We start from the raw sequence: 126,234 nt of genomic DNA on the forward strand, positions 1-126,234 counted from the left end.
TTGAATATATTTTTCCTAGAAGCATCAGGTCCTTGGAAGTAAATTTACTTCTCTGTGTAAATGAAGAGTTGGTGCGCTTCCTTCCATTAGATTCAGATATATGCCTAAATACTAGTGAAATATGTTATACTTTGATAAATGTATTCTGTTTGTTCACCTAAATAATGCCTCTTAAATTCAATTACATCTTGCAGTACAAAATTCTTTTGTACCACAATGTCATTGTATCTCCCACTTTGATGATGGAAGATGGTTATACAGATAAATAAAATCATAAATCAATAGGACTAGTTCTTATTGATACTTCAGTGACTATTGAATAACTGAAGACTGGGAAGGGTTTGTGAGCCTGGATTCATTAGCTGATTAAATTCAGCCATGTAAAAGCTATTTTACTCTGTTAATCACCAATATGCCCTTAGTAACTTTTAGAGAGAAAGGTGGTCTGCCAGAAGGTTCATTGCTTCAATCTTAAACACCTGCAGAGGAATCCTAAGCAACAAGCTCAGTCAGCCTGAGCTTTAAGGATGACTAAATTTAGGTGAAGAAAAAAACCCTCCTATGGTACTGTATGTTTCCTTGGGGGTAAAAAGAAAAAAAAAAGGCATGAAGATTCACCTCGATGGAACAAGAACTGTATCCAGTGGGCTGGGTCACTGGGCTGGGATTTTTAGTATGTTTTAATAGGACACTAACAGATTCTCACTATCTGACTGTAGAATTCTGTAGTTAATAAAAGTTTGTCATTAGGCACTTCATCAAAGGCTTTCTAAAAATATAAATAAATAATGTCATCTGCTGTTAAAATTTGTAAGTTCCACTATAATATCCACAAAGTTAGGTGAGTAGAATTTTCCCTATGCTGTACTATGCTAGTTATCCCTTATTAAATTATTGCTATCCCTTAGAGGCATGTTCTGAAATACTTCCTTCCTACTTACTTTTTTCAATGCCATTTCCCATTGCTAATTACCTGGAAAGATGTAGGTGACATCTGACCCAAATCTTAAGAATATAAAAAAAAGTATTTTCAATCTTTAAAAAGAAGCTTGTGGCTTTCTTCCTACTGACATTAAATTTTATGTTTTGTATGACAAGATTGCCTCAAAACATACATGAACCATAGATCAGATCCTCTCAGACTCTTTACAGTTCAAATTTGGAGGAAAAGAAAGGTCAAGGAATGAATTTTAAACGTCAACTACTTGCCCTTTTGCTAGAATTTATCCAGGGTATAAGCAACCTGCACAACTTAGAATAGCTAGCAAGTCAGTTTACATGGTAGTGAATTGCTGAACTGTAGTTAGTATAATCTTTGCACTCTCCAGACCAAGTTCATCCAAGTGAAAGTCTCTAATCTGTCCAGAGGTGCAATAGCAAATACTTCTTCGTTGAAAGTCAGTACACTATTTCGCATGCTTCTCTCAAAAGGAAGAATACTGACAGTATGAAAATGACATTTTTCTATTTCAGTAACTTCATATTTCTAGTGCTTTGTCTTCAGAGTTCTGCAGTTAACCAGGTAAGTGCTCTAGGCAGTGTTGATCAAGAAATATTGCTTATAATTTTTTTCTTTTTATGTAAGAAAAAACCAAAACCAACCAAACAAGAAGCAACAGAACTCGGTTTACGTCTTGCAGATCTTAACTGGCATCTTAACTGGCTTTGCGTAGAATGCCAGTGAACAGTGTTTAGTTGCTCTTGAAATGATGCTTGTCTCCAGTGAAAAGAAATCAATTCTCTAAACAGTCTTCAGAAATCTACTGTGGGATCAATGACAAGAAATTGAAGTGACAGCCTTACCACTATATGATGTTGCTGTGTGCCATTGTTAATGGCAGTGTTTGAAGAGCAATCTTTAGTACTTATAATTTCTAAATAATTTAAAAATTATATCACTATGTTAAAATGTACAAATTTATACAAATTGATAAAATCAATTGTAATAAAACTACTTCATTTATTCTATTTATTTTAAGAAAAAAACATAATTATATAATATTTTCAATTTATTCACAAATTGACTAGTCATTCATTTTATATTTCAATTACCTACAATTTTAGTTTTTATTCTTGCACTTGATATTTTATTCCATAGTTGGCTTAAGCACTAAGATAAATACACCACCTTATCAAATAAGAAGACTTTCTCTTCTTATGAAGGGGATGCAACTCTCATCTTCAGTAGAGAGACTTGCAGCGAATATTCCTGAAGAAACTGTATTTGTAAAATCTGATTTGAACAGAAGTCACCTCAGCAACATCCTGTTTTCCTTTAGCTGTCACATCAGCTGAGATCAGCTACACAGGGCTTGATAGAGTTATGGGGGTTTGAAGGTCAATCATTATCACTAAACAAGATTTTAAGGCTCTGAGACAAATTATTTCCATGTTACCTACATTGCTTTGCACCCTTTGTGAACTGTGGGCTGGCCAGGGGACAGGGATCCTGCAATGGGGAAAAGCTAAAGTAACACCCGCTAGACAAGACCAGTGCTTATCTATCCTTCTTACTCCTTACTTGTCAGTGTTATGTTGGCACTCTGAAATTGTGGTCATCTAAAGGTTGCACGAATTGAGTTATAAGGCAATAGAAAGTGACCCATGATCAAAAAACCCCAACAAGTTCAATGTCCTGAGCTGAGCCATCTGGTCTCATTGCTGTAACTGATTTATTAGAAAACTCAAGTTTTTGCCTGAGTAGGACCAAAGGCTGGTTGCTGGGCATCTAAGCATGATATTTTTTAATTTATGAGATGGTAACTTAATAGTGTTTGGCAGATTTAGTAAGGAGGTCTCTAAGTAAAAAAAAAAAAAGAAAAGCTTTTTATCAGCCAAGGTGTGGGGGTGGAGGAGGGGGAAAGAGGGGGACAGGGAGAGAGAAAAAAAAAAAAAAAAGCCAACCCAAACAAACCACCATCAAATTAGAACAGCGTGAAATGAACTGACTTTTCCTTTATTCATTTCCAGGCATTGTTAGTTCAGTGTGTAAGAGAAAGGAGTTTGAGAAGAATGAAAATATTCTAAATGACAAAATCAGAATGTAAGACTCAAAGAATAAAGGGAAGGTCGTTTTGGGAAATGCCTAGGGTAGCAATTTTTTCCAGCTTGATGAGAGATTTCTGGATGCATGTTGTTTTGGAGCTTGAAGTTGAAAAAGTTTAATATTTACTTACAGTGTAATGTCCGGTACAAATCGGTATGAGTGGAGCTGCCTTATTGTTAATTTAACATGCTGTACAAGCATTGAGTTGAATTGTCATAAACGAATTTATGTCCTCTTCTGAGGAAAAATCCAAATTATACAAGTTAGATATATTAACACAACATTTTACAAAAGCATAACTCATGATATATAATTTATTTTCATGAGTTATAGATGACCTGATAACTCATGAGTGATGGAGCAAAACAGCTGGAAGTTAGTTGGAAAAAAAATTATCAGTAGAAATAAATAGTGCATACATAATCAGCTTGCTCTACAAGTTCTCTTTATGAAACACCAGTTTTCATTGTGGACTTCGCATTGATGGACTGTAATAATTTATATTAAGTGATAAAGCAACGTAAGTGCCTTGGCTGAAGTGTTAGTGCCTGATGGTATTGCCTGTGGTATTGGAAGTAATAAGCATGCATGTACAGACAAGTAAAGTGAAACAATTATTCCTAACACTGGCAGAGAGGAAATAACTACAGATAGACAAGAAGGAGATTAACAAGTTGTTCATTATTTTTAGTAAATTCCTCATCAAACAGTATGGAGATCCTGTTTCCCAGAATCTGCAGACAGACTTGTGTCAAATACAGAGAAAACGGTGGAGAACAGGCAGAGAGAGAAAAGAAATGCGTAACAAGTTCAGAAAAAATTGCTTTCATCCTACTTGTAGGAACTGCCAGGAAAGATAATAAAATCCCAGGTACACTGTAGAGATCTGAATTGGTTTTGTGTGTATCTCCTACTTCTAGTGTTTTATTAATGCCAGAGTTTCTAAATGAGGAGCTTGGTCATTGTTGTTTTCTCTATGAGGCAAATGGAGATAAATCACCTGAAATCCTCTAAAGGAACATATCTTTTTTATCTTGATTATATAGGAGATGTAGAAAACTTAACAGCTTTACTGCCTCAAAACACAATAGATGTGCAGCTTAACCTGCATATCAGTATGATGGTCTGCAAAAATGACTACCCACCTTTGCACAGTCAAAAGGTGAACAAATGTGGGTAACTATAGTTTGACCAGTACAAGACTTGTGGCTGTTGATTGCTAGAAAATTGGAAGGTAAAAAAAGGGAGAAACCAAAGCTGGAGAAATCTGTCTTATGGAGAGACATGGCAAAAAACAAAACAAAACAGAGCAAAACTTTTTTGCATGGCTTCCCAAAGAAAGGACTTGCTTATGATCTAGAAGTACAAGAAAAAATACACTAAGTGTTAAAAGACTATTTAAGCTAGCAGAAAAAAAAATAAATCTCATAATAAGAACTCCTGGCTGGAAGCTGAAGCCAAACAAATTCAAATGAGAAATAAGGCACAATTTCACAGCAGCAATGGTATTTAACCTTCAGAGCAAAAAGCCAAGGGCAGTGTTTGATTCTGCATTTCTCTGCCTTCAGATCAAGACTAGATGTTTTCCTATAATATGTTAAACATAAACTACTGAGCTGAGTACAATCAAAAATGAAATTAATGACCTATGATATACAGGGTCAGAACAGATGATCTAATGGATCCTTCCTTTCTTGAACTGTATGAAAAAGTTAATGGAGCTTCACCATTTTACAGAGACAAAGAATTTGTCTTTCATGTCCGTAACTCAGCACTTTTTTGTTTGGTTTTTTGTTTTTTTTGTTTTAGCTGGCCCACGTAAATTCAGGTAGAACTAGCTTTCCTTTGAATGTTTTATCCCCTGTGTTACTGTACTGAGATACAGAAGGCCTGTCAACTCATGTCAAGTTTGTTTTTCAAAATTATTTCCATTTTCTAAGAGCATTGATGTCATCCTTGTCGCTAGCTAATGCTGAAAAAATATGCGTGGAAATAGGGTCCTTGCACTCACTTGTTTGTGTCCGTAATTAATTCAGATGTAATCATTCACTACATCTTCATTCCCATATTTCTCCTCCTCTGTGTCTCTGAGGTTTTCTGGTAATTAGAGAGATGGAATTATGAATTCTCACAGCCTAGTGGGGGGGAGGTGGGGGGTGGGGTTTACTTTCTTTTTCTCACCTAATCTTTAAGCAGAACTTTATTCTCATGTCTCTTTGTGCCCTGGAGAGCCAAACAACCTCCCTAGTGCTGTCCTTATTCTTTTTCCTATCTAGTAGCTTAATCCCAGATTGACTCATTATATTTCTCCAAGGCTCACTGTAGCAATTTTTCAGTTCTGACTTTTCTCCTGATACACACAGCTTTACTTTCCACTCTGTTTCTTTCATGTTTTTGTCTTCCAGAAAGCCTGGAAGCCCTGTGTTTGGAATTAATACCCTTCCTTGGGAATAAATCATGTTTCTCATGTAAGTACTACACTGCCATGCATTTGATTACCAGATGTTCATATTCTGAATATCATATTTCTGCAATAGTATCTCCAGAAACATATCGTACTTACACACTGGATGTAGAGGCACCCTATGAATATTTTATAATTCTGCTCATGGAAGTGTCTTTTGTAGCTTCATTTCATGATGTATTTTCCTCATTGTTGAGCAAGTTCTTTTTAACCATTGTCATTGGTTCTCCTAGTTCTAAGCCTCTGCTGTCATTGCTGTAGCATAAATATTTATATACTCTTTTTCTTCTTGTAATGGTCTCTTAAAAAAAAAAAAAAAGTCCATATTGTCACTGTTTTGGTCAGGATCTGAACCTTCTGAAGTACAGTGGGAATTTCCATAACTGACTGAACCAGTGAGTCCTTTAATTCAGTGTAATAACTTTAAAACCAGGTAATGTCAGATGCTTGACTGAGAGTGAAGAGTTGTTCAAAGGGAAACAGGGGTTTTTCGGTGGTTTTTCTTAAACACCTCACACTAGACCATGTCACCCAAGACTCTGTCTAACCTGGCCTTGAATACTGCCAGAGATGGAGCATTTATCACTTCTTTGGGCAACCTATTCCAGTGCCTTACCACCTTCACAGTAAAGAACTTCTTCCTTATATCTAAACTGAATGTCTTCTGTTTAAATCCATTACACTGTGTCCCACCACTACACTCCCTGATGAAGGTTATCTCTGACCAAGATGCTATATTTTTCAAAACAGGTTAAAACACGGAACCTGATAATAAAAATCATATTATCATAGGAAAGTCTTTGTCATTTTTTTCCTCAGTAATCAGCAGAAAGGAAAAATAAATCATCTCATCAGAATTAATGCATAAGATACAGCGTATAAAAATTGGATTCTTGGAATGAAGTATAATCACATTTTTCCTGATATGATTATCAGAAGTGATTATCTAGTGATTATCTAGTGTTCTGTTCATTCTTTCATTTCTTCATCCTAGCCTACTCGGTCATTTGCCATCATTCAGGAGGACAGGTAATGACATAGAACAGAAGGATGAACCTGATGGTCAGCTCATCCATAAACTCAATTGCAAACTCAACATCAGAAAAGTTCTCTTCAGTAATTTTTTTTTCTTTCCAATTATGGTATAGATGTGGAAACATATGATCTTGCAAGAATAAAAGATTGTAATGGAAAAAGAAGAAGTGCCTGCCTTTTTCCTACCATGCATATGGATGTAAGGCTAATATTCAGGTTTTGCACATACCTTAGTGTTAGGTATATGTTGATAAAAATGATGCAAATTTTGTAATATTTCATATAAATTGTTGTATTTCATTTCTCTATAAACGAAGAATAGCTATAGTAACATGACCACTAATACCAGTCAGGAATCCATTAGCTAGTATTTTGGTATTGTGCATTCAGCATCTTGTAGGAGATTTTAAAGTTAGTGAAGTTAAAGGGATACTGATATTGTCTAATGCAAACACACCTCTTGGATGATGTGATCTAGGCTTACCTTCTTTCTCAGTCTTTTTGATACACTTGTAAATCTGAGAGGCTTGAGTGTGTGTGTTACTTTGTCAAGAAATTTTTAGAGAATGCTTGAAAACATTGTGAGAAATGTGCTTAATTTCACCACTAACAAATAACACCAAAGCCTGAAATCTTACATAACATGCTTATTTTCCACCTCATTTGCCTATGTAATTATAAATGTACAGGAATGGTGACATTATCTACTGAAAAAAGGTTTAAAAGGAAACCTCACTGAACACAGTAATTCTTAGTATTTAATTTCATTATTTTATTTTTTCTATAGAGGAGGGTGTCACAAACACAGGATCTTATTCCTGTTTGGTAAAATTTTTCTTCTACCTATACTTTGTCTGTTTTCCCAGGTGCACTACTTTACGTTTACCTCTGCTAAATTTCATCCACTGCAACAGTTTGCTGTCAAACCATCCTTCTACAAATCAGGGTAATTCATGACAGTCAAGGCTATCTGAAGCATGTGCCAGGAAAGTTCATGAGAGTACAACTGTATGGGAGATAAGTAGAATTCAGAGAGCCTCTCTCTGTTGCAGGTTTTCCATCCCTGGCAATGGGCAGTCATACACATATCTTTTCATTTGGAGCAGTAGCTCTTGAAATGACATAAGTAACAAGGGAATGCAGATTGATGGCCTGAGTTTTTTGCATTTTTTTTTCCCTTTTCCTATTAAAAAAAAAAAAAAAGTTAAATGAAAAGTACTATTTTCAGCATTTCCTATTAATTTATAGGAGTTCTTCACCAGGATAATAAATATAAATAATTTACTTCAGAGGATTGAGAGGATTACTTAGTTAATGTTTAAAAAGCACTTTGAAGATAAAAAGCACTATTGAGCTACTTAAGACTTACTGAATAGTTAATTATCTAAAGGTCCTATTCTCCCCCCTACAGGTTATTTCTACATAGGGGAGAGTAAACCATGAGTGTCATATCATGGCTTTCAAAGCCAGGCTTTTTAAATATTATTGGTTTTAAAAAATATGCTTGTTTAGTGTTCTGAATCTGACTTTGAAGTCAATGGCAAAAGTCCAACAGATGCCACTGGAGCCTCGTGTAGCTGTTCAGAATAAACAAGTTGAAACAATGGTTAAAGCCCCTATCCACATTTAAATTTTGTCTATGTGTGTATATATTTAGATGTGTATGTATGTGCATATACATATATGTATACACTTGTGCACATACATAGTATGTACAAACGGTTGTTTGCAAATGAGTAAGATAGGGTTTTTAATTTGGGACTTTAGCTGTGTGAAACTTAGTCCTTCATAAAGAGTCACTTCTAGAGAGACGCATTGACCTTGCTGAGGCAAAATGGATCCCATTACAAGATCTGAACACAACATATGAATTATCTCAGCAGCAGTGGGGAAAAAAAAACTCTTGTAAAGGCTCCACCTGGCTTCTGTACCCTAGCTGCCTCACAGCTAACACATACCTCATATGAAAAAATGGACAAAAAAGAAAAGAGTTTCTGAATCCAGAATTTAGAGTCGGAACAGAACAGAATCACTTAAGGTAATTACCAGTCTCTCCTTCAGTATCTTAACTGTTATAAACATTCTAAGTGATCATTGTGAGGTAAAAGTTACTCTTTGCTGAGGACAGGAATCTCCCTTTGGGCTAAATAGTTTAGGAAATTCTGTTGCACACATATCAGGTCTTTACCGTAGAAAACATCAGTCCTCTGAACTCCAATACATATACTTGATTCAGCAAGCATGAAATACTTCTTGAATCTGGTATGACTGATTAGGAGTCAGATGTTAAGTATTTATTAATAATAGCATAATTATGGCTCAAATTCATCAATATATACCATTTCAGAAGGAGTCATGAGTTTAACCGAAGTTCATAATTGATTCCTCCCTAAGAACAGTATCTCAACCTGATCTCATTTAAATTTGACCTTTTAATGTGCTACAGCAGCATACTATCTTATGCTTTTAGCTGTGCTGGCTCTTAAATCAGGGTCTAGATGTAAAAGGTCATGCTGAATCCTTGAGTTACATTTTTAACAGAAACCATCCCTAAGTTTTTTCATTATTAATACCAAGAACATGCAGGGATCATAAGAGGAAAAAGTGAAAGAGGAGAGATTTAATTAAGAAAATTGGTTTCTGTATGCAGTATTCTGTTTGCAAGCATACACTAATCTGATAACTGGAAGCACAGCTAAAGAAGGAACAATTAAAGCACAATACTGTGAAATAAAATATCAGTTGATCTTTCTAGTGAGAATGTAACTCTTGAGTTAAAAAATTAATGTTTGGCCCATGTGTGTCAGAAATTTCCAAAGTACAGAAGTTAATTATGTTTATGGTTTTATGCTTCAAAAATATTGCTCTCCCACAGGATATCATGAAATATGTGTGTGTTTACAGGAAATTGTGGAAATACTGACTCATCTTTTCAATAATTTATACAGGATAATTTCTTGAAAAGCAAGGGGCTTTTTTTCCTGATTGAAAAGGATTTGGTTAGTTACCTCTGGATACTCTCAAAACAAGAAGAATTTTCAAAGTAGAGTCTAAGTAATGTTTGCTTTTTGGCAATTCAGTTTTACTACTAGTTCCTTCAGCCCTCAAAACCATAGCGTCAGATCTGTTCCTATGATTTTTTTTTAAACTTCATTTCTGACTGAAACAGTCCGTTTGGAAACATCACAAAATGCTTACAATGCATAGAAATCACTCAGGTATTCCAACTCTTCTTGGAGTGTTTGTACCTACTCTCTGTAGCCATGGTGTTCTTACATGTGATTTGAGAGATTGAAGGCAAGTGATGGCCAGTGCTTCTGAAGACTGAAACTGAAATTATATGTTCTATCCTCAAGTACTGCAAAAAGAAATGGAATTATGTCACTGAGGAAAATGGAACACTAAACACTGTGATTGTTAATTTAAATTTAAGTGGAGTGAGCAACAATAGCCTCTTTCAGAAGAAGCTTTTCACACACACACGTACAATTAACTGAATCTCACCTCAATTACCAGCCCAATGAATACCCCAGTGGCATGTGACTGTCCCTCTGACCAGTCTGAGTCAAACACTTGGGCAGAGGGTCAGTAACAATGCATAGCAGTTGTAGCTGAAGCACTCTGCTTCTACATTGAGTCATCTGTCCATATAACAATGTTCTGCCCCAACCCCAGCATCTACTGCCAAGTGTCTTTCTACCCAGCTGTTGACAGAAGCTCCTTCCAGTCTTTTCAGTTACCATTCTCCTCCCAGTTGTTGATCCATAACCCATGCCAAGGCTCATTACACTCAAATCCTCTGTGTGTGTCAGCTAGTGGCCTATTACACCCAGGCCTTGTCTGCAGTGTCCTCTTGGCCATGGCTAGTTAATACTCAGTCACTAAGCACTTGTTCAAGGCAAACCCATGATACTACCATGTCAAATTAATTTTATTTTCTATATTCCTCCACTCAAAATAAGTATTTACTCCTGTCAGATGGTAATTTATGAAACTCTGAGATGGTTTTCTAGATCAGCTTTCTGCATCCCAAATACTGGAGCTCCTTGTGGATAGTCTAGTCCATAATGTAAGTTACAAGACATTTGGGCTCCTCCAGCTAACAGCTGAATGCCATAACTCCAAGGGGAACAGCAATAATGTAAAAGCAACATAGGTATGATGCCATTTTTCCTTGGCTGCAACCCCTATTGCAGAAGCTGAGCATATTGTTGTCACAAGAGTTAAAACGTATCTCTGGGATATTGTTATAATGATGTCAGAATTATAATGAACTCTTTCAAGTATTTCTTATAGACAGCCCTGTAGAACCTAACAATATTTTCATAATGAAGAAAGTTCAGCTTTGTTGTTAAAAGAATAGAGCAGGTTCTTGCAAAAACTCAAATTAACATGATATCCAGCATAACAAATATGTTAAATGAACAGCTACAGGATACAGAAAACGTCCTACAAGTCTGCTTCATTAATCTTCTAAGAGAGTAAGAATCTGCTACAACACTAGAATTTTCTTTGGGGATTTTCTAATTTAAAGCTTATTGTAGTCTTCATTTCATTCTAAGCCTGCAAATTAGAAGCTAATGAAATTTGACTTTACAGAGAGAGGATGAAATAAATAATATTAGTACTCATCAATTAGAAAAACCAGTAAGCACACATTTTGAAAGCATGTATGTTAAAATTATGTTTCTGAACTGCAGAAATATTTTAAATTCTTGCAGTGACCTGTATGACCTTCTCATCAATATGCCCCACATGAATAATGTAGCCACCTCAAACTCATGCCATTAAAAATTGTAATAATTGTCTGACATGCACATGCAACATTACACTGGGGATCAATTTGGCCCAGAGCATTCCATTAAAACACAAAGTGAGTTTCAAAATGTATATGTTAAAATGAAACATCAGCTATAATGAAAAAGGAAACAGAACAGAGTGGGCTTTAGGTATCAGTATGACATTTCCTTTAGAGAACATTTTGTCACTCTTGTACTATACATGATGCCATTTCATATTTGATGTACAATCAATCCACATTCTATTTTGCTTTTAAAATTATCCTATGAAAAGTACAGGGCAATCAAGGTACTGTGCTCTAGAGAGATGCTGGTATTATTTGAATTGCTATTGCTATTTAATATTTAGTTTTCAATAAAGCCTTTATTATGGTCCACTGTATTAGCTACCATACAAGTACCTAAGAAAATGTGGCCCCTAATCTAATGTTCAGCATATCTATTTGAATTACGAAGCTTTGGTGATCTTAGAAAAGGACGGGTAAAACACAGTAGAGTGGACTGGTTATTTGTTCTTCCTATGTTACCCCTGAACTTGCGGAGATTTATATCATTCCACCACCTTGGCATTCTTGTATCTGTTCATATAGCAGGATACCTAAGAAAGTGATTTGGGTTTTTAAGTGATTGTAAAGAACTCTGAGCCTGCACAAGTTTATTGAACTTTAAATGGCTTAAAAAGATTGTCTTCATAATATTCTGGAGAGTTCAGCCCCTTACTTTAGCAGTGAGGAATTCAGTCACAGCTAGATGACAACTAAAAAACTACTAGTCGGTATGTTTGCCTTTTACCAAGCACAGGATCTGCCCCCATAAATGTCCTTGACATGAAAAATACATTCCAAAGTGTACGAGAGGCAAAGCAAGAGCAGACGCAGGGACTATGAGAATGAAGACCTTGGGCCCAATGTAGGAAAGGATCTGATTTGAGACCATCTTAAGAACCTGAACGTATACAAGTCCATGGGACCTCATGAAATCCATCCATGGGTCCTGAAGGAGCTGGCAAATGAAGTTGCTAAGCCACTGTCCATCATATTTGAAAAATCATGGCAGTCAGGTGAAGTTCCTGACAACTGGAAAAAGGGGAATATAACCCCCATTTTCAAGAAGGGGAAAATGGATGACCCAGGGAATTACAGACCAGGCAGTCTCACCTCTGTGCCTGGCAAAATCTTGGAGCAGATTCTCCTGGAAGGCATGCTAAGGCACATGAAAAAAAACAAGGTGCTTGGTGACAGCCAGCATGGCTTCACTAAGGGCAAATCCTGCCTGACCAATTTGGTGGCCTTCTATGACGGGGCTACGGAACTGATGGAAGGGGTAGAGCAGTTGATGTCATCTACCTGGATTTGTGTAAAGCGTTCGACACTGTCCCACAGGACATCCTTGTCTCTAAATTGGAGATACATCAATTTGATGGATGGACCACTGGGTGGATAAAGAACTGGCTGGATGGCCGCACACAAAGAGTTGTGGTCAATGACTCATTGTCTGGCTGGAGACCAGTAAGGAGTGGTGTCCCTCAGGGATCGGTGTTGGAACCGGTCTTGTTCACCATCTTTGTCGCTGACATGGACAGTGGGATTGAGTGCGCCCTCAGCAAGTTTCCCGATGACACCAAGCTGTGTGGTTCGGTTGATAGGCTGGAGGGAAGGAATGGCATCCAGAGAGACCTGGACACGCTTGTGAGGTGGGCTGATGCCAACCTCATGAAGTTTAACCATGACAAGTGCAAGGTCCTACACCTGGGTCAGAGCAATCACAGGCAAAGCTACAGGATGGGCAGAGAAGAGATTCAGAGTAGCCCTGTGGAGAAGGACTTGGGGGTGTTGGTCAAGGAGAAAATGAACATGACCAGCAGTGACAGCTCACAGCCCAAAAATCCAACCATATCCTGGGTTGCATCAAAAGGAGCGTGACCAGGAGGTCGAGGAGGTGATCCTGCCGCTCTACTCTGCTCTCATGAGACCTCACTTGGAGTATTGTGTGCAGTTCTGGTGTCCTCAACATAAAAGGGGCATAGAACTGTTGGAACAAGTCTAGAGGAGGTTCACAATGGTGATCAGGGGACTGGAGCACCTCCCGTATGAAGACAGGCTGAAAAAGTTGGAGCTGTTCAGCCTGGAGAAGAGAAGGCTGCGTGGAGACCTCATAGCAGCCTTCCTGTATCTAAAGGGGGCCTACAGGGATGCTGGGGAGGGACTCTTCATTAGGGACTGCAGTGATAGGACAAGGGGTAATGGGTTAAAACTGGGCAAAGTTTATATTGGATATAAGGAGGAAGTTCTTTACTGTAAGGGTGATGAGGCACTGAAATGTGTTGCCCAGGGAAGTTTTGAATGCTCCATCCCTGGCAGTGTTCAAGGCCAGGTTGGACAGAGCCTTGGGTGAGATGGTTTAGTGTGAGGTGTCCCTGCCCATGGCAGGGCGGTTGGAACTGCATGATCTTAAGGTCCTTTCCAACCCTAGCTATTCTAGGGTTCTATGATCAATGACTGGAGAAGGTCATTTAAGACTGAAAATCTTGAATATATTTTTTGTTGATCAAAGAGTGTAGGTGAGAGTTCCATTACTGAATTTAGGTAACTAAATGCAATATATAACTGCATTTAGGTAACTAAATGCAATAATAGTGGAGTTACCAGTGAGGAAAGTGGTTGCCCCTGATACCAGATTCACATGGAATTTATTTTTTTTTTGTCTGTGAAAGTATTGCTGGGCAGACTTATTCCCATAGGACAATAAATATACTCATCGGAATCCTATGTCTATAAAGCCATTACGACTACTGCCTACATCAGTATTTTTAAATCTCAGATATTACCAATGCATTCATTCCATAAAAGAAGATCTTCATTTATTGCATAAAGGAAGATCTACATTTATGCACTGCTCCCCAATGTAAGGTACTTACTAGTTGCCAATGCTTCATGACTTGCCAGTCTGTGTGAAGCTTGAAGTAATGAGCTGACATCATTGTACACGTACTGCAACTAAATTAATGTGACCTTACAGTTTTATGTTAAAACCAGATTTTTAGTCTACTTATCGGCATTGACTAAAATAAATTTATTCTTTCATTTCCTTTCTTCCTTCTTCAAATTAGAATATAATAAACAATTTCTTAATATCCTGAAAGAAAAGGGCAGATTCTATATATCAAAACCATACAAAACTGTTCTTCTCCAGGTTAATATGGTACACCAGATTTCATCCTGAAGTGATTTTTGTAACAAAGTGATAAACAGGGATTTTGGAAGAAAAATACCAAGAGATCTGTTACTGGCATTATTCATATTCAACATTAGTTGAATATGAAAAGTTTCTGAAAGTTTGCATCACATATATAATTACAGTACTTACAAAAACATTTCCCAATACAGAAAAAGGCTAAACTTAGTAGCAGCCAGCCTGTCATTCTGCTGCCTTTTTCAGTATTTGTGCTTTTCTTGGAGGTCATTTTTAATGAGTATGTACAAGCACCTGAAAAATCAGGTGCATAAATTAACTACCAATTAAAGGCAGTTAAAAAAAAAAAGAGAGAGAGAGAAAAATTTAATTACTAGTTTCTATATATAAGTCTACTCATTATCATCGTGTATGTCTGCATGTTTATCACATAGCAATTACTGAGGCTCCAAAGAAAAGTGATGTTTTCATTGTGTTGCAGTCCTGAAACTGGATGTAAAATGAAGCAAAAGAATTTGCTTTAAAATTTGTATGTCACTGGGTACAGTTGAAAGAATATTATCACAATTTAATATAGCGAGTGCTTAATTATTGCTGTATAACATTTCCCCTCCTTCTCCCCCCATTTAATATCGGTGTCTGTCTGGAGTGGCTGTTGACCTAGTTTTCAATTAATTGCAATGGGAATACAAAACTACTTTTAAAGCAGTGATTTTTTTTTTCCACTGGATTACCCACGACAGCTGAAATGGCGAATAATGGCATCAGAAAGTGTGCAGAATGTTGAGAACAGGACTCTGTAGGAAATATGACATATATTTATATAACAGAAAGAAATTTAATATCGACAAATACAAAATAAAATGTGTATGCATTTGGGTGTTGTTCCTATGAACTATGATCAGGTGATCACCATGTATTTTAGGCACCTTTACTGGGGTCTGACTGAGTAGCATAATCAACATTTGGTATTACAGAAGTAAACAGGTAAACAACAGAAGATATGGTAGAAAGAAAGAAGTAAAAAAACCCATTAACTGTAAATAATCTCACACAAGCAAATCACAGACTAGGTACAACAAACAACGTTGATACTTACAGCTGCACCTTTGATGCAGGCTTTTAGATGCCTGGACTCAAGTGGAATCCAGAAATGAAAGTGAAATGCCATGGATACCTCTAAGAGTTAAAAGGTAAGTTATGATCCTCCAATTGGAATCCCAATGTGATAAATAAATTACCGAAGAAGGAAATGCTGAGAAGGTGAATATAATTTCTAATTTTTCATAATTGTCCACTCAGGAACCACAACCAGTATCTCTTTCCAGTATGCAGCCATTAAATATTTTGAAAATTTCAGGTATCTTTACTCTTTGTTTAAAATTTAACCTCTGGAGTAGAACAAAAAGACAACATGGTAGTGACAATGCCCCTTTTATATATCAAGCTTTCATAAAAATCTTCAGTTCTCTCTTAAGTCCCATTGAAACCCAGGAGAATTCTATACTTGATTAGTTCTCTAACTATGGTGCCTAGAAGTCAAAATGCTACCCAGAATGTTTAAGACCTAAAATCAAGGTCCTCCTCTGCGTGAGGGAATTCAAACTCTGTATTCTCAGGCGCTGAGATAGTCCTGCATACACGCAGAGTCAAAATGCCAGTCATCCATGTATAGAGTTTAGCTACTGTCAGATGACATCATGATTTATAGTGGTATTAGTTTCATCAATTTTGAATCAATTCTATCATGGTGGTTCAAGAATTTTAATTCCAGTAAGACACACAGATGGAAACTGAAGTCAGCAGATGGTAAATACTCCCGAGTACCTGTGACCTCTCTGTTGTGCAGCCAAGCATAATTCCTTCCACTTTTTTTTTTTTTTAAATTCAGAAACATCTCTCAAAGTACACATTAATAGAGCAAATGGATAGCAATTAGGTTACTGCTGACATCTCAGAATACAGGATACCTACATACAATTTAAGTAGTATGCAGGCTGTGATTTATAGCATTAAAGACATTTACGGTATGCATTTCATTCAGCACTTAATAACTATGGACTGTATTCAGCACTTGCTAGCAAAATTAGCTTCAGCTACTGAATGTTATTTGTCTCTTTTCCATTTCATTATTCACCATCATTTGTTCTTGATACCTACTCTATTAGCACTACATGAATTGCCTTAAAGTAATTTAATCTGCCAGATTCTCCTGTCACTTCATATTGGTCAACTCAGACTGCATTGGTATGAAGCGAAAGCATAATTTAGCTCAATGGCCAAAAATTACAGGAGTTGATGCTTGTAATATAGATTGCATTCTTATCATTTGGACTTCAGGTTGGTTGCCCTTTAATAGGTATTTTTTATCCTGTGTAGCTCATGTTGATGACAAGGATTAACAGTGAGCAGCTATTAGTAGCAGTACAACTCATACGTACCACCCACTGCTAACTCTCAGACCAGCTATTATTTCCCATAAAATTACTTTCAAGTATGCAAGTCAAGCATGCCAGTATTGTCATGCCCAGCCATGGACAGTCCTTTATCTGCAAATACATAATAAACATTCAGGGCTTTGTTTCAAAAAAAAAAAAAAATCACAATGTTTTATTTTTTTGTGGTTGTTCTGTTTTTTGGTTTTTTTTTTTGGCGGGGGACGGACAGGGGTTGTTTTTTATTTTTGTTTTTTAATTCCTAGTGTTTTTTCTATAGCTGGATAAAAGGACTGAAGACAGTAATATATAAGAATATCAAGGAAGAATGCAACATGAATCAGAGCTCTGTAGAGGCTGATAAAATTGTCTCATATGATGAAACTTCTCTTTATGCTTTAACAAAATACAGTGAAAGGTATGTATGATTCCTCTCTTTACTTTGACCTCTGATCTTTCAAAAGACTGAAAAAAAATGACATTTTGCACCAGGTAGCTAACTGCTTCGTTAGTTAGGGCTGCTCCTGCCTTTTCCTGTAGGTAAAATATGTCAGGGGCTAAATCTGCAGTACTGAGCAATTTCTGTTGCTTTTGTCTGTAAACTAAATGGCTAACAACCAAGCCCATAAGGGGTGGCTATTTCACCACTATGAGGCACTTTTTATATACCCCAAATACATCATGGTGATGTTTTGCATCCATATATTATACTTAGTCTCTCTTCTGTGTAACTAACTGCAAATTATTGTGATGAAGAAAACATATAGCGCATCCTTAAAGAATAAGCTGTTGACCAGACAGCAGCTCATTGTTTCTGTCAAGACACTAGACACTGATAGTACCTAGACACTTAATACTGATTTTAACTTGGACAACTTAAACCAATGAAACTGAATTTGTGAGGCAATTGGGGCATCAACAGTTCATATTCGTTTAATCTAAGCAATGGTATTACGGAGTCAGAATGATTTGAAAGACTAAGAAATCCACATCTTCTCTTAATAATTTTCTATAGAGAATTTTGATGAAAATTGGAACCAAATGTTTCCTGAGACTCCTGAGACCAAAGTGTTCACTTACTGTTTTTTTTGTTTGTTTTTTCTTTCCCCAGGAATAAATACGTATGATTACTTTAATTTGTTTTTTATGTGTCAAAGCTGTCAGTCAACTTTTGGCTGAAGGAACTGTTAAGCAGATGCCTAGCACCATCATTGCTTTTTTGTGATCACTTAGCAGGATCCAGGATATTAAAGGGAGATGAAGGAGAAAAACTGAAGAGGCATGGTAGACAAAGGATTTTTCCAGTAGACTTCTGGGAAAATAATACCAAGCAAAATAGAAAGAAGCTGTCAGGATATCAAAGTAACTTTATGGGTTTTTTCAGTGTCTTTAGGAGTACAATTCTGATAGTTCTTGTAAACAGGAGAGAAAAATTGCTGTTTTATTTATTTCCTTCTAAGTCCTTCTGCGCAGGTAATCCTCTCTATATAAGGTTTTTGTGAGGTGTTTTTAAATAGTTAATATCAGTCCTTCTGAACGCTCTGCCTCATATAAAGTGCAAGACCTATGTTTATTTTCATGGTACGCAGTACAGAATTCTTTTTGCTTAAGTATGATGATTTTATCTGTTTATATGCAGTAGCAAAGAAAATTATGTGTAGAAGGAAGAAAGAAGAATGAGGTAGATCTATTCAGCATTCTATCTCATTCCTCTATTCTATTGATTCTGCAGCTCCAGATGGTAGAACACTGCAAATGATACAAACTCAAACAAAGAATCTCAAAACTAAGCATTTTCTTACCAGGTATGTCTTTATATCATAGCAGAGAGGTACATGTGATTCATACCAAGAACAAGGGTACAGGCCAACAAATTTGGAATCACAAGTAGATATAGTCCGTAGATTTCTCAGGTATCCTTACTGTTTGCTAGGAGGTTGGCAGGTAACTAGAAGCAGAAAGACACTTGCTTCTCCCCCCTAAGTATGGGACTGCCTGTATGGGAAATACATTAGAAACTTCACATTTGCATGTTTACTTCAGCTTCCATCCTTCACTCTGAAGCCAACTAAATGAAGTCAACATATCTGAAAATACAGATATGCTGCTAAGCAGCAACCAGTGCAAGAAGAGTTTGCTGGCAACTAATGACTAGCAAGTGAAGATAAAAATCTCAAAATGAAACTGACATTTTTCTGTTTGAAAAGAGCACACTTGGGACAGTCTTTTTTTTTTTTTCAAGAATCAATAGAATATTGCTTTGCTATATCTGCATCGTCCCACTCTTACTCCAGTCTTACATGTTTATGTGAGCAGCTCAGCTTTGGAAGTTAGTGTTATCATATGCAGTATAATTTTGTATTGATATGTATGATTTCCATGCCTTTATAATTAGTTATAATTAGTTTCCTTCTCTAGCCATTCCGTCCTCTACAGATTTTATCAGAAGTTGTTTTATTCACTTTTATCTTATCAGTGGAAATACTGAATAGCCTCAGGATTTATAATGATATCTGAGGAACTCCAGCAAAAATGTTTTTTCCAGTCCTTCAAGTTTTTGTTCTTTTTAGTGTAAGATCTGTAGATATTGTATTAATTTGCTATCATATTATCTTACAGTACTGTAAGATAAGCTGTACGAAGGCTATTTCATCTATTCAGTTGCTTTTATCAACTAAGTTGGAAATTTTGTTAAAGAATGAAATTGGGTAGTTTGACAAGACAGAATATGTGAAAATTCAATCCTATATTTTTTTATGAATATGGCTGACATTGTTTTCTACCTGTAATTTTTATCAGCTTGCTCACATATTAGTTTTTCCATATTCTCCATGGGATTCATGCCAGGCTAGCCAGCCTGGAAAAAACTATTTTCATCCCATCTGCTTTTTCTCATAGCACTAGGAACGCAGTGATCTTTCATACTCTTTAGTACATTCTTGTAAGTCCTTTCAGCAGGGGTGCTCTTATCAGTAAGCTCCAAATTGGTTTCTACTGCTATTGACAGGTTTTTTTCATATTTCTGCTATACTGACTTGTATTATAACTTGCTGCCTTCAGTCAGGATGGGCTTTCATAAAAGTTGAAAGCATGGTTAAAGCAACTATTTTTGTATTGTGCTGATTATTTTGTTCTTCAACTAGCTAATTTCATAGATCTTACAATTGAATAATTTCTCATTGACTTTTCCCTTGTAGTCACTTCATGCATACTTTCCAGCAGCTTAGGAAAGCTGCTACCATTAAAGGCCAAGGATGTAAAAGCATGGACCAGGAAGCCGCCTTTTCTACATTACCCCTGCCCAGTGCAGCATGATTTCTCTTTCACATAATGGGGGGAGTAGCTGCATCCTATTCTTTGTCTTGATTTTAAAGAAATCAGATGATGATCACTGTTTCCCAGGCAACCACCAGCCACCTATCTTGATTTTAGTCCATGATTTATAGGGCCAAATAGTTATTTTGAATTCACTAAAGTTGTATTTTTTTCATTCAGTAAATATTTCTTTAATGCCATATACCCAAAACTTTCAATGTATAGATCCTGCTTTATGTAAAAATAGGTTTATTTTTTTAATTTGCACACATTATTGACAGGCATTTTGAAAGGAACTCATCTGGCCTTCTGATCTGATAGTCTATAATAGATTTCTACTTTGGCATTGTTATCATATTCCTTTAGATGCATTTAAAACTCATAGTTTTGCTTTACCAGTAATTCTAAACAACACAGATGTAGATTGCTGAATATGTACAATGTTTCTCCTATCTACTCTTCTTTCACAGAGTCTACCTTTTCTGAATATGCAATAACCAGTTATATTAACATTCAAGTCATGAATCATCACATCAAGTCTTAGTAATGTCAGTTATACCCAATTCCTTTTCCACAATGAAAATTTTCAATTCCTTTTGGTTGTTATGGAGCCTCGTAGGACTTGCATATAAGCAACTGAAAAATGTCCTCTTCTTCTTCTTCAGATTTTTTTTGTCATATTAGTTCAGTTTATTCATGAGAGTGCAGATTTAAATCTAGTACTGGGATAACAAATCTAGCATTAAGCAAGCTAGATTAGGTATCGGGAGCTGTCAAGTTGCAACAGTATAAAATTTAGCTTAGGCTAATACACTCAGATATTATTTGAGAGCTCACCTGAAACTGGGACTATATTCTGTTTGCTTCCTTACTTCATAGCAGTGACTTTTTTAGTGTCTTCCCAGCTGCTTGAACCAATCTCTGACTATTTCTATGATATCCCACAAGAATGTGACCCACAAACTTAAGCTTTCTGCTTCACACCAGTTCCACCATATCTGCACTGCTAGGCAATCTTTCACAATGTGGAACACATATCCTCCCCCCACCATGATACCTTCTTCAAGCCAATTCAATCACTCAGAATTCAAATCAGTTCAGAAACCTCTGAATATGAAGGAGATTCCTAGCATTGATGGGTCACTAAGGCAGTGAAAGGGACTAGGGCTTACGAAACAATGCAACAATGCACAGATGTGCAGTGATATTTGAAAATTATGCAACAACCTTTTAAAAAATGTGCACAGTGTTTAACACAGGAAAAGTCTAAAGTTTCTCACTCTTAGAGTTTCTCTTGAAACACATCACAATTTTTCCTGCTACAACATTCACTTATATTCACAAAATTCACAACTGCTTCACACTCATTCTGAATATGAGTGTATACGGCACTTGCCCTAAGGCCCTTGTCTTAATGTGCTTTTTGAGAGAGTGGTACTTTCTCAAAAGCTGCAGCAGAGAAGATGTTAATACATTTTTCAGAGCTCCTCATATCCTGTAGTTTACCCTTTGCTTTCCACTACCTTTATTGAGTGCCCCATTGGGTAGACAGATGATCAATGTGTCCATCTCATGGCAACCGTTTTCACTGTTTGTTCACACCTCATTAGTAAGATGGGAAAGGCAGTGAATTTTATTTCTTACTGTAATTCAAATTATCAACCCACTGTAATGCCAAGAATAAGTGAAACAATGCAAAAGCATCTCTCATAGTCTGACAGTAACTGTAAAAATATCATATTTGATATGTTCTGTTTACTTGATCAGGCAATTAAGACCATACAGGATAGGAAATGAAAACTGATTTTTAACAGCACTTGATATTCTTCTTTCATTTGACTATTTCATTAGTACTACACAGGTCTGAAAACCAGTATCTTCCTATCAGCCCTCCAGCATTGCACAGTAAGTCAGCTGCAATTGCTCTTGCGCTGTCTGCAGTGTCCAGTTCTAAGACAGCCCACGTTCACTATCATATTTTTAGTGAGTGTCATCGTGTTTTTCCCTCCCTAGATGTCTGACGTAAAGCCTGTTAAAATCAGTGGAATGGCTATAATGAATGGGCTTTCATCATCCATAGCCAGTCTCTCCTGCAACTATGGGGTTTTCACCAAGTCATGTGTGCACTGCTGTTACTAATAAAAATAAATTCTTTGGAAAGAAACCAGAAAAATGTTTGTGATCAAATTCCACTAAACTTTATTTGACCAGTTAGTACTGAGTATTCTCAAACAAAAAACTGTTTTCCCTCTGAAGACCTACCAGCTTACCAGACAGGCAAATGATGGCAGTGAGTTAGTTTACTATTTGTGCAATACTTTATGTTGATTCAAAACCACATTATTGGTGCCATTTGCTCAAGTGCTGAGAAGAGATAAAGAATTTTGAAAGATAGAGATTACCTGCTGCTTTTTTTGAGTTCCAGCAAGCCACAGTGAAAGATATTATTGAAATAAATCTCAATCACATGAAAGTATTGGGTTGTTTTGCCCTGTCCTATATAAAAGCTAGATCCAGGGTCCTAGGGACCTTGCAAGACCAAGCTACCTGAGGCGAGATTAGTTCTGGTGGCTGGGTTTTTTTTCTGGGCTAAACTTGATTAGCTATTGGGACAACATATTTTTGCATTTTGAAGTGCTTAAAACTTTTTGAAATACTTGGAAATGTATAATTTTTAACTGTACTACTGTCTTTACAACCCGAAAAGGTAACATCTATTATATTCTGCAGTCAAAGCAGCTCTTCAGGGAACCTTATCTTTGACATATGCCAAATTATGCAGAATCTTATGCATCTAATTGCACATCATGTACAGTGACTTTTAAAGAGTATTTTTAGGCCCCGAGACTGCTACTAACCTTTAAAAAGTGCTCAATCCATTTGTTGTGCCACCTCCTATCACCTGTTTAATTTTGTCTGGTATGACTGCTAATTTAAAAAAAAAAAACAAAAACAAACACAAAAAAAAACCCACAACATCTTGCCTGATTTGTTTGTGTATAAGTGCAGAAAAATTTGTACCTTTCATTTCAGGTGAAAGAATCTCCTCTGTAAAAAATCACACTGTTAGAACTCAAACAAGGCACACCTATGGTTTAGTTACAGTGATATTTTTTAAATGAAGCCCAAAGCTATTAGCCCCTTTATGTAGTATTTCCTTAAAAGATTCTCTTGCATGGCCTCTTGTAGTGCTAAATATTGACTTGTAGAACCATGTTTTGCATGGGTATTCAAGCTAACATATTGATAGTGGTGTCCTTCAGGGATCAGTGTTGGGACCGGTCTTGTTTAACATCTTTGTTGCTGACATGGACAGTGGGATTGAGTGCGCCCTCAGCAAGTCTGCTGAAGACACCAAGCTGTGTGGTTCGGTTGATATGCTGGAGGGAAGGAATGCCATCCAGAGGGACCTTGACACGTTTGTGAGGTGGGCTGATGCCAACCTCATGAAGTTTAACCATGCCAAGTGCAAGGTCCTACACCTGGGTCGGAGCAATCCCAGGCACAGCTACAGGTTGGGCAGAGAAGAGATTCAGAGCAGCCCTGCTGAGGAGGACTTGGGGGTGTTGCTCAGTGAGAAAATGAACATGACAGGGCTTCAGTGTGCGCTTGCAGCCCAGAAAGCCAACCGTATCCTGGGCTGCATCAAAAGGAGCGTGACCAGCAGGTCGAAGGAGGTGATCCTGCCCCTCTACTCTGCTCTCCTGAGACCTCACCTGGAGTATTGTGTGCAGTTCTGGTGTCCTCAACATAAAAAGGACATGGAACTGTTGGAGCAAGTTCAGAGAAGGGCCACGGGGATGATCAGGGGACTGGAGCACCTCCCGTATGAAGACAGGCTGAGAAAGTTGGGGCTGTTCAGCCTGGAGAAGAGAAGGCTGCGTGGAGACCTCATAGCAGCCTTCCAGTATCTGAAGGGGATCTATAGGGATGCTGGGGAGGGACTCTTCATTAGGGACTGTAGTGATAGAACAAGGGGTAATGGGTTGAAACTTAAACAGGAGAAGTTTAGGTTGGATATAAGGAAGAAATTCTTTCCTGTTAGGGTGGTGAGGCACTGGAATGGGTTGCCCAGGGAAGTTGTGAATGCTCTATCCCTAGCAGTGTTCAAGGCCAGTTTGGATGAAGCCTTGGGTGCCATGGTTTAGTGTGAGGTGTTCCAACCCCACATGGCACGGGGGTTTGACCTAGATGATCTTCAGATCCTTTCCAACCCTAACTATTCTATGATTCTATGATTTTGTCTCTCTGTAAAAATGGGCTGGAATAGACATTTAGTTCTGAAGGAATCTTTACTGGGATTAGAAGGAGTACATAGTGGGTATTGAATTTCAATGGCAGCTGATTTCTTAATTCACAGAATTATCCATAGAAGTCTTTTCCAGTATCTCTCCTGTGCTTTTGAGAAATTTAGGAATTAAATATCTGACAACGTATTTATTACCTCAATTTATACTTTTAGGAAAATTAAATGTGCATATATATTTTGTTTAAAGTATTCATAGGGACTTGATAAACTACTGTATTTTTCTAAATTGATTCACTTTTAAATTGATTCCCTTTAAACTGATTCCCTTTCTGCCCAGTTTCTGCAAAACTAAAATTGCTGTACATTTCAAGTATCAAATCATTCCTTTTCATACTTGAGGTTACTGATCAAGACAGACTCCTTAACATAACACTTACTTGTGTAACAAAAAATTGTGAACTCCTCCAAATTCACGAATCCAAAGTTTGCATGTACTAGCATTGTACAAATCTTAATACCAATCACAATATGAAGACTTAGTATTTACAAAGAGGAAAAATGGTTCTGAATGTATCGTTTGTTACCTCTACCTCCATGTTGTCGTAAAGGTCTGCAGGAATCTGTGAGACTTGGAGTCTAAAAAGCTTGCACAGCTCAGGAGTGTTTCATCTATGTTAATTCTTTCTTACCTTTGTGCATGACAATTAAATTTGTGGGGTTTTTACTACTGTCATGGGAAGACAGATTTGGTTTTTTTAGTGCGAGTTTAACAGGGGTAGATATATTTCACAGTGTTTGCAGTTCGCTTCTGTTAATATTAATCTCTAATTTATTTGCCCTCCATACAGTGAAACAACAACCCCTCTGCTAATACCTGTTTTAATAGAGGTGCAATTTGGGGAAAAAACTGCATGTGTCAGACTCAATGTATCAAAAAGAATACATATGAGGGTAAAGGGTGACATGATATAGATAATAAACATCACCGTATGTGCGACTGTTGAACATCTTTAAAGGCATACAAAAAAATCCTCATTAAACATACAGGCTCATTAGATTCTCTCAAGTGCTGTATTTGGTAATGAGATGTCTAAAGTTCTAATCCATCTTATGGCCTAATGAACAAGTAAAGTCTTTTCCTTCCACTTCCAATAAAACAGTAATAGCAAATTCTTTCTTTAAGCTCGCCTTGCTGCCTAACACGTGTAGTTTTTTCACCATCTTTCTGTAGCAGTGTAATAATGTGAGCTGTATCACAAATACTGAGTTGTTCTTTTTGTTAAAGCCAGTATAAGTAGTACTCTTGTCTCGTAGCAGGCCCATGCATGTCAGTGATCACTTGCAGCGAGGTAAGATAGGCAGGAGCACTATCTGACCTACAGTAACACAGAAACTGTAAAAAGATTCTGTCACCACAGGAATATCTTAGTACCCCAAAGTGTTTAGAAGATAACTATGAAAAACATATTTTGTGGTGCACACTCTGATTCTGAATGATGTTACTCTTCCCATGTGTGTGTTTTTTTAAAGTAGCATTTAACATCTAAATAATCAAGATAACAGTGTTCAGAGGTGTTTCTGTTTCAGACAGCTATTTTCTACTTTAGGATTGCTTTTTTTTCCCCCAAAGTAATTTAGTTGTTAAAAACGTCTTTTATTACCATATTAAAACTGTATAATTCTTTAGAAAAACAACTTTAGAGCTTCTATACTAATGGAGCACCTCTATTTTATTTTTTTTAATTATTTTTTTATTCATACAAATATAGTTCAGATTTATATACTTCTCGTAAATAACTGATTGAAAAGATTAATAGTTGTTTACTGGCATGGCTTTTCTTAAGAAACATAATACCATACATTTACATTGCAGGAGTTAATAAATGATAGCAAATTCCTCAAGACATTATCAAACTGTGTGTATTTGTGTATCCGATCAAATATTCATTAGCTGCAGTCTCTTCCTACACTGATTTTTCTCTTCATTTATTGCTCTAGGCCTTACTGCACAACACTACGGTGATACTAATGGTCATATACCCCCAAAAGAAAGGCAATCATTATGAAATACCCAACTTCAAAAACACAGTCTACCTGAATTTTAATTTTTGTGGGGTTTAGGTTTTTTTAAGTAAACTGCACCTTTAATTATCTTTTACTGCTCATTTACTTGACCTACATACAAATTAAACATAAACAAAGTTTCATTATCTAAACTGATAATAGATATTAAGTTTTACTGAATTATGTCCTTAAGCTTTTTATACTTAAGATCTTCTCATTGCTGTATAATTCTACAGAAAGTGATTTGTTCTGATTCTTCATTCAGTGTTTACTGTCTTGGTAGAGGCCTGATTTATATTATTTTCCTTTTCTATAAATATGTTAGAGGTTCAACAGATTCATTACACTGAAATTTTGGAACCAGTAAATGTACCAATAAGGTAGAGGGAGACAATTCAATAAAATGAAATGTCAATGAAAAATAAGGAAACGCATGTGAATTTCCCAACCATTCTCAGTTTCAATACTGCAAGGCTTTGGGAAACTTCTTCTGGGTGTGATGCTTTGTTTCAATGCAGTTAACTCAGAGGAACCAATCTGTGTTCTTAACCCAGCAGGAACAATAAGAAATGGTGCATCTGCTGTTTTCTCCCATGGCCAGCCCCTCAAGAACTTTGAGTAAGGTAGAACCTCCTTACAGAACCTCCTGGCAGAGATAACTAATGATAAACCCTCCTTCTGCAATATTCATTTCAGTGTTTTGTTTACCTAGTCATATTGGGTAGGATCATAGGATAGAGAATTATATTCTGGACTGTGATCAAACGCGCTTTACAGAATCACACAGAATCACAGAATCCTAAGGGTTGGAAGGGACCTCAAAAGATCATCTAGTCCAACCCTCCTGCAAGAGCAGGGTAACCTAGAGTACATCACACAGGAACTTGTCCAGGCGGGCCTTGAATATCTCAAATGTAGGAGACTCCACAACCCCCCCGGGCAACCTGTTCCAGTGCTCTGTCACTCTCACAGTAAAGAATTTTTTCCTGATGTTCACATGGAACCTCCTATGCTCCAGTTTACACCCATTGCCCCTTGTCCTGTCACTGGACATCACTGAAAAACACCTAGCTCCATCATCCTGACACCCTTTACATATCTGTAAACATTGATGAGGTCACCCTTCAGTCTCCTCTTCTCTAAGCTAAAGAGTCCCAGCTCCCTCAGCCTCTCCTCATAAGGGAGATGTTCCACTCCCTTAAGCATCTTTGTAGCTCTGCGCTGGCCTCTTTCAAGAAATTCCCTGTCCTTCTTGAACTGTGGGGCCCAGAACTGGACACAATATTCCAGATGCGGCCTCACCAAGGCAGAGTAGAGGGGGAGGAGAACCTCTCTTGACCTACTAACCACACCCTTTCTAATGCACCCTAGGATGCCATTGGCCTTCTTGGCCACAAGGGCACATTGCTGGCTCATGGTCATCCTCCTATCCAGCAGGACCCCCAGGTCCCTTTCCCCTTCACTACTGTCCAGCAGGTCAGCCCCCAACCTGCACTGGTACATGGGGTTGTTCTTCCCCAGATGCAAGACTCTACACTTGCCCTTGTTAAATTTCATCAAGTTCCTCTCCGCCCAACTCTCCAACCTGTCCAGGTCTCACTGAATGGCAGCACAGCCCTCTGGTGTGTCAGCCACTCCTCCCAGTTTAGTATCATCAGCGAACTTGCTGAGGGTACATTCAGTTCCCTCATCCAGGTCGTTGATGAAAACATTAAACAGCACTGGTCCCAGCACTGACCCCTGAGGGACTCCACTAGTCACAGATCTCCAGCTAGATTCTGCCCCATTGACCACAACTCTCTGCCTTCTTCCTTCCAACCAGTTCTTGATCCACTTCACTACCTGGTCATCAAGCCCACACTTCCTTAGCTTATCTATGAGGATGCTGTGGGAGACAGTATCAAATGCCTTACTGAAATCAAGAAAAACCACATCTACCCCTCTACCATCATCCATCCACCTAGTTACTTGCTCATAGAAGGCTATAAGGTTGGTCAAACATGACTTCCCCTTGGTAAAGCCATGTTGGCTGCTCTTAATGACCCCCTCATCCTTGATATGCCTAGAGATGGTGTCAAGAATAAGTTGTTCCATCACCTTTCCAGGGATGGAGGTAAGGCTGACCGGTCTATAATTACCCGGGTCCTCCTTCTTTCCCTTCTTATAGACCGGCGTGACATTTGCCATCCTCCAATCCTCAGGCACCTCACCTGTTTCCCACAACTTACCAAAAATGATGGAGAGTGGCTCAGCAATGACCTCCTCCAGCTCCCTCAGCACCCACGGGTGTATTCCATCTGGACCCATCGATTTATAGATGTCCAGATTACTTAACTGATCCCTAACCCAATCCTCATCTACCAAAGCACACTCCTCCTTTATCCTGACTCCTTCTGGGGCTATAGGAATCTGGGTCCCCTGGGGAGAGTCTGCAGGAGTAAAGACAGAGGCAAAGAAGGCATTCAACACCTCTGCCTTCTTTATATCCTCTGTCTCCAGGGCACCCACCTCGTTCAGCAGTGGGCCTATACTGCTTCTTGTGTTAGTTTTATTCGCTATGTATTTGAAGAAGCCCTTTCTATTGTCCTTGACCTGATTTGCCAGATTAAGTTCCAAGGAGGCCTTAGCTGTCCTAATTGCCTCCCTACATCCTCTAACAGCTGTCCTATATTCCTCCCAAGTGGCCAGCCCCTCCTTCCATAATCCATAGATTCTCTTTTTCTGCATGAGTTTGCCCAGCAGTTCCTTGTTTAACCATGCTGGTCTCCTGGCTCCCCTACTTGACTTCCTACTCATTGGAACACTCTGATCCTGAGCTTTGAAGAAGTGGTTCCTGAATGCTGACCAACTATCTTGAGCCCCTTTACCACCTAGTACCCTTTGCCATGATACTTCCCTTAGCAATTGATTGAAGAGGCCAAAGTTTGCCCTTCAGAAATCCAGAAATGTGGCCTCGCTAGGTATTCTATTCCTCCCACACAAGATCCTAAACTCCACCATCTCAGGGTCACTGCAGCCCAGGCTGCCATTGACCGTCACTACCGTTACAACAGGACTTTGCTTCTCTGAGCACTGCACAGCAAGTTGTCAGGATCCCTTTTATAACTTGAACATCTGTGTGTCTATTTTAAAAGAGATCAAAAGAAAAAAATGTGTGTTTTGCTCAGGAAGATATCGCATCCTTAGGTTTTCTGCATTTATGTAGAGGCATAGGAAGCTTTGGAGGAACCAGTTTTCAGTAGTTTCACCATAAGAAGTGATATGTATATAGAGGCACCTTCTTCTCATTCCATTCTCTTTAATGTCCCCCATAGATTATCCATTTACCTCAGAGGATCCAAATCAAAATAGGCCATGGAGACATTGTGTAAAGAACACCTTCTATAATATCCTATGTTCTCTCAAACAGAGACATCTTCAGAACTGATCTAAATTGACATACTGCTGCAGAATGAAAACAAATGCACACAGGCCAAATAATTCTGAATTACAGCTTACAAGAATACACATTTCATAAAGAACAAAAGGGCAAAAGTCTCAGGAGGATGCAAAGTTAGACTTGAGATATCTATGTATTTATTTAGATTCATACAAACAGATGAAAAGGTGCCTATGCTGAGCCCTATGCATCCTTGACAATTATGAAAAATCATAAGCAATGTAAAGAATGAAGCACCCTGCAGCAATGTCTGCCATCCACAGCACTGTGTATTAGACCTTACAGCAATAGGTAATGAAGAGAAACCATGCCTCCCTCATTCCCTTTCTCCCAAACACCCTTCTGAAGAGGAACTTAAGTGCAGGACCACATGATGCACACAATATTGCTGTTTGGCTATTTCATTAATGAGATTTTCTTTGCACAAGATAGATACGTTTCTCCTGTGTGTGAATTTATATGCTCTTGTATGAAATACGAGAAATAATGGTTTCCATTTCATTTGTTCTGTAGTAGTGAATAAGAAATCTCCAATAAATAATCAGGGGCTAATACACTGCTACAGAATCATACACAGCGTTTGACCTGATATGCTTTCAATGTTTTTTCTTTGTATAATCAAGCAAATGTGCATATGGACAATTGCAATAGTTAGAAAAATTTAACATCAGTCCCAAGATTCCTAAATAATACATCAAAGAGCTCCAGTCTACAGTATTAAACTAGTTTGGAGAAATCAAAATTTTAAAACTGAAGTTGTTAACAAAAAAAATAAGTCATACTTAAGTTGTTCCACTATCTTGGCCCTGGATACTGGTATAAAGGGTGCAGTATTTAGGTATTAAGCAGTACTATGTTTCAGATTCTGAATTATTTAGGCCTGCTAAAGCACTGAAATCAGCAAAGCTTTGCCCACAGCACTAGCCAAACACCTAAAGTAGTGATGTTTGTTTTTTTTTAAGTCAGGAAGCTGGTTGATCACATGTTTAAGTGACTTCATTAGGAGTTTCTTAGGAGAATGCTTCTCTCTTATCAGTTACAGCAGTTCAGATTTTACACAGAGCAGAATAGTCTGTAATTCTGCCCTGGAGAGTGCTTCTGTATGCTGGCCCTTTACCCTTGTTTGCTTTTTCCTTCCACATTCCAAGAAAAGGCATGACGGAACCGTGTGATATTTGATGTAACTGTATGAGGCTGAATCAGAGAGATGTGGCTTTTTCTCTAGTGGATTCCAAAGGCAGTCAGGTTTGCATATTGATATGCACTTGGAGAAAAGTAACTACTTCACACATGCTGTGAAAGTGTCTGTTAAAATATTAGGACTCAAAGATTTAGTATGAATTAAAATGTCTGAGTTTGAAAGCACCATAAGAGATAATATAAAGGTAAAAACAAAACAAAACAAAACAAAAAAACAGAAAAAAAAAACAACCAACCAAACCAAAAATGCCTTTGTGAATAAACAAAGAGCTGACTTACAGAATTAAAACCAGTAACACTGAGGAATTTATACTTTTTTGCAGCAAAACTAAAAGTGTTATATTTCAATAGGTTCACACCCTGGATGAACTGTTGGCACCTCACCTTCACACTGAGAACAGAAAGATAGCAACATAGTTACAGCCCATTGCATAAGCACTTTCCCCCTTGTTATTCTAACAGGAAGACAGACTGTACCCATAAACATACCCAAAATGAGGAAACAGTAACAGAGGACCATGACCTGGGCAGGGAATGTATGACAGAGGTTGAACTAAGCAAGATTCCAAGGCAAAAGTCTGTGCTGTAATTGTTTCACTTGTAAATAAGCTAGAAGTCAGTCCAAAAACCAGTTCATTGTCAGCAAGCAAGAGAAACCTACGAGATGTAGCAAGGTCTTGATACCAGTTGTCACTTGTCCTCCATGCTTATACGAGGGATCTTGACCAGACCACAGAGATCTTGGCCAGTCTGGAGATAACAAGCATCTCTGTGCTTCTGAGTATGAAATACAAGAATGTGAGAGATTGAAATCTGTGCGAATGAATTTTGTTTAAAGAAAAAAGAAATCACCTTCCCCTTCCATAAAGTTTTATGCTCAGTGTTTTTACATTAAATATCTACCAAAGCAGGGACTTATTTTTTCCAGGGACCTTTTTGTATTTTATGAAGAGTGCTATACTTTTGTGTCCACAAAGGGAACTAAACCAAATTTGATTCCTTTGATAAAAGCACTCTTGTATATCTTTACTTGTAAAATTAGGGATACTGCGGGCTTAATTATGATCAGAGTTCAGGCACTGTCACCACATTTTTTAATTTGTTTGGAACAGCAGCTAGAAATCTAAAAGCTCATATTGCCCTGTGAATAAAAATGTGAATTTCTGTAATTGGGAACACAATCATAGTAACCTTAAATGAAGGTCATATCCTTACAAGGAGATTTATAATGAGAGTGACAAGTACACATGCTGAAACATAACCCTCTGAACTGTACTGCATAGAAGCTGGAGTAATGATTCATCGGTTTTGTGGGATTTTTTAATTAATTCAGTGATGGGTGAAATCCCTTATGTCCTGCTTTTATTGTCTCTTTGTGACATTTGCCACATAATTATCATATTTTAATGTTTCATAGGATCTCCCAACTATCTTCTGTTCTCAATAAAATCATTTCACCACTGGTCTATAGCATTATGATTGATTCTTTAAAAAAATTAGATCATAGTATTGCAGCACAGACTCCTAATGCACAAACCTCAAAGCTGTAATAAATCAGCATTTCCCAGGTTTTCAAGGGGAAGTCTTATAAATTAAGGGTTTATAACAAGTTGTGTTGTAATCTCAACTTGCTCCCTTCGTCAGATGTTTAAAAAAAGTAGTATTCTGAACATCAGCAACTCTTTCATTATTCTCAGGCAAGAAGCTTTGTTTATGTTAGTTTGAAGAATACTGATCAAATTAAATTTCTAGTTAAACTTTAGTTTTTAAAATTCTTGAAAGTGGAAACTACTTGGAATCTTTCCAGTGCTGTCTCAAATTCTTGGTGTGCTAGCCACTGATACCTCATTCTTGTGTTATTTCTAATTGTATCTTTTGAAATTAAACATATTCCACCTACAAAAATGAAATTGTTTTGCCTGTACTGCACTTAAATTAACATATTAGATATGTTTTCCTTTGAAATTGTTCCCACAGTTAGGTAAGATCAAGACTTAGAAAGGTTTCTCATGACTGTTCTAGCTGTATAGGTTTTTATGCTATTACATGGAACAGTATGGATTTAAATACTTTGCTTTGCCTTAATTTTATTCTCCATTTAAATGTTTACTGGAGGACTCTGATTGTACTACCACAAATGGAAAAATGTATGGTGCAATTCAATACAGTTTTCAAAGTGTCTCTCAAATCAGCAATTATTGAAATGGTTCAGTGCACCAGATAAAAGAAAAATGTTCAGTACAACAGGTTGAAATATTTGTGTTATGAAGCCATGAAAGAGTAAAGATAAGAACCCTGAAATTCATTGTTGAAATTCATCCAACACAGAAAAGTAAAAAATAAGGTACTCTTAGTGGAACTAGCAGTATGGCAAAAAAGGATGAAAACTGTGGCAGACCAGAACTTGCAAGTGCACAGACCTAGAAGCTTTGAAAGGATCTTCTCAAGATTAGATAATGTCAGCTGTTTCAGTTCACTGTGATACAGTAAACAATGTCTGAAATTACCATTTTAGAAGTGGTCTGCAATGATTATATTTCATTATACACTTTATGAATTCAATTAATTATTTGAAAATGCTTACATTTATGTGTATCAGAATTCTGCTTTGAGTTCCCTAAAACTACTTGAGGTACACATTTTCAAATGAGCTAAACTGTAATACTGGCATAGTTAGTTTTAGTGAGACAGAGGCAGCCATGACACAGTATGTATTGTCATAGCAGTATCTGTTAACTGTACATCTTTGATATAAGTTTGGAATAAGACAGTTCTAAGATTGAAGGAAAGTCACCTGACTGGTCCAAAACCCATGGCACACATACCAGCGTGTAACTGGTGTCTGTGTGTTTTGGTTTTTTGGGTTGGATCCTAAAGGGGAGAATTTTTGTGTTGCAGTCCAGGACTACAGAAGAAGCAGCAAATGATGAGAGCTATCCCTGTGAGAGCCATGATGAGAGACTGTAGGAGAACATTCTCTGACATTTCCAGCCTCAGTCAACTGACTGATTTTTAGCTCATATTGGTCAATTGTAAACCCTCCTGCAAAAGGAAGGTCACAGCCATTGTAGACATAGGTTATCTATGAGACTTCAGAGCCTACCTGTTGTGGGAGATCAATGCAACCATTTGACTGTAGCCAGCAAGAAACTGTGGTAACATGCATCTTCCAGTAAAAAGTGAGCTGGTAAGGGCTACTTCAGATGTTTCTACCAAATTTTTTACAGTGTGATATAGACATCTCAAAGGACTTTTTTTTAAACAGGAGTTTAGGGTATTGCTTGATGAACGGAAATAGTGCAAGTGTTGCCATCTTAAATTTCTTATCCCCTTCACTGGAACTATTAGTGGCCCAGCTAAGTTTCAGCAATGAAGCTTGTGTTGTCTGTGTCCTTTCAATGGAAATATGAACATGTTTGCTTAAAGTTTACATTAACACATTTCACTTTGCAGTGAAACCAATGAGGTTAATTGCCAATGTCACTGAAATATTTTTTAAAATGTCAGTGTAGGCTAGAATAATTTTGGCCAACTTCATCCTGTGAATTTCATTTGACTGTCATTTAAATCACTGCTTTTTAACAATTTATATTATTTTCAGCATATTCATTCATAATTTACTGTGATGATGTAACTGTTCTGGTATTGTTCTAAATCTGAAACAGGTGAGTCTTTTCAGATACATCTTTGCTGTGTACAGCTTCACTGATATGAAATCTTTGGGAAAGGAATACTCCAATTTAGGTTTTTGAAAATAGTCCAAAGATATTAGAAAGTCTGAAGAGAGTAGTGTGAGAAGTAGCTGTCTAATATAGGGCATATTGAGTGGCAAAAAGCTTAATAAAACTGGCAGACTTTATTTAGCAGAAAGATATTACGGATGTCTTCTATACTTGCCAGAACTAATGCCTAGGAGTCAGGCCTGGCTCTAAGGTATTATGCATGTGCAAGGTGCTTGGAGAAAAACAATTGAGAATGGAAATGTCATTAAAACGACAGCTATTTTAAATTAGTGCCCTTCACAGCTGTCTTATTCAAAGGGTAAAAGAATGATAGCTGACCTTCTGGATAAAAAATGACATTTAAAAATATGAGAGAAGTACAAATTAATTCAGTTGAAAAACACAGTATATAATTTCTTTGTCTTGGGTATTACTGTTTTGCAGTGATAACCTGTCTCAGTTGAAATCTGTGGGAATTTACAATGGATTTTAAATCAGCAAAATGTGCCATCTCCTGACATCAGAAAAAGACTGACTGAAGAGGTTATGGTGTCTAGTGTATGATTTTATTTTGGGAAATGCAAATAAAGTTACTGATGCATTCTGATCCAAAACTAGCATACACTGGTCCTGATTTTCATGATTGCTCTAAGTAGCTTTCCAACACTGGTGGCTAGGATGTACATTTGGGAAGTGGAAGGCATATATTTGAATTTGCACAGGCTAAGGAGAACAGAGCCACAGTTTTTATGTTTTTGAACAGATCAGCCTAATTGTGAGTTGTTTTCAAAAAGGCAGGTATCATCAGCCAGCTGAGTTCCAGAAAAAGTCAGTCCTGACTGATTAACTGCCTGTCTTCAGAAAATTATTCCAGTCTGTGGAGCCCACGTGCATGGGGCTCCTCGATATGCCACACTGTCACTAGTACATTTGGTGGGCTTCTAGGCTCATTGCTGTGCTTATAGTGGTTTATTGGCTAGAACTGAAACCCCCACTCATAGAATGGTTTTTGTGGGCCAGCCTACTGACTTTCTTATCTGTCTGTATTTACTACAGAGGGAAACCTGGGTACCTAAATGTGACTCCCTGGATCATCCTCTTAGAATCAGGCACCTAAGTTTTTCCTACTGCCTAAGTTTTTGTCACTTTCTTTTAAACTTAAGTTAATACCCTTGCTTTAAGGAATCAGTTTTGTCACTATTTATTACTAAATTATTGTTCCCCAAAAAATGGTCTTTCAGGAACCAGTATTCTTGCAAGTGCTGGAAATAAGTCAGATCAACTGTGACAATCACAGCTGATGTGGTAGAAGCAGTTTTCCGAGGCTTAGTCTAAGAATGGGCAAATAAGCTAGAATCAATCCTTTGATTGTTGTCTCTGCTGCAGTAAGAGTTAGTGATGTCACAAGTTAATTTGTAACAGAGGCTGAGCCTGGTTGGAAAATTTCTGATGGAGCATTTCCATTGAGCAATATTGGTTTGTCAAGAAAAAGAAAATGGAAATATGGTAACTGTGATCAATCTTTTGGATGAAACCAGACAAGTTTCTGACAAAACCCTGTTTAGTTTCCCAGCAGCTCACCTGACTTCACTTGCTCCATGGTAGCCCATGGGCAACTGCATGCCCATGAGTTATTCAGATTCCCAGATGGAACACTAGTCAGTTTTCAAATCCTAAAAGCACACCCCACCCCCCCCACCCCCCCCACCCCCTTTTTAAAGTCACCAGCTTTAATGCTGGAGCATAGCTTTAATGGACAGTACTTTTTGGAGCCATATTATCAGTGGTCTAGGACAAGATACTCTCAGGTGTAATCTAAAGGACATGGTGAGTAATGAGCGGCTACGGAATTGTGTAACAGAATTCTCACCTAAAATCTTTTGAAATGGGTATATTCCAGCTTCTGGAATATGAAATCTGCTTACCAAGAAGAAAAATGAGGGGGCTTCCTGATTTTTCTTTTTTTTCTTTTTTTTTAATTCTTTAAAGTAGAGAAAGGGTTGTTAGGGTTTTTTTTTCCCTTTTATGTGTAGAGTTTGGGTAGACAGAGCAGTGTGGTAACTCAGTTATCTTAACAGAATTTTGTAATGACCTCCTTCCTGCTGTCCTTTATAATTACAATCATCACCCTCAGTTTTGTGAGCTTGTAAATGTGCTGCAATTTGTGCTGTATCTTCAACTGCCAATTGTGTGTAACAGTGTCTTTAAGAAGGCACTGGAGAAAGGATGTGGCAGCAATCTCGCTATACAGAAATCTGAACTTATTTAGAATATGCTTTCACTTAATTGCAAGGAGCAACTCTTCCTCTCTTGCTTGCTTCTATAGCACAGTCTTTTACTAAGCTGTTGCTTAGTAAAAATACTGACAGGCAAGAACTCCTTTTGCTTTTCAGCTGCAATATCTGTAAAAGGAAAGGGAAATTCATGCTCTTCTTAAGTAATATGTGTTAATGACAAATGCATCACTTATTGATATCAACATTTCATTTCAGGAGTTGAATCAGCTGATAAACTATGGAAAAATTAATTAAATCTAATTAGATGCAAGGTTTACAAGTGGCTATATAGAGAAAAATTCTGCATTATTTTTTTCTTACATGAAGCAACAGTAGAAAATGGCTGGGGGGGAGGGCAGATCTAAACCCACAAATCATTAAGACATACTTACATCAACTTTTTGTAACTGGTTTTGATGCACTGAAAGACAGTGTATGCAACAGAAATCACTCCAGTGTGAAAACAGTGAGTTTTGATTTTTTCATTTCCTCATTTTTCATCAAAACCATTGTACCAGTGCAGAATATAACATGTTGTTTTATTGATTGAGTTTCTCTACCACCCAATCAGCCGTAAGCCAGCAGTGTGCTGTAATGAGAGCAGGTCAGAGCACATGTAGTCATTGTTCCTAATACTTACTGTCTCTTCTAAAAAAAGACCTATATTTATGCCTATAGCAGCAGATTCACTAATTTTTGCCAACTAAACTGTATTGCTAAACTAGCATTTTTCAAACTCCTTACTGACAAAAACTCTGGAATGTCATTTAAGACTAGATTAAGTTTCAGAAAAATTTTTTCTCATATTTTTGCTGATTCAGGGATACAAACTACAATTGTTCTTTTTCCAGTAAAGCACAAGAGATAATTAAGGTGATCATACATGTGTGAAGTACTGACTATAGCTTGCTAAATGTCTTAATAAATTTTATTTCACTGTGAGGCATTTGCTGATCAAATGCAGATAATTTAAACACTTCTAGGTCCATCTATTAAGAAAAAAAAAAGAGAGAGAAAGAGAAAAAAAATATAAGAGAAAGGAGCCATGAAGTAGTTTACACCAAAAGTGTGGCTTGCCATAAAGTTAGCATGATAGTTTTGCATTCCTAACATCTCCCCACTCCAAAATCTACCCATTTATTGCAGTGACACAATTGAGCCTATTTACATAAAATTTTCACTATCTTGGCTTGACACCTTTTTCAAATGAACAAAGCCTTGCTCCACACACATTATTTTTATATAAAGCCCCCATATTGCATAATTGCATAGTAACTAATGCCTTATAAACAAATTAAGGTATCTGTATTCACTGCTGTGTTGCTGCATTTGGCTTTTTAGCCTAAATCCATTTAAAAATAGTTAACAATTTTATTTTTCACCCTGGTATTTAAACCATGATAAATTTCCCCATTAAAGATCCCTGACAGTCTTAGATGACAGTAGATGAAGCTGAGTGATATAACCCTCTGCCCTCTTGTGGCAGATCAGGTTGGTGAAGTAAACTAGCGATTAGAGATTTTCTTTAACTTCAACAGTGTACTATAAAAGGATAAAAAGTTTTAAGGGCTCAGTTCTGCAGGCACTGAAATCTTCAGCTATGCTCGTAGTTTCCTAATGAAGCAAGGCTCATGGGGATAAAACGACTGGCCTTTCTGATTCAGCTCAGCCACTCTGCCACTCGGACTCTGCTTTGAACACAGGTATTTTCACCCTGTGACATTGTGATGGGTAAATTCTGCAGCTTCTCTGCTGAGACTAACCAAGCTGGTTTCTCACTGTAAAAATCCTGTTTACAGTAGACAAATCATCAAATACAGGAATAATCCATATAGTTTAGTCCCATCTTATAGAGATACCAGAGAGAGCTAACTGAAGGGATATCTAACCAAGATATACTTCAATATGAGTGTTAAACACTAAAAACTAGTGCATGCATGCATTCATATTACAAGGAGTTTGAGGAGTCTAATTTGGATGTTTGAGCAAGAAAGAAACTTTCCTTGTTTGTTTCCCTAGCAGCAAAGAATTTTTCAATTATATTTTTCAAGGCACTTGCTGATTCAGCAAACTCTGTTTCATATTTTGAGCTTCCTGACATGGTTTGTGGGTGGCTCACCACGAAAAAAAATATATAAAAATAGAAAGAGGAGAGGGGCACAACTGTGAACAGAAGTAGAGGGACATGAGAAATTTCTGGAGACAAGCTAAAAAGCTCTGGATATATCAAAAGCCACAGGAGGTTACAATAAATGAGTGATAATGGTAAAATGTAGAAGTGCAGAAAAATGTAGCTCAGGGAGACTGCACGTCAGGTTTTGCTTGTCTGTGCAAAGCTGCTCTTCTAATTCACTTTTGGAACCAAATCAGAATGGTTGTCTTAGAACCAACTCGGTATAGTAAAAGCCTGAGAGACTTTCTGAGGGATCAGAACTTGGTAAGAAATCATCTGTTAACAAATAAACAAAACGAACAACAACAAAACAAGCCACAGCCAAAACAAACTAAAACCAAACACAACAACCCCTGACACACACACACACACCCCCCCCGAGGTGCAGCAAGCAGAAAAATAAGCTCAGGCTAAGTATAATGCTATAGTAATATATTTACTATCTTTGAACTTTGTGATATAAATTAATGGTAGATTTTAACTACACCAATTAGTTCTGTTTCAATCTTGTGTTCAGTGTGTTAAGTTCAGAGATCCCATCTATTTAACTGAATGAGAAAAATGTGTCAGTGATTTGGCAGTTGAATGTTTTTGCTGTAATGGTAATATATACAGGTATAAAGGTGTGTCTGTTACCTAGGTTTTGAACTCAGTACTACAGAGATCTCTTGCCCAGATGTCTTAATAACAGCAACATACTATGTGCGACATATTTAGATATGAGTAAATGTACCCACCACAAATAAAACCATATGGTATTCAGATACCAGATTGTCAAAGAAAACTGGCTATAAACAAGGCAGCACAAAAAAAAACCCCACAACTGAAACCCACAAGAATAAAATGTAAAAACTGGAACATAAAAAATACTAGTTCTTAAAGTTTGTAAGGCAGGACCAACAATGTAATAACATCTGTTTGTTTGTAATGCAGTATCTGGTGAATGTCCTAGCCAGTCAATACCAGAGAATATTCTAGGAATCAGTCAACAGAATGCTATTGACCTGGGGACGTTTCAAGAAAAACAACAACAAAAGGCAGAAGAGAGGATGATAAATCTTTTGCCATTTTGGCAGAATCTCAGTTTTAGTGTTTCTGCAGTTGTTGGTAACGGATGGCATCCTTAATGCTTTTCTATCCAACCTTGCTGCTCCACCTTACAGTATTTAAGATAACTTGACACCAAAATTATTATCTCCCAAAAAAATAATAACAGAAGGGGGGGAGGGAGGGGAGAGGGGGGAAAGGGAACACAAAAGGTGTGTGCACAAAGATTGAAAATATGCAGAGCCCTCACTGACAAGAAGAAAACAAGGGATGAGTGGGTGCTGGGGGACTAGGAGGGCCCTTCCCAGGCATGAGAGTGGGTAGGAAAGCTTCAGAGAGAGATGAATGGGAGAACAGAGGAAAGCCAGGAATTACTGGTATCTGTGGTGAACTTGGGCTTACAAAAACTATTAGGGTTATTGCTGCCTTCTGCATTTAATTGAAAATAAAAAAAAGAAACATTGTGGACTAGCATCCATGTAGTTTTGAGCTTATTTATTATTAAATCCTACTTCTTCATGTCCTTTGTGTACTGATACCATGAGGGGACAGTCTACCATTTCTCAAACATCTGTTTTGAAAGACTTGTGAATATTTGCTTACAATAGCGTGTATTTAACATTTAAGCACTTTCAGCAACTCTTTGAAACAATTAGCTCATAATGAGCAGCTTCCATTCTACCAAACTATACTAAAATGCTTATTAAAAACTTTAAAATGTTAAGACTCTGACTTTAACAAGAAAAAGGCCACACTATCATCAGCTCACTCTCAGGAGTGTTTTTGAGGTGTTGTTTCTACAAAGCAGAAAATAATTGCTGCAAGGAAATTCTACTTCACTGTAAGTTTTTGTGCCAGGACAATGTCTGAAGGTACATCAAAGCCAGCTGAGGTTGAATGCTTTGTGACAGATTCCTGAAACTTCATATGAACAGAGCTTTGAAATGATACATTATAAAAGTTTTTGGGGGTTTTCTTTGGGCTTCTTCATGAACCTTTATCTCACTGCCTTCATCACCATGAGGCCCAAGGTGCTGCCTTGCCAACCCAGCTGTAAAAACTAGAGTTTAAATAAGACACTCAAGCAAGGAAAAAGGGGAAGACAAGGAAAGTGTTTCCTGACACCAGCTGCTCCAGGGAAGGGGGCTGAAAATGAGGTCTTGCTAAGTGTGTAGACCATCAAAAAGAACTTGGCTTATAAGCAGGGCTTTTCCTCATTTTTCTTGACCACAGAATATTTGAGAACTCTGACTTATTAAATCTGTCCTTGAAGAATCAGCAGTTCCTTTGTGGAGATTCCTCCCAGAGGCCCCAAGAGTCCAAAAAACCCCACAACAAAAACCCCAACCAAGCCCAAACAGCAACAAACAGCAAACAGATTAAAGTTCATGCTTGGAACTTGAATGCTTAGTTTCCTGAACCACAATAAATAAATTAAATAAATCTCTCCTTTCCCCTAAACTTCAGGACTATTTACTTTTGTCTTGAGATGTTAAGTCTTCTCATGTAACTAAACCTAATCCATAGTTTGCAACTTCTGGTCATTTTGCAAAGGGGAAAAATACCTAAAAGGGACTTCCCACAGCTCATTTCAACTATTCTATTAGAAGTATTGCTTCACATCAAATATGCATGAGGGAGTTACTGTAAGGTTATTACAAATTTAGAAAGCAACAGTGCTATGAAAAATACATGGAGTACATGTTTAATGCCTACATTTTAATTATTTTATTTTCAATGCATACTGCCACATGCTTACAGCTGAAGGTAAATTTTCAGGACCTCGGTGCCTGGGAAGCCCACCTAGTTTCTATTATGCTGAAGACTGCAATTGCATAGCATGAAATGTTGCATGGAGAGCTAATACTCTGGGTACATATGAGCAATGAAGAAAATCCTGTTTAGGGATTATAGATGAAATGAGGGACAGATGTAGCCACAGTTCTCTGACTAACAAGAAGCAAATTTCATCACGACTTCAGTGGCCTTGTGCATGCAGCTTAGATGCTTACTCTAGCATCCTGCATTTTGGTTCCTTGGGTCTTGTGTATGTGGTTGCAGTCCTGTAGATGACATTCTGTGCTACTGAAAGATACTGCACTTATGAGGAAGCAACAAAAACTTTGAGACATTCATTTATAAGAAAGACCTGGGGTGAAGATATTTGGAAGTACCTACTTTTTTCCTTCATGCTCAAATGCATTTGAAACACTGTTATAAAATATGCATTGAAAATCACAGTGATAGAAAATGTTCCTTCACATCCTCTAAATAGACAAAAGATTTCTTGCAAGTTATGCAGATCTTAAAGACATAAATCAAATAACCAATGCAGTATACCTTCTTTTCTGTGATTATCTACATAATTGTGATAATTGCCCATTGTATTCAATGCTTTTTAGTAATATTTTAATTGTTATTATGTTCCTGAAAATGCCATATTCATAGACATTGTCAATAGTCAACAGATGGCATATGTGCTTGGTGTCATAAATTATATATCATGTAAAAAAAAAAACATCACTTTATCCTTTGCTAACTTGGCTAATTGGGGGACTGAGTTTAGTTTTAAAAAAATTCTATTTTAAGTATATAAGTATTGCTTTAGATCATGGTTTTGCATAATCGTGAAATTAACATCTGTGAATAAATTGACCAAAACGCCATGTGAATATATTTACTTTCAACATCGATGCCTGCTTCCACAGCAGACAGAAAAATAAGGTACGAAATAATAATTCAAAAAAGCATAGTATGAAAAATAAGTTTTGGACTTAGCAAAAAAATCTGAGGTTTTTCCTTTTTCCACTGTTACATAGATTTATATGAACTTTTAAAGGCAAAAATGATTTCTGCCTGCCCATTCTCTGAAGCAACATGATCCAGTTCTCACTAAATATGAGCCATCCAGCAGCTATAGAGCTTCATTAGCACAACACTAAACATAGCTACAACACCCTATATCACAGCAATCTGTGGCTTCTGTTTTGATTTCCTCAAATCAGCTAAAAATGTGGGCAGGCTGAAGTTGCATTTGGTGGTAAAATAGAGTGTGGATATATCCTTTCTTAACATCATCTGATTTAGTGTGCCATTCAGGAAGCTTGGACTCAAGTCTCTTAGTTCCAATCAGAAGGCTTGATTTGAGGATTTTTCATATAGAGTCCCTTGGACACATAGGGCAACCCTGCAATTCCAGAACTCCCAAATATCCAGAGGGGACAGGGAAACCACAAAATAAGAACAAGAAAAACAACTTCTTATATTTATGTTTTTAAAGTATGTTTAATATAGCTATATCTATTAGCAAACAATTAACAAATTATATACATGCAAAGCTACCCTTGCTGTTAGTGGCAGATATGCTGAGTAAACGATGCTGCATAGAACACTTGTAGATTTTTGTTGGCTTGCTTTGAAATTATTTTTGAGCGCTTATGTTTAAAAGAATACATTGACATAAACTTTCACTAAACTTCCAGAAGACGCACCACCATTCTGTTCCCCAAACCAGCTTTGATCCTCAGTGACAGTCTTGGATCCCCAATGACAGCTAATTGCACATATGTTCTGGAATCTCCAGAATGCTTTGTATGGAGGATTGATGTGAGTGTGGGAACTGTTTCTTGGAAGCAAACTCAAAAAAAGTTAAAAAGAACATTTTATTTAAAACCAGCTAAACTGAGTTAGGGAATGACTGAAGACAATTTTTAGGAGAGTGGGGGGTTTTGTGCTTGTTATATCTTGCTTTTATAATGGCACCAGAAGACACAGATTATGTAAAGAGTGTTCACAAAAAGAGGTTTGCTATGCCAAACAAAATTTTTAAAAGGTGCTTCTGGTTTTGATGTCTCCAATACTGGCTACTTAGTATAAGAATATTACATTTAGTTATTATATTAGTATATACTTAGACTCGATACAAGAATATTTCTAGGGGATGAGTGCCTACAGATACCACATTAACATCAGCTATGCTTTGAAAGGAGAAACCACTCTGAAAAATAGGGCCCCAGTTTTGTACAGGTTGATCATGTCAAAGTTGAAGGCATATTTTTAAATCTTTCTAATTATCTCTACCTGTAGAGTTAATAAGCAGTTAAGTCTACCTCCAAAAAATTCTGAGGCAAACAGATCCATTATTTTCTGTTTTAATCTGCGTGGTAGCCTTTGTCTACAAAGTATTATGCCTTAATAGTGGAGGCTTTATGTTGCTTATAAACCTTTTGTTTAATTTAGAAAACATTATGTGGTACCTAAACCAACAAGAATACTATTATTCTTTGTATTTTTTAGGGAGGGAGGTCTAATTAAGCAGGTTTCCACTGTTACAGGCACAGCTGTGAAGTAATTGACTGTGGCATGAGTTATGTTTCCCTAACTGAAGGCAAGGTTTCTCAATAGAAGATAAGGTTTATTATTTGAGACTAGAATCCACAACAAAAGGAATAATTAACATCAGAAGACTATAGATGCCACTGTTTTCTTATTTTAGGTGTTTTCTTTTTTTTGACAAGTATGGTAAGTTGCTCTTTTAAAACAACCTGTTCTTTTAAATACTAGCAAGCTTCTTTGCTGGGTTAGAGTCCAAGGAAAGTCGATTCTATTTAGTTAAAATATACATAGTGCTCTGATATCTTAAAGTGACCCAATTTATGTATATATTCACCAAGAAAAACATCTAACTGAAATATCAAAAACTATTGGAAAGAGACCAAGTATCAAAAACTAAATGAAGTCAAGGACCACCCTTTTTTGTTTTTATTATTGTCATATCCTCAATTCCCTACCAATAAAAAGTATGGATTTTCTTATTCTCCTCTTTTCTGATATCTTGTAGTTAGGTTGTTTCAAGCAAGGCCAGTTTTCTTCAAACAAAGCAGTATCAATCTTGATTCTGTGATGCAAATATTAAGCACTTCAGTCAAATCTTTTCAACTTCCTCTGTCATGGGTCAATGACACAGTCTCAGTCCACTTCTACAAAAGAAGGCACAGATGTGAGAGGTCCATTTCATGATACATGTGTAAACAACCAGAGGTGTTTTCAATGGGAAAACAAGGATTTCAAGGAGCTGAGAACTCTTTAACTTTGAAATCTGCAGTGTATTAAGGAAGCTGTAGCAGATTGAGTCTCCAGGCTACTATAAAATCGAGTCAGACTCTAAAGTAGTTTGGGAGCTGAATGAAGTGTAACTAGCTCATTTAGAAGTATTATAAGCATTACTTTTCATAATTTTTATATTTAGAACCTGCCACATTTCCTCAGATTCATTTAACCCAGAATGAGTACAGTTACATATGTATAAATGAAGGCAGCATTATTTTTATACATTGAATTAAATAATTTGCATTTTAGATATAGTTCCTTATTTTATTACTTTTAATCAAGAGTATTTTCTTTTAAATTTTTTTTGGGGTTTATTTGTTTGCTTGGTGGGTTTGGGGGCTTGGAGGGGGGGGGGATTGTTTTGTGAGGTTTTTTTGTCCTTGAGACTTTTCTGCTATGAAGCCTTTGTTTTTCAGCCAAGGACTTCAACATTTGAGGCCTTGGAGAAAAACCACTGATTTTATAAAATCTAATTAAATAACTGTCAACCCAACCATACAGATAAAGGAACTTTAAATGGCCTGAACTTTACAGAAATGGAGGCATAAGCAGGAAGACATATGTAAAAGATGGTGTAAAATATGGAGGAAGTATGATAAAGGTATGGGATATGATCACTGTTAACATAATCATCTATCTGTTTTACTTGGCTGATCAGTAAGACTTCGTATTTTCCTTTGAAAATAGTGGATCTGCCCTGTTCTTTGCATTAGTCTTTTCTGTATCTTTTATTGTCATCTCTCAAATCATGGTGAGTTTTCATCCTCATCTAACATTTTCTGAGCACCTGCATGAATAAAGCTAAGTTTAAATGCAACTTTCTGGAAAACAAGCAAACAAAACTGGTAAGGTATTTATTTCTTAACAGACTACTTGGTTCTCATTTTCCTGCTCACAGAGAAAATAATTTGCTAAAAAAAAAGCCTAAATTGGAATTGTACCCTCTTATGCTGCTAAATTCTGCCATTCTCTTGCATTCCTTATAAAAGGCCACTTACAGCCCTTCGACTATGATCCCACAAATTCATGGGTCACCCTTTGCCATTTCCTGCATTTTGAGCTTCTCCACAAGGTAGGTACCTTTGGAGCTATGAGCTCATACCCGCTTTCCATATTCCACTCAGAAAACTTTACCTGATTCTTGAAGTTTGATTCTCCATTGTAAACACGTATGCATATGCCACAGTTGTTTTAGGAGCACTGAGGACAGTACATCTCCTTTCCTTCAAAGCTTCATGTGAAATGATGTCACACAGTGATTCTAAAATGGACTGCTGGTATCAAGACAAATGTTGTCCTGTAAATTACTTTGACATGGATACGTTTTTTCATATTTGCTGTAATGCACTTCACCTGAACAAGCCTCTGGAACAACAACGGCAAGGATAGTAACTTTTTAACCATGCTATCTAAACTCTGTTCACATCTGGAAGTAAATGAGAAAGTTGTAATAGCCTAATGACTTACCTACATGATTATTACTACTATTGGCAAAGAACAGAAAAAGAAAAAATTCTATCGCAGATGAATTTAATGAGCCAGATAAGGTTATTCAGTGTTACCACAGCAATCAGACTGACTGTATGTAAAATCCTTTTCCATGAATATTTTTTCAGCCTGAAGAATAATCAGTTATGCACCAATGTAGACTGACTAAGCATTCCATATATCTTACATTACAGCCTAAACATAATGTTTGAAATCCCTCCCTTTAAAAACACTATTGCATCTGGAGTTCAGAAGTGTAGTAGATGATAAAAAAAATCCCAAGAATCAGGAGGCTGAAACTCTATTCCAGTTGCTTAGAAATGCAGGTGCTTAATATATGATGAACAGATATTTAGGATTTGCATAAAACTATCGTGTGAATTGCAATTTATGCCATGAAAAACAGCAGGTTTCTATCCTGATTTTCTAATCTAGTGCTGAAAACAGTAGTGAGGGTCAGTTTTCTTCTTGTGACTTCACAATATTTGTGGAATTACTGTAGAACAAATGATTGGCAACTATGTACTACAAGCAAATAAGTGAGGAATTGTGTTGACACAGTGTAGTATGTAAAACTATTGATGCAGAGTAGAAAATAGATTTCCCTGAAGTCAGTAGGAATTTTGCTAGTGGGTTCCACATTGCCAGCATTTCACTGCCAGTACATAGTTTGGCTATTTAGCAGCCTTCCAGTATCTGAAGGGGGCCTATAAGGATGCTGGGGAGGGACTCTTCATTAAGGACTGTAGTGACAGGACAACTTAAACAGAGGAAGTTTAGACTGGATATAAGGAGGAAGCTCTTTCCTGTTAGGGTGGTGAGGCACTGGAATGGGTTGCCCAGGGAGGTTGTGAATGCTCCATCCCTGGCAGAGTTCAAGGCCAGGTTGGACAGAGCCTTGGGTGAGATGGTTTAGCGTGAGGTGTCCCTGCCCATGGCAGGGGGGTTGGAACTACATGATTTTAAGGTCCTTTCCAACCGTAACTATTCTACGATTCTATGATTCTATTTTTACCTTGAATTAATGTACAGTTAATCTAATTTGGTATCCCTCCCCACTCATTTTCTCCCCTTCCTATTCTCCCTCCCTCCTTACCTCTCTTTGGTTTCTGTTCTATATCTGCTGCATCTGCCAGCAGTTAAATTTTAAAATAGATTTTTCTTTTGAAGTGCTAATGCCAGCACTGCTATTTCTATAGCAAGTAAGTTCACAGACTGTTGTGGTTTTTGGTTTTACTCTTTCTTTTATATGTTTGTGTGTGCATGTGTAGAGTGTTATGTGACTTTAACAGTGAAGGGTAGAACAAATGGAAAGAAAAAAACCTCCTAATTAAGTTTTATAAATAAAAGTTAAATCCCAGCTGTTCTACCTCAGTCTGTGATTTTATCAGATCTCAGGAGCTAAGCAGGTCGAGCTTGTTGAGTAATTAGATAGGAGACCTCTGAGGAAAACCCAGAGTGCTGTTAAGTGGTGGCACTGAAAATTCAGTAGCTGCCACTATTCCTTTTCAGTAAGTGTTAAATCATTGCTTCTGTTGCCCTTTCTTCATTCAGCCCATCAGTGGCTATTAAACATGACATGTCTGTAGAGAACCTGTTTTACAAACAGGTACAGGGTTTTTTAGAAAACCTTTACACTTTTTATTGCTAGAAGGTAGGAGGATGTTCTGAAAGGACTACTTTATATACACACTCTTTTTAGAGTCTTTAACCATCTGCTAGTGGCCAAGGATAGGAAAGTAGATGAACACTGGAGACAGAGTACTGGATCTTTGATCAGTTCCAGCATGGCATTTGTGTGCTTTTTTAAGAAATAGAAGTTTTTTTGTGTATTGAGCTATTGAGCAAGATGGTTATTTTTTGCTGTTGAATAAAATACGTATGTGTGTTTATTTTAAACATCTATACTTACCTTAATTATGGTAATGACCAACTGCCCTAAGGGGACCATTATGTGCTGTACATTTATGTAGCGAAGTAAAAAAGGCAGAAAAATGATTTCTATCCTTGGGTGTTACCATGAAAGAGTTTGGGAGTCCTTACTGATACTGTGAGACTTAGCTCAGAGATGTCCATTTGAAATATTTAGGTTTTATTCTTTCAAGACTGGGAATGTTTCACTCATGAGTGTGTTGCATCTTCCACTAAGTTCTTTCATTTATTTACAGGTATAGAAAAAAACCCCACTGATAAATAATCAGAAGTCACCAGTTATGTATGAACTGAGAAAATTAGTAATTTGTACTATCTGGATTATCCACAAGGTTTGCTTTGTGAAACACAATTTGAGACAACTGTTTCCTGGTCTGTACGTATCAGAAGTGTACTCATACTTCAGTGAGTTGAACTAAAGCTTGGCCAAAGCTTGGCGGGTTGTCCTCTTGTATGGCTGTTTCTTTGAGCTGATCCTGTTTGTTTACAAGAAACTACAAAATCCTACCTTTCTGTAAAAGGCAACAGAGTATTCCTTCACCACTTGCTCCAAGCCACTGTCAGGTCACTCCTGCAAATGCTCTCTTCTTTTCTAAGCTTTTTTTCAAGGCTCCAGGGGGCAAATTCAAAAGATACCTGCTTACATTCTCTCTTATTTTGTCCTAAGCTTACTGGAGAAGGGATGTAGGCATTTGGGGAAGGTTACAGACACCTAAATCTTCATATAAAAGATGAGAGTTAAAAACTTTTTCTCTTGTATAGGAATGTCTTTTTGATTCAGCAGGTCTTTGGGGTATTTGAATGATAGCTATATATACCAGTTTCAGCTTCCAAAGCGTAAGTAATTCTTATGGATACCTTAAAGGAAGGTGTACCTCTGAAAATGTGAGGTGGGAATACTGTAAATCAATTAATAATGATTCTTATATTCATATCTGAGATTTATCACTTTAATAACAGCATGTATATTTACAAGGGAGATTTATCGCTCTGTCACATAGCTTTGTTATTGTGCCCAACGGCTTGTCAGAATTTGGGGGTTTGTAGACTATTCCCCTTAGAAGAAGGAACTGTTAATAGAGATTGATTTTTTTTCAGTGAAGTCTTTTTTCTAAAAAACAACATAAAAAAAATCATGTTTCCTTGAGCACAGCAGAAATTATCCATATTGAAAAGCTTCTTGTCAAAGACTCATAGCATGGTTTGGGTTGGCAGTGACCTTAAAGATCATCTAGTTCCAACCCCCCTGCCATGGGCAGGGACACCTGCCACTAGACCAGGCTACTCAAAGTCCCATCCAACCTGGACTTGTACACCTCCACTACTATAATGTCACCTGTTCTTGCCCTCTCTTTAATCCTGACCCTTTAATCCAACCCAAATCCCAGTTGGCTCCTCATCCACTCCCAGGCAAAGCTCCATGCACCCCAGCTATCACTGACATAGAGGCCAACACCCCCTTCTGATCTCCCCTTCCTGTATCTTTCTATTCTATCACTCCAGTCATAGGAGCCACCCTACCACATCTCCATAATGCCAGTAAGATCATAGCCCTGCAGGTGTGTGCATGTCACTAACTCCTCTTGTTTACTTCCCTTGTTATGTGCATTTACATAGAGGCATTCAAGTTGGGCTCCGATGAAGCTTATTTACTGGCTGGAGTAGCAGGAATTCCTTTGTGCTGCTCATGTCAGTCCATATTCAACCCTTGTCAGTCTGTGCCAGCAGCCCAAAACCTGTCTCAAGTTTTCTCCGTGGTAGCTATTCTTTATCAGTAATTCGACATTAGCTCCTTCTAGATACTGGCTGTTTCTGCATGTTTACATATGTTCTACATGTCTAGCCCCTATCTGCTTCACTTGTATTTATTTCCTGCTTAAAATAGCAAACCCTCACCTACTTCATTCACATTCTGAATGGGCTCTTTCAAGCTTTTGTTTTGTACAGACACATGTAATTGTGTTTGGGGTTTAGAGACTACAGGCATTCTAGCTACTTCTTTCTGCAAAGGAGCATAATGACTTCTTACATCTATCTTAAATGAAGAGGGACAGCTATACTCAAGAGCTGCAATAAGGTCTACTTGTCCTATAATTTTACAGTATTATAAACCACATTTCAGCTGAAACTTCAGGGCTAGCAAAACAATAAAGGTCTTTGTTCAGCATTGTGGTGTACTGGGTTTTCCTCCCAGTGATCTCATGTCTCTTCCTCCAGAAGCAGGAAATGCATCAAGGTTCTGAAGGGCAAGTCTGCAAAATGTTTTATTCTTTGACTAATTGCACAGCTTCTGGAGAATGTTCCAAGATGGTGTACTGCAGACACCAGTGCTGTCTGCAACTTATGCTAGCTGTTTATAGATAATTTTTGTCTGTTTTCAGGGTGAAAGAACTACAAAAGCAATTTTACTTTTAGTTACAGTCTGCTCTGAGTCTGCAGAAGGTACAGCTCAGGTGTACTAACCATTTGGATTAATGTCTTCTTTTGGATCATCTTATTCCTTGCTGTGACTGTTCATTCACCCTTCCTATTTTCTCTTTTTTCTTTCTTCAGTTCACTGCCTCTGGTGACATGGTTTAGAGCAGTCCAATGGACATATGAGTGAGGGTATTTAAAATCAAGGACAACTTTAAAAATCAGAAATAGAGTATATGGCAAAATGTTTCAGCTTCAAAATATTCTACACTTGCTTGGAATGCCCTCAGTAGCCCTTCAGAAATGACAGAATTGCCCCAGTTTGGAAAAATAAATTTGTCATCTTTCAACACCACTGATGTCTTCTCAGTAACTTGTGTCTTTACTGTTAATAAGAATTTCTAACAATCGTTATGACTTCAATGAGAAAAAGTCATTTAATGATAATTTAGATGTCAGGAATTACAATACTCAATTACTAAGTAAACATGAGAAAAGACACACTTCTCTGGAGTATTTCAAAGGTTGGTACCGTGTTGAATACCAGATGCTGCATATGTCAAGCCCTGAGGTTTCATATGATGAAATTCCCATACGTTTTTTGCAGATTAAAATCCACATTTGTATAGATAATCTCATGTTTTTATAGAACTACAAAGAAAAGGTCTTTGGAGAATGAGGAAAAGTTGAATCAAATTCACTCTTAATGAACTCTAGTGACTTGTGCACAGAAAGGGAGTTCTGCCCCATTATTTTTCAGATGTTTAATTCACCTGAAAATTAACTGAAAATCAAGGCAGAAGACACTCTTTATGCCTGGAGTTTTAGTCTGCGCTTCAGACTGAAACAATCATAATTCAACTGAAACCACAGTTTCTATGTAGTGTCCAGAATGAGTCATAAATCAGACCAACTTCATGAACCTTACTAGCTTAATATCTGTGACCAAGCTTTGGGTATTGAGCTTTGAATCGAACAAATGTCTTACGGCCTTCAGGCCTGGATATTTCACACAGCTGAAGTACTATCACTTGCTTTTAGTTTTACTAAATCAGGATTGATCTTACCATAAAATATTCTTTCTTCAATATAACAAATTTTCTTGAGAAAAAAAAATCTAGAGGATCTATGTTTATGTTCTAGAAAAGCTACTGTAATTAGGCATGTCATGTCAAATACCCTGAAACCTCAGAGAAAATTCAGTGAATGAAATCCTAGCCCTGACATAGCAGAATTTCTTTGACTTTTGTGTGATGAAGATTTCATCCAAAGTCTTTGATAGAGATGGGGGAAGACTGAATGTCTAGATGTGACAGAACTGAAACTTCAAATGATCCACAGTATAAACACACATGACCTTGATATTTCCAATGAATCTGTGTCCATATAAATTCAGATGTTGCAGAAGTGGAACTATGCATCCATATGTAATAAAACTGTCCCTCTTTTAATCCAGTAAGGCACCAGCAAGGAAGTTAATCGTTTAGTAGAAACATAAATCTGCACTTCAATAAATAAAAACAATATGAGAAATCCACTCTTTGAAATCTTGAATGCTTTTATAGACACAAAAGTATACAAAAGTCAGAGATAACTCATAGAATCATAGAATCATAGAATAGTTAGGGTGGAAAGGACCTTAAGATCATCTAGTTCCAACCCCCTGCCATGGGCAGGGACACCTCACACTAAACCATCTCACCCAAGGCTCTGTCCAACCTGGCCTTGAACACTGCCAGGGATGGAGCATTCAAAACTTCCCTGGGCAACCCATTCCAGTGCCTCACCACCCTTACAGTAAAGAACTTACTCCTTATATCCGATCTAAACTTCCCCTGTTTAAGTTTTAACCTGTTACCCCTTGTCCTATCACTACAGTCCCTAATGAAGAGTCCCTCCCCAGCATCCCTATAGGCCCCCTTCAGATACTGGAAGGCTGCTATGAGGTCTCCACGCAGCCTTCTCTTCTCCAGGCTGAACAGCCCCAACTTCCTCAGCCTGTCTTCATACGGGAGGTGCTCCAGTCCCCTGATCACCCTTGTGGCCCTCCTCTGGACTTGTTCCAACAGTTCCATGTCCTTTTTATGTTGAGGACACCAGAACTGCACACAATACTCCAGGTGAGGTCTCACAAGACCAGAGTAGAGGGGCAGGATCACCTCCTTCGACCTGCTGGTCACGCTCCTTTTGATGCAGCCCAGGATACGGTTGGCTTTCTGGGCTGCAAGAGCACACTGAAGCCGGCTCATGTTCATTTTCTCATCAACCAACACCCCCAAGTCCTTCTCCTCAGGGCTGCTCTGAATCTCTTCTCTGCCCAACCTGTAGCTGTGCCTGGGATTGTCCTGACCCAGGTGTAGGACCTTGCACTTGGCATGGTTAAACTCCATAAGGTTGGCATCAGCCCACCTCACAAGCGTGTCAAGGTCCCTCTGGATGGCATCCCTTCCCTCCAGGGTATCAACTGAACCACACAGCTTGGTGTCATCGGCAAACCTGCTGTGGGTGCACTCAATCCCACTGTCCATGTCAGCAATGAAGATGTTGAACAAGACCAGTGCCAACACCAGCCAGAGGGACACCACTCGTTACTGGTCTCCAGCTGGATATTGAGCCATTGACCACAACCCTTTGCGTGTGGCCATCCAGCCAGTACTTTATCTACCAAGTGGTCCATCTTGAATTTCATTATTGTATAATGAAATTCAAGATTGTGTACCACAGCCTAATAAAAACTTCTGGTATAATCTGATAGTTTGAGAGTCAAAAATTGTACAGCATGAGAAAAAATTGTTATTAGTACTGAGCATAGGACAAGCTATAAACTATCAACATAGGAAAGTCATGAAAGAAAGTAAGGCCAATCCCATCTTCACCAGTGTTTAAATGGGATGGAGAGATTTAATGCTATTATGCACGTTACTATTGAGAGTTTACTAGAATGCCATGTATAAAACTCTGTCCAGCAGTGTTTAAGACAGCCTAAATCAAACTGTAATAAATGACAGATGTCATCAGAGTAATACACAACTTCTTTTATGAAAAGAGATTAAAAGAAGATCTGGTTTGTATATAAATACATCAAATGGTGAACAGAAGAGATTAGCACTTAAGAACATTATTGATGGAGAAACACATAAGACCATTTCTAATCAGAGGAGTGATGTTCAGGCACAGCCTTCAGTAGGAACAGTGAAACAAACGGATTTTAAGATGAACCTCTGGATTGAAGAAGTTATTAGATAATGTAGTCTGCTAAACAGCAGAATCTTCGATTGGCAATTCAGAGGTTTTACTCAGGTCACACTTTTTTTTACTTTTTTTCCTGACCTGTACCTGAAGCTTTTGATTCTGACAAAGTGGTGTTTTTTTTCAATAAATACTAGATAAAATAGTTCTGTCTGATATAAAGTAATTATGTTGGAATACCAGTACTAAGTACAGTGAAGTAATATGCAGGATATAGCCAGAAGCATTCAGAACACAATGAAGAAAATTAAATCAACCTGAAAACCAGACACCTGAGTTAAAAGAAAACTTTCGTTTCATCCGAATATTAATCCAGGACAAACATTTTCAAAAACAAAAGCAGAAACACATCTCTCTGATAAGCCTTTTGTCAAACTAATTAGGCTGTGACAAATAATGGGATGACCTCATATGCTTAATTTTAAAAGTTCTAAATTGGCTTTACTTGTGTTCTTATCCTACAGTAAGAATGGCTTGCAACATGCACAGGAACCTTAAGAATTCACAAATGTGAAGAAAACGTGAAAATTTTGAAAATGAGGACAATGAAGATTTTTCCCTGCAGAAGGCAAATAAATATTATTTTAAAAACGAAAATTCAGCTGTAATTTTCAAGTGTTACTGTGCCAAATGTGTGGTCTAAATGCAAGTATTGAAGTATTAAATGGAGAGATTTTAGTCCTGCTGTAAGTACAAACCACAACGAAACGTCAACTGTATAGTTACAAGTAATTACTTTTGCATACAAGTAACACAAAATCTACATCATAATGTGAAAGGAAAAATAACAACGAAGTCTCATGCAAATGAAATTTTACCACAAAAGCACTCTACCTTTCCAGTTTGTTTTCTTCTTCCTCCTTACACAGCTTTAGTCCTCATTGCTCATGATTATCTAAGGGCTTGTGACAATTTTCGGATCTCTGTGTGGAAAGCTCATGGATTCTGTTTGATATTTGCGTATCTCTATAGGTAGCTGGGTCAGGTTGCAAATCCTAAACATCCACAAGATGTGATAGGAGAAATTTTTGCTTTTAGCACACAATCGATAAAGAATTGTTAAACCTTGATGATATCCTATTCAAGTACAGTCCTTTGAAGCATGATGATGCTACCAGGTAGGCAAATCTGGTTTTATAGATGAGGTGAGGAGGTAATACATAGGTGATAAATCATCTGTTTCCCCAAACAACTAAGATAAGATAACTAAGATAAAAGAACTACCTAATATAAGGTGGCTGTAAGAAGGTGTCTCTTGCTTGGTGGTGTAGATTAAATACTTATGTGTAAGTATTGGAGAAGTATGGTGGACTTGCAGGGCTTCTACCTATATTTGGAGTGGAAAATAAAGACAGAAATCCGAAGGTTCTTTGGCCCTTAACAGCTGTTCTGAAACCCTTAAAATCTGCGTGGCTGCTTACTCCTGCTGTGAAGAAACTCCAAGTCCAGCGTATCACAAGTTTAAACAAATGACATTTGAAGAAATGCGCGCTGTCCCTGTAAAGGTCTGGGACAAGATACGTGCCGGAGGACTGGGGTGGGAGTCGGTGCTGCTGCTTCTGCAGCCCAAAGCAAGCTCACATGGACACCTATGGTGTCTTGCCTGGAGAAACCCGACCCTAGCGACTGGCAAGTGGCCGAACAGTTGTTTACCAAGGCGGGGGGGGGGGGTTGGCTATCTTTGCGCAAGTGACCCCTGTGCAGCTACTGTGATCAGGGCCATACGGATGCTCGGTAGCCCTGCTGCCGTCAGGGATTCCTGCACGGCCCGGCTCATCCCCTCCGTGCTCGGCAGCAGGCAGCTCGGGGCTCTGGGGCCCTGCTCCACAGCCAAGCCAGCCGGCAGCGAGCACACAAGCGGGCGGTACACCTCCGGACCGCGGCCTGTTTCCTGCTGCACGGGGGATTCCCCCCGGTGACCGAGACCCGCCCCGCGGCGCGGAGCCTCCGCAACTTGCGGTTACTTCACCTGTCCCCGGGCGAGCTCCCGCTGCCGGCTGGTGGAGCCAGCGCGTGCCGCGCACGTTGAACCCTAACGGTTCACTGCGCGCGAGGAGCTGACCGGGGAGCCAGGGCTGCCGGCGGCGCGGGGCCGGCTCGCCCTGCCGCCTGCCCAGCGGACATCCTTTCCCTCAGACCTCAGGCTGCGCACGGGCAGCCGCGGCGAGTCGGCCGCTGGGCGCAGCTTCCCCTCCCCTTCCATTCCATTCCTCCGAGCTGGCGGACTCCTGCGCCGCGGGGTGAACTCCGGAGAAGGGACGTTTCTGAGCGCCCTGCCTCTCCCCAGCCCCCGCTCCCCTCCGTGCCTCCTCCTCTGGTCACTGGGACTGATGAATTAATCATGATGTGGCTGCTGTTAATGCATTTATGTGGAGCGGGCTGTGCCACCGGCTCGAGGCGTAGCGCGGACGGGTGATGGAGTGAGGGGAGCGCTGGCCCCTTCGCTCCAGCTCGGAGCCGCCGCCGAGCCGCCGCCGCCAGCCACACGGAGCCGAGGCCGCGGCCGCACCGCCCTGCTCTCCATGGCTCCGGAGGAGGTAATGGGAGAGGAGGTAATGGGAGTTGGGATTCGCTCCCCGTCTCCCCAGCAGTCAGGGAAGGGGGCAGGGCTGGCGGGGGTGTGGAGGGGTACAGCGGCGCTGGCAGGGCAGTTTTAACTTGCAGGGTGGGGGGAGAGAAACCTGCGTGTTGGCTGTGGGGAGAGGGTCCTGAGGTTCCCCCAAACCCTGACCGTGCTTTCAAAATTGGTCGCTTGGCACCACTGTGCGGGAGCCAGGCTCACTTTTACCGCCGCTGACGCTGTCAAAAACGCTGTGGCTTCAGCAGTAACAACCGCGAGCGAGCTCCTTCCGCCGGGCTGCCGGGTCAGCCGCTCAGTGAGAGAAATTAAACGCTGTTAATCCATTAGCTTCATCTTCCCCGCTTACGCGAGAGTGAAGAAGACTTGCTAATTAATTTGCATACGAGGGAATGATCTCTGAAGGAAGGAAAAACCCCGTTGCACCTGCTCCGCCGAGACTTGTCAGCTGAATCTGGAGGAGAGCTATAAATCATGTAAAGTGTTCGCGGTGGAGTCGGCTTCTGAGAGCTGTAGGATTATGTATCCAAATGTTGAATTTATATTTCCCATTAGGAAAAGACTGAAACTCAGGTCAGATATAAACTACATCATTTCATTTAAAACTAAACTGTAGTTATTTATTGTAATTCTAGACGGGATTTTTTTTCTCTCTTGATTGAATAGAAAGTACTGTTAGAGCATGTAGTAATGATTTTACACATTATAGCTTGAAATCTCTTGCAGAGTTGGAAGTGGTTGTCAGTGTAAGGATGATGCTTTGGAATCACATATGTCCTGTTATTCTTGAAACACAGAAAAACTGAGAATAACCCGGCTGTTAAATTCTACTTTCAGTTTTTAGTCTGTACATGCCCATATTTTCTGAGATGCAGAATGGAGAAAACTTGGACTAGGGAGACCACAACTTCCATTGAAATGCTTGACCTTCTCAAATACAGCAACTAAAGTCTGCGTGATGTCTGCTTTGATTATTTCCGTCCTTTGAAAAAAAGAATTAATTTAAAAATGTGATAAGCTACTTCCAGGAATTTTGCTTACTGCCTCTAAGGGAATACTGTGATAGTTCTTGACACTTGTGTGTTAAATGAACTGAACTGGGAAGAACTACTGTTTGGTAAGATGTTTGTGTTTAGGAATATTTATTCCTGTGGCAGGTATTTTTTTATGGAATAGGAAATGATGGTTTTAGGTTGATAAGATCATGGTTTCACATTGTAGAAATTATTAATACTTTAGTTTTATGACATCAGTGAATGTACATATATTTGACGAGTTTTGTTACTGGCAAAACTACACTGAGGTTTTGTAATTTCATATGAAACTCATTGAGAGTAGGGTTAATTGCTTTAGTAGCCTAACATATTTTTGATACTATTGTAAATGGCAAATATTATAAAGTTCTTATGTTCCAATTGTGTAAAAATACTGCTTTCTGATTCGAAAGATGTGTATTATGGATGGAGCCTGTACATTGCCTTAAGTCATGTTATCAGAATGAGGGAATTGAGTTTTGTTCTTCAACAGCACATACGTGAATGATTGATTTACAGGTTTCGTAAGTTGTAAGCTTATTGTGTGTGTATGTGTGTGGCAAAAGAGGGCTATACTAGTAAAATGAACTAATAACCTAGAAATCTGTGAGGTAAGCAAGAACATATGAGCCGAGCTAACCACTCAGTATGCTTACTTTGAAAGCAGGCAGTAGCTTTCATATCACTGTTCTTAAAGCAACAAAAAAAAGCGAGCCAAAAATGAGGATAGGCTGGAAATAGACAAAAATTTAAAAGGAGACTAGTCAGAGGGAAAAGCAAAACATTTGAAATGGAGTGTTTCTGTCAAATCCAAGACTGCATGTCACCGTTGAACTCACATATACAGCTATTTATGACATTTAAGGTGGAAGCCTCAGTCTGGTCTGTAACAAACCAGTTAAAAGAGTTTCTGTTGAGGATTTGGTTTATCACAAAAAAAGAGATGATAGAGGTCAAATGAGAGTCAATAAAGGTGGACTTCATCCCTGAGCTTGGAATAAGAGAGCAATTTGTTTTCTTCTCTGATTCTTCTGTCTCTGAGTGGAAATGCTATCATGAACAACAGTCCCTGAACTGGCTAAAGTATACTAAGTGATGGACATTTATTGGTCTGAGATAGCACAGTAATAGAAATACTTTTTCTGTGTAACCAGCGTTGCTCTGGCCAGTGCTTTGGCTATGTAGGTTGTACAGTGATAGCATGGAAGTTCTGAAAAAATAGGGGTTTCTTGATGGGCATAACTTTGAAAGGATCTGAATGAAGAAGAGTTAGCTGTCTGCAACACTGCTTCATGTTCTCTTAATTCTGTACAAATACCTGTGTGGAGTATCTGTAGTCATGTGAATATGCTCTATTTTCTGTAGCTGTTTTGAATTACACACTGCCGTAAGAAAACTTTTAAACTGCTTGTTAAATGATTAACATAAAAGTATTATGTTATGAGGAATGCAGGTAGCTGTACTACCAAACAGAAGCTTAGGTGAAATTTTTGGATAGCAACATGAATATAGAAAAAATAGTGAGGCCTGTATGCATAGTAAAGTCAAATTCCTTTTTTGGCTGTTTATATAGTAAGCAGGAATCTATTAAAGACAAATATTTAATGAAGACCTAAAGAGGCAGTATCATTTCAGTATGTTTGCAGTGCACTGCTTTGTTTAGTTGCTGATTAAATCTTTTGATCTCAAGTAGAGCTTCCAGTCATCTGCTTTGATGCAATATTCCATAAAAGCATGTAAACTAGAGGGGTAAGGGTTTAAGTCTCAAGTCTGTTTTCTCTTAAAGATAAAAAATGTGTATAGTCCTCTCATAGTCCTCTCACAGACCCAGTTGAACTTTAGTGGGAATAGTGAGAACAAAAAAAATGGGAAGAGGTGGGGAGCTGAACAGGGAGCAGTTCTTCACCATAGTAATTTGTGCTGAAGAAAAGGCTTTTCTGAGCTGGGTAACAGTGCTAATCCCAGTCATAAAGTCACCAAGTCTGCTTAAAGCCAGTTAAATGCTTTGTCCTATTGCTCTTTTTGGAAAGATGTTTCAAACCCTCTGTCCTAATGTTTAGAACTTTCTTTGAACTTCCAACCTAAATATATTCTTTGATTCCTAATTTTTAATATCTCAGTATTGTTATTTCAAAACAACTCTTTCGTTGGTTTGTAGCCCTCAATAAATTACAAACATTGATCATGTGCCTGCCTTGGCTTTTTATGTGCTGGGATCAAACAAGCAGAGCAAGCACATTTTAATCTGTCTTGTAAAACAGAATAAATAGGAGGATACAGAGCTTAGTGGCGTGATTCTCCTGAATTCTGAATGTACTTCACCTGCCTCAAATACCTTGTACCTGATGTGTTTCCTCAGAGTCTTGAATAATAGTGCTAATGCTGCGCTTGGTCTACTGAAAATACTTTACCAGATAGTGGTGACGATCAAGCTTGTTTTATAGGTATGCCAGGTTGGCTTAACCTTCATGGAGTAAACTAGACATGGGTGTGTGATTTCTCTTTTCCTGTTGCTCTGAAATGGTAAAACACCATGTAGTCAGAGAAATTCTATTTGTAATCATGTGGCTTTGAAGAGTTGCTAAACATTTTCCCATTTCTAATATGCCTATCCAAATAGTCCTCCAGTTTCTTCTCTAAGTTAGTGAGAGCCTCCCAAGTATCAAGAGTGCTTCCTGTAACCATGTTTTATCAAAGCACCTCTACTTTTTACCAGGTTCAGAGATACGAAATGAGTCTGAAGAAGGATTTAAAATAAGTCCATTGAGTATGTCACTGTTAGTAAGTTTTATATCCACTTCATTTTTGTGTTATACTCCATCTTTTACAGCTCTAAATAATGTCTAGGTGATACCATATCGAATTCTTTACTGAAATCTGGAGATTGGACTCTGGGTCTCCTTTGCCTATATATTTCCTTTTAAAAGTCAGTTATTCCAGACTGATATGTCTCTTTAAAGTTATGTTGAAATTGTTCTGATTTTTGAAATTGTCCTACTTACTGTTAACTGAAAAAACAAAATTCCTTTTTCTCATACATGGAAGTCAGGATAACAATTGCCTGGGTCACCTGCTTCTCTCCTACCTAAGTGCCATGTTTTCTACTCCTTGGTATACTCTCCACTTTGATCCAGCCTTTTTTTTCTTTTTCCTACTCACTATTTAAAAGGAGTAGTACCCTTCAGATTTATGCTGATGATAGGTCCCTTGTAAATTCTCTACCCTGTGGCAAATCCATTAATAGTCCTGCAAGGAAGCATAATTTAATAGCTCAAAAGCCATTATACGTTAGCCATTGAGAACAGAGGACTGATCCAAGCGTTTTTAAAATTACTATTTATTTATTTAATTAATTATTAAGCAATTGTTTTTTTTTCTTAGGTCAGCTTTGTATCCCTACTGTTTATTTCTTACCCCATTCCACCCTTACAATTACTGTCCTTCTGTTCAGCTGCTTAGGTGGTGTTCTCTTGGGACTGAAAAAAAAGATTGAAGTGGAATATTGTGGGATTTTCATGATGACATGGCTAACACTTGAAAATTGAGTCATGGAATTGCCATTGAAAAGGTACTATAGAAGTGGAAAGTCGTAAATCTGTCTTAATAATTTAAAATTTACTTAGGTTATTCTGTTAAATTACAGACTGACCAATGTTTGTGATGAGTAAATTTGTTGAAATTATTTAAAGATACTGTAATTCTCTAGATGCCACTTTAAGAAGACAGCTAGTTTATGTGGCTCCACAGAAAAAAATTACGTCTTCCTGCTGAAAGGACTTTGAAGCCCTTTTTTCAGTTTTACATCCAAGGTTCCTTGACCTCAAAAGTGAAGCATCTCTTCAAGATTCTGTTTGGTTTTGTTGTTTGGGGTTTTTTTAACCATGCCAAGTGCAAGGTCCTACACTGGGGTCGGAGCAATCCCAGGCACAGCTACAGGTTGGGCAGAGAAGAGATTCAGAGCAGCCCTGTGGAGAAGGACTTGGGGGTGTTGGTTGATGAGAAAATGAACATGGGCCGGCTTCAGTGTGCGCTTGCAGCCCAGAAAGCCAACTGTATCCTGGGCTGCATCAAAAGGATCTTGACCAGCAGGTCAAAGGAGGTGATCCTGCCCCTCTACTCTGCTCTTGTGAGACCTCACCTGGAGTATTGTGTGCAGTTCTGGTGTCCTCAACATAAAAAGGACATGGAACTGTTGGAACAAGTCCAGAGGAGGGCCACGAGGATGATCAGGAGACTGGAGCACCTCCCATATGAAGACAGGCTGAGGAAGTTGGGGCTGTTCAGCCTGGAGAAGAGAAGGCTGTGTGGAGACCTCCTAGCAGCCTTCCAGTAGCTGAAGGGGGCCTATGGGGATGCCTGGGAGGGACTCTTCATTAGGGACTGTAGTGAAAGGACAAGGGGTAATGGGTTAAAACTTAAACAGGGGAAGTTTAGGTTGGATATAAGGAGGAAGTTCTTTCCTGTAAGGGTGTGGTGAGGCACTGGAATGGGTTGCCCAGGGAGGTTGTGAATGCTCCATCCCTGGCAGTGTTCAAGGTCAGGTTGGATGAAGCCTTGGGTGAGATGGTTTAGCGTGAGGTGTCCCTGCCCATGGCAGGGAGGTTGGAACTAGATGATCTTAAGGTCCTTTCCAGCCCTAACTATTCTATGATTCTATGTTTTTTTGTCTTTGTTGTTTTTGTTGGGTTGTGGGTTGTTTTTTTGTTGTTGTGGTTTTTTTGGTCTTTTTTTTCTTTTGCTTTTTTTTGGGGGGGAGGGTGTTTTATTTTTTCTGGGGTGTCTTTCGTTTTTAGACCTTTCTTGTATGTTAAAGCAGGTTCAGTCTAGTCCTTATTTGTTCTGGTATGTGTGAAACAAGTGGCAGTTAACAGAGCTTTATCAGTCTTACTGCTGTGTGGAAAGTTTTGAATGGAAACCAGAATTGACCAAAATCTCTTGCTAATGTTGCTGCAGGACTGCACCTCCATCTCTTGCCTGAAAGCTATTGCCCTTTCATGCATGTTTAGGAGCTTAGCCTTTCTAATTGTTTATGTAAGAACCTATTCTGTTCAAATATTGAAGAAATTTCTATACAGAAATAAAATGCAGTTAAGGCCCCTTGGCTAAAACTGACAAATAGACTGGGAAGTTTTTAAGCCTACAGAAGAAAGGTAGACCCTTCATGTTAATGAAATAGGTGTTTTTAATGGAAATGTGAAATGGAAAAGCTACTAAAGAGACATACATGCTGCAACGGCTTTTATAACTTGAGATGGAATAAGAATATTCCATTTTGCTAATTAAGTGTGGTTTTGAAATAAGTGTATTTTTTAAATGTTTCATTTAAAAATATATGGTATTTTGCATTAATCTTGTTGCATTTTGACATTGCAACTTTTTAAAAAACCTTTCACTATTGTTGATTTTGCTTAATCCCCAAAGCATAACAAGATTTCCATGGAAATATGATGCTATAGTATTACTCTTACTTTGTACTTCAAATATTTAATTGTAGATAAGAAAACAGAGTATGCCATGTATGATACATTGAAAATTCAGGATAGGATGTTACCTTTGTCATGCTAAATTGAAGTAGTTTGCCTTTATGTATGTAATGGAACTGCTTACCCAAAAGATCAAATGGATATGTAACCACAGAATCACAGAAGTGGAAAAGGTGGAGGCAATCTCTAGAGATCTCCCTGCTCAAAACAGGCAACCTGTTTCAGTGTTGGACAACACTTACATGAAAACTATTTTTTTATTGTGTTTAAATGGAATTTCTTGTATTTCTGTTGATGCCTTCTGCCTCTTGTCCTTTCACTGAGTGCTGCAGAACCAGGCTCTGTCTTCTATTCTCCCTCCCATCAGGTATTTACACATCAAGATAAGATCCCTCCCAAGCCTTCTCCATGCTAAATAATCCCAGTTCTTCCATCCTCTCTTCATATGACAGATACTCCAATCCCTTATCATCTCTGTGACCTTTTAATGGATGTGCACCAGTATGTCAATATCCTTCTTGTACCGGGGAGCCTAGAACTGAACACAGTACTTCATATGCAACCTTATTAGTCCTGAGGGGAAGGATCACTTCTCTCAGCTTGCTGCCAATGCTTTTGCTAGTGCAGCTCAAGAGAGTGTTGGCCTTCATTGTTCCAAGGGCACTTCACTGGCTCATGTTCAATTTCTTGTCCGCTAAGACCTCCCACATCTTTTTCTGCCCAGTTGCTTTCCATCTGGTTGGTCCCTAGCCTTTTACTAGTGCACAGGGTTATACTTCTCTGAGTGAGGAGTATGCACGTCATTTTGCTGAACTTTTTCTCCAGCCTGCTGAGGTCCTCTGAATGGCAGCCCAACTACTCCCAGTTTCATACGGTCTGTCAGCTTGCTGAGGGAGAACTTAGTCCCATTATTCAAGTCATTACTGAAAATGTTGAACAACATTGGCCCCAGGATCAACCCTTTGGGAAGCACTATTAGTACCTGGCCTCCACTTGAATTTTGTGGCATTCATCACAATCCTCTGAGCCCAGCAATTCCACCAGTTTTCATTTCCATACTTCATCACTAGTAATGTTCTATGACCAGGTTAATTAACCATCCTTCTGTGTTCTGATTTAGTAGCACTGGCACGTGTGTACACACAAACTAACTGATAGCTGTCCTTTTGTCTATGTTCTAGTGTATGAGTGTGAATTATCCAGACTATGTGTTTGACACAGGGAAGATAGTATTACTTTATACATTAGACAGACACTGCACTTTTTTGCATTAAATTTATTTCCCCTCCTCATTTTTGAGGGAGAATGACCCATTGATATCATTATAGCAATTTTGAAACGTGTAGTCGTGAAACTGATTGTAATATCCAAGTGAATTAATCCGGCAGTTGCTGAAGTTCATGGAGCCTGAATGGTCTTTCATTCATTTGAAGTAATTGTATACCTTATGTTACAAAATGCAAGGGTTTTTATATATGTATTTGCTTCAGATGGCAAAAAAAAAAAAAAGCACCTGTATTCCACGTTTCCTCTTGCTATGCCATACTCACCTGCTTTGCCAGCAGCAATGAGCAGAAGAGGCACTGGAATACTCTTGCTGTAAGCAATGCTTGAGATTTCTAGGATGATACTCAGTGCTCTGTTTAAGCTTGGTCTGGGACCAAGCTCTTTTGTCTGAGGAAAATTTTTTCAATATCGCTTGAACAGAAGGCATTTTCTGTTGGTTTATCAAGTCACTGGTGCATTTGCTTTTAGCTAAAAACCTGTATTTTCTTTGTGTGTGCATGCATATAAAAGTGAGGAAAAAGAAACTTTTCATCAAATTAAGGCTTTCCATTTACAGAATACTGCAAAAGGTAGTACTTAAAATACTGAGACTGCTGATTTTTTATTTTTTTTTTCTCCTTGAAATGAAGATACAGTGTCCTAGGGACACAGTGATGAGCCAAGTATACTTTCAGCTTAGTACCTTGACTCTGATTTTGAGAAGCAATCTAGTCTTTGCAGTTCGATTCTGAATTCATGTCCTGTAGGAACTCCATTAGAAAAATTGAAGAATTTTGTTTCTCTGTGTGATTAATGCTGAGGCATCTCAGGATACATCCAGAATTTGGGAAGAAATGGCCCTTTGCATCTAAGCTGCAGTGAACAGGTGGAAATCAGAAAAAGTGCTGATGGACACTTGTGCAAGTATGGAGCTCTAGCCTTTACCTTTATTTCCAAAATCTGTATAAGTGCATATGCTCATCATCTGTATTTCAGTAAAATAATTGCTTGTGTTTTTTCTTCTTTTTGCTGTTGTCTAAAATTTCCTGTTAACACTAAATCTGTTCAACTTGGCAACACTGAGCAAATCCTTTTCAACTGGTGCTATGAAAGGTGCAGAGATAATAGGTAAAATGTTACACATTATCTGCAGAACAATGGGTATTGTTTAGTATTTTTCCCTGCTATGATTCTATAGAGTTCTAACCAACCATTTTGTGTATTACATTGTCATGGTTTAGACCCAGATGGTAACTCAGCACTACATAGCTGTTCACTCACCCCCCACCTTTCCCCTCTCTGGGCAGAATGGAGAGAAGAATCAAAAGAATGTTAACCCCATGGGTTGAGATAAGAACAGTTTTATAACTAAAATAAAATATAGCATTAATGTAAAGAATACCGATAATAGTACTAATAATAGGAAACAACAAGAGAAAAAATGAAAGCAAAGACAAGTGATGCACAATACAGTTGCTCACCACTCGCCAACCAATACCCAGCCTGACCCAAGCAGTGATCTGGGCCTTCCAGGTGATTCTCCCCAGTTTATATGCTGGGCATGACATGCTGTGGTATAGAATACCCCTTTGGCTAGTTTGGGTCACATGTCCTATCTCTACTTCCCCCTGGCTCCTTGTACCCCTCCTCACTGGCAGAGCATGAGACTGGAAAGTCCTTGATCAGAGTAAGCATTACTTAGCAACAGCTAAAACATTGGTGCGTTACCAGCGTTATTCTCAGACTAAAGCTGAAACACAGCACTGCACTAGCTACTAGGAAGGAGAAACATAACTGCTGCTGGTGAAACCAGGACATACATTTAAGTATCTGCAAGTCTTACCTTTTTGTCATCTAAAAATTGTTTAAAGGGAAAGAAAATGCCGAATTAAACTTTGTATGAACTGCAAACAGAAAAATCCTTTATTTTTGCAGGGATTGACCACAGAATATGTATTCTAAGATTGTATTTATTTTCAATGGGATCTTAGTGGATATCTGAAAGAATCTGAAGCAAGATAATAGGAGATAGATTGTGTTGGTAAATGGCAAATTGTCAGTAGAGATACTGTTTTTTAAAGGTGAGTGAATAAAGTAAACCAAATACAGAGCACATCTTTTTAGTTTGTGGATGGAGCTACTTGTGTCCTTGTCATAATTTAACATTTATATAGTGCTTACTAGGTACAAAACTCTTTATAGATATTAATGATCTTCATTAAACCCTCTGAAGCACGTAGGTGATCTATAAATGAACAGTATAGGACCAATATATTTTAGACATAGAAGTCTGATAGGAGTTTGAATTTTGATACAGATTTGAAGTGTATGAAGGGCAGACTCTATCCCTTAATATCCAAAATCAGCTTTTACAAGTTATGCTTTCATTTTTAAGGAACAAAGTTACAGGGTTTCATTCTGAATACTTGAATAACATCACCTCTCTGATAATGGAGTATAGTCAGATGTAGTTTTTCCTGAATTAATGTGTTGGCTGCTACACAGAAAAATTATTTAAAGGTTCATACAGAACAGGTCTTTAATTTACGATGATTGTGTCAGCTGTAGCTTCAATTTTTCTGGAAAGGTGGTTACTCATGGAAAGCGGGAGCTTGTCTTTCCTGTCTCCACCCTCCTTGGTTGACAGACTTTCCCTACAGCAACCAGTTGATAGCAATCAGTTTGAGGACTATTTCTGTAAGGAAAACTTTCACAGCTTTAGTTCAACAGTAAGATTAAAAAGAAAGTAGCTGTCATCTATTTCCTGGTTAAAATCATAGCCACAGAAATGCTCTATTACTCAAATAAGCTGTGCATTTTATACAGTAAACAGACCTTATTATATGAAAGGCAGTCAAGACTTGCAAACAGTAGTTTGTACCATAAATACAAAAAAAAAATAAATCTTGACTGGAACTTCAGAATTTGCTGTTTATTGTTTCTAGATAAACTATTTAAGTCTTGCAATGTTTATTACAACATCTGTGTATCCTGGTACCTTGTCATGTTCGAAGGAAACACAGACAATTCTCCAGATAAAAAGAATTAATGTCTTACAACAGCCAGATTCTCGAGCATCTTCCAGACTTGCCTCACATTAATTCCCACACTGCTGTTTCACATTATACCATTTATAAAGGAAAGCACTGTCAAGTTTAAGATGGGAAATCATTTGCAATTGTCAACTTTGACATTTTCTAGTGATAGATTCCTGAAGTATGAAAATAAGCACTGAAGATTTTTTTTTCATTTCCCAGGTTGCAACAGTTGGACATGTGTTAGACATAATCCCCAAATATTAGGTTCTGTCAGTCTCAGGAATATTTGACTCTGCTTCCTTTGTACCACATGCTACCTTTAGTTTATTCTGTAAATAGCTCAATTTACTTGGGTGTATTTTGTTGGGGTTTTAAATTTATTTACGTGGTTTACAGAATTTCATTGTACAGCTTTGATTTTGTTCTGTACTATTAAATATTGAGTCTTCCAGGAGTTTTGATAACTTGTGCATCACTGATTTTCTAGCTGTGATATTTTCCCCATCCTATAGTAAATTAAAGAAATATCCTTACAATATGTAGACTTTTTTGTGCTTCTAGGGTTTTCTAAATTCGAAAATCTGACATGTGCACTGGAGAATGAAGAAGAAGAAAAGACTTGTTATTTTCATACTCTACTGCATTCTTATGTTAGCTCCAAGTTTCTGGATCCTAATGTAAGATCCATGCCTGTACATTGCAAAAAAGAAATCCTCAGAGATTAGGCCTCTTTAGCAGGTTAGAGAGCTGAATGTTTTTGTTGTTTTCACACTTCTTTTAATATCCACTCAGCAAAATTATGGAAATTTCAGACATTCATTTAAATGTTTGATGGCTGGCTTTTTATGTTTGTACTTTATCTCCTGTGTCCTGATAGCATAAACAGTGCCAGTGATAGAAAGCAGGCATTTCAAAACTAAATTTATCTTGAAATTGAGACTGTTATGGTAATTACATACAGAGTTTTAGAAAATCAAAATAATACAAATCTTCACTAAGGAGTCATTCCTCAAAGTCAGGTAACCAGGTATTCAGAAAAGAGCATTTTACCTTTTTTCTTTCAAACCCTTGTGTGGTCATATGCACAGAATATTGTGCTTTAATACTCCAAGGAATTGTTCTACTTGGTTTCTATAATGAAGCAGTTTCCTTTAATCAAATAGAAGCCAATAGAAATACAGAAGCATTGAACATAGCTCTATGTTGCCCGCTGGGAGGCAGTTAAATTTGTGCTAGCTTGCACTAGAAGGAAATGCTGTTAAAGTGTTTTGTTTTGTTTCTGTAAAAACTCTAATATTCAGTGTGTAAAATTTCCATTAAAAAAAAAGCCCCAACAATATTATATGTACTTATTGAGGCAATTTACTCTTAGGCCAGTTGTAGAATAATACTATACACGTTTTAACATGTTACTCCTGTACAAGATGATCATATTACTTTTGCTGTGGATAAACAACTGTGGGCTGCTCTGCTGTTTCTAATTTACTTTTTATGATCCTAGGTTATTCTCATTTATTAAATGGAAATAATAATTCACATACATGTTTGTGAGGAAGGACATAACTGTCTTAAATTGCAATTTGTTTTGATGGAGGTGATTTTGCATTTATCAATAAAAGATTCCTTGTTAAAAAGATTCAGAAAAAGAAAGTTAGGATTTCAGAGTAATTTTTAAAAATTATGAATCAAAACTAGCAGTTGTCTCTGCATATGGCTTCTTACATGTGCATCAGTATTTTGGCACACTCTCTGCCTGTGCAGTCGTGTGCTGTGGATGCTGATCCCATGAAATGTGTTGTTTGTGTGCAGTTAATAGCAACAGATACTTTATACTTTTTGTGATCATGAGATGATCAAATTCTCGATCCTCAGGACAGTGAGAAGAGCGTGCAGCAAGCTCACTGCCCTGGACTTCAAGAGAGCAGACTTCGGCCTCTTCAGGAACCTGCTTAGGAAGGTTCCATGGGATACAGCCCTAGAGGGCAGAGGGGCCCAAGACTGTTGGTGCATATTCAAGGATCACCTGCTACAAACTCAGGAGTGTTGCATCCCAACCAGAAGGAAGTGCAGCAGGAGGGCCTTGGATGGATAAGGAGCTCCTGAGGAAAATTCAAATGAAAAAAGAGGCTTATAAAAGGTGGAAGCAAGGACAGGTGGCCTGGGAAGAGTACAGGGATGTTGTCCGGGAAGTTAGGGACCAGGTTAGGAAAGCAAAGGCCCAGTTAGAATTAAACTTGGCTAGAGGTATTAAAGATAACAGGAAGGGATTCTACAGGTATGTAGCAAATAAAAGACAAACTACGGACAACATGGGCCCTCTCCAGAAGCTCTCAGGAGAACTGGCTACCCTGGATTTGAAGAAGGCTGAGGTTCTGAATTACTTTTTTGCCTCGGTCTTCACTGACAAAGGCTCTGACCAAACCACCCAAGTCTTGGAAAGCGGACGCAGAGACTGTGAGAATGAAGACCTTGGGCCCACTGTAGGAGAGGATCTGGTTCGAGGCCATCTTAAAAATCTGAATGTGCACAAGTCCATGGGTCCTGATGAAATCCATCCGTGGGTCCTGAAGGAGCTGGAGAATGAAGTTGCTAAGCCGCTGGCCATCATATTTGAGAAATCGTGGCAGTCAGGTGAAGTTCCTGACGACTGGAAAAAGGGAAATATAACCCCCATTTTCAGGAAGGGGAAAATGGATGACCCAGGGAATTACAGACCAGTCAGTCTCACCTCTGTGCCTGGCAAAATCTTGGAGCAGATTCTCCTGGGTGGCATGCTAAGGCATATGAAAAACAACAAGGTGCTTGGTGACAGCCAGCATGGCTTCACTAAGGGGAAATCCTGCCTGACCAATTTGGTGGCCTTCTATGATGGGGCTATGGAACTGATGGACAGGGGTAGAGCAGTTGATGTCATCTACCTGGACTTGTGCAAAGCGTTCGACACTGTCCCACACAACATCCTTGTCTCTAAATTGGTGAGGCATCAATTTGATGGATGGACCACTTGGTGGATAAAGAACTGGCTGGATGGCCGCACACAAAGAGTTGTGGTCAATGGCTCAATGTCCGGCTGGAGACCAGTAATGAGTGGTGTCCCTCAGGGATCAGTGTTGGGACCGGTCTTGTTCAACATCTTTGTCGCTGACATGGACAGTGGGATTGAGTGTGCCCCCAGCAAGTTTGCCAATGACACCAAGCTGTGTGGTTTGGTTGATATGCTGGAGGGAAGGGATGCCATCCAGAGGGACCTTGACATGCTTCTTAGGTGGGCTGATGCCAACCTTATGAAGTTTAACCATGCCAAGTGCAAGGTCCTACACCTGGGTCGGAGCGATCCCCGGCACAGCTACAGGTTGGGCAGAGAAGAGATTCAGAGCAGCCCTGTGGAGAAGGACTTGGGGGTGTTGGTTGATGAGAAAATGAACATGAGCCGGCTTCAGTGTGTGCTCGCAGTCCAGAAAGCCAACCGTATCCTGGGCTGCATCAAAAGGAACATGACCAGCAGGTCGAAGGAGGTGATCCTGCCCCTCTACTCTGCTCTTGTGAGACCTCACCTGGAGTATTGTGTGCAGTTCTGGTGTCCTCAACATAAAAAGGACATGGAACTGTTGGAACAAGTCCAGAGGAGGGCCATGAGGATGATCAGGGGACTGGAGCACCTCCTGTATGAAAACAGGCTGAGGAAGTTGGGGCTGTTCAGCCTGGAGAAGAGAAGGCTGCGTGGAGACCTGTCCTGGGTTCAGCAGTAACAGTCATTTTTCTCCTTCTTGGTAGCTGGTGCAGTGCAGTTTTGACTTTCGGCTCAGGAACAGAGCTGATAACACGGATGTTTTGGTTTGGCCAAGGACTTTGTGAGCCTCATGCTCTGCCAGGGAGGAGGGGAGGCCGGGAGGAAGCAGAGACAGGACACCTGACCCAAGCTAGCCAAAGAGGTATTCCATACCACAGCACGTCATGCCCAGGATGTAACTGGGAGTTACCCAGAAGGGCTAGTTGACTGCAGGGTTCGAGGAGGTATTGGTTGGTGCTTGGTCGGGCTGTGAGGGGCGAGTTATCGGTCGGGTGGTGCTGAGGTGTTGTATTCTCTTCCCTTGTTATTTCCTTTATCATTATTATCATTGGTGGTAGTAGTAGTGGTCTGTGTTATACCTTAGTTACTAAACTGTTCTTATCTCAACCCGTGGGAGTTGCATTCTTTTCGATTCTCCTCTCTGTCCCTCCAGGAGCAGGGGGAGGGCAAGAAAGGGGGGGAAGTGAGTTGCCTGACTGGGTTTAAACCATGACAAGACCTCATAGCAGCCTTCCAGTATCTGAAGGGGGGCTATAGGGATGCTGGGGAGGGACTCTTCATTAGGGACTGCAGTGACAGCACAAGGGGTAATGGGTTAAAACTTAAACAGGGGAAGTTTAGATTGGATATAAGAAGGAAATTCTTTACTGTAAGGGTGGTGAGGCGCTGGAATGGGTTGCCCACAGAAGTTGTGAATGCTCCATCCCTGGTGGTGTTCAAGGCCAGGTTGGACAGAGCCTTGGGTGACCTGATTTAGTGTGAGGTGTCCCTGCCCATGGCAAGGGGGGTTGGAACTGCATGATCTTAAGGTCCCTTCCAACCCTAACTATTCTATGATTCTATGATTCTATAAACTTTGATTTTTTTTTTATTTTAAACATAATTATTATCCTCATTTTTTTTATAATCTCATTATCATTAATTTTTTTTTACCAGATGGAACAACCAAAGCATATAGTGAGTTGTGACATAGGAAGCTTTGGGTAAGACTAAGAATAAAGTTTTGGTTTTGTAGCTATTAAATGAGAGATGTTCAGTATGGGTCTTTATTGAATACTAAGTCTCAAATATAGTGGTTTATATCTACTGCAGTGTGTAATTGAGTTGAGCTTATTTTTACTACTTAAAAAAGTGGAATAATTTCTTCAGAATTCTTCAGAACACAAAATTCTACCTTCCCCTTAGCTAAGTCTCCAAGTATAAAATATCTTCATCTTGAGCTCTTAATGTCTAACTTACCCTAATTTTGATGCCGAGTAAATACCAACTTAGCTTTAATACATTAATACGTTAATATAGTCCATATATTCAACTAACAGTTGAGACATTTTTTTTTTTTTTTTTAAAACCCATGTCGGATCAGGGCTGGCATAGGGAAAAATTTTGATTGCTTTGATATTTGGGTCGTGATAGTGAAAAAAAGGCTTCTGACTTTGCAAATTATGCTAAACTAAGAGAAACAACACAATTACATTTTGCACAAAAGAATTTACATTAGTTAAGCATTCAGGTTAATAACTGTCAGATGTAGTTAAATGCAAATATGCAATGTTACTCTGGGGCAAGAAGCAAATTGAGGGTATCTACTGAATGGAAAGATCTTGGAATTTGATGACCAGCAGAGTTATAGAAGGATCTGTTAGAAGAATACCTGGTGTATAAAGTTTTGTTTCAGTACAGCTGTATTGTAGCTGGGGGAAGAAAGAAAAGGGAGAGTTATATACCTTAATAAGTTGAAGTCATAGAAGTTTGTTAACTCATACATACATGCGGACATTCAAAGTTAAACTGAACTAAGCATTTTTATATTAATCATATTAAGTCAATATGTATATAACACTTGTTCCTTGCCTCCATTCAGTGTATTTCACTGAATGGCCATTTTATTTCTTAAGAAATATGTGTACACATATATTTTAGATTTAATTTGGTTTCATATTCCTGAGTTTTCTTATGCTGATGTGACCTGAGATCTAATCTGGCAAATTAAGGTGTACTCTGTGTGTTTGTTTGACAATAGTTACTTCATGTGCTTAAGTCATAGGTTCACATTACCTCCAGTGAAAACACAGGTTAAAAATACTGTTGTACCTTCTTGCCAAATAGTGGACTTAACCTGCTGTACGTGAAGCTGTTATTTTGAAGAGGATAATAGAAAGTAAACAATATAATAGAAAAAGTGATGTACTATTCTTTCTGGGGGGAGCAAGAATATGAAACATGTTGAACAACAGGGTGGAAAGAGAGGGGTCCATATTTTAATGGAGTCTAGGAAAATGGAATGTCTGGGATTAATCTGGTGATAAATTAGGTTTTCCCGCTCTCATAGTCTGTGCTCACTGGACTTATTAATATGTGGTAATACACTCTCTCCATATGGCACCAGTATGAAAAAAGGACTGTCTTTGCCTGCAGAGCGCAGTGCCATCCATTTTCCAGCCCACCTCTCTTACAGTCCAAAAAGTAATTGCACATTACACTCCATTTCTAAATATGATCTTCTTTCCCCTTCATCAGATTCAGCATTTGCTGGAGAAGGCACAAGAACTGAGTCTGTTTTCCGTGTACTTCGTGTGACTTTATTGGTGATTCAGAAAAATGGGCTCAGATTGGCTGTCAGTGAAAAAGCTCAGCTTTCTGCTGTGAATAATCAACAGTTGGCCAGCAGCTGTGTGTGGAAGGGCTCAACAGTAGAGTCTTGTTGTGGAAAGCTAGTGTTTTATCATCCATATAATTGGTGTCTGAAATCCATCTGCAGCCATGTGTCAACAGATAGCTGAGGTTAGAAATTAACAGCCTCTAGCAGTAATAGCCAATTCTGGAGAAAACATAGGTGTTATAAGAATATGATAATACTATAGCTGATGTTAAACCAGCATTAGAAGTCAGAGGGAAGGACAGAAACTCAAGCCAAGGTTTTATTCCTGGAACGCTGGCCAAATTCTAGCTTAAATATATGCTGTCTGCCTATCCTAACTTATTGCTGTCTTACTTTCAGGCTGGTGTAGCATGAAGGAAAGAAATTGTAAAATGTCCATGGTGCAAAGGACTAATTTTAATTCTGGCATTATAAAATCTGAGACACCTAATATTAACCTTATGAAGTTAATCTTGCATGCCCCCATACACAGTTCTTTAACATTAGAAACTGGGGCAGTGGCAGGGGGTGGCTGTGGTAGGTGCTGGTCTTTTTACCTGTTCTTTATTTGTGGTCATCTTAACTGAATTCTGTGTTCAGTCATTTCTGAGGCTACTGTAAAGAAGTAAAATTTGTTTGGCTTGGAATTCTTGCTCTTTGCTTGTAAGTAGCCAGTTTCCTTTTATCCCTCTCTCTTCTGTTGAGGTTGGTTTGGGGGTTTTGGGGATTTTTTTTGGTTGGTTGTTTTTGGGGTGTTTTTTCTTTTGTGTGTCTGTGTGTTGGGGTTTTGTTTATTTTTTATTATTTTTGTTTTGTTTTTTGATTATTTTCCCGAGCTTGGTGAATGTTGTTTCATGGAAGACACCTTGCATGTCCTGTCACCCTGCCATTCTAATTCTTAAACTGAAACCTTTGGTTTTATGTTTTTATATATCATCTCTGTGTATATGCTGTCTTTCCCCTCTGTTTGTCAGAAAGATTAATGTGAGAGTAGTATATTACCATAGCATGGCGCAGGATTGTATTAGCTAGTTCTTGTCTCACTAGAAAGGATCCCTATTCTTTTATTGTATGTTTTGTTTGAATTTGTTGACAGTATGAGTAGAATTCCACTGAAGGAAAAAATTGTCTCTTTGGAAAGCTAACAAAGGAACATTTCCATATAACAGAAGTGTCACAGAAGAGTGGTCATTGTTTTCATTGTTTGCACCTTTAGACTTAAAGAGCCAGAATTGATCCAGTCATAGTGCAATTTTTGGATACTACAGTCACAGTAGTTGAGAGTACATGCACAAGTGGACAGACAGAAAAATAGTAAATTACATTAGTATTTAGGGGTATATACTGTTCGAATTCTGAGCTGGAGAAGCCTGGGTCCCTATTTTTCACACTTAGGTAGAATGACAGAATAATTTAACCTCTATTTGTGAGAGTGCTAACTGAAGCTGGTGAGCCACAGTCTTTCTTTTAAGAAGCACTGAAATAAAGGTATGTCGCTCAGTAAAAAAAACAGTGGATCTAGCTGATGGGTTTTGCTGAGTAATTCTTAGGAGAAATGAGGGAATGACGGAAAGGTGAAAATGAGGCAAATACTCATGACCTTGTGTAAATACTTGAAGTGTGAATTCAGACACTGCTTTGTGAGAGCTCTTTAGATGGAATAGTAGATGAAGATGAATAGTAAAGAACAGAAAAAAATTGCTGCCTGTGTTTTGTTGTGCTAAGTGGAACTTAAACACTCTCTGTAAATAAGCAAGATTGCATCAGACACCAAATTCCATCATCTGTTTCTTTCCTTAATCAGAAGAAAACTTGAGAACACTGTACTTTTATGTAGCTGTTTAAGTCAACTGTAGTTGAGCTGATTCCATCTTTTCCTGCTACAATAAATAAGATAAGGATTGAGAAAATAGGTTCATCATTCTTTGAAGCATTCCATCTCTGATCTAAGTAACTGCCAGGGGATCTCTAGAGAACTTCTTATGTTTCTTTAGAACACCGGGAGCACTTTAGTCTATTAGGGAAGCAGTTATGAAGTCCACACAGTGCATTCTAACTCACTTTTGAAAGATTTGCACCTGCTTCAGTTGAAATTTCAGAGAAGCCAGTTTAGGTATTGGATGCGGGAAGGACTGAACATGCCTCTTGCATTAACACAACTATTCAGTAATAAAGAGTTATAATTCTCAAAAAAATCCCTTAGTCAAGTTGAAACTAGGAAGATATTTATTCTTCCAGAATGGGATGTTGGGTTTTTATGTTTACACAAACTTAGCTAATTTTGAAGGTGTAGGTAATACAGCAGTACAGCACAGGTATTGAGCAGAATAATGATCTGTGTCTACTAAAAGTGTTGTTTCCTGTACTATTTTGACTTCTAGTGTATGTATGGGTGCTTAAAACTTGTTAATGTAACTTGCATTTAACATCTATTTTTCTTACTTGCCTCTGCTTTAAGACTATTTTCCTACTTCTGTGCAGTTCTTATGGGAGTGTGATAATTGTGTCCATATTGTGTGTATTTCCAGCACATAGACATTGGGTGTTCTGATTGCATTTTTTTTGTTTAACAGTGGTAGAGCTAGCTCAGACCTTACTCAGTTCCTTAAAAATGAATTGTGAATATTTCTGTCATAGATTAGTCTCATAGTAAAAGTCTTTTCCTTATATGTGATCAGAATTTCTCATGATTCAGCTTACATCTGTTATCTTGTCTCCTCCAAGCATGCAACACAATAAAGAGCCTGCGCTGTTGCGATGAGCTCCTTTTTTGTTAATAGTAGCATTATAGATACCTCACTTGTAAGGTTGAATTCATTTTTTTGTGATTCTGCTACCAAAAAGGTGTTGGAGGCAATTCATCCCACATGTCTAATCTTCTCTGTCATAGATGTGGGTACTCGAAGAGAAGGTTTAGAAAGAACTTATCAATGTTTATAAGTATGAATTGGAGAGTGCAAAGATGAACCCATACTGTACTCACTGATGCTCAGCAGGAGAACTAAGACACAGTGGGCATAAAATGAAACACATAAGAAAACAGTTTTTTATTCTGAGGAAAGTCTGGAATGGGAGGGTTTGAAGGTTTTTATTATTTGGAAAAAAAATCAAGTAATCTCATATAGATAAGTAAGCTTTCCATTATGATAAAGAGATGAGATGCAAGTTAATGGAAGCCAGCTGAACAATAGCTAAAATACTCTTGGAAGAAACCAATTTTTTTTAACCATATATTCTTAATTAATTGCCTTTTATTCAAATCCATATGTGTATTGAAATTAGAATAAAAGATCTTGATGTTATTGTTTCCTTCTGTGAATGCACTAGGTCTAATTACTTCAGTAGCATTAAACATTTCAGTAAAACTTGTGGGTTATGTCTCCAATCAGTTCCTATTGTTCCAGTAGGAAAAAAAGTATTCTGAGCCATCATATAACCAAAAATTATTCTTGTTCTTTTATGTATCTCTCAGATTTTTATATAGTAAGAAAGGAAAGTAGAATTTTATTGTTATAAACAAAACAAACTTTTCTCTTTTTTTAAACCATTCAATTTCAGACCAAACTAAATATTCCACAGAATAAAGAAATTTGAAAATACAGTCAAATTTTTAGAAGCATTTTAAGATTTATGGCTTGTAATTGGAGATATTCAGAATTAAAGATTAATTGCTAAATTGCAAAATTAGTGTTTATTGAAGGATTGCCAGATATTTCTAAGATGGTATTTAACTCCTTTATTTACAGACAAGAGTGTATCCTGAAGTATCAACATTCTGTGCTACTATTACTACTGTGATTCAGAACTAATGAACTAATTTATCTAGAAGGAAGGTTTCTGGAAGAATGAAGCCAGTGCTTTTGTTGTACATAGACCATCCTTCCATGTTACCTTAATCAGCTAGAGCTCAAGCACAGAGAGCAGGGCCATGAGGATGATCAGGGGACTGGAGCACCTCCTGTGTGAAGACAGGCTGAAAAAGTTGGGGCTGTTCAGCCTGGAGAAGAGAAGGCTGCATGGAGACCTCATAGCAGCCTTCCAGTATCTGAAGGGGGCTTATAGGGATACTGGGGAGGGACTCTTCATTAGGGACTGTAGTGATAGGACAAGGGGTAACAGGTTCAAACTTAAACAAGGGAAGTTTAGATTGGATATAAGGAGGAAGTTCTTTAAGGGTGGTGAGGCACTGGAATGGATTGCCCAGGGAAGTTATGAATGCTCCATCCCTGTTGGTGTTCAGGGCCAGGTTGGACAGAGCCTTGCATGACCTGATCTAGTGTGAGGTGTCCCTGCCCTGTCCATGGCAGAGGAGTTGGAACTGGATGATCTTAAGGTCCTTTCCAACCCTAACTATTCTATGGTTCTATGATTCTGTGATTCTGTGTGTCACCTGTGATTGACTCCTGTGCAACACAAAGCATGAGATGTAAAGGAAATAAACTACAGTATAGAAGCAAGCATCAGAATTAAAACCTGACCACAGGGAAGATGTTTGTACTTGTTTCACTCTGTACACAAGCCATAGATGCCAGCAGTGAGTAAGGTGTACAGACGTCTTTTTTTTCCCAAGAAGTTGTTTCTAATTCATTTGGTGGTATTAGTCATTTCTTAATTCACTTGAACATCAGAATTCATTGCAGACATCTTATAATCTGAATCAACATGAACACTTCAGGGCATAGGACATCCACAATTTCTCTGGGCAACCTGTTCCAGTGTCTCACCAACCTCAGTTTTACTGGAAATTGTGAAAATGAGATATTATACATATCAACAGCCTACATTATATTTCAAGTATGAAACTCATGGTCGGAAGGGTCTAACTTCTAGGGTTCAGTTGCTAAAAGATGCATCAGTATCTGTATCTATAGTAGAGTGATTTGATTTAAAAAAAAAGTGTAAACAATCTTTGAACAAGGAGAAGTCTGGCTCAGAAGCATCTGCTACTATCAAGTTTCCTCTTTCAGCCATGAAAGAGATAATCATGCTCTGAGATAAAAGATTGCCTTTGGATTTTAGAAACATATTTTCGTTGAAAGTGAATTTTTACTCTTCTCTTATTATTTCTCTGTGGTGACTGTAAGGTAAGGAGTTTTCCTGTACTGATAAGCTTTGCTAGGAAATCACTTGATGATGATTTCACTTATTAAATTTTGAAGCTTTGATATTCTGGGCATTAAATGTAAATGAGGTTTTATTCAGGCTTTTTGGTTTTGATGCATTTCCCAGAAAATCAACTGCAAATACAAATCAATGTACTCAGGATTAGAGATAGATGTATAAATGGAGGTAGATGTTCTTGAGGAAATGTCTTTAACCTAAACTTGAATTTTTGGTTTTCTAAAATGTTTTTTGAAACATCATTAATTATTTCTTCAAACAGAGGAGAAAAAGGTACCCTCTTCCTCCCCCTCCCCCCCAAGCCACTGTCATAGGAGCACCATTAACATATTTTTTTCAATATTGTTTTGTGAAAATATTTTTAGAAACTTTATAAACACATTTAAACTCTCTCCAGATGTCATTAACTGTTTTTTACATTGTAGGATTTATTTTCAGGAAAACTGAAGCAAAATATACATATACAGCAATATTACAGATGTATGCTGCTTCCTATGGACACTGTGTAAAATTTTACCTGATTGTCTTGTTTCAAATAGATTGTAAAAAATATTTTTTTACATTTTATATTGGCTTGGGTTTAGTTTGCCCCTCTTTTCCTCTGATTATCTTTTTGGGACACTGGGTATGGCTTCAAGCAACGCCTTTTCTGCATTTGCTAATTGATAACACAGCAATGAAACTGAAAATGCATTTCTTAAAATGAAAAATCAAAAAGGACAGTGTAGGGCACAGATGTAGCATAGCATACAGTATTACAGGGGACCTGCTAGCTGCTGATATTTATGTGTTTGAGCAGTTGGTGGTACTTAAAACTGACATGACACATTGAGATTCATCAGTTTGACAACAGTCCCACAGTCCATGCTGTCAGATAACAGACACACTGATAAAGTCTACTTTGGAATGAAGTGCTGTAGCTGTAATTGTGACAGATCGTGATCCCTACCACTTCTACAAGCAAATAAATATATAAACTTCCTGTTATACACCTTTTAATAGCCTAAATGTAATGCAGTTAAGCTCTTTTTCATTGTCTGATAAATATAAATGTAAAACTGTATTGGTTTTGAAATCTTGCTTTTTCTTCTTTAATCTGTTCTTCGGAAGAATGAGCTACATTAAAAGTGTTCCAAGGACCTTTAACGAATGTGGGAGTATTTTGAGCTGTTTCACTTGGTGGTCTGTTTTGAAACAATACATGCACAAAGTCAACAGTTTGTAACTTCAGGCAAGGGACTAATTTTGAATAGAGACTTCACTGCTAGATTTAGTAGTATCAGCAGTGGTAAAGAACAGTGCATGATTTTTTCAATAAACAAAGGTACCCTGGAGATACTCCACAATAATCTTTTATTTATGTTTGTATATATATGCACTTATATATACACCTTCACTTGCCAACTTTCAAATTATAGTTGATGAATAAATACATCCCTTTTACTACTGAAGCAAAAGTAGGCTTTTTACTTTGAAGTATTTTTAAATGGCTTACTGCAGGGCTATTTAGAAGTTTACATATTTTAGATGTGAAATTTTACCAGGTATGCTTTAATTGCATGTTCTTCAATCCCAATTTCCTTTTTTTTGTTGTTGTTTCCTCCCATCTATGGTGACCTATACAGATACTGCTGTGGCACAACACTGCTCTTAAGATAGTTATTATAACCATCTTAATAGTTAAGTAACACAAGTCAGTATTTTCAATAGAATCCTAAATCACACCTGTAACTCCTGTTTTTTTTGAAGCCCTGAAGATGTGTCACAGGATAGATTATATATATTATAGTTATTATTACTGGTTATCCATATTGCACACTGTTAGAATTGTAGATTACTATACTTTTAACTAGTCGGCTGTAAAGGTTTTTCAGCTGTTCTAAGAGACTTCTGATGTTTTTACCACTTCTCATTACTTTGATCTCATTACATACATGTGATTACATACTAATAACTTGTTTTCTGAAATTCTTGCTGCTGTGTAATTGTTTCTAAGTGCATCAAAGAAGAGAATGAAATTGATATTCTTATAACTTAATTAAAATTTTGGTTTACTACAGAATACTAAGCATAATTTTCATGATCAGATGGTGATATGAAGCTTTTTATTGAGCTTCAGAAAAGAATGCACACAATTTAAATTTACAATTCTTTCCTTAAGCTTATCTGTTTGCTTAAATGTCTCGATATTCAATAACTTTTCCATACTGTATTCACAAATGTGTCAGTTTTAATGGGAAATATTCACAGTATCTGTGGATAGGTACACTTCCTCTCATTCTGGACTGAGGTCAAATGAAGTAAATCCCTGTGTCCAAGCATAGATCATGGAAGTCATTAAGTTTTTATATAAAGATGCAAATACAGTTTGCTCCCCCAAGGGAGGAGGCTTCCTGTGTGTGCACTCAGGAGTTCACACATGTAGTAGCTCTGATATAGGGTATATTGAAGCTGTTGTTGATGCAGTTTACCACTTAATGTCAGCATACATGGCAACTTCATGTATATCTGCTAACATTATTATTATTGTAGCTCTTACATTAGCTCTTAGGGGGTTGTTTTGTTTATAAACTGTATTTTATGCTAGTAGAGTATGTCAGTTTTCAACAAGCCCAGATGTAGACTGGAAGTGTAATCCCGTGCTTTCTCCAGAGATAATGCTCTCTGAGAGTTACACAAAAACAATTCTTGAATGACTGAAAGTGAGGAATTTTGTAGTTTTTCAGAAAATACATGTGCTTTTATGCACATTATTAATACTTATTGTTTTTTACCTGGCTGTATTTAATTTTTCATTTTATGGAAGTGCTCTGGAAATGTTCCATAGGTAAACAAATGCCAGCAATGCCATGTCTTCAGGGTAGGTGGAGAAGAAGATTTAAATTCAAACCACAGTTTGGTTGTATATAAGTATATGGCTAAATAATAACTTCCAGTAAAGACTCCTTCCATTTAATTATATGCAGTTCCGGAATATTTGAGAACACCTATAGTGACCATTAGTAGTGTCCAAGTTAGCCCATGTTGAGCACCTGGCACTCCTTTGTAAATAGTGTTTGGTATATTAGTTTTTGGATTTAATCTTGTGGAGGTCAGATGATCTAAACTTCTTAAAGCTTCCTGTTCTGCTTCTTTCAGGGAAAATTTAGAGAAAGAGAGGGTGGTTTGTTTTTTGGTTTGGTTTGGTTTTTTTTTTTCACTATGTTCCTGCAACCATTTGTTCTTTTTAATTTAGTTTTATGCAAGGAAGTTCTCACTCAGGGCAAAGCTAGCTTTACACAAAACACAGTGCTTCTTTCTCACATCCTCATGAAAAGGTGTTAGATTTTTGCACAGAGATTACATTCCTTTGTGCAACAGTCCCAAACAGAAGTATTAAATTTAACTGGTAGCTTTCTTGTGACCTTTTTTATTGATACTTTTTTTAAAAAACATGGTTAGTAATATACTGATATTTAATAAGTGGCAGTTGATGTTGCAGGGAGCTCAAACGCTTTTTGTTCCTTGTTCTCTGATACAAGAAATCATGTGTGAGGATACTGATTGACAGCACTGCTCGCTACGACATTTTCTAATTTGCTTTGGTCTGTGGTGTAGTTTAGGTGGATATTCAGATATTTCATCAGGATGCAGCCACAATACCTTGGTTTAAGGAAATTAGCTTCTTCCATTTTTCTATTTTTGGATCATTTTATGTTTACCTGTTTCAACATACATTTCACAGAGGATGTGAGGATGGAGGCGCAGACCCAGAGGTAGAGTGCAAGGTGGATCATTTATTGAAAAGATTACATGATATTTATATGCTTCCAAGCAATTAGCAAAGCACATCTGTGTTTGCCTTGCAGTTACCTCAGGTGAAAGGTCTATCTGATTTTCTTACCAACATCCTCTTTCCAGTTCCGACGTCCTTGTTCCTTGCCAGTTCCAACATCTTCCAAGTACCAGTCAGGGACAGGTCACTCTTAATTGCCAGCTGTAGTTTCTCCTTCCCATGGTCTCTGACAGCTTTGATACATTCCAACTCCCACAGTTCCCCCTTCTTGTTTTTGCAATGCAGTCTACACATGTCTTTCAAAAGCTTGGGATAACATTTGCTGCATACGTTGTAATAAACAAGGTACAACGCATATAATGGCAAAGAGATCATTCCTCCCTTAACCAAAGTCAGTAGCCACCCAGTTATACCCCAATTAGAGAAAAGTTATGATAACCAATCTTTTATCATCCTCCCTTAGCTTCATTACACTGTCTTTTAATTTACGGATACTTTCATGTATGGATTCTGAATGGTCTGACAAATTCATGCAACACATTCCTTCCAAAATTTCACACCCATGTCCATGGGCTAAGAGGAGAAAATCAATTGCTGCTCTATTTTGCAAAGTCGCATGTCTTATAGAGTCAACATCAGTGAGCAACACAGAGAGAGCAGATGCTGTAGCATTAGTTTGCTTAGCAAGCCAACATCCTAACTTATTCAATGTTGCTAAAGCTTGAGCGCTAGCTACTCTGGGAGCTAAAAATGAAGCAGCTATTATTTCACCTGGGTTCCAAAAATTTACTTTGTCATTGCAGCTCCGTTGAAAAGTGTGCGTTGACCTTTGAGAACGCAATCCTCGTTTATTTATTATCATAGTGTTACTAGGGATAAACATGCCTAAGGTCCCTACTGCACACGGGCCATCCTTTATATGGGCTAGCACCCTTTGCCAGGCCCGATCTTGTGGCAGCTGAGGCATGGACTCTGTTTCTGGCTACAAACGAAATCCCTTATTGAGTGAGCTTACAGGTTTTTATAGTATTCTGCTTAGCAGTTAGTAGCGGTTAGTTCTTTTGGTACTTTTCTGTCACAAAACAATTTTATTGATCATGCACTCTTTCAGCCAATCACATTACTGTCCACACACCTTTGCTTGAGTAATTATTTCTAAACATAGTTCTCTGCTATCACTACTCATTACAATCTCACTTCCACTTCCCCTTGACTACACATTCATTATCTTGTCTTAAGCATCCTCCTGTTTCCAAATTTACAATCCTCAGAAATTATCTTGATGCTTTTTCTTCTGTTCCACCTGATGTTCTTTCTCCAGTTCTTCCCGAGTTGTCCCGTTCAGTTCTCCTAAGGTTTGTGGCTGGTAAGAGTCCAGATGTCTGAGCTCTCGTCCAGGTCTACTGGCGCAGCTTCTTGTGCAGCATTCCCCTCATCTCACCCTTCTTTATAAACTAATAAAACATTGTTAATAGACTTAGCAAACAAACGATTTATACAAACAATTAAACAAGGAAGTTTGATTAAAATACACAGAGATTTTTTCACAGGTTAATGTGATTTTAATAATGTTTTTCAAGCATGCACTGATGCCCTATTCTGACAGCAAACTTTCTAGCCAATTCCAGCTACTCTCCACTCGCAACTTCTGAACTCCGTCCTTTAGGTTTTGAATTGCATCATGGACAGACTCAGAGTGATTAGACAGGTTCATGTAACACATTCTATCAAAGTCTTTACAACCATGTCCTTGAGCTAGTAGCAGAAAATCTATGGCAGCTCTATTTTGAAGGGTAGCGTGTTTGACTGAATCGTTATCTGATGTTAACAGGCCGTTGCTGTGGGTGAAAGACCTGCGGGCAGAGGCTGGGTTTCTTCCCGCCTCTCACCGGGAGGAGTGGACCCCGCAGCGCGCATCTTGGCGGGCGCAGCGCGTACCCGCGCCTGCCGGAGCACACAGAGGCGAGGGGCGGGCGAGTATCAGAGCCCTCTGCCCGCGGGCAGGCAATGGGGAGAGCCCGCCGGAGCCTGCTGCTGCCGCCGCCGCCGGGCGAGTGAGTGAGGTCGCGGCAACGGGGAGGTGGAGGCGGCGCGCCCGTGCTCCGCAGGTCCTTCTCCCGCCGCCACCAGACGCAGCTCCTCGGCCGGCAGCCTCCGCTCGGCTCCCGTGGGAGCGCCGTTTTCCTGCCCGCCGTCCAGCCCGCGGTTCGCCTCGTGACGGACGGGCTGTGGAGCATTCAGGTTGTGGGGCAGGCTCACAGCACCTTGAATTTCCGCCTCTTTTTTAATGTTTTTCCACATATCATGCGGGTAAGGGGGGTAGAGGTGGGGTTCTCTGTCAGGGTCGAATGGTCCGGGATCAAAAGGGTCATCTTTGCCTGGCTCATTTGCTGTTGCAGCCTGCCAGCGGATATCTTCCCACAGATCGATAAGCGCGGGAGGGTGTGTGAGCACCGGCAAAGCTTGTGTCTCACGACAGCCAATGCCCGGATCAGGCGGGAATAGATCTGGCTCAGTTTCTGGGACTACTGGCCCTGGGTCGAGAGGATCCGGAGTGTTCTCATAGACTGAGTGCATTATGGCCAGCAATCTGGGGGCCGCCGCGTCATCCCTTGTGGCTGTGTCCCAAAGGTAGACCCCAATCTTGTCCCATATTTCCTTCCAATAAATATTAGTTGATGTCGCCTCTGGGGCATGGGCCGAGGCCCATATTAGTAAGTCTTTCAGTTTATCTTCATTTACAGTAACCCCCTTCTTCGCTAGGAATTTTACTAGTACTTTGTACACCAATTTGTGCTCGGGCGATACTGAGTTTCCCATGTTCCCGTTCCCAGCCGCTTACCTCAGTCAGAGGTATCGGTTAATTGCTGCAGCCTTTCCGAGTTTGGCTGGGCTCCTCACCGGTAGCCGAGTCACGGCTCTCTGTCTTGGCCCTGTTCGGGTGCCATTTGTGAGGATGGAGGCGCAGACGCAGAGGTAGAGTGCAAGCTGGATCATTTATTGAACAGATTACACGATATTTATATGCTTCCAAGCAATTAGCAAACATCTGTGTTTGCCTTGCAGTTACATCAGGTGAAAGGTCTATCTGATTTTCTTACCAACATCCTCTTTCCAGTTCTGACGTCCTTGTTCCTTGCCAGTTCCAACATCTTCCAAGTACCAGTCAGGGACAGGTCACTCTTAACTGCCTGCTGTATTTTCTCCTTCCCATGGTCTCTGACAGCTTTGATACATTCCAACCCCCACAAGAGGACAACAGTTATAATCAACAAAGTATGCTAACTTTAGAAGCAATCACTGGAAGCCAAAAATGGGGCATAAAGTTAGCTAAATAATTCTCAGAGACCAAATGGCGTATTTACAATGTTGATTAATCATGCTTTGCTTAGAAAGTAATAAACATCGTATGTGACATGATGTTCTATGTGTCCTATATGTACCAGCTTTACAGTTAAACAGATATCACGTTATACTAGAAACTCTTCTAATGTAATTTAGATGAACTTCAGCATTTTCCATTTATTACCAATGGTCATTAAAAATACATATGTAAAAACTACAAGTTGAAAAGACCTTAGTGGCAGTCCTGCGACTATCCAGACAGCTCTTAAAGCACAAGGAGACTGAAACTGATACAACCTTGGTTTTGTTGTGCAGGTTGCTCCTTCCCTCTCATATGTCCAGCAGAGGGACTTAACTGTCTTAAATACATGAAAGCAATAGGCTTTCTTCAGCTTCATCTCTTGATAATTGCTGTGGAATCCCAAGATCACAGAGGAGGAAATGGTGAATGGGAAAAGTGGAGATGAGTGATACATGTTTTTAAAAGGGACCATAGTCTTTTCTCACCTGGCCAGATAGAATTTTCCTGATTTCTGGGAGCTGGACCACAGGGAAAGGAAAGTCCCAGAGATTTCATTAAGCTATTGCTTTTACTGTGTATTCAGTGGATTTAATAAGAGTCTGCTTTGAACAGGAAGGAATTTCATGGAGACGATCTTCAGGCTTCTAACACTGGCTAATTTGTTTCAGACAGATACTGAAAAGTAATCATCCCTCAAATAAGCCTCTTAGAGGAACATTCTCCATCTGACAGTTTATTTGAATTTGATTTCTTTAATCTTAAAAGGCTATTTCTGGATCTGCTCCTCACCTACCTCGGTATCTGTTTCTCTGCTCTTATTTTCCTTTGAAGTGGAAAATATTTGGACAGTAAGAGTGTAGCAAGGCAACTTGTCTGTGGATTTTTGCTGTCATTTTACTTGCAGGCAGGTGAAAACTTGAAGATTGACTCTCAGCATGAGTGATTATGGGTAGCATGCTGCAAGTATTCCACAGCAGAATATACTTCATTATAGCTGCAACCAAAATCTCAGTCAAGAGGTGCATTTTGAAGAATACATACTGACAAAGTGACAAGGCATTAAAAAAACCCAAATTTGCAGTGGAAAGGTGAAATAAAATTATCAGAACCAGGAGGAGCTCTCATTTAGTGCAACTTCATCAAGTTGAAATATAAAAGCTTTCTAACTCTGTGGAAGGTTTCAATTAAACAGTTTTGGTAGATTTTCCTTTTTTTTAATTATTTTTTTCCAAAATATATTTTTCACTATGTCTGGATTTGGATTCTTTATTTCACTCTACTGTGTTTTCTCTCCAGATCACTTCATAGTTCAAACTCATTTGCTAATTAGGAAACTAAAAAAATAGAAATCCTAAAAAGCAGGGAAGAATACAGTCTGTAAAATTAAATCTTATATCTTTTTTCCTGAAGTCTTTTTATTCTATGAAAGGTTGTCCAGGGGATCTTCAGTTTGTCACTAATGGAAAAGAAATTTTTTTTAGGCTTAAAAATAAGGTCTATGTAGATTTTCAAGTATTCTTTTCTTCAAAATCAGGCTTACAATAACACTATCAGATCTTTTTCCCAGCAGAGATACATTATAGAGTTTATACTGAGTAAGACATTAATAGGATAGGCAAGTGTCTGGGCAGGAGAGCTGCCACACCACATGCAGTATCCAGACTAAAATCAAGACTATTTATAGTGGGAAGGGTTGCACCACAGTTACTTCGAAACAGTCTGCTATGGTAGAGTGAGGCCTTCTCTGTGTGCATTGACTTGTTACCAAGTAACTCTCCTTTTGGAACAGCACTCATTGATGCAAATAGCAGCTGTGGTACTTTTATTACCCTAGTAAGGTAGACAAGGCAACTCAAGCTTTCTGGGTCAGATCTAATCTTTATTACCAGAAGTGTGGTAATAACATAAAAAACAGCTTTCCAGATTTTTAAAGTACTAGACTTTATAGTATTTTAAAGCCAGTTACCTTTACTAGCAGCATCTTCTATTGCATTCTTGTCCTAAGGATATTTTTAAAATTCTAACCACAAACTATTTTTTTAAATTATTTATTTTTTTTTTTTAAATTCATTTTATTTAATGAATTTGGACATGGTTTGTAAATGATCGAAAATGTGCTTGGATGTGATACTGTTTCTCATGGAGTGAGGTTTTGCTCTGTGTGAAGAGGGCTTTCAGTCGCCTCTGGTACTTCTGCTGATGTCTTCACCATCTGAAGATTTCTTTCACAAAAGATTGACTTTCACTGATGTATTCTCTTTCGTTACCTACTCAGATTAAACACTGTTCTTACTTAGTACTAAGATTGGATTACCAGCTACTCCAAGTCTGCCCTCCTTGCACACAAGGGGCTTTACAAAATAGTTAAATCTCAACGGCTGAAGGGAAACATTTTATTTTATTTTTTTTTTATTTACTCACTGTATTATACTATGTCTTGAAATATTCCAGTTTGGGACCGCTGGGTGGGGCTGCACAAATGCCAAAGACTTCTGCCTACAAGAATTATCTCAGCATGAGCTAAGAGATGACAGATGGATACAAACCAAGGAGAAGCAATATGAGGAAACAATGAGATGGTAGAAGGCAGACATTCAGCAAAGGAGCAACGAACTTCTGAAGGGCAAGAAAACATTGGGCAATAAAATAGCTTTGCTAATAGTTTCTAGAATGTTTTGTGTGGAGAAGAGCTCCATAATTAGTGGCCTTCTATGATGGGGCTACAGAACTGATGGACAGGGGTAGAGCAGTTGATGGCTTGTACCTGAAACTGTGCAAAGCATTCCACACTGTCCCACATGACATCCTTGTCTCTAAATTGGAGAGACATCAATTTGATGGATGGACCACTCGGTGGATAAAGAACTGGCTGGATGGCCACATGCAAAGAGTTGTGGTCAATGGCTCAATGTCCGGCTGGAGACCAGTAATAAGTGGCGTCCCTCAGGGATCGGTGTTGGGACTGGTCTTGTTCAACATCTTCATCGCTGACATGGATTGAGTGCGCCCTCAGCAAGTTTGCCGATGACACCAAGCTGTGTGGTTCAGTTGATACCCTGGAGGGAAGGAATGCCATCCAGAGGGACCTCGACACGCTTCTGAGGTGGGCTGATAACAACCTCATGAAGTTTAACCATGACAAGTGCAAGGTCCTACACCTGGGTCGGAGCAATCCCAGGCACAGCTACAGGTTGGGCAGAGAAGAGATTCAGAGCAGCCCTGCAGAGAAGGACTTGGAGGTGTCGGTTGATGAGAAAATGAACATGAGCCAGCTTCAGTGTGTGCTCGCAGCCCAGAAAGCCAACCATATCCTGGGGTGCATCAAAAGGAGCGTGACCAGCAGGTCGAAGGAGGTGATCCTGCCCCTCTACTCTGCTCTTGTGAGACCCCACCTGGAGTGTTGTGTGCAGTTCTGGTGTCCTCAACATAAAAAGGACATGGAACTGTTGGAACAAGTCCAGAGAAGGGCCATGAGGATGATCAGGGGACTGGAGCACCTCCTGTATGAAGACAGGCTGAGGAAGTTGGGGCTGTTCAGCCTGGAGAAGAGAAGGCTGCGTGGAGACCTCCTAGCAGCCTTCCAGTATCTGAAGGGGGGCCTATAGGGATGCTGGGGAGGGACTCTTCATTGGGGACTGCAGTGATAGGACAATGGGTAATGGGTTAAAACCTAAATGGGGGAAGTTTAGTTTGGATATATGGGCAGAGCCTTGGATGACATTGTTTAGTGTGAGATGTCCCTGCCCATGGCAGAGGGGTTGGAACTAGATAATCTTAAGGTCCTTTCCAACCCTAACTATTCTATGATTCTACAATTCTAAAATCTGATCACAGGGAAATGAAACCTCTCTCCGATACCTCCATGGTGAAACCTGTTTCAAATATCCTTTACCAAAGCAATTTTAGTCACAGCGTATCTCTTTAATCTATGACAACATTTGTTATTTCTTTTCAGGCTATAGAATATTAGTAGTGCAAAATAATATTTCTGCCTTTTGAGAACACTCACCTTTAAAAACGTGATTGCTGTTCTATGTATTTCTGGTTTTAATATGGTATTCACTTGCATGTTGAGCCAACCTCAGACTCAGAAAATAAATTCCACAGGCACTCACATATCCATCAAAACATCTTTCAAAAAATGCCTACCAATACTAGATAGATAAAGACGTTTTAAGAACTTTACGTTTCTTAAGCAATATTGTGGAAAATAAAGAATGGAAAATATGCCTGCAGACAAACTGACATTTGACCTCTCAACTCTCAGACAAATCTTCCGGTATCTGAAGGGGGGCTAGAGGGATGCTGGGGATGGAGTATTCATTAGGGACTGTAGTGACAGGGCAAGGGGTAACGGGTTAAAACTTAAACAGGGGAAGTTTAGATTGGATATAAGGAAGAAATTCTTTACTGTAAGGGTGGTGAGGCACTGGAATGGGTTGCCCAGGGAAGTTGTGAATGCTCCATCCCTGGCAGTGTTCAAGGCCAGTTTGGATAGAGCCTTGGGTGACATGGTTTAGTGTGAGGTGTCCCTGTCCATGGCAGGGGGGTTGGAACTAGATTATCTTAAGGCCCTTTCCAGCCCTAACTATTCTGTGATTTTATAAGAGAAAACTCTGCAATCCTCCTGCAAGTAAAGGAGCTGAAAATAGAAATAAGGTACAGCTGGATGATGATAAATGAAAGATGGCAGCAGACAAAGGTAAATTATGAAGCACTGAAGAAAATGAGGCGAAGCAGAAGAGAGTGCATATATTTGGCCTGTATTGTGATAGCTTCAATTCCTTTTAACTTTTCTTCTTTTAAAGAACTACATTGTGGAACACTGGGGTTAAAGCATCGATCCTACATACAGTATAGATAGTTTGCCAGAAAAGTTGCGTTGTTAATCTGGCAAAGTATTTTGTGTTATCTTTCAGTTGCGCTAACTACAGAATCCAAATGATTTAAAGATCGAAGCCTCCTGAGAATACATCTCTTTCCTTTTCTATCTCAGGTTGTTGAAACTTTCACTCTGAATAGCTACTGCCATGCTTAATTAGCAAGCAGATCATAAGCAAAACTGCTTCTTCACCAACTGTGACCAGCAGGTATTGACAAGAAAGCCATGTAAACTCTACAAATGACTGCTGGTGTGCTTAAAACAGCAGAAAAATACATTCACTTCAGTGTCCCTGGGGCATTTAGCTTTGTATATTAGACAGCAGTTTTTACTGGAAATATGAGCACAAGGCTTGTGAACCTGCAAAAATCTATAGATAATGTTCCAGCTGTTTGAAAAAGCCCATGCTCACTTTTTGGTAGAGTGTTGTTAATATTTGACTGGACAAGTTCAAAATGTTTTTCTAGGGGATAGAAAAAAAACAAGAGATTGTTCATTTTTCAACTTTTCTAAATAGTTTTTGATCTATTTTTGGTACTTTCCAGGTATCAGGACTAAAGCCTTAAAGCGGTCATTTTCCTGGAATAGCAAGACCTTTGTCTCTCTACCACCATTAAAATTTCAATTTGTCCAGTAAAAAAAAAAAAGAAGTCTCAGTTAATCTGTATAAAATTCTGAATTCTGGAAAGAATTGATAACTTTGCAAATAAAATCCTGCTGTTTCTTATGTTGTTAGTAGAGAATTAATTCTACATCCTAGCTACAGGCAACTGGGATTCCCAAATTATGCTTGCAAGTAAGCTGTAATATTGACCCTTCAGTGCAAGTCAGGATGCAGGCAAGTGTCAAGAATCAGCTAACTTGAGCAGAGAATACGCATTTGTTTATCATTGGATCGTTTGGCTTCGATGGACCTAGGCCTCCCTGGGAATACTTTGCATTATAATGTGTATTTGAACCAAAGCCCACCAATGGCTTAGTGTGTATATACATGTGTATGTTTACATGAAAATGTCTCGATCATTCTGTGTAAAAATAATATAAAAGGTATGTAAATTTATTTAGCATACAAATTATACTCTATTGGACAATGCAGTATATTTATAGCTTGATTAATCATGAAGTTCTCTGTACCTTATTAATTTAAAAGCACTTGTGATCAGTTATGCAGAACTTCTTTTGACAAAATTGAAAACCATCATACATTTTGTATGCCTAGTCAGAGAGATATTCATGCATAATTATCTGCATGAGTTCATAAGTGCCATATTGTTCATTAAAACTAGAAAGGAATTAATCTTGCTGACCAGTTTCAGTAAGAACTTTTTGCCATAGTAAATAGGAGGTGCGATTTGTAACAGCATTTTTGTAGATTACCTAAGGAAGCTGTGGAATTTCCATCACTGGTATTTTGTATGATCAGGTTATGCAAACGTCCATCAAGAATGGTTTCAATAAAGTTCATCCTGCCTTGGGGCAGAGAGGCAAGACTAAGTGTCACCTTGAGGTCCCTTCCACCTCAGTTTTCTGTGATTCTGTGGTATTATGATGCCACATATTGTAGATATGTTTATAAATGTTAGTTATAAAAGCTTAATTGTACTATTTTATATGACTCCTGTTTCGTAAGCTTGAGGGATTCACATGTATAAGTAGGAAGGAAAGGAGAATGGTTCCAAATTAATTATGAAAACTTGAAATACCGTTTAATTGGATGCTACATTTTAAGTTCTACCTTGAGACCGGTAAAGGACAGAGAGCAAGGAAGAGATAAAAGCAAAGCAGCATAGAAGAAGACTTGAAAGTTTGCTAAATCAACCTTACTTATTAAAATGTTTTAAGTGGAATGCATCTGTAAAGACAGGGCAAAGTATTCTTCTGACAAGTTTAGGAGGAGGAAAGTGTGGCATTGCCTTGAGCAGAGACTGGAATGTTAGAACTGACATCGGAGAGGTGAGTTTAGTGTGAAGTCCCAACTATGCAGGGTGCTGAGGATTCACAGTTCCTATTAAGTTCAGCATGATCTTAGGGAGTGTAAAAGAGTTGCAATAACAAGGATCAATTTACACAGCAGATCATCTTGTGCTACAGATACCCCATTTGGGTATTTATAACTGGATGAAAGAGCTAGTACTCAAAAGGTAGGCTACGTTAAGGAAATAACATCTATTGAAGAACGTTTCTTTTATTTCTAGCAGACAATGGTAGCATGTTTGGCAGAGTTGTTATGTTAGCGTTTACTAATTGGTGGTATAAATAACGTGCTTGTTCAGACTATTCTGCTGTGAAATTCATAAAAATGTATGTTTGCAACCTCTTACTGTATGCCTTGTCCTGTTCATGGAATGAATGGTACAGGTCTTTAGGACTCTTCAAAACTATGGATGGCAGCAACAATGTTTATGCCTATTCAGCTATGCCTGCAATTTATTACCAACTTCCCAAGCTCAAAAACTGAAAACCCAAGGGAGGTGGTAATTAAAGTGGAGTTGAAAAGATACACGGTTCTGTAAAATGTTCCTCTTTTGAGAAAAGCATTGAAAACCTGGTGGATAAGGTGGAGAAAAAACAAGTTTCCTGAAGTGGTGTGGTCTAATAATAGAAATAATGGTACTCGGACGAATCGGGTACTTGACTGTACTTCTCCCAGAGCCCAGATCAGTGTCCTAACGGAGGCTTATCAAACTTTTTTTTAATTAAGTAGCATTTGTGTTAACCATAAAAATGTTTCAGTTGTGGGTTTCTGCAGAAGGAACATTAATTTGAAAACTTGTGAATTTATATGGCTTTGCAGTAGTGATTTCTAGTACATGTTGTAGCTACAATTAATATAGCTTTGCTTCTGTGAGAAGCACAGTGTGGCTTCTCTCATCCAAACTAGGCTAAGCTTGCTAGAATTGACTGAATTGACTGATCTTAAAACAGCTGCACTTGTACTGGTAGAACAGAATTCTGGTATCTTCACCTTTGAAGTGTGCCTTAACCATAAGTCATTTTTCAAGCCTAGTAACAGTTTATATCTGTGTGTATGCATGTCAGGGTTTGTTATTTTTTGGTCACTTGAGGGCATCTAGTATTTTGGGTGATGGGAGTCCCCATAAATATTACTGAGTTCTGTTTTTTTAAGTTAATATTATTTGATATTATTATTTAATATTTCTGTCATTAAAATACATTTCTACTATTAAACATTAGTTGTTGAGAATGCTCTCTAAATACTACTGTATAATAATGGATTGAAAGTATTTAGGTTTTTGCAACTGACCCATTTTTAGAAATTTCTGCAACATTTGCACATTTAGATCATGAACAACTATTCAATTTATAGAATGCTCATTAAAAATGAAGTCGCAGTTTAGTATAGGAATAGTTAAGAGGTCAATGAAAGTCCCTGCAGCATGGGACTAAAGCATTTCCTTTTATTTGTCATACTACATACCTTTTTCCAGCAGTAAGATTAAAAACTGGTAGCATGTAGGTAACCTAAGCTATTTGTTACCTCAGATCTACATGCATGATTAACTTTCTTATTCCATGTGGATATATTAAAGTAATGAGTACCAATAATGGTAAGCACACAAACAAATACTCACTTTCAAAGAAAATAATATGAGAAAATATTTTCTGTTGCCTTGACAAATATTTAACATACATTTTTTAAATTATTAATTTTATAAGCCTCTTAGCTGTTAGATGTAGTTGTTATCAGGTGCAGTGTACCTAGCTGCTTCTGTTAATATGGGCTGTATTTGGAGAAGTTTAGCATTTATGAAAACTTGGACTTTGATATTAAAGGTTGTCTGTTTAGAATGGAAACATTAAAATATTCTGGAAGTTTCTGAAAAGGTTGCGCTATGTTTCCATCTCTGTCAAGTCTTCAAATGTTGTTGAGTGTGTATTTCTGAATCTGATTTTTATAATCATTACTAGTTTGAGCCTTTTTGGTTCTGTGTGCTAATTTGTCACAGTTAATCAAGTGTTTAAAAATGTCATTGCAATTCCAGTGGATTTTGAAAGTGAGCTATTAACATGTGTCTAAAGGTTTATACTGCTGAAGTGAAATCTGAGTGACAGACACAATTCAGTTAAAATATTCCAGGATTTGATGTGGAAGATATGTCAATTGAAAATGTTGCTGAAATCACAGCAAGGTATGGAAATAATTATGTATATATTTAGGTTGGTTGTCTTAGAGGATGAAACCTTTGATAACAACACAATGTAAGCAAACGCTTTTAGACTTAAGTATGGCTTTTTATTTCAAGGAATTCTAGTGTGTGCTTATACTCAATAACATGGCTAAGAGTTTTATTTGCTATCTCTACAGTCATGTCTTGAATAGAGAAAAGGTGAAGATGTAGTTCTAAAAATTAGTTGAGATATTGACAACTGCTCTCCAAGAAATAAATTGTGAGTTACCAAATAGCCTTTTGTAGATTGTGCTTCAGATGTGTATTACGTGAGAGAGTTTTTATGTTTATCTTCTGATACTGGCAAGGGTTACAGCTGTACACACTCCAAATGTTATGTGTCAAAAGGTAAGCATTCTCTCATTCTTCAAATTCAGTATTATGCTAATGCTTTTCAAAACACTGGAACCCTAAATACATTGCAGTACTCTTGACAAAGGCATAAACTGCTAACATTTTAATAGCATAAAACACTATTTTCTTTTGGTTTAGGGAGGGAGAAACAAAGATTGCTGTTACTTCCTTACTTTCTGACGAACCTTGAATTTGTGTGCATTAATCTACTTAAATTTTAAACAAAGCTTACCTGTGACCAGTATACTGAATAGCTTATTCATTGATTTAAAATGTGGTAGTTCACATCTTTTATTTGGAACACTCATTGAATTTTGATAGTGGAGCAAATTACCAATGTACCACCAATTAGATTTAAAAATAATAAAAATAAAAAAAAATAAGTTACATTACACAGAATAAAATAAGAGCATTGTTAAAGAAATACTGAAGTCCTTAGTTATGGCAAACAAGCTTCAGGGATTTGGGGGAGGAAAGGTTCAGTGCAGGTGTAATTTTATTTGCAACATAAAGAAGAATCAGTTTACACAAATTTGTTTTGGGCAAGTTTTGTTAGAATGGGAATAGAAACAAAATCCTGAAAGCTTCCATTTCAAGGTAGAAGTGGCAGTAAAGTTAAACAGGTTTAAGAATACTCAGTTGGATTAAATGTCTTCTTTCTTCAGAACTGCAAAAGGCATGTGAGAACATGAGAACGTTCACTGGGTATCAGATCCTAAAGAGGCAGCTAAAGACTTTTTATGTTTAAAATGGAGTTTTCATGATGTCATATATTTGAAGTAGCTTCTGAATAAGACACGTCTTGGAAGTATTCTTGCTATACAAGACTAACACCAAGAAATAATTCAACTTTTCTCTATACTTATGTTCTAAATTCATACAGTATGAATTTTGTTGCATGGTCAGTATACTGTATGGGCAGATTCAACATTCAACTAGATTTGCTAGTTATTACTCCCCCCCCATTGTTGGGGTATATATCTCTGTCATTCAGGTGTGTTCCACCCTTCGATTGTGTTCTTGTCACATATATTAACCAGTTCTCTGAAACATGCTTTCTTCCTTTCTCAATTCTTCTGTAAAACAGAACTCTTTTGGATAGTAATGTACTTGTTTTCTACAGGCTGCTAATAACCTGTAAGTACACGTGTTACTTTTACACAGGTAGTTAAGGGAATGTGGGGAAGCCACTGTCTATTTAGAAATGCTAAAACCATACATGCATCAGTTACCTATAATTTGTATGCGATCTTGAAGCTAAAATCTCAGAACAGTTGGTTAGCAGAAATGAAAGACTAAATTACATTATTTTGTATTGTTTAATGATACAGGAATACCTCAGACTATTAGTCCTGTTGCTCTCTTTCAGTTCTTCTGTTGTGCTTAGTAGTACTTGTTTCATGCATATTGTTGGGGGTTTTTGTGAAGATTTATATATGATACAGCCACAAAGCTGACAGTATAAAATACAAACACAATGTCATGTATGATGGAGGCAATCAGCAGAAGTAGAGACAAGGAAAGAAAGCTCAATATGTAAACAATAATTTCGGGATACAATTTAGACATTTTATCTGTGTTTTAATAATGCCTCTTGAATAGCAACACATTGTTCAGTATTTGGAATGCAAAATTCAGAAGTTCACATACTGTTGTCATGGATTTTCCAACAGCACAGTGTGTGGGCATCCTGTGTGCAGTGAATTTAGATGTATACATGAATTATTGCTTATGCTCTGATGATAGTTTTCTTCACCCACAGCAGAGGAAGCTGTTCATTCAGGATTTGCAGACATCAGTGGACAGGTCGAGGTAATAGATTCACTCAAAAGCCTATAGAAAACTCAAAGAAGTTGTCAAACAAGGTGTTAACATGGACAGGTTTGTAAATGTTTATAAGCAAGTGCCTGTCCTATAGGTGAAGCTAGAAGTGGTGCCAGTATTTCATACTGCACAAGAATAGCATCATATTTTCAGTTTTTCATAATGCCCCAATTATCAGTTTATTAGAGGAAGCTGTTCTAGGTGAATCATCTAGCTCAAGCCGAATGTTCCTCAAAATTGACCTATTCCAACTATATCTAAGAACTGTTCAAAAATTAAACAGAGAAAAATATGGGTGTAACCTCTTAAAATTAATAAGCTTGAAACCTCTTCTATAATTCTATGATTCTCTGTTGGTTGCAGAAAGGGTTTCTCTCTCTTGGGTTCACTTTATGGAGTCTGTATGGAATGGGCTGCTAGTAGTTACAAATTCTGAAGTCTCCAGCTCCTCTTGGGTCCTGGTAGTAATGAAATACATCTGGTCTTCCCTTCCGAGTATCTTGTCCCTTTCTGTCTGGTTTGGTTTCTTCAGCACCCTTGTGGCATTTATGCTCCCTTGTGCCACACAATTTTTCACTGCAGTGCACCTGAGTGTGAATGTGGCTGCATAGCCTGGGTGCCAAGCAGGAGCTCTGAGGCCAGGAGTGGGGTTTTCTGCTTGGGCTGACAGCTGCTGTGTAGAGTAGTGGGGCAGGTTTGTGGCAAAAAAAACAGCTGTGGGAAGGGAGAGCATGCTGTGTGCAATGGGTGATTCAGAGAGTTTTGGCAACCAGGTTTCAAATTAGATTGTGTGTAAACAGAAATTAATAGAAATTATAATTTGGCCAAATTTGAGGGAAGTTTTCATGGACGCAGTAAAATGCTGACAATTCTTTGCCAGATTACAAAGCCCTGTTTAACAAAACAACACTGAAGCTTCTCAAAGAGCAAGTTGCTATATATTTTCTTTATAACCTGAACAAACAATGTGATTTTCCCCAGCTTCATTCTTGGAAGCATCTCAGCTCAATAAGTTGCTGTTCTTAAGAAAAAACATCACCTTGGGCATAGAATCATAGAATCATAGAATAGTTAGGGTTGGAAAGGACCTTAAGATCATCTAGTGCCAACCCCCCTGCCGTGGGCAGGGACGCCTTGTGCTACCCAGGTGTGGCAAACTTGCAGCTGAAAAACTGATCTAGTAATAAAACTGTGTTTAGCAGCATTGGTGTAAGTTGTTCTAACAGTAATTAAAATTACAAAGATAGGTGGGACTCGGGAAGGGAGAACTGAGGAGGAGGGAGGAATAAAGCACAGAAACAAAAGGAGAAAGGTGAAGCCATGAAGGTAAATGCTGAGACTGCAGAGCAAGTTAAATAGAAGAGATAAAGAGAGAACATACAATAGTTGGATAAAGTTAGATGATAGGTGTCATTTCACAGTAAATGGGTGTCTGCATAAGTGTTTTGGAATAAGCAGTGCATGGAGTTAGCTCAGTTTTGAAGAAGTTGCATTAGTCTTAACCAAATAATAAAGTGTCAAGCATAAAGACATTATGGATTTGTTGTTAACATTATTTAGCCCATTCCTATGAACTGTTCCAAAGCTATTGAATTCAGTGCAAATAATTCTTGCTGGAAGGTGGGATTTGTATCATATACTTAGTGTAGAGAATGTTTATAGCAAAAACATCATCAAATCTCAACAAGTGAACTACAGAATGATTTCATCTAGACTACTTCCAAAGCTGTGTGTTGGAATCTTGAACCATCTGGTGGTTTTTGGTCTTGACTTAAGTACCAAATCAAAATCCTCCAGAATGCAACAGGGTTCCATTGAATTGTTCTAATCCATTTGACTATACCTTAAAAAGCTTAATTCAGCTACTTTTGATACATCTCTAACAGGTTTATGTTTGGTCTGTTCTACAATTCAGATTTTGGCTAAACCTTCTTACAAGGAGGCACCAACAAATCAGTATGCAAGAAATGAAGACGTGCCATTTATTCTATTATTCAAGGATAATAGAAACTAAAACCACAAATAGAACATAAACCCACAGTAAGGTGTACCAAAAAAAAGCAAACAGAACAATTTGTTAAAGATATAGGTTACCATTATTTCAAATAGTGGAATAGGAAGCCTGTCTTTATAAAGCAAAATTTACAGGTGATATTAAAATTTCCTGAATAGGAGAAAGAAAAGCCAACTGCAAAGAAGCACCTCAGTGATACTGAGTGATAAATTGACAAGTGAAATCCATTGTTAGTAAATGAAAGTAGTTCTCAAAAGGGTAAAAAAAATAATTTTGTACCCAAGAATGGATGCGTAATTGACTGTGAGCAATGAAAATAGTAGCAGTCAAAAAAAGCGCATTTAATATTAGAAATTTTTAGAAAGAAATAGTACAAAATAGAGAGCATCATGGCTACAAGCAGTGTCCCAGTGGGGCACCTGAACCTTGAAAAGGTAAAGAGAAGAAAAGGTAAAGAGTACGATGAGTAAAAGATGATTCTTTCAAACAAGGACCAAGTAGAACTACAAGTTTTCAGACGGGGAAGAAGAAAATTGAAAAAGGCTATGACAAGTTCATCAAGTCATGAGTGTCAAGTAAATAAATGATGAGAGATTGTTCACTGACTCACTGCAAGGACATTGGGCATTAGATGAAACTAGGTGGTGCTATGTTTAAGTTAAACCAAAGGAAGTATTTTTTCATGTTTAATATACTTACGCTATGTAACTCCTTGCCGCAAGCTCAGTTTACATTGATTCAAAAAGTGGTAATACTAGTTACTGATATCACTTAGGGACTGTAAAGCTAATAATTCTGTCTCAGAGAGACTCACTTGATGCTGGGAAAGTGTGCTCGGAAAATCACTGCATGTTTGCCTTCTTGTAGTATGCGCCAGGGTATGTAGAGAGGGGATACAGAACAAGTAAAATTCTTGGTCCAACCAAGTGTAGCTTTTCATAGAATAAGTTTAACAAGTTAAGAATAAGTTAAAACTGCTGCCAAGATGTAAGCATATTTCAGTTGGCATGTAGCTTCAGAGATGGAGAGATGGCTTTGTTTCTTTTGTATGTTTTAATTTGATTTAATCTGAAATTGATATCTCCATTGAGATGAATAGGATAACATTTTTAGATCTTTGTTGTTATTGTCACATAAAAGTATGTTCCTTTCATGGCTAGTTATATTTTAATTTACTCACTGCATATATTCATATCTTTTTTATGCATTTAATCACATATCAACTGTTGCTTTGTATTTAATGCCTACACTTTCCTTTTAGTGCATTTTGAATGAGACCTGCACTATAAAGTTCAGTGTTCATTGGCAGAAAGCTACATTGGACTACACAATTTGTAAGCATAAGAAAAACAATACACAGCATCTTTTATTGATGCCCAGGATGATGGAGGAGACATAAGTGATGCTAAGTGAGGAAGGGTGCAAACACAGTGGAGAACAGGACTGGGTGTCAAAATGTTGTTGCTTTATTCAAGTAATAGTTTGGATTAAATAGGCTGCAATTTAATGTTCTCTGTTAGTGAAGTCTTAGGGTCTTCAAGAGGCCTAGGATTTGGGGTCATGATCGATGTTGGATATGAAGCAACAGAAAGAGTCTAGAGATCAGTGAGAATGGTCAGAAGTCTAGAAAACATGACTCCCAAGCCGAAATTAAATAAATTGTGACTGTTATCAGATACTGTCTCAAGTTTTCCTTTGAACAGTATAACGTCGTCAAATTCTCCTTTGAATAGTATAACATCTTCAAATTCATTAAGATAACTGTTTAGGATTCATCATTTAATCATGTTATCTTATTCCCTGGCATTTATAGTATGTAGAAGGATCCAAGTTCCTAAATTTCTCTTTGTCTTGCTTAATTTACCACCTTTTTTCCTGTGGCATGTGACTATCCTGTCATGCTGCTATCCTTTTTCTTGTCTTCCATAAGTCATCCAACTTTGCTTGTATTCTCAATATCCATATCAGACTATATGCTCTAATTGTATAGTTCCTGGTCTTCACTAACTCAGTGGAACACAGAAAGTTGTACTTTGAGCTCTGACAGTGGAAACTATGGTAATTTAATCAAAAATGGAGATTGTTCTCTGCCCCTCTTTCCACAGAACTCAATAAAGTAAACAAACATGTCCAAACCTATTAAAAATCAATATTTATTTATATAAAATTTCTTTGGAAAATATATTAAAATAAGTTGTCACATGTTTTATATGACCTGCCCCCTAGTTATTGTCATCCCAGAAGTACAGATTTCTCAAATTCGATTCTGTTTTACCTCGAGCTCTTGTAAAATCTATTTTATAGTAGATTGCTTATTTAAAACACTAAATACTATATTTTGACATACAACTTAAAATGTCCTTTTTCTTTGTTGGCTGTTCTTTTTTATTTGCTTTACATAGGTCTTCAGTAATACTTAGTGGCAATGACACTCCTAGATTAATTGTGCATTGTTCAAAATATATAACTTTGTCAGTTTTAATTTTGTTGCCTTTTTGTTTCACTGAAACATGTTTTTCCAGAACTTGCAAGGGGATGAGCAAGGGTTATCCTAGTTCATTTATGTAATGTAGCAGTCAAAATACAAAAGCCTGAGAAAGTCAAAAGATGCGTGTATTTTTCTATCTCCTTATATTAACAAATTATTCATGCTTGCAATCTTCTTTTGACAGCCATGTCTGAACTCCCTCTCTCTTCTGAGAGCGATTGACCAGAATGAAACACACTGTTCCTAGTCAATCTGAACCATTAGTTTACAAAAATACATTAAAATTTTACTGGCATTTTCTTTCACTGCTTTTGCATACTAATAGTGTGCTTGCCTTTGTCTACTACAGTGCATCAAGCTGATGCTTTCACTGAGATTTTTGAGTGTTTCATGAAGACTCCAAAGTGTAGGGCTCTCCAGGAAGTCTGAGGGATCTAGGTGTCCATCTCTAATTTAAAATTCAAATTTAAAATGAATTAGTAACTGAAGCTCTTTAAGCTCCTTTGAGACTCTCAGCCTGTATCTTTTCTGAAGAGCTGCATGGTGCAATATTCTGAATTAACCAGGTGATGACAATTTCCTGACATTCCTACACTTTCAGAGCTATTTTTTTTAATCCACATTGAATCTTTGCTTTTTACACGGAAACTAATAGCGAAGTAGGTTGTCAAAAAGTCAAGTAAACTATGGAGACCAGTTCTTTTCCCTGTGCTATTTAGATTGCAAGGTCAATGGAATCTAAAACCTATGTAAAAATTTTGCTCAGCAAAAAGGGATATGTGTTGGATTATATAGGAGGGGGACTGTAATCTAAATAAATTGATTTCATTTTAGCGTATTCCCTCCCATTTTCTTATTTTTTTAAATGTAATTTTTCCCAGTTTGTATTAATGACTGAAAGGGATTTTGGTTTTGGTGGGGTTTTTTGCATTTTTCATACCTTTAAAATTATCTTTCAACACGGAGCTGATATTGCTCGTATTGATTGTTTGTCATCTCTGTAATTTAAGATCCCTCTAGAACACCCGGATATATTTCTAAACATGCATGGTGATTTAACATTTCCTTTATTGTTCAGCGTTAGCAATGCAGCTCTCTGCTACAATCACAAAGAGTCCATCTTAAGGTCCTTTCCAACCATAACTAGGCTATGATTCTATGATTGTCTCCACCTTTCTGTCACCTGGACATTCAAGGTATTTGGATTTGACATTGTAATATCACTCTAAGGTGAGAAACAGAATTTGGAGGGGCATAAAGTGGGGAAGAGAGGGGAATATTTCAAAACTTTCATAACTTTACTACTAAGTAAATTATTCTATGACTGAATTCTGTGGGACTGAAATTAGACCAATTTAAATGATTCTGAAAAATTTCACCCTCAAGGCTTGTCCTCAAGTGGAAATTACTGGGAGAAGCTGAGGTGTAAGTTTGAAAACACATTAGCTGCTCCCCATGTGAATAATCTCATAGTTTGAGGAGGTTGCTCTACTTGGAGAGCATGTAATCAACTGTAAATTCAAACTCCATCTCACTTTGTTATGGCATAACTGTCCAAGGTCTGTTTGTGCCAGCTTCCACAGGACGATGTAGAAATTGAACTCAGATTCAGTCTCCACTACCATCACAACCATAATACCATCCTTGCCACTTTCGCCTTCCTACATGTCTGCACTAGAGTAGAATCTAAATAGTCCTGAGGTTTTATATGTTGTAATGAATCTAAGCTCATCTGTGCTTGAGCAGCTGTTCATGTTTCCTGGGTGTACACATTTATCTGTTTGCAATAAGCTTTGATAATCTGCATTTATCAGCATCAGCTATATTGCTCATGAACCCATGTAAATTCTTTGATTACATTTTCTGTTACTGCCTGTTCTTTATTTCTGTGTACTATATATGTGTGTGTGTATTGGCACAAATATAGAACCTAACTCTAGTTGTTAAAACAATTAGTAATATGGTTTTGCCTACAGATACTTAATTTTTTGCTTTTCATAAGTTCCACTGCTTTCTCCCCTCCTTTCCCCTTTCATTACCAGCTTTGTGGTGCTTTTAGAAGTTGGTTACATCTTATAGTTTAAAATACTTCACATTCAATTTCTCTTGCATATTTAAGAATGCAGCAGATCCGTAATGTTTTATGAAATAGGTTGAACTTTGTAATTTATTTCCCCTGCTACTTTTAAATTTGACTGAAATTTTGTTTCTGAAACACTCGCAGACTGTTAATGACAATTATATCAGCCTTATTTTTGGAAATGTCAGGGAGAATGGCTTCATTTTATGAATGCTTTTAATGCGCTATTCTCTAATTTTTAATATAATTTTGTTAAGCTCCATAGTATAGGAATTGAGACTCTTTCACATTCATTAATTGAGCCTCTTATTTCTCACACACTGACACTTCAGTGTTGTTTGATGGTAACATCTTGACTCTGATCTCAAAAATTTGCTCTGAACTGTTTATTATCTATAAACTCAGAGTGACTTTTGACTGTAATTCGCTTTAAGGCATCAGTAGGTGTTACAGCTTTCCATCCATGTCAGACTTTTCTACTTGTACAGAATGGTTCTGGAAGAAATTTAACCTGCTCTTAATACTAATGTTCTTTTTGCTTGAAATGTATTTAAATTGATAGATGCCATAAAGAGTAAGTGGGACATGAGTGTGAAAATATTTTTAGCTAAGAAATGTCAAACTACAAATCTAAGAAGAAAATTCATCATTAAAAATGTAAAATAATATATTCAATTTATAGTTTCTAGAAGAAACAGACCTCCCTTGAGAGAAAAAGCTATTACCATTGCTTTAAAACAGAGCTGGCATCAATAACCGGTAGCTTACATTGCTTACTTGCATTACCTTTTTTAGCATGCTATAAACAGAAATAACTATTCCATATTTTATAGTTACAAATTAATTTTAAAATCCAGATTTATTTTCCCCTGTGGGCACATATTTAAGGTGAGAGGACTGAACATTCATAACCAGAATGCAGAAAAAATCTTTTATTGCCACAAAATTAAACATGATGTTGCTTTAAATAGAAGGATACATTTTTCACAAACTGGACCAGGGGGAAATGATATTATGACTATGCTTGGCAAACCACTTTATGTATTGATGACCAAACAGTGACATACTAAAAGCTGAGAGTAGGGAGATATAGTGGTTGTGATAAGTAAAACTGGGATTTCATTAGAGATCCTCTGTCCCTAACTGAATTTCATGTTAATCTTACCTTATTACTGCATGTTTGTGAGGTTTTCTTTTAATGTTCTTCTGAAATGGTATAAGGTTTTTACAACTGTCATGAGCTGCAAATAGGTAGGCTGCAAATGTTTGCCAGAGAATCATTACATAAATTTGAATATGTTTTTTCCATCTTGCTGAGTTGGAAAATGGTTGTGTCAGTGTTTGAGACCAGGAACACTTCACTGGAGTTCTTAGCCATACCAGAGATACAAAAGCTTCAGATGCTCAGCATCTTTTAGGATTACAGCACCGTTTACACAGGGAATTAAGATTCTCTGACACTCAGCGCTATCCAACTCCATTTTATTAATGAAGCACTACTCACTGTGAGTAATGGCAGCAGAATGCCTCTCTGATTTCATGTGCTTTTAGGCAGTCTGATTTGAAAGTGTTGCTTTGGTGCTTCACTTTCTCTTTTTTCTGTGAATCTCACTGGACTTGACATTTGTTTTTCGACGGTTCAGAGTAACTGCTAAGCTGCTGATGAAGGATGCCACAGAAAACCTGCTGAAAATATTTCTGTTAACACTATGGAAAAAATCAGAATGCATTGAAAAGGGGAAAAATAATGTAGTTGGAAGTAAAATATACAGTGAGAAAATTAAAGTAATTGCACCATGCATAGGGGCTGCTGAGTGTGCTTACAGGAAAAGGGGAACAAGGATCAGGAGACACAATATGTGTATTTTATGTTTAAATCAATCAAATGCAAAACACCTACATCATTGCTTTATATAACAGTGCTTTACAGAATCATAGGATTGGAAGGGAACTCTGGAGGACATCTTGTCCAACCCCATTGCCAAGGCAGGGCCACCTGGAGCACATAATGGTGATAGAGAACAGGTAAAAGAGAAATGAGGACTGATCCTCAACTTCTCTTTTTTAAACTTCGTGAGGAAAAATTAAATGGTCCAGAACAGTATGGAATGTGTGGGTTGTAAACTATATTGTAAGGAAAAAAAAAATTAATTGTGGCTAGACAATGGCAATGATAGATCACAAAATTGATCACCTCCTCCCACAGAAAGTAAAGGTCTCTTGCCAGTCTGGAAATGAAATAACAAAATTTTTTGCTTTGTTTTATTCTGTCTCTTTTACTTGCTGTACAGCCTCCCCACTGGTAAGAGAGTGACTTTGGACATCCTAACAGTTAATTGTTCTAATTAATATGCAGTTAATTATGAAAATATTTCAGAGCTGCTCCATACCTCTTCCTCTTTCACCTCTTACCGGAGTTTCTAGCATCTTGCCAAGCACTGGAATACCAATGACACCATTCAGACTTGAGGAGAAAAATACTAAAAGGTCACTATAAGATATATAAGTGCAACAGATGTTTTCCGAATTGATGCTACAATTTCAAATAAAAAAGTACTAATTATAAATTTTATCATCATAACCAGCTAACACGATATTTGACTCTGAGAGGGAATCTTACTATGCTCTAATTCATTTTCTGACCACATCTATTGTGGCTTCTCCTTGTCAGAGTTTCTAATGTTCCCATTACCATTTGTCACCAGTCTCACAGATTCAAAGTCTTAAAGACCAGATCTTGAATGTATGTGATGGCTCCTAAATATTATTTCACCTTAAAGACCTAGGTGAAAATTGACAGAACTTACAGGCTCCAAAGAATTGCTGTAGGCAAACTCAGACATCAGAGAGCTTTTCTGAGAAGTTGTAACTGATTTGAAGTGAAGCAGCATTAAATGAATAGTGCAGAAAGCTTATTTGGGTGCAAAGTAGCACTGAGCTGTGGGGGAGGAGAAGTGATGCTGTATGGCAGTGAACATGTTCTGCTTGAATTAACCATGCTGTTTGATGTAGTGGTACAACCACAGAAAGTGTAGGGTGACATTAAACTGGTAGATGCAGAGATTGTTTTTGCACAGGGAAGTTGTCATATTAACTGACTGGACTAGGGGAAAGAGAAGAGGGAGTTGCTTTGTTTTCCACTGAAGTTTAAGAGGTTTTGACATATGTATGTATATCTTTGGCTGGAGTACTGACATGCCTACAGGTTCAGGCTGTGCATCAAAGTTAGAAAGGTTGGGACTGCAGGGAATTTTTTCTAAATTCTGTCTTCCCTAACCAAGAAGTGCAAAAGGCAGTCAGATAGGAAACCTGCTGAAGCTCAGAGATCCTGGAAGCTCAGAGATCGTAAGAAGTATTTGGTATTGGCTATCTGCTCTCAGACTTTTTAGAGTAGGGAATATTCTTTTACTTTATTTTAACATAGTACTTCAGCAGTGGCAACAGGTCTGGTAAGGAGGAATCATCCAATTTCTGCTTTTCTATGATACCCAGAAAATAAACTCTCTTTTACTTACTCTTTAAGACTGACTGTCATCTTTGACTCTCTTTTTAGCCTGAGGAGCAGTGTGAAAGAGGCGTGAGTTTGGCACACTGGGCTATTGTCTGTGCTGTACTGTGATTATTAGGCATTTTCAAATGTTTCCATAATTGCTTTCATTCCTGTGTCTCTGCAGCTGCCTGTTGGGTTGAACATGCATGTATATAACTCAATAATTGGCGTGTTGAAGGCATTAATTGAGTCTTTATTCAAGAAGAGTGTTATCTATTTGTTTCTTTCCTAATGTGCTTGCCTGTTCTGTATTATGTATTATGGTTCTGTATTATGGTACCTTCTTTGTTAACAAGGATTTGCTTACCAGTGTAAGATTTTTCCTTTTCACTACTTTCTGTATTAATCAGTTTTAAGAATTGCTAGGCCATTGCTTTCTGTGGTCTCTGACTTCAAGTTGTGTGTGTTTGTTTACTCTCAGGAAGGGGGCTTTTGTTTTGTATAATTTTGGATTCTTTGATGCTCAGAGACTCTCAGCATACTTAAACTCAGCGTGGACTGGGTACGTTTCTTAGTTTAGCAAATCCTATTATTTTGTCAAACATTCATACTCACTCAGGCCTTTTGTCTCTGATCCTTATCTTTATCTTGTCCCTTATTAGGGCCTATGCCAGTACCCAAGATTTCAAAATTAGATTTTCAGCCTTAAAACAATTGCCTAGATGTCTGATGTTTTCAGTTTCTTTATATTCTCTCAAAGACCCAGTTTTATAGGCTTCTGAGCTGGTTTGGGTTTGTTGTTTGTTTGTTTTTTGTGGGGTGGGGTTGGGTTATTGGGTTTTCTTTTTCATTTTTCTCTGCAGTAGTTCTCACAATCCTGAGTTAGCCAAAAACTATTAAAAATACTGAGTACTTAAGAAGTAGCTGTAGTCAGAAAAATAAATATGTCCTTTGGTTGCACACAGTAATGAAGTTTTCTTAAACTTGTTCAGTTATCCTTGACGAGGCCAGATCATTTCAACTCTGATGGGCCTTTCAGCTGCTTTGTTTTATTATGGGTGAATTCTCAGCTCACTTTACACCTGTGCTGAGCCAAGAAGCCTTCTCTTAGTGTATGAATTTGACATTAGAAGGTCTTCAGTCTGCTGATTGTTGGATAGTAGGACTTATAACCAAGGGAAGGATCAGTTTATTTCATGCCTTCTATAATGGGGATATACAGCAATTGTATAGGACCCAATACAGCAATTCTTATCAGTCAGCATCGTATAACTACTTCCTAGAGACTAATGCCAGTCTTGGAAAAGTTCTCTGAAAAGGTACTATAAACAGAGGGTAAGATAATGACCTTGGCTCAGCAGACTTGGCTGAAGTGCTTAGTTGTGGGAGAGCTTTCTAGATGGGGACAAAGAAGCCTCCTTGCCTGCAAGACTCCCATCTCATGGCTTCTCTCCCTGGCCAGCTTGTCACGTGTCACTCCTGGTTGCCTTAGGTAGCTCCCCATGCAGCTGCCAATGTCTGATGAGCAGCTCTCTGCCTGTACTGGGGCAGTGCTGAAAATGAAACATAATATTGAGAAGTTCTGCCCAGAAGAACTCTCATGTGAGGCCAAGTTTTCCCTTTCTGGAGTGCTTAAATACTTTAGAATCCCACTGGTTCAGAGTAGCAGGGGCTTATGGTTGTGGTTGGTTTTTTGTTCTTTTTCTTTTAATGCCAGGAAGTTGTGCTTTTTACAAGAGAGCATAACTAGTTCTAGGGTCACCTGTTTTGCATGTGTGTCCTGTAGGAATTTGCTGTTTTGTACAACAGAGAGCTAACCTGCCCTTGTCCCTCTTGAATGCTGCTGCCATCTCTGACCTTCTGAGGAATCTTTTCTTTTGAAAGATGGGTCTCTCATAAATCCTCTGCAGCAAATCCTAATATTAATTCCAAAGCATCAGTGAGTATTAAGGTGTTCTTTGTGACAATGAGTGTGGGCAAATGAATAATATTCAACTAATTATATCCAAGGTAGAAAGATTGAAGTTTTATTTTAGTAAGATCTGTAGAAATAAAACACAAAAACTAGTTATCTGTCACACATCGGTACATCTTGCACCTGTATAATTCCACAGTTACTGCTTATTCAACTGAAGACCTGGTATAGCAGATTACATGAATGTTTATGTTGGTCCTTGTGCATAATTAACAATTGGAGGTGTAAGTTTAATTCAACAAAACAATAATGTAATCCCATTTGAAATACGCCAATGTGATGTGTAGGGTGGTTAGATATATAAAATTGGCCTTGTTATCTGTATTAATCTGACCACTATCTGTCCTTACATCTTAATAGGAGCAGAATTTTTATGTCTGTTTAGAGGTCTGATTATAATGTACATGGCTTTATGGACTAAACATATTAAGGGCCTTTATGAAACTGCAATTCAGTAAGTTTTATGTAGATGGTTCGAGTATGACATTTTTCAAAGATACCATAAAGTATGAACATGTAGGCTACAGCCGTAGAAGGTTTATTTAGCTCAGAAATATATTAGCATATTTATACTATCTATATTACTGTATATAAGGACTGCTATATATATTTGCAGTCATCATCAGGCAGTTTTCTATCTTGAGTTATCAGAAAAGGGAGTTAGAATATATAATGTTAGCCTTAGGGAAGCAAATTTTTTTCAAAACCCCTATCTACTAGTATCACCTGCCAATGATTTAATATGTTTATAGTTTATGCTAACCTTAGCTTTCCTTTTCATCCACTGTAGTCTGTGTACCTGGTAGAAGGGAAGCCCGCAGCCAATTGCCATTACTTCGCAGCTCTTATCTTTTACTCACCAAATAGCAATTTTCTTTTTTATTTCTTTTCATATTCCTGTAAGGTAGTAACTGTTGGCTATTATAAAACTGCAATCTCATTAGAAAAAATCCATCCAAATAAATTCACCGTTGATGACTGGCATCAGGGTTGGGACTAGATGATCTTAAGGTCCCTTCCAACCCTAACCATTCTGTGATTCTATGACTGTATGATATTAGGACTTTAAAATGTTAAGTCTTTGTCTTTTGGGGGGATAATATATGTTTTTATATTGATGCTTAAAGAGACACCTTTAGACTCTTTTCCAGAAGAGTTGTTTTGACAGCAAGACAGGATTTTGGGACGGTCTCTGGGATCATGTGTTTTTAGGAATTACCTCATTTAAGAATTCTTAGTACATGTCCCTAGAAAAAATATGTCTATATTTTAGTCCAATTAAAGTGAACAAAGTTTTTAGGTGCATACAAGAATATTAATGTTCTTTACCAGCAGCATGAACTGCTGTGATGTTTGTGTGACTCTGGAATCTATGGCTCTTTTTTTCACTTTCCTAGTCCTCTACTCCTTGTATAACCAGAGACCAGTGGAGCTCAACTTGAAGCTCTGTTAGAAAAATCCTTCATATTTTACTCACACTCCACAATCACAGGTGGGAGGTGTTCTTCATGTCCAGTCTGTGTATATGCATGGAAACTGGCTAAACTCTCCTAGTAGATTTTGTTAGAGCCTTTGATAAAACCCAGTGATTACATCATGGTTCTTACATTTAGTTATCACATTTAATCTGGCAACAGAAGATAGAGTAAATGTGTAGCAGAATACTTTCATAAAGATAAAGAGTTGTTATGTTCTGGGATCTCTGTCCTTTCACACCCAGTCTTTAGTTTCATGGAACAGTTAATTTGGGAGTCTTCTGAATCAGATCTCATGAAAACTTCTAGGACACATCTCTAAAACTTATTCAGTTGCACCTATTTCTTATTGATGTAATTCTAACATAAACCTAAAGTAATTGCACTGCTTGTAACAAAACTTTTTTTCTATGAAGGAAACTTTTTTAAACTTTCAAATATTTTTCACACTTGGAAATGTGCTCTCATTGTCTCCTGAGCTCAATCTAGGCAAATGCAACCTGGATGGATAGAAGTAGCTAAATTTTGTTTCCTTTCATTTCATATTAAAGATGATACTATTTTGTTCAACCATTGGACATGTATTTGTAAATGTCAATTATCAAGCAGAATTAAGGTATTATGAAGAGGACTTCTGATAATTGTATAACTTCTAACATTTAATGCTTAGAATAGAATTAGTCATTGCTTTATTGGAATTGAGTAAATTTATATTGGATTTTATTAAGCAATGTGTCACATATGCACAGGATTATTCATTTACCTATTTTTCAAAAATGCATAAGCCATACTAAGAACAGATTTGAATTGATTATGCTGTGTAACGAGCTCTATTTTTACCAAAGGAAAAAGAAAAAAAACAGCCTAATTGCAGATATTTGAAAACTTTTCAAATTGTAATGCTGATGTTCTTATTTAGAATTACAACGTGAAGCCAGTCTGTATGTCCTTTACACTGGCATAACTGTCATTACAGTATAATTTTCTTTTTTAAAATTCCTGAAACAGTTCACCTTATATGACCTTCTGTTGTGAATACAGTTAGGCTGCTATAGCTTTTTTATATTGCCAACGTTAGAGATGTTCTTAATTATAGATATAATGGAGCTGTTTGAAATTTGTATACCAGTAAGCCTTAAAATACTTGAACTGTACTCTCCTCCTAGTGGCTGATCTCTGTGTTGGGATAAGTTCATATCTAATAGGAAAAAACAGGAATAGTAGTACATTTTTTTGAATCCAAACATATTTTTAAAAATCAAGACAAATATTGATGCTTTGTTATATATTTGTTATGACCACCTCCCTTTGCTGTAGTTTTCAGTAGCAAACAGTAGTATTCCTGCACAAATACCTTGAAACAACAAAATACTGAGTTTATACTTTGTTTCAGTTGGAGAGGAGGCACAGGGAAGAAATTGCCGTATTCCACAAAATACTCGCATCTTATGCTGAAGCATTAAGACGTTTCTTTGCTTTTCAGTTCAGCATGTAGCCCAAATACAAGTTAACCACAAAGAGATGGGAGTGGCTGCCATGAAATGGCACAAAATTGGAACTGGAAGGGGAATTGGAATCCCTGGGTTTTATTTTTGGTTAGGACTATAAAGCTACTACATGACCTTGAGCAGATCACATTAACCCTGCCTTTCTGAAGCATTTGCACTCCTGAACTGGATCTATAGGTTGGTCAGTTGCAATTTCCTGTAAGGTGAGAATGGTGGCTTAATGGGGTGCAAACAGTTCATTAACACAAAGTGCTGTGGAATTCTCCAGTGAAAAGCATCACAGGCAAATTACTATTAGGAATTAATAATATTATAAATTGGCATCAATAATATAGCTTGGTTTACTCTGGATATACTTTACCCTGAAGCAAGATAAATCATAAGCCTCTTAGAAACTGTTTTTTTTTTAACAATAGAGTGCCAGCAGTTAAGGGTCGTTAGAATACTTTTGCAATATTAAAATGATTTTTCAGCCAGCATATTAGCTTCTTCAGTCTAGTCTAAGGTTTTAAAAAAGTAAACCAAACAAAAGCCCAAGGTATTATTTCCTTAATTAGTGCTCCCTGCAGCATGAATTTCTTTCTGAATTTCATTTCTGTGTAATAAGTAGCATATCTGTTGATGTTCCTTATGTTACTAAGCAACACCAACACTACCAAATAATAGAAAAAAAATAAAGACAACACACATGTAAGAAGGCACTGTAATTTTGATTGTGTATCATGGGGTTAATTTCTTAGGAATACTCTGAGATACAGGGAGTGTGCAGTGCAGCAGTGTAAAATATATTAGTTTCATTATAAAAAGCAGCTCATATCTTCCAAAAATGTGCATTTCATTGCATAAAGGCAGAAAAACAACACAAAAATTATTCAAATAACATTCCAATTATAGTGGATAAATCATCTTTAAAACCTTTACATTTATGTAGCAATTATAACCTAACCACAGGATGTACCATTTTAGAGCATCATCAAAATCAATCAAGTATCTTAGGCTGAAGTTGGAATGTTGTTCTGATGGAATTGCTCCCAAAGGCGATTTTGATCTATTTAGGCACCAGTTTTACAGCACATTCTGAATTTGGCTATTTCTAGTAGTATTTCCTGGGTAATGCTTTGTTCTAGCAATGACTCTATGACATTTCCACTACATAAAACAACTAATTAATGGCAAACTGGTTAAACCAACATAATTGTTTTCAAAAATGCTGCTAATACTTCAGTCCCTAGAAAATACAGAACCTCTTCTGTTGCTTGGTTTCTAAGTGTGTTTTATAGAAAACTGCTGATTTCAGATGGTAAGTAAAACAGACACATCACATATGAGCCAGAGGATATCTTAGAAGACCAATATCTCCTTAGCTTCAAGTATGAATTTCTCATTCAGCATCCAGGCTTCTTTGGATGACAGTAGTTGGATGACGGGATTCTTAGGTGCATGAAACCAGGTAATTATCAGTTAATTAGAGATAAAACAGTACAAGTGTGTTGGGGTTTTTAAATAAAAAGAGAATTTGAGCCTTTTTTCATCTATCACCAGATCTAGGAAGAACATACCTCTGTTTATACTACTGCAGAGTGCCCAATCTCGAGTACTTTTGTATCTTTTTTTACAATGATTTTAGTTTATTTCAGAGAAATTCCTTCTTTCTGCTCTCCTATTTTCTATTTAAGCTATTAACCCAATTAGTCTCAAGAATACTTCTCAAAAACTCGACAAATAATACTAGTTAAATAAAGTTGCCCAAAATATCTGTCAAGAATCAATTCATAAAACTGTTTCAAGATGGATTAGGTCTGGAATTTGAGTTACATAATGAACTATATATCTCAACCCTGGATCTGCAAGACATCCCTTCCTTGGCAAACATTCATGCTGGTCTTGCCTTACTTTCAAACTACTTGTAATTGAATGTATACAGGTGTATATGCATTATAATGTACAATGTGCCATATCAGCACAAGAAAGGTAAATTGAAAAAAAATTGTAAGGTGTTTGCAAAAACAATTCCTCAATCTTCCTGGAAGAATTTTAAATTTTAAATGAAGATGAATAGAATGTAAATTAACAGTGGGGTTTTTGGAACAGGTTCCTTCCCCCCCTCCATCTAAATTCCAGACTACTGGCATCACAGGTCTAGAAAGCAGTTGTACTGCCATATATTCCTACTTCAGAGAGGAAAGGAAGTGTTTTCAAAACCATTTTATGTGTAGCTCTACCCTTACTCAGAATGGACTCTTTAGGAACCTTGTGAATCTCCAGTAATTTAGCTTGAAATTATTAAAGCAGACTCACTACCTATGAATATGCTTAACATTTGAAGGTCAGTATTTCAGGAGTCATGTGGACTGTGATGCCTCAAATTGCATGGTCAGTCTTGTACATTCTGTGGAGCTTTTCAAAACCAACATTAGCTGCCATTATAGCAGAATGCATTTTGATTCCTCAGCAGCACTAGCTAGCATGTTTACCATTTCCCAAACTTGCCATTCTGAAAAATGTAACTACAGATGATTTTAGTATAAACAGATCTTGTTTTCCATCCTGTAATTGCTGTAGATATGTTTTCATTCCCTGCTCTTGAGGACTTTAAACAGAATTTCCATGTAAAGCTCTTAGTAAAAAACTTGTGACCTTTAAAGTGTAAATTTCTTTCGGGTTTGTAAAGAACAGTATTTTCTGCAGTCTCTGATGACAAATCCAATTTTGTACTTGGACTTTTACAATATTTAAGATGCATACGCTCACACAGTACCTAGTCGAAGCTGTGCTCTTTTTGAGGAGAATTGCCCTTTAGGTCTTGCTTGAACATAAGAGGAAATGTTATGTCGAATTTCCACAGATTTACTCACTAAAGATCTTAGTTTATTTTTTCTGTATTATTTCTGCTATTTATCTGTAATTTTAGAGCTCATTCAGGTTAACAAGAGTCTTCCCCTAGATATCCAAGAAGCTGGAGCAGGTTTTAATATGATTTAGAAAATAGATTTAATGAATCTGCTACCTTGCCTAGACTGTTGTTATCAAAAATATTCTTACCTAACAGTTTAAGTATTTAAAGTAAGCCCCAAAGTAAACAATTTTTACATAGAACTGCTAAGTGCTCCTCAGAGCCATGACGAATGGGAATTGTCTGTGATTTCTAAGGTTGTTTCTAAGAGGCAAAGTACTGTCACCAGTGTATTCAGAAAAAGAGACTGACTGACAGTGGAACTGAAGAAGGAGCTAAAATCATAGTATTTCTGAGACTACTTTAAAATATGAGCCATTAATCAAATTCCAAAACCAGATACTGTTTTTTAAACGACTGCTGCTTCACTGTATGAAATAGTTTCCACACTCTACACTGAAAACAAAACAAGGCTATAGATCTATTCTATAAATCTTAAAATGTTATAGTTGCTCAGAAATTGGATGAAGTGCAAGAATCCTCTCAATGAAGATTTTTCCTGTAACATTTTCAGACTTTGAAACAGGCAATCTAAGCATAGTGGCTCCAGTGCAGGTGTTGCATTGATCTGAATTTGAGATGGTAGGTCTCTTTGTGATCTGTTTCAAGTAATATATACAAGAATTCCCCAAGAGATTTCAAATGTCAACAACACAGTTAAAGTGACATTTTCTTTCACTTACATGTGCACATGCACATACCCGGAAGTCTAAAGCTTTTGTCAGATTTTTAAGAAATTTAACATTAACCACTTCCTTAAAATGACCATATGCTATGTGGATTAAGAAGAGTGTAACCAGCTCCAACCAGACTTGCTTCCCTGCGAAAGTTTTCAGGCATCTAGGTATCTCTTATATTGAGCTTCGGAGGAATTGCAGAATATTATCTGAAGGTTTGATTTTGCCAAGAGTTTTCCTGACACTTAAGTGACTGTGCATCACAAGAACTGGAGAGTCACAAAGAATCCACCGTGTCTCATTTTTGTTCCATGCCAATCCAACTCAGACTCTTGTTTTGTCACACATCTAGTTTTCTGCTCTAAAAGGCTCCGATTCAAAAATTTTGCTTATATCTGTGCTTTCTTTTGTTCATCTAAGTAAACAGACCTTTCTTAATATGATCCATAGCTCACTGGAAACCACATGGATGCATCACCATCCAGTCCTATTGTTTAGATTAAGATATACTATACTAGCAGGGAATTTAGGGAAAGGCATTGAGATTCAGAAATGCTTTGGAATTATTATTAATATCATACTGGTTATGGTATATACAGCAAGAGAAATATATACTGTATATGGAGAAGAACTGGGGAAATCAAGAAAATAATGGTAAAGAATTTTAAGTCAGGTAAACAATTCTAATGTTCTGCTTAGAGGAAATACAAGCTGTTGAAGGGTTAGCATCCATCACTGGTCACCTATGATTAAGGGAAAAAACACACATGCAGACTTTTTTGTTCTGCTGAAATAAAGTCAGGCAAAACAAATGACTTCTGTGTAAATTTTCTGTGGTGATCACAGATTAGATTTGTGAATTGAATTGTGAATTAAATTTCCAACTGGTGATGCATTTAGAAACACTGACCTGTCTGTCTTTATGTTTTGTAGATGCTTCAGAAACTTGCTGTGTGTTTACCACGCGTTCTACCAACCAGCTCGAGAGGGGACTTACCTCTTCTTTCATTAGCTGAGCATATCATTATCTTGAAATAACTATTCCTCTACACATGGCCTTCCTACTGGTGTCAGCTTATCTTCTGCTGACTCATACTCAGGGTGCTCCTGTTGAGAACGGAGCACTGTTGGAAACATTGAAGTCGCAAGTAGGATTATTCAGCAATAAAAGTGAACACTATTTGGCACAGGTGAGACCTCCTGGAACAAGCCGACAAATACCTCAGACAATCATCATAGGTGTTCGTAAAGGAGGGACAAGGGCTTTGCTGGAAATGTTGGATATTCATCCTAATATTGTGGTGGCAGCTACAGAAGTCCACTTCTTTGACTGGGATGAAAATTATGTGAAAGGAATAGACTGGTATAGAAGTCTGATGCCATTTTCTTATGGAAATCAAATTACAATTGAGAAAACACCAGGCTATTTTACATCACCACAGGCTCCAGGAAGAATTCATGACATGAATAGCTCCATTAAACTGCTGCTCATTCTAAGAGATCCCACTGAGAGAGTTATATCTGACTATACCCAAGTATATTACAACAGAGTAGAAAGCCACAAGCCTGTTCAGCTTTTCGAAGATATTGTTATTAAGAATGGAGCACTTAATACCAAATACAAAGCTATTCAGAGAAGTCTATATGATGTTCATATGGAAAAGTGGCTTAAGCATTTCAGTTTGGATCAAATTCACATTGTGGATGGCAATACTTTAATCAAGGACCCTCTTCCTGAATTACAAAAAGTTGAAAGATTTCTAAATCTTCCTTCCAGAATTATGTCTTCTAATTTTTATTTTAACCAAACCAAGGGATTCTACTGCATTAGAAGTGATGGAAGGGAGAGATGTTTACATGAATCCAAAGGGCGTCCGCATCCTCTTGTTAACAACACTGTTTTAGAGCAACTGTATTCTTACTTCAGAGAGCACAATGCAAAATTTTACAGGATGGTTAATCATTCCTTTGACTGGCATTAATGCATTTGGAATCAATGTTTCTTTAAAAGGGCCTACAACAAACTGTTTCAAACATATCTTTCTAAACTGCAGAGATTCGTACTATGAGAACATACTGGTAGCGTGCTTCATGGGAATAACATTAGCTCACTGAAATGGTACCCTTTAGGCTGGGGAAGCAGAAGTTTCACATTTGTGTGATTACTGTGAGCCATAGTCTGACCCTCTTTTCATCATGCAAATATATTGACTTCAGCAGACTTTTTTCAGATACACATCTATTACAAAATTTGTGCTGTATAGGAAAAATGACTGCTTCTAACCATGTAAAAATGTAAATATTTGAAATGGTATTATTCTGTTATGTATTTTTTTGTTCTTAGTATTTTTTATATCACGTACAATTGATAGAGGTGTTGATTTCTAGAATTTTTCATACAGTAAATTAAATTTTATGTTAAAACAAGGGCATACATAGTAGCTCTAATAAATAATTCATCCCCTGTTAATGTTAAACTAATCCATTATTAATAAAAGGAATCTATTTCACCTGTGATTTTGAATAGGTGAAGTAGAAGCTCCCTGTCTGTGGATCATTAGTATTAAACTACAGTTATTATCTTGGATTTGGAAAATAAATAAATAAATGATTCTCCAGACAAAGTAAGAATATGAACTGTCTGAAGAAGTTTAAGGTGAGAGTTCTGAATGTAAAGAAATTAAAATATCAACACCAACTTATACTGTTATTCTGTACACTAAAAAAAAAACCAACAACAAAAACATTAATAATATTAGGAACCATGCAAATATTTGATTATAAAAATTACCTTGCTCTGCTCTTGAATGGAAAAGCTTCTCATTAGTACTACCATATGGATCGTGTTTGTATTCTGTTGTTATTCTGTTGTTCTGGCTTTCATTTGCACATCTCCATTTGCACACTGATTCTTGCTAACAAAAAAAAAAAAATTGCTTGCCCTCCAAAGCAAGGAGTATTTTTATTTTGTCATTTCTAATGCAGACCATGGGATGCTCTCATAGTTAATATCTTGTTATGCTGTATATCTCAGACACCATGTTCCATATGCTTGTATGACATTCTTGGAGTATATATAAAAGGCATCTATCTATGCTCCTGCATTAGGAATTTTTTACTTGTTTTGTTTTGTTTGATGGTATTGTACTCACATGTTCTCCATTTTCATGTAAACTTTTTATTATATATCAATACCAAAGAAGATCAACTTGAAATGTTAAATATGGTGCCAGATAGAATTACAGATACAGGTATGCTTGTTTGACATTGTATCTTGCAATCCAGAAACTCCAGTGCACCCCTTTAGTAGAACATTCATTAGGTGCATTCCTCTTCAAGCTTCTCAGAACACTGGTGAGTTCTAGTTGTGTGGGCATACTCTGATCCTCACAGCATCAAACTCTGCTCAACACTGCTGAAGATCCTGGATCTGTGTCCTGTCTAAGCTTGTGTCCTGTTCAGCCTATAGGAGCAGATGTTCCTAAAACGGGATTCAGTCTACCGCTTCACAAGCTAGAAGGTATGTATTGCAAAGCGAATTTTAAGGCTTCTAATAGTTTATGAGGGGGCAACATATATGCTAGGCAGGTATAGCAGCATTCCACTGAAGCTGAACAGAATCAAACACAGCCAGGTTATGTGGAAATAACCTTCATCAAATATTCCCTCAATAAATAGAAAACATTAAAAATAGTATAATAAATCTTATTCTTGATCTCTTCTACTACTTGTATGTGTATACATGAAAGAAAATTATATTTGTCATTAGCATATAATTAACCTCCGAAATAATCTTTCTTAAGTGTGCTATTACTACATCTCTGATTTCTACAGATGGCCTAAATTGTTATTTACTTCTTCCACCTTTTCTGAGAATTAGAATCATAGAATCATAGAATCGTTAGGGTTGGAAAGGACCTTAAGATCATCTAGTTCCAACCCCCCTGCCGTGGGCAGGGACAAATTCTGAATCATTGATCAGATCTGGACACTAATCAGAAGTACAAAGTTGATCTGAATAAGGTGTGGAAATACAAATTCGTTTCTTTCAAATTAGCCAAAAAAGAGGATGTTTATGCTGGTCTTACACCATCTCTACAAGGACATTAGATAGGGAAACTGTAGTAATTACAGTGGTGTAGTCTACCAATACCTTCTTTGTCATTTGTCAAGTAAAAACCTATCCCAGAAAAATTCTGAACTCTGAATCAGTGGGGTGATTTTACATTGAACTAACATTTCTTTTTTTGTGAGCACAACACTTTTAGCTGATAACAGAAGCCCCAAATCCAAATTCTCTATATTGTTTAACACAGCCTGTTCCTTCTGATGGGTGCAACCTCAGTGATGAATGAAACGCATTCCAGTCCACTAATTTCAGAAATATAGTATTGAAGGTAGCAACATACCAGCAGTATATATCGTACATTGTAGTTTTTCTGTCAGCATTGCTTTTTTGCAAGAGCCTGATTTGGAAACAATGTATGCTTTAACAAAGGTTTCAGGTAGTTTGCCAGTAATTGAAGAGTTCACATGTCTGTATGTCACATTCAATTTCACAGGCTTCCAAGAAAAAAAAAATCTAATGTCTTTCTGTGTTTGTGCTTGCAGGCATCAAGTCTTTCTTTTCTTCTCTGAAGTTTACAGCAAATCTTTAGATGAGTTGAATGCAGGAACAGCGGTTGACAGAAGCTGCATGCATCTTTGAAAATACAGAGCCTTTCTGGAGTTTACATTTCAAGGACAGCTGATCTGTATGGATCAGTGATGCATATATCTACTTGATTTGTTAGCACTCTTCACTCCTGCTCAGCATTTCTGGGAAGGACAGAGTTGATGGAATGAATTCAATGATCACTTTAGAGTTTACTAATACCAGAAGAAATATATTATGCCTAGTATAATTTGAGTGAGAGGTTGCTTGTTTAGGTTTGGTTTTACATAAATCAAGACACTCGTCTGAAATTTTGTTTTGGTGAATGGTCTAAAACCTCAACCTCTGCATTACAGAATTCAATAAATGTATCAGACTATAACATTACAAACTGTTTCGATCAGTTTATCATTTTGTGGTCTGAAAAGTTGATCTCATGAAGGCTGCCTGACCTTCTTCATTCTTGTTTTCTTCAAGATAATACTCCTTCCCTCATCCTCAGGAGGGGGATCAGATCATAGAATCACAGAACAGATCAACTTAAAGCAGATCCACGGAGCCATACTTCAGTAATACAGTCATAAAATAATATAGTAATATATAGTAATATATTAATATAGTAATATATAGTATTATAGTATCTATAATATTATAGCATCTATAATATAGTATAGTAATATAGTAATAAACACTCAATTTTTGGCACTTGGAATTGAAAAGTAGTAAAATTTTTGAAAGAACTGGAGGCTCACAATCAGTTTAAAGGTGTTATTAACAAGACAGATCTCAATTTAAGAAATTACAGATATCTCATATGATACATATGATATGATTTCACAGTTGATTGCAAACCATAAACTACTCTTCTCCAAATTGGTCATTGAAGGACTTTCATCTCATTATCTGATACTCAAGAGGTGTTTGCAGAAATAAGTTTCATGTGGGAATGTTGCTTAAAAAGATCATGCAGTTGTTTCAAAGGGGTTTGGGATCATCTGAAACAGATGATACAGTCGCACGTGTAAGACTACTGCAGAATTTATGATGATTTGAGCAGCTCTTTGATGTTGTTTTGCATTCCACAAATAGTAAACCTTCACTTTAAAAACTGTTCCTTTCCTTTTTCAGTTAAAATGCTGTATAGTTGCTTTGATCTAGTATCACTAAGAATTAACAATATCAAACAAATGCAGCTGTAACTGGATCAGCTTAGCCTTTGCCGCAGTAAGAAGCTCACTCACACTTAATACTTATCTAATATTAGCATTTTTTTATACAGACTACATATATTACCTAAAGCACACAAAGGAAAAGTGTTGGGAAGCTGAAGAGGTAGGGGTTTGCACAAAAAAAAACTCTTAGCGCTTAATGGAAAGAAAACAAAGAGGTTCCTCTACTGCAGTCACCCCCATCATTTTACCACCAGAGGGTTGGATTTTTTCATTGTGTCCTCTGTATCTAACTGCTCAGAGGCCTTGGGCTGGCTTCTGGTCTTTTTATTCATAGCTTAGCCTTGACAGAGCATTTACAGTTCCTCTTTCTTTAAGAATATATGTGAAAGCAGAGACATTTTTGGAATATCCATAGGCAACATGATGGAGAAGTTTACAGAGGGTATACACTTAGTGCACTTCATTGTATGCTGCTACCCAGCATCAACTCTTTCACTATTCTTTTGATACAAAGCCAATAGATAATCCTATGAAATGCATTGAAGAAAGATTAGATTGACTACTGTAGGAAACTGCGTCTGCATACTGAGTTTTCAGTCTTCATGCACATTGCAAGAGCACATCAAAAAAGAACTTTTAAAACTGGGTGGTTTCCAGCAAGTTTGACTGCTTATTCCCTTTGCCAATTTAGATGCTTCTTTCATTAGCTGGACAAAAATTTTAATATTGTAGTAATCCCCATAATGTCTTGTGTGGTACCAAAAAAAAAGTTACTACTTTGCTTTATAGGATCACAGTTAAAAAAAAAAAAAACAACAAACCCCAATACCTCGATTCATAGATTCACAGTAAGAGTAGCACAATAACAATCTCACTGTAATATTTCCTTGCATAGAAAGAAACAATTAAATTATTTAAGTAAAGATTATACTCTTGTGAATTTGATCCTTCATTTCCTTCAAAAATTTGAAATGAACGGACACATTGGAATGAAAATCAGTAATAATTTGCCTACCACAGTAATCATTGCCGGTAGTTAATGGCCAACATCTAGTTACTGGCCAAATAATTTCACTTGAATTATTTCAAGTTTCAATGTGACTTGCTAAACTGTTTTGCAAGTTTGTGAAACAATTTTAAAAGTTAGAGCCAGCAGTGGATAAAAAGACTCTGCAGTATCATCCTGTGATTGTAGAGGAAGTGTCATGTCTCTAAGATTAATTAACAGGGAAATAAGCTTACTTCAATTCCTGAAAAATTTTAGAATCCAAGATACTAATGGAACTGCAAACTATAAATTACTAGTTGAAGCTGAATCTACTACTTCAGGAAAATACAACAGATTAAAACAGACTGATATAAATCATACTTTGGTGGTTAAATAGATGTGATGTAAAGTGCACAGTATTGTGTGTTAGCACAGTATTGTGTGTTAGTATTGTGTGTTAACAAGTACTATGAAGTCTATTTTCTGATGCAAAATGGTCTTAAACTTTTACATTTTATGTTCTTTCAGTTCCATGACAAAAAACCTCTCAGTATGTGTTTAAAGAAAAACATCTTAATGTAAAGTCTTTACAGCGCATTTTTTTCCTCTCAGAGGACATTTCTCTGGTTTTGTATTGTTTTCTCTGAGATAACAAGGTGGTTTGAGTCACACTGCAATAAATGCAGAGTTACCATGCCAGAATTAAAAATATTACTTCTGTTTATTACAGTTCTCAGTGAAGAGCATTTTTATGTAGGGACATAACAGTTTAACAATCTCTTTGTATTTTCTCTCTCTTCCTTAGCTAACACAACTAAGTTTTAGTTTTTCTTATTTGGAAGAATGTTACTCTAAACTCTTTGCACTGTTACCCAAAAGCACAGACTTGCAGATTGAAGTTAAATGGCAGTAATAAAAGGGAAGGATGCTTAATTAAGAATCCGTTCCCTTTGCCGCTCAGACTGGCTAAGATTTTTTATTTTTTAACTCTTTTGATGTGAACATTTTGATCCATTATAAACTTTCTATCAGGATACATCTAGGATGTACCAGCCAAACTTGCAATAGGAGAAAATAAGGTGAGTGAAACTAGATGCACTCAAACCTAAGCTGAAAGCTCTTTTCTGCTAAATATTTGCTGACATAATATGGCACAGTTACAAATTAAAATTATGGTTGGCCTGATTAGACAATGCACAGGACTAAGTCACATGTTACTAGATGGATTTATCTAGGTATTCTACATGCCTGAATTAATTTTACAGTCATTAGGCTATTAGGGGCATACATGAACATACATTTTCAAAACACTATATTTCACCTTATTAGAGAATATTAAAATACCCTAGGAAAGGTTGAATATATTATGTCTGTCCCTGTGTGAAATGCTGCTGTTACTAAGGCAAATTGGATGGAAAGTAACAATTCTCTAAACTAAGTGTTGGGCATTTTAAAATTCCTTATGAATAACTTGCAGCACTAGATGTAGCAGGTTTGGTTTTGATTTGACAAGGACTGTCAGCCTAGAAAAATGCTATGCAACTGTCATGAGAAGATTGAAGATATCTTTTCTGTACTATGTCAAGACACAAATCTACAACTCAAGACAAGCAATACGGATGGAAAACTGTAAACTGCAGGGGGCGCATTGCTGCCTTGAGTGAAGAAGGATTAAAGGCTCATAACATATGCTATAGTTAGACAAGCACGCACCATACACAGCTTGCACAATACACTCAATCTAAACCAAAACCAAGCAGAATCTACAGCTGTGCACTGAAGTGATCCTGTTGAAGTCATACTGAACCAGGGGCAACAGCTTCTGTGTGAGCTATCTGCAACCTATTGTTTGTTGTAGTAATAAACTGAAGTTGTTTAGGCCATGCACTAGTCATCTTCTGTGAGTTAGCATCATATAGTGCTCTTAATATTTTCACCTTGCAACCGATGAGTGCTTTATTCTCAGATTCCAAGTGAGCTTCATCTGTTATTTGCCAGGCAGCCCACGCTGATGTGATTTAAGTTCTTGTGTACATATGACAAAATGAATAAAACAGATAGATGAACAGATTCTCTGGGAAAAAAATGGCTAATGGGTCAGATACTTAGGGCCTGTTTATGTACAGTAAGCATAGCAGACCAGGGTGCAAGTAAACTGTCTTTCATGCTTTTCAAAATAAACTTTTTGGATGTTTTCATTTCCTTGGGGAAATGAAACATAGAGGAAAAAGCCTCATCTACATTGTTTAATGAAAACCTTGCAATTTTAAAATTCACATGAGAAGTTAAAATATTTTGGTTTCAGTGTCTTAAATCACAAATTACCATTCAGAAGTTACTACGTTTTTATCACCATTAGAAAACTCTTCATTTTCTTTTTACTTCTTTTATGCCTTGTGTCACACTCCCCTACCTCCCCCTTGAAAAAGTGTTCTCACAGGAAATACCCTTTTTGCCAGCTGCTTTCAATGTGCTATGGGCAGAGTTCACAGTGTTAATAATTTGCATTAAAAGTACAATCATTGTGTAGGGTGATAGCCAAGTCTTACATTTCTACATAAGTGAAAAAAAATGGCATATGAAATAGAACTGTGGTCACTTAAATGGGTAACTGCTGAATCATACTGAGAATTGTGCTCCAGATTATATATAAAGAGATCAGGGCTGTTTCAGCCATCCAAGTGACTGCTTGCATCATCTTATGTGCATTTGGGAAGGGTGGTTTGCCCCTGCCATCAAACGCACATTGAGGATTCAATCTGAGAAAAAGT

General features: G+C 37.7%; 1 protein-coding gene across 2 annotated transcripts; it reads left to right on the forward strand.

The window, feature by feature from the left end:
• The first annotated feature begins 56,845 nt into the window (after positions 1 to 56,845).
• On the forward strand, positions 56,846 to 119,395 carry LOC134159445 (heparan sulfate glucosamine 3-O-sulfotransferase 1-like). 2 transcript variants are annotated; one of them, XM_062610367.1, is made up of 2 exons: positions 56,846 to 57,186; positions 117,583 to 119,395. In XM_062610367.1, exon 2 carries the CDS (start codon positions 117,702 to 117,704, stop codon positions 118,629 to 118,631), a length of 930 nt encoding a protein of 309 aa, XP_062466351.1. In that variant the 5' UTR covers positions 56,846 to 57,186; positions 117,583 to 117,701; the 3' UTR covers positions 118,632 to 119,395. The 2 variants fall into 2 exon arrangements, with proteins under 2 accessions (XP_062466351.1, XP_062466352.1); XM_062610368.1 differs by lacking the exon at positions 56,846 to 57,186 and adding an exon at positions 57,202 to 57,800.
• The last annotated feature ends 6,839 nt before the right edge of the window (positions 119,396 to 126,234 follow it).

This window comes from Pezoporus occidentalis, unplaced genomic scaffold (assembly GCF_034315485.1).
Source record: "Pezoporus occidentalis ecotype Australia unplaced genomic scaffold, CSIRO_AGI_Poc_V1 ctg147, whole genome shotgun sequence".
NCBI lineage: Eukaryota > Metazoa > Chordata > Aves > Psittaciformes > Psittacidae > Pezoporus > Pezoporus occidentalis.

Excerpts from the sequence above, each read along its gene's own strand:
- LOC134159445 (XM_062610367.1), top strand. The coding sequence starts at position 117,702 with ATGGCCTTCCTACTGGTGTCAGCTTATCTTCTGCTGACTCATACTCAG.